Below are 144179 nucleotides of genomic sequence, written 5' to 3'. Positions count from 1 at the left end.
CATTGATCTGCATGCCGTCGAGATACCAGGATAATGTTTCCGCCGGAAGTCCAGTCATAGTAGAGCAGAGTGTTGTGATTGGTTGGTTGGCAGAGACTCTACTTGGCACAGTGAGCGTCATGTTGGATTTCCCTACATTTGAACAAACAAGAGTACGCATTCATAATTATGCGATGAGCTGTCTTAGATTCAATGAAGGAGAATTTCTATGCTTAATTTTCAAAGAAAGATATAGCTATGAAATGACCTATTCGATCATTGTAACAAAAATGACAGAAATAAACTGTTTCTCAATATAGGACGGTATCTATCTGAAAACATTAACAGTGAATTCAAAAGGACTGACGCCTGTTGGATACTTTTTACATTTCATGTTTATGTCTCGTAAGTTTTAATGGTTTGATGAACTGCCAATTATGAAATAATAGACAGCAATTACTTGATTTCAACATTGCCGAAATACAATTTAATCTTACGTTCGACTTTCAATGTCGTCTGTGCGAGTTCACTTCCTACGAGGCACGTGTAGACACCAGACCTGAAGATGGTGACGTCTTTGATCATAAGAACAGAATACCCTTCGGAGGGACTCTCTCTGATGTCCAGTCTCGTCCAGTAGATATGAGTGTCGCTAGCTCGTCGTTTGGTGCCGCCACTATACAACTGAGACGATGGGTACCTTGGGTAGTGATAGTGATACCATTTGAAAGAGGGATTCGAAATTCCGGTCACACTGCATCTCAAGTATGCCGTCTGACCTTCTGCGAAAGTGGTGTTTGTTGGACTTAGATGGACAGCCGCATCTACCGAATACAAACAAAACGAATAAGACTGATAACAGGAATGACACAAATGAAATAAATATAGAATACAATTCGTCTATGCATGTTGGAAGGAACTACGCCTTTCTGCTTCTAATCTTACGTGGGTAAATACTTTCGACACACCTTGTACGCTGATTATATACTTCTCTCATGACAGTGAGTGACGTATACCTGAAAAGCAAAATGTAATACATTCAATACTTTTTGTGTTATGATAAAGAAACAACTACGTTCTATGTAACTTATTTAACAGAAATGATATCTATGAATCGTTCTTACCTGTCAGAATCGTTTTTGAAGCAAGAACCGCAAACACAGCCACGAATATCCTTTCCATAGTTATTCGTGTGGAACATGAATACCCTGAAAATCCGAATAAACAGTGTCGAAAACAGATAGAAACAGAATTACAATAACGGGATAAGCATTACTTACTATTGTTATGTAATACCCACAAAAAAGAAAGAAAATTAAACAAGACTGGAGAGAGACCAAGGATTGTGCATAAAATTTGAGAGATTTCAACTCTCAGCAGTCTTTCTGTGAGCATTCAGCAACGATTCCCAAGACCTTGCAAGATTTCTCAGTAATCTTTCGATGAATGCTGTCGTCAGTATGGTGTCCATCACATTCAGAACTAGCTCAAACCAAAATTACTGTGGTCTCATATGGAAGATGACTTTCAGTGGATGCTCAACGATCTCTCAAAGAGTGATTCACTGCCTCGTCAGTCTTTCCAGATCTCTCACCAGTTGGTCAATCACTACAACATTTTTGAATAGAGATAAATGGAGGAGATTATCAGTGAGAAATCATACAAATGTACCAGTAAATATCAGTCAAATTTATAGAGGGTTCTGAGAGGCAGTTGAGAGACGTTGCAAATTATCTGTCGTCAATAACTGCTCAGTGCTTTCCGTCATGTGAAGGTGACTACTTTTGTCTGTAGACGAAATACGAAAACAGTTTTTGCAATATTGCCATGGTGAGCATGGAAGAACTCACGTAAGATCCAGATGCTTCCCAAATGCTAATGGAGCTGATGCAGAAAGCAGACGGAGAAGAGGAGGTAAATAACATCTTCTAAAACCACTTCATCACAGATAACAATACAAAAAAAGTATCATTCGACATGACAAAACTGAGTATTCATAGTTAGAGTCTCGATATTGAAAAAAAAAGAATCGTTATAGTTCACATACAATAATAATCTAAGAAACATGGGTAACATATCTACCTACAGAAAGGAAACTATGAAGACAACGTTTAAGCAGCCAGGTCTTAACGTACTCGATGACTTCAGGCTTCTTGTAGTATCTCTCGGGAGGAGCGGCCGCTAAATATTGTCAGTGCGTGTGTTGATTTTAAAGCACAGGTTTCCAGTCTCTCGTATTCTCCACAGTGGAATAGAAGAGTGTGTGTATCTTATGACAATCACGTGTTTCTGCGCGCGCTTGTTCACCGAACGGACGACGCATGAACAGAATAGCGTCGATTAAACGGAGGGTTAATAAACAATGAAACAGAAGTGATGTACCGGATTCATTGATCAGAATATGCAAGCTGAAGGGTTCGTATAGTTTTGGTTGAGACCTAATTTCAGGTTTCTAACATTTTTTGGTGACATACTGAGAAACCTCTTATAAAATATGAAAGAGCATGAATTTCATAAGGAATTTAACGTTTATTTGATAAAAATTGGTTCTGAAATGGCTGAGATATCCAAAACAGAGCAATTCTAATAAGTGTTGGACTCACACTTTATTACGATCGCTTTGTTTTACTTTGGTTTTAGATGTTTCAGTCATTCTCAACCCGATTTTCATCAAAAAACTTTGAATTCCTCTTAAAATGGTATGCTCTGTACTATGTCATAAGTGTTTTCTTGGTATCTCGCATAAAGTTAAAAGCCCAATTCTCATCCCCACCAACACTGTACCACCCCTCCTTTTTTCAATATCCTCAAAGAAAGTATCACATCTGATGGAGGGGAAAAAGTGGGTTTCCCTCATGAAAAAAAGACAGTCTTTCTTTTTTTTTTGACAGAAGTCTCCCAATGAGGTTATCAGCCATCTTAACATCCTACATGCACGATTAAAACTATTAGTATAATCTTACCACACTTGTTATCGCAAATGGGCAGTCTTTCATCTTGCGTGGAAGGCGATGCCTCTCCGATACGTTTGATTTCAATTCACTGATGCTACCTACATTCTACAAACTGAAAGATACTCAGTTGAGTTGTATTCAGTTTACGTTCGATTCCACATCCTAAGTGGCATTGTACTCTCATGCCGTAAGTTGCAACTGACATTCTATTCTTCTATTCAAAGTGGTGTCTCTCCTAATACACCGAATGTTAATTGACTGATGCAATACATTTTCAGGATGCTCTACCGATCCTATCGAGCCACTTCCCATTAAGCTTTTACATGATGATACATACTTGTAATCGTTAAGTTAACGCTGACTCTGTTAGGCTTATGCGACGATGTGAAAAGTCCTTTCTAATTAGGAGACGTGTTATTAAGTTATGGTGTCATATCAGGTGGTGAAATGGTGAAATCAGGCTTTGAAACGTTGAGTAGATTCAGAGGGGTAGAATGAAAGAACATCTAACTTTACATAACAGAACAACAACTACAAATGATTTTTATGTGTTCTTCACCTTCCCCCACCCCCCCCCCCCACCCCAGACACACATAACACTTCTCGCATAATGTAAATGTTCATTTCTAGTTTAAATGATCACTTGTTATCCAGAAATGTGAGTTATTCCCATTGCGGGAGAGTCAAACCCTCACAAAAAAAAAAAAAAAAATCATTTTCTGATCAGTTTGAGAAGATTGTACCAATTTTCATGTTGGAGAGTCACATGACCTAGTGGTCTATGGCTGCATGGAAGCAGCTCTCTTTATCACACGATTTGCACGTTTTTCTGCCTATTAATCAAATATGTTCGTTGACTTCATCAATTTTGTTCAAACATCTCATTGATGTTAAAGTTCTCCCATGCACTCATGCCATTCTGAATACTCTCTTTTAGTCCCTCTTTCCTGCCGCTGTGGTATGTTTTTGTAGTGTACACACCAAGAATTCAGGGTGCATTTTGGGGTACAGTTTGGGCCAGTGCATCCTTACGTGAACTAGGGTTGAATATTGAACCTCTGCGGGTGCAGCTATTTACACCAAATAGGGTTCAGCTTAAGGAAAGGTTACAAAATCATTGCTGGACAGAATGTACGGTGGTAAGAGTCAAATGAGCTTATAGGTTGAGCTGGATGTATAATGGTATTGTAACTCCATGGTGGAGAGTTCATGCACGCCCACAATTCACCATGCCCCTCCACCGAATGCCATAATATTATGATGACTTCGTGGAAATTGCCTATGTCATATTTCATTTCACTTTCTTTCTCTCTCACTGCTAAATCACACAAATAAAAAAAAACCTCAAAGAAAAAAATCAGATGCACGAAAACATTTGTTTGCATAATAATCTCGTCGTTCCAGATTGTGCAGAAGTCATGTTCCTAAAGTAGGGAGATGTAGAGTGCATAATACATACACATAATTATAACATATACACACCTAAGTTTCTGCATTTATTCGAAACATGTCCTCATCATATTCTGAAATGTAATGGAGTGTTAACAGTCTTGGGACATACAGTACGAGATGTGCATTTTTTTATACAAGACGTATATACTGTATAATATATATATATATATATATATATATATACACTGCAAAAAGTCCAGTGTTAAATAGTGAACACCGAGCTGGTGTTAAATTTTCGGTGCTCATTTATGGTGTTAAATTAACACCTACGGGTGTCATTTCCAAATTTTAAACTGTTTTTTGAAGAGTTTCTTAGTAACTGCACTTCTTGTTGATTTTTAATTTAAACAAGACGATCAAGAATTTTACATTGAAATACTAGATTTTTGAAAAAATGTGAAAATAAATTTACACCAAAGTAACACCAGCTGGTGTGGTCCCTTATTGAAGCTGGACGGGTGTTAAACCATTGATATTAACACCAGCAAATATCAAATCAACACCATGTGGTGTCATTTTTGAATTAACACCAGTAAAGTGTCAAAATAACACCAGGTACAGTGTCAAATTAACACCACGAAGTGTCAGGTGAACACTTTTCAACACCATCACAGTGCATTTTTAACACCTGTGGGTGTGGTCCTTTATTGAAGTTTGATCGGTGTTAGATTTAACACCCATTTAAGAAAATTATACAAGACTGGAGAGAGACCAAGGATTGTGCATAAAATTTGAGAGATTTCAACTCTCAGCAGTCTTTCTGTGAGCATTCAGCAACGATTCCCAAGACCTTGCAAGATTTCTCAGTAATCTTTCGATGAATGCTGTCGTCGGTATGGTGTCCATCAAATTCAGAACTAGCTCAAACCAAAATTACTGTGGTCTCATATGGAAGAGGACTTTCAGTGGATGCTCAACGATCTCTCAAAGAGTGATTCATAGCCTTGCCAGTCTTTCCAGATCTCTCACCAGTTGGTCAATCAATACAACATTTTTTAATAGAGATAAATGGAGGAGATTATCAGTGAGAAATCATACAAATGTACCAGTAAATATCAGTCAAATTTTTAGAGGGTTCTGAGAGGCAGTTGACAGACGTTACAAATAATCTGTCGTCAATAATTGCCCAGTGCTTTCCGTCATGTGAAGGTGACTACTTTTGTCTGTAGACGAAATATGAAAACAGTTTTTGCAATTTTGCCATGGTGAGCATGGAAGAACTCACGTAAGATCCAGATGCTTCCCTAATGCTAATGGAGCTGATGCAGAAACAGACGGAAAAGAAGAGGTAAATAACATCTTGTAAAACCACTTCATCACAGATAACGATACCAAAAAAAAGTATCAATCGACATGAAAAAACTGAGTATTCATAGTTAGAGTCTCGATATTGAAAAAAAAAATAGAATCGTTAGAGTTCACATACAATAATAATCTAAGAAACATCGGTAACATATCTACCTACAGAAAGGAAACTATGAAGACAAGGTTTAAGCAGCCAGGTCTTGACGTACTTGATGACTTCAGGCTTCTTGTAGTATCTCTCGGGAGGGGCGGCCGCTAAATATTGTCAGTGCACAGATTTCCAATCTCTAGTATTCTCCACAGTAGAACAGAAGAGTGTGTGTATCTTATGACATCACGTGTTTCTGCGCGCGCTTGTTCACCGAACGGACGACGCATGAGCAGAAAAGCGTCGATTAAACGGAAACAATTAAAATAAAAAATTAAACAATGAAACAGAAGTGATGTACCGGATTCATCGGTCAGAATATGCAAGTTAAGAGCTCAATCACTTGAAACTGTTTTTTTTTTTCAATTTCCTTAAAGAAAGTATCACATCTGATGGAGGGTAAAAAGTGCATGGGTTTCGCTCAAAGACAACCTTTCATTTTTTTTTTTCACAGAAGTCTCCCAATGAGGTTACTGGCCATCTTAAAATCCTACATGCACGATTAAAACTATTGGTACGGTATAATCTTACCACAGGTGTTATCGCAAATGGACAGTCTAATCTTGCGTAGAAGGCGATGCCTCTCCGATACGTTTGATTTCATTTCACTCATACTATCTACATTCTACAAACTGACAGATTCTCAGTAGAGTTCTATTCAGTTTACGTTCGATTCCACATCCTAAGTGGCATTGTACTCAAAGGCTGTAAGTTGCAACTGAAATTCTATTCTTCTATTCAAAGTGGTGTCTCTTCTAATACATCGAATGTTACTTGACTGATGCAATATATTTCTATGATGCTCTTCCCATCTTATTGAGCCACTTCCCATTAAACTGTTATATAATGATACATACTTGTAAACGTGAAGTTAACGCTGACTCTGATAGGCTTCATGCGACGACGTAAAAAGCCCCTTCTAAACTGGACAAGTGTTATTAAGTTGTGGTGTCATATCAGCTGGTGTAACAGTCAAATTCGGCATTGAAACTTTGAGTAGATTCGGAGTGGGTAGAATGAAAGAACATCTAAATCTATATAACAGAAAAAAAATGCATTCAATGTCTTCTTCACCTTCCATCCCCCCCCCCCCACATATATATACACTTCTGCTTGATGTAAATGTTCACTTTCAGGCCAAAACATCATGTGTTATCCAGAAATGTGGGTTATTCCCATCGAAGGAGAGTCAAACCCTCTCTCTTTCTCTCTAAAGAAATATATATCATTTCCCAATCGGTTTGAATCGATTGAAACAATTTGCATGTTGGAGAGTTACATTTGACCTGGTAGTCTATGGCCGTATGGAAGCAGCGCTCTTTATCACTGGATTTGCACGTTTTTCAGCCCATTAATCAAATCTGTTCGTTAGTTTCATCGAGATTGTTCAAACATCTCACTGATGTAATGGTTCTCCCATGCACTCATGCCATTCTGAACCCTCTCTTTTAGTCCCTCTTTCCTGCCGCTGTGGTATTTTTTTTTTACAGTGTACACACCAAGAATTCAGGGTGCATTTGGGGGTTCAGTTTGGACCAGGGTACCCTTCCATGGACTGGGATTGAATATTGAACCTCTGGGGTGCTATTTACTGCAAGTGGGGTTTAGCCTGACGAAAAGTTACATAACCATTGCTGAACAGAATGTACGATGACAAGAGTAAAATGAGATTATTGGTGAAGCTGGATGTTTTTTCAACTCCATGATCGGAGTTCATCGTAGCCCACATTTAACCATCCCCCACCACCGAATGCCGTTACTAATGAATTCGTGGCAATTGCCTATACTGCACAGAACACGACAATGGTTTTTGTCATTCCATTGTATGTTTCATGTATCGCAATCGTTAACATACAAAGACACACACACACAAACAAATCATTATTTTTTTCTCTCTCTCTGCTCCATCACACACATAAACCGACCACAAAAAAAAAAAAAAAATCACGGATAGACGAAAACATTTGTATGCACATAATATCCTCGTTCCACATTGTACAGAAATCTTTTTCCGAAAGTAGGTAGATGGGAATGCGTAGTACATGTATATTTATATATCTTAGTAATTCCCAGATATATTCGAAACATGTCCTCATCTTAAATGTAATTGAATGCTTACAGTCTGGGGCATGCAGTACGAATTCTCCAATTTTTAAGAATATGTTTTGGATGTACCATTACCGAAGTGAAGATATACATAGGTATATATATATGAGTATATGAATATAAGAACGACCCAAGTCCATGGAAGACCATTTCGAGTAAACTTAAAAAAACTTCATATCTTTTTTATTTGTCCAATAATATATTCTATCTAACTGTGACGGGAAGTCAACATTGTATATACAAATGAGAACATATAAATGTGACAGTTAACATTTACATTCATTGTGGAGAGGCCATTTTGTGTGATAGACTTGGGTCGTTCTTTGAATCATATGGACTTGGGTCGTTCTTTGATTCATATTCATGCTATTCTGCTATAGAGATGAGAGAAGGATGAGAGAGGGCGCTATAATATGAATGTAAGAATGACCCAAGTCCTTCATTCTAATATTAACATAATATTTAACTCATTCATTTCTGGCACTTCCGGGGGTAATTAGGATTTATCATTTATACACAAGATAAGTCCACGCATAAGCTACAATTTCCCATGTTAAACTGAATTTGGCCAAAAATTGGACTTGGGTCGTTCTTATATTCAGGTCTTCATATATATATATATATATATATATATATATATCAAATATAATATACATTATGTTATAATGTGTGGGTGTGTACAAAAATGTACATTTCACTTTTAACCGAAACGAGTGCGTTAGAAAAAATTCAAACCTTTTGATACAATATTGTAAACAGTATAAAGGTGTACTGATGTGCTTAGTCATCATGTTATGCCTGTAACTTATCAGAGTATTAGTATCCATTTAACAGGCTACGTAATTATATAAATGAGTATCTGAATATAAGAACGACCCAAGTCCATGGAAGACCATTTCGAGTAAACTTAAAAAAAAAAACTTAATATCTTTTTTATTTGTACAATAATATTCTATCTAACTGTGATGGGAAGGCAACATTGTATATACAAATTAAAACATATAATCATTATGGCAATTAACATTTACATTAGTTGTGGAGAGGCCATTTTGTGAGATGGACTTGGGTCGTTCTTTGATTCATATGCATGATATTCTGCCATAGAGATGAGAAAAGGACGAGAGAGGATGCTATAATATGAATGTAAGAATGACCCAAGTCCTTCATTCTTACATTCATATAAAATTTAACTCATTTATTTCAGGCACTTCCGGGGGTAATCATGATTTATCATTTATACATAAAATGAGTCCATGCATAAACTACAATTTCCCATATCAAACTGAATTTTGCCAAAAATTGGACTTGGGTCGTTCTTATATTCAGGTCTTCAAACAATTGATGTATATAAGTACTTACATAATATATAATATATATAATATATATGCATTATAATACTATCATATTCCATGTAGGACCTTCCAAGCTACTATATTCAAGAGAATATAAACGAGTGTCTGATGATGACAAAATAGATTTCTTGCGAGTGCAGTTAGACTGCTGCCTCCCCTTCCAGTATCTGAGCCAAAGGTTGGTACATGTATGACTAAGAAAACTCTGACTTGGCTTTCATCCCGTAAGACAAGGGATTCTTTGAATGAGGCAGAAAATGTACAGATATGTGCTCTTCAAAATCATTTTTACTGACATTTGTAAAAATCGATTCAATTTCATATTTTGCCAAATCCTTCTACCAATGAAAGCCATTCCTGTAGTTTACTTTCCACTCAATTAGAGAAGAGTTTAATATAATTGCGGTTATGCTATAATAGTGCTTGGTAAACTTATTAACGTAACTTTGTGAAGTCACGCCTTCATTGATCTGCATGCCGTCGAGATACCATGATAATGTTTCCGCCGGAAGTCCCGTCATAGTAGAGCAGAGGGTTGTGATTGGTTGGTTGGCAGAGACTCTACTTGGCACAGTGAGCGTCATGTTGGATTTCCCTACATTTGAACAAACAAGAGTACGCTTTCATAATTATGCGATGAGCTGTCTTAGATTCAATGAAGGAGAATTTTTATGCTTAATTTTTAAAGAAAAATATAGCTATGAAATGACCTATTCGACCATTATAACAAAAGCGACAGAAATAAACTGTTTCTCAATATAGGACGTTATCTACTTGAAAACATTAACATTGAATTCAAAAGGACTGACGCCTGTTGGATACTTTTTACATTTTATGTTTATGTCTCGTAAGTTTTAATGGTTTGTTGAACTGCCAATTATGAAACAATAGACAGCAATGACTTTATTTCAACATTGCCGAAACACAATTTAATCTTACGTTCGACTTTCAAGGTCGTCTCTGCGAGTTGACTCCCTACGAGGCACGTGTAGACACCAGACCTGAAGATGGTGACGTCTTTAATCATAAGAACAGAATACCCTTCGGAGGGACTCTCTCTGATGTCCAGTCTCGTCCAGTAGATATGGGTGTCTGTAGCTCCTCTCTTACTGCCGCCACTATACAACTGATACGATGGGTACCTTGGGTATCCATAGTGATACCATTTGAAAGAGGGATTCGAAATTCCGGTCACACTGCATCTCAAGTAAGCCGTCTGACCTTCTGCGTAGGTGACGTTTGTCGGACTTAGATGGACAGCCGCATCTACCGAATGCAATCAACAACGACACCAACAACATGTTGAACACTGTTAACGGGAATGACACAGACAAAAATTAATAAAGAATAAAGTTTGTGTTTTGGAAGAAACTATGGCTTTCTGCTTCTAATCTTACATAAGTTAATGGCATTAATACACCTTGTACACTGATTGCTTACTTCTTTCAGGACAGTGTGTGACGTATACCTGAAAAAGTACTATATTCAATGTTTTTCTTTACAGTACGACAAAAAAAAAAAACTACGTTCATTGTAACGTGGTGTTAAAAGGATTCGTTCTTACCTGTATGAATAATTTTTGAAGCTAGAACAGCAAACACAGCCACGAAAATCCTTTCCATTTCATCCGTGTGGAAGATGAATAAACTGAAAGTCCGAATAAACAGTCGAGGGCAGATAAAAACAGAAATTCAGAGAACGGAGTAAACACACCTGACTTTACATTGTAATACCCACTTTTTAAAACACAGATGGAAGACCGGTTAGAAACCATGGATTGTCCACAGAATTTGACAGACTTTAACTCTTAGCAGTCTTTTCCGCCTTTCATGAGCATTGAACAACGATTTCTAAGACAGCGTAAGACATTCCCAGATTTCCCAGTGATCTTTCGATGAATGAACCTCTCGGCATTGTATCCATCAAATTCAGAATTACTTCAAACCAAAATTTCAGCGGTCTCAGATGGGAGAGGTATTTCAATGATTGTTTACCGGTCTCTCATCATTTGGTCAACCACAACAACATTTTGAATAGAGCTGAATGGGGATTATCAGTGAGAGATCACGAAATATACCTGTAACTACTGTTTAATTTTTTTAGAGGATTCTGAGAGGTGGTTAAGAGATCTTGTCAACTTTCTGTTGCTCAAAAGGTGCCCAATGTTTTTCGTCATGTGGAGCGTGGCCACTAGTGAAGTCGACTGCTTTTGTCAGTAGACGAAATATGAGAACAACAAGCAATATTGCGACGGTGAGCATGGAAAACTCACGTAAGCCTAGATGCTTATCAAATAGTGATGGAGCTGATGCAGAATGAAGAAGGAAAAGAGGAGATACATACCAGCTTCTAAAACCTCTTTATGACAATAACAACACCCAAAAAAAGTACCAATCGACATATCAAGACTGAGGACTGATAGTAACAGTCTTGATAATAAAATAAACGTTGTGGTTCACCTACAAGAAAAATGGAAGAAACATGAATAACATAACTACCTGGTTAAGAAAGGAAACTATGAAGACGAGGTTTGCGCAGTCAGGTCTTAACGTACTCGCTGACTTCAGCCTTCTTGTGGTGCATTAGGAGAGGAGCGGTCGCTAAATATTGTCAGGGCGTGTGTTGATTTTAAAGCAGTGGTTTCCAATTATTCGTACACTCCACAGTAGAACAGAAGAGTGCGTGTATCTTATGACATCACGTGTTTCTGCGCGCGCTTGTTCACCGAATAGACAGCGCATGAGCAGAAAATTATTGATAAAACGGAGGGTTATTCAATACCGAAACAGACGTAATTTACCGAATTGATCCATCACAATTTTCAAACTAACAGCTCGCTTATTTGAAACCAATGCAATTTTTTAAAGAACGTATCACATCTGATGGAGGATAAGAAGTGGGTTTCGCTCAAGAAAAAAAAAGACAATCTTTATTTTTTTTGACACACGTCTCCCATTATCGTTTTTCCCTGTTTTCTACTCATAAGTCATAAGTCATAAGTTCTATAAGTCATTACTATAATGGTGACGACTTTACGATTTAGGCTGAGGTTATTAGCCATTTTAACATCCTACATGCACGATTAAAACTAGTGGTATTATCATATGACAGGTGTTATCGCAAATGGACAGTCTAATCTTGCATGGAAGGTCACCGGTGATGCCTCTCCGATACGTTTGATCTCGATTCACTGTTGCTGCCTATATTCTACAAACTGACAGATTCTCAGTTAAGTTGAATTCAGTTTATACGAGTTCGTTTCCACATCCTAAGTGACATTGTACTTTGAGTTGTACCTGTCATTCTATTCTTCTATTCAAAGTGGTGTCTCTTCTAATACATCAAATGATAATTGACTGACGCAAAAAAAAAAATAAAATGGGGGGGGGGGTATTATAAAAACTACTCAGGTTGAATAGGATGTAACAATCTGCATGTTGAAGAGTCACATGACCTGGCACTCGTTGGCTTCATGGAAGCAGCGCTCTTGATCACTCGATTTGCACGTTTTTCAACCTTTTAATGAAATCTGTTCGCTGACTTCGATTTTGTTCAAACATTTTATTGATATGTTAGTTTTGCCATGCACTCATGCCATTCTGAATACACTCATTTAGTCCCTCTTCCCTGCCGCTGCGGTATGTTTTTACAGTGTACACATAAAATCAGGGTGGATTTTGGGGTTGAGTTTGGGCCAGCGCACCCTTATGTGGACTGGGGTTGAATATTGAACCCCTGCGGGTGATATTTACTCCAAGTAGGGTTCAGCTTAAGTAAAGGTTACATTACCATTGCTTTAAAGAATGTACGGTGGTAAGAGTCAATTGCGATGATGGGTTAAGCTGGATGTTGGTTTTTCAACTTCATGATCGAAAGTTCATCCACGCCTACAATTCTCCATCCCCCAACACCGAATACCGTTACCACGAATTCGTGCTAATTGTCTATTTCACAGAACATGTTAATATTTTTGTCATTCCATTGTGTGTAGGATATGTCGCAATCTTTCACACGCACAAACACACATACCCACATACATTCTTTCTTTATCTCTCTCCCTCTCTCTTCCATTGCACCTTCACAAGCATAAGAAAAGACAATAATCGAAGATAGATGGAAACGTTCGTATCCATATAATCTCCTCCTTCAAAATTGTATAGAATCTTTTTCCTAGTGGGTAGATGACGAGTGCATTATATATATATATATATATATATATATATATATATGTGTGTGTGTGTGTGTGTGTGTGTGTGTGTGTGTGACGGAAGGAAAACTTGCAGTATAGACGTTGCACTGATGTTCAGTCTTGCCTTTATTCCCCGAGCTTTCGGCTATTTCACTAGCCTTTTTCAAGGGCTTTAGGGCGTGGGGATTTGCTTGTGTGTGGTGTGTGTGGTGTGTGTGGTGTCAGGAAGGTGAGGTCACCTTCCTGACACCACACACACCACACACAAGCAACGACAGAGACCAAGCAGATAAAGGGATGTGTATTGTAGCCTGGGTCCTCGCACACTCCGCTCGCTAAACTTGGACTGGCAGACTTAGGACGAGTAACCAGCTATCATATATTCTGATTGTGACGTTTCGTGACGTCAGGTGTCCTCATAAAATGTACTATGTGTTGTTAGAATCACAAACCTATCAATTAGTATTTAGTACCAACACGTAGGCCCAGTCTTTGAAATCAAAGACTCGTGTCGTCATTTGTCAAAAATAATGATAATAAAATAATAACAAATCGTAATTCAATTTAGTTCAATTCATTTCAGTTATAGTTCCTTTGTATTGACACCTGGTATTTTCAGCAGATGTATTTTGTGTGTGTTTGCGTGTGTGTGTGTGTGTGTGTGTGTTATGGTTGTTGTAATTGATGTTGTTTTAATAGGTCTTTGATAATGAAATGATAAGAACAAAATGATATGAATTTGAATAAATTCAAAAATAGAATGAAATTATTATTCCCTTCATCATACTTGGCAACACTATGACTAGCCTGCTGGATCCTTTCTCAGTGAGCTTAAGGCAGAAGTTCGGAAAAATAAGAATTTAAGGTCTTATTTTTTTTATTCCTCTTTGACCTCAGGATTGGCACACATTATTCCATTATCGTGTTCAATGATGGTTGCTCCGAATGAGGCCGTGGTAATACCATCACCTAATACATGCCAGTACAAATCAAATATGGTATTGTACGAGATGTAGCTAGCAGAAACGATCTAAGTATGGTGAAAGATGATATATTTGTTAAATAGTGGTATAATATTGGTGGAGATGAGGATTGGGCATTTAAATTTGTGCGAGATTCCAGGAAATCACTTATAAAAGAGTCCAGAGCATACTATTCTAAGAGGAATTCGAAGTTGTATTCTTATGATGAAATCGGTTTGGAATGGCTGAAATATCCAAAAACAAAGTAACACAAAGCTATCGTGATAAAAGGTGGGTCCCATCTTTCAATAGGGTCGCTGTGATTTGGATATCTCAGCCATTTCAAAGCCAATTCTCGTCATATAAACGTTGAATTCCTCTTGGCATTACATGATCTCTTACATTTCAAAGAGGTTCCTCATAATCTCATCAACAATTTTAGAAACATGAAGTTAAATCTCAAACAAAGTTTCACGATTCCTGTAAAACTCTAGGCATGACGAGATCCACACATTCCGCTGCATTCTACTTTTACGATGGCTATCTTATGCACAGCACAGCCGCCATGTATATAATGCAACGCACCGACCAATGAGATCACTCCCTCGAAGCTAGGGGCGGAGTCCAGCAGCGGCTCTAAATCCAAATCTGTTCTGTTGAAGGTCGGAAAATCATGGCCCAGAATTATTTTTTTCTTGCCTTTCCTTTCATCATTTAGCTTCGAAATTTCGGCAGATGATAGAAGATACTTTAGACTACAAATTTATGTCAAAAACAGAAATCCGAACGTTTTTACGGAATTTGATCATTTGAATTTAAATTCGATTTTCCCGGCTCACCCGTCAGCGACTTTAGGATCCTTTTGTTGTATACCGGGTCAAATATATATAAAAGTATATGTGCGAGTGTGTGTATATACATACAAGTACACCTTACTTTTAGTTTTGATATAAGAGTGCTTTTAAAAGGTCAAGTGCCTTTGGATGCCTATGCCATCAAGAATAAGGTGCACCTATCACTTAATTAGAGATTGGATTAATAACATATCGACCATCGTGTCATACACCTAATTTCGTTTAGTTTTTTACAATCTCGTTTCAGGCAGTAGACGCTCTTATTATCACATATATGGTATCAAATGAACGAACAAAAAAGTATTAATGATATCTGATTTTTTTCAGGTAATGCACATTATCATCACATTTCTTTTTCAGAATCTTTATTACTGTAAATATATCACAGTGGCCTGTTGACGAGTAACATATCTTAAATCGTTTTCGATAATACATTTAGCATATGGGTATTGCACCTACATTATTTACATAAAGATGATAGTGTATATTCAAGAAAAAGAAAGCGAGTGGTTCTTGATAAAACCGCAATAGATTTTATGCAAGTTTGGTTAGACTGTTAGCTCCCCCACCAAAGGTTGGGATGCCGAAGAAAACTCTTGATTGGCTTTCGTCCATGAGACAAGTGATTCTTTGAATGAGGCAGAAAATGTACAGATATGTGCTCTTCAAAACCGTTTTTTCTGACATTTGTAAAAATCGAATTGATTTTATATTTTGCCAACCCCTTCTATCAATGAAATCCACTCCTGTCTTTATCTTTCCACTCACTTTGAGTAGAGTTTGATATTATTGCGGTTATGCTATAATAGTGCTTGGTAAACTTATTAACGTAAGTTTGTGAAGTCACGCCTTCATTGATTTGCATGCCGTCGAGATACCAGGATAATGTTTCCGCCGGAAGTCCCGTCATAGTAGAGCAGAGTGTTGTGATTGGTTGGTTGGCGGAGATTCGACTTGGCACAGTGAGCGTCATGTTGGATTTCCCTTCATTTGAATAAACAAGAGTACACTTTTAATTACATGGTGAGTTGTCACAGATTCAATGAAGGAGAATTTCTGTGCTTAATTGTTAAAGAAATATAACTAGAAAATTACCTATTCGACCATTAAAAAAAATGACAAAAACTGTTTGGCAATACGGATTTCTACTTGAAAACATCAAATATTGTATGTACAGGCACTGACACCTCTTGAATACTCTTTAGGTTGCAGTTTTATGTTTCGCAAGTTTTAATGGTTTAATGAAGCGAATCATGGAATAAAAGAGAGTGATGAGTTCATATTGCCGAAATACAATTTAATCTTACGTTCGACTTTCAATGTCGTCTCTGCGAGTTGACTCCCTACGAGGCACGTGTAGACACCTGACCTGAAGATGGTGACGTCTTTGATCATAAGAACAGAATACCCTTCGGAGGGACTCTCTCTGATGTCCAGTCTCGTCCAGTAGATATGGGTGTCGCTAGCTCGTCGCTTGGTGCCGCCACTATACAACTGATACGATGGGTACCTTGGGTATCCATAGTGATACCATTTGAAAGAGGGATTCGAAATTCCGGTCACACTACATCTCAAGTAAGCCGTCTGACCTTCTGCGAAAGTCGTGTTTGCTGGACTTAGATGGACAGCCGCATCTGTGCAGTTAAAGAGCAACATTCAGAGTGAAACAAAGAAAGATCATACCTAATATGTTTCAGACCAAAATGTAACAGTAATTAGGATATACCTTTTAGAGAATCTTGAGAAATTATTTAAAAGGTAATCAAATCAATGAAAAGAAAAAAAATATTCAGGAAATATTGACATTGTCACACAGTAACTACTTTTGAGACAAATAGTGTTTATGGAATATACACATTGTATTACTGATTAAGAGAATTTCTGATGATTCAGAAATATGTCTTACCTGTAAAAGAAGCTTTGAAATGTAAAATTGCAGCGACAAGCACAAATGTCGTCTCCATGACACGAACAGTATAATTTTCCTGTCCTGTTCAAAATGCACAACCTCTCAGGTTTTATGCTCAGTGTGCTGGCTTCGAAGAATCACTGTAAAAATGAACAGTTTCGAAAGAAACCACAATGAACTGAACCAAAAGAGATACATACAAGACGTTTTTCATAATATCTTTCCACGCCTACTTTTTTTATGAGGTCGTCTTTCAGCTGGATAGATTGCTGGAACACTTTCATCGGTTACGCTTATGAGCAGAAACAAAAGAAAAGCAAATGAAATAGAATCCCGATATTGTTTGCCGGTTGTGGCACCCTGTCAAAACCCTATATGACTTGTTGTGTCTGATTTGACAAAGAGTGACAGGTATAGCACGCGTCGCATTGAAAAGATAAAAGTAGAAAGGTAACCAATATATTCATTGAGCAAATACAGTAGAACCACACGAACCAATCCGACAGAGACCAAGCAGATAAAGGGATGTGTATTGTAGCCTGGGTCCTCGCACACTCCGCTCGCTAAACTTGGACTGGCAGACTTAGGACGAGTAACCAGCTATCATATATTCTGATTGTGACGTTTCGTGACGTCAGGTGTCCTCATAAAATGTACTATGTGTTGTTAGAATCACAAACCTATCAATTAGTATTCAGTACCAACACGTAGGCCCAGTCTTTGAAATCAAAGACTCGTGTCGTCATTTGTCAAAAATAATGATAATAAAATAATAACAAATCGTAATTCAATTTAGTTCAATTCATTTCAGTTATAGTTCCTTTGTATTGACACCTGGTATTTTCAGCAGATGTATTTTGTGTGTGTTTGCGTGTGTGTGTGTGTGTGTGTGTGTGTGTGTTATGGTTGTTGTAATTGATGTTGTTTTAATAGGTCTTTGATAATGAAATGATAAGAACAAAATGATATGAATTTGAATAAATTCAAAAATAGAATGAAATTATTATTCCCTTCATCATACTTGGCAACACTATGACTAGCCTGCTGGATCCTTTCTCAGTGAGCTTAAGGCAGAAGTTCGGAAAAATAAGAATTTAAGGTCTTATTTTTTTTTATTCCTCTTTGACCTCAGGATTGGCACACATTATTCCATTATCGTGTACAATGATGGTCGCTCCGAATGAGGCCGTGGTAATACCATCACCTAATACATGCCAGTACAAATCAAATATGGTATTGTACGAGATGTAGCTAGCAGAAACGATCTAAGTATGGTGAAAGATGATATATTTGTTAAATAGTGGTATAATATTGGTGGAGATGAGGATTGGGCATTTAAATTTGTGCGAGATTCCAGGAAATAACTTATAAAAGAGTCCAGAGCATACTATTCTAAGAGACATGGTAGCCTCACCATAATAATTCATGAGTTGGGGCTCAAGGAAGCAGAACAAATGAAGATGGCATGCGTATATCCTACACAGGTGAACTTGATAAGCGAGTGGTTTGTAGTGAAAATACACGGCTACATTTCTGAAATATGTGATGCTCCTATATATTTCATAAGCACTGTTCAGTGTAATTTGTTTAAGATTTTTCTGAATATTGTTTCTCTGCTCAAAGACACAATAAATTCCAAAAATCTATTCATAGAGCTGTCGATTTATGTACTACATGATGCGAAATTATGAAAATCATCTGTGGAATGCCCCTTTAATGATACGTGTCTTTCACACAGGGAAAATCTGCCATTCACACAAAATTATCTCACTTCATATAAAGATGAAAAAAAGTGACATGTGAAAGTCTGTGAAGCAAGCATTTAAGGAAAAATAATGTCAAAGACAGTGTGGTAGGCGTTCACAGCACTTTTATCAAAAGTAAATGTAATTAAAATTTCCCGAATTGCATTAAACGAAGAGATTGAATTGAGAAGACTATCATGGATGTGTTTGAAGTGATGAGAGAAAAAAAAAACCCGAATATATTCAAGGCTCACATACATTTTAGTTTTGGCACAGATTCTCTCTACAGTCATTCTAAAGGAATTGTTTCACCATCCTAGAAAACTATTTTTTATGCCAATTTATACATGAGTTCTAAAATTCGAGCAAATTTGTTTGAATGCGCATTTTAAGCTTGTATAGCATTCAGAAATGAAAATATGTTTCAAGGCATGTAGTACTGCCACACAGATACTTACAAAATGACAGGGACGTGTGTGTGTGTGTGTGTGTGTGTGTGTGTGTGTGTGTGTGTGTGTGTGTTCGTGTTACGTCTAGCCCATTAATGGTTTGTACGTCTAAAGTCCGAATTCCTGACCGAAATTAGTGACACGCTTCGGCCATCAAATCGATTTCATAATGCTTATCTGACGCAGTGTGAGAAGCAGGAAGGGCATCCTTTGGAGTTATCAGGTGAAACACGCCTGAAAATCTACTTTTTATTTTCCCTTCCTTCTTCACCTTACTGATGTTATCATGTTTATCATTATCATCATTGTTCAATGGATGGAAGCCGATATAACAATTACAATAAACGTTGTCACATGAGCGAGGTGTTGGGATTCTGAAAAACAGATTAATCATTCTGTACATGGAAATTTGATCCGCCTTCTCATCAAACGACGCGTGACTCGTATCCTGAAATTTCACACATTGTGACAACAAGGCGCGTTTAGAAATGCATCCGACACCTCGTCATTAGCTTGTTAATAAAACGATCGTATGTCATTTTCCCCCTGTGTCACCCCCCCCCCGTCTCTCTCTCTCTCTCTCTCTCTATGCTTGTTCGTTTTTCTTGCAAGACGATCCCATTTCCTGTTGAATGTTGGCCAACTTTCAATCGATGCTGCCCCCTTGTTTTAAGTATTGTATGAAATAACTCATTACGAAATAAATCACACGTATTTGCAAACGAGGGGCTGTGTCACTGTGTATAATTTGTAATTATCATACATTTCAAACAAAAATATGAAACACGGTAATTACATTTACAAACTCGACCTACAGCAATAATCATTTAATAATGAAATCAATAATTGATACGTGGCTCTTTTCATATCAAATATATCATATACACTCAACCAAAAAAGTAAGTTCCCCCTAGCGTTTTTGGATAATTCTTAAAAAGTGTTTTACCGATATTCTTAATTCAAAATGGGAATGGATAGGGAATTTTATTACTCATAACATGAGTGGTATATCATTGCCGCCAGATATCATTATAGGTGTGGAAAATGCATTTTATGTCAAAATGCAAGGAAAAAAAGTCGCACTTTAGTGATTTCCAAAGACTTTGACACAAATAGTCAAACACTCACTCATGATTCTGAACATTTAAGCATGGTTTATTCCATATTTCTCTATCTCTTTCTATCCATGAGCATACAGTGAAGTATTTAATAATGATTGATGTGTCCACCACCCCCTTCAATGACCCGCAGCCGGCATCTCTTCCTCATACTGTTAACTAAAGTTTATACTTGGCGCTGCTCAATGTTGCATGCTCTCTGCAAGATGCGCTGAAATTCTTGCAGTGAAGTGTCATCTTTCACCTTCTTGCTCGCTTTCCTCTTAATGATATCCCAAAGATTCTCTACTGGATTACAGTCAGGGGAGCTTGCAGGCCACTCCATACGTTCGATGCCATTTACCTCAACAAACTGATCCCCAACTTGAGCGCATGATGCAAAATATCCAATGGCTCATTAATGTGATCAACTCAAATTGGAATTAAAAATCACATGGCTCTACCAACATTTTCATATTGAAAAGGTCTACTTAAAAAAAAAAGTATGCATAACATCTGTTTAATAGGGAAGCACATTGTACCTGAAGAAATTCCTGAGAATTACACAACAATTTAAAAAGGTCATTTGCTATCAACTTGCATAGGAAATGTTTACAATATGCTTCATTATAGCCTGAAGTGCAACTTTTTTCCCAGGATTTTCACATAAAATGCGTTTTTTTACACCAATAATGATATCTGGTGGCAATGTTATGCCATTCATGTTATGAGTAATGAAATTCCCTATCCATTCCTGTTTGAATTATGAAAATCCGTAAAATACTTTAATTTTGAGATATATCCAAAAATGCTAGGGAAAACTTACTTTTTTGTTGAGTGTATGTATATATATATATATATATATATATATATATATATATATATATATATATATTGATATTAAGGTAGTCCACGTGTTGGCAAGATAAAAAGATAAGTAACAAAGCTGCAACAAAGTTCATGCTGTATTCACCAATGGTTTATTTCTTCACACAAATTTGTGTGAAGAAATAAACCGTTCGTGAATACAGCTTTGTTGCAGCTTTGTTGCAACTTTACTTATATATAAATATATATATATATATATATATATATATATATATATATATATAATAGATGTCTGCGCGACATGAAGAACATTACCCCTAAATCACTCACCTCATCAACTCAATTCAAACTCTAAACACAGGCATACCTCACTCAAGCACAGATACACAGAACCTGTTCACCAGTCACAACAATCACACAACAGCCATGAACTTGATGAAAGTATGCTAGCTACGGATAATGGAGAAAGTGATCACCATGTTATCATCCCTTAAAGAAAACTTATTTCATTTCCTGCCGTACATACTGTCCTCTTTTCAACCGTCTAACTTTATTTCCTTTGATTCCATCATCAACTGTTCTTTTTCTTCGAATATTCAAATATCATCAATTCAAATGGGTGATCTTCTACAAGCTCCATTTCCGACTTTTTCTTTGTTATGATTCAGTCATATTTTGTCCATGCATTTCTTCATCTAAAGTATGTTTATTGTTTCATTGGAAACAAATGACGTGCATTCAAATCTCATTTGGATATGCAAAATTTACATAGTACTTTGCTTTGCTTGTACGCAATTATCAAAATATTGTATACTTTGACCGGAAATGAAATGAAATGAAATGAAATAAAATGGAATGAAATGAAATGGAAAGAAATGAAATGAAATGAAATGGAATAAAATGAAATGAAATGTAATGTAATGTAATGAAATGAAATAAAATGAAATGAAATGAAATGGAAAGAAATGAAATGAAATGAAATGGAATGAAATGAAATGAAATGAAATGTAATGTAATGGAATGGAATGAAATGAAATAAAATGAAATGAAATGAAATGACATGAAATGACATGAAATGAATGAAATCTTCACTCGCTGCTCACCGGGGTACGTTAAAAAACATGGAATAGGTCCAGTCAAGTAGGTGCAGCGAAACGTACGCTATGACCGTCGACACTAGTCCAGATTCTTCGGCTGTTATGAACTTTCGTAGGGATCAGTGATAAGATATCATAATTATACACAATTTGTTGCGAGGATTTTCAAATATATCCCAAGTGGGACAGCGTTTCCACTCCATGGGATCCCTATGGCCTCCACTGGTCTTCAAGAATGGCAAAGAAATCGAATATTATATTACATTCTAGCGCCCCACTATCAAGATAAAAACATGTACACACGCACACCAAACAAACAAACAAACAAACACACTCACACTCACACACACACACACACACGCATACACACACAGACACACACTCATAGCTTACTCAACCACCCCCCCCCCCCAAAAAAAAAAGAAAGAAAAGAAGTGCAGGGTCTTTATAAACCTGGTGTTTTTTATGTGCAAGCCTTGAACGAGAGACAGTTTTCTAGTACTTTTTCCTGCATAGAAGTAGAAAGACCCCCACACACACGCACACACAGACAATAGGTTCAACATGCACTATTGTAAAACGAAAGAGGGCGCCATACCTAATAAGACTCGTAAACCCATTGACAGCTTACAGCCGCACAACTTCAGTAAATCTTTCTGATTTAAAAAAAAAAGTGATAGAAGCCTCACAAGGAAGTGTCTTTCACAAGATCGTGTGGGAGTGGTCTCATGTCTGTAGGCAAACGCGATGTGTCCCTCCAACTTTTTCGCAATCGAATTTTGAAGAATCCACGGAGGATTAAACAATTGATTCCGATACCAGGTTTTGCCTGCTGATACAAAGGGTTGTCAATGAAAATAAGAATAATTTTCAATCCGAAAAAAAAAATTAAGTTCGTTATTTCGAACACACACAAATTTTCTATACCTTGATGTTCTTTTATCTGAAAATTAAAAAGGTTCATTATTCCGACATTATTTGTGGTGTTATTCCAAATTTCTGTTTTTCTGAAAATGAAATAAGATTCGTTCATCCAGAAATTGAATAAGGTTCGTTAATCCAAAAATGAAAACAACTATTCCGAAGATTTGTTAATCCGAAAATGCAAAAAAAAAAAAAAATAAATAAAAAAAAAAAAATGTATGCACTAACGAAAATTCGTAATTTCGAACCTTATATGGACCTACTTTTTCGTATTAACGAATTTTCGGAATATCGAGCTGTCACCGAAGCTACCTTCTTGTCTGTTAATAATTATTCGAGGGTCGCATTTACACTGAATTATTTTGCTCACCATTTCAATAAGGTGACTAAACGGCTTAGATTAAAAGTACTTTACAAAGGTTATGGGGGTGGGGGGAGCCCAGAAATCTTCATACTGCCCGAACAACAAGTAGTTCTGGCAAATTCTTGACAACGCAAGTCCCATAGAATAAGTAAAGTATACGTTCACACAAAGTAATTATGTGTGCATTAAGTGGATGCAGTAATGGTATTAGAACGCCATCAATGAAAGTTTGAGGAAAATCGGAAGATCCGTTCAAAAATTAAGACTTTAAAAATTTCTTTCCAGCCATCAATCGCAGATGAAATGGCTATGCTACAATGCCATGTATGTAGGCCTAACAACGATACAAGGGAAATATAAAGATAAATTCAATAGATTTCATTTTTCATGAAAAGAACACTGTGACAATCCCTCGACTTGTAACTGACACATAAAGACATTATTGTCCCCCTGCTTTCTGAAAGAAGGAGGTCGCGAGTTCTTTTATTTTCTTTTATTCATATTCCCCCATTTCATTTTCAAAACGTCATTTATGGCAGGTATCTTGCCCATACCAATGAATAGTGTCTGGCAATAGCTCTGCACGTGCTATGGACTCCTGCTTCCTCTCAATAGTCCTCCTCTTCTCCCCTCCCTCCTTTCCTTCTTTTCCTTCCCTTCTTCCTTTTCCCTCTATCCCTTTCCCTTCCCTTTGTCTCGTTTTTCGTCCTGTCCTGTCCTGTTCTTGTTTGCTGTGAGCGTCTTGTTCATGTGCATGTGTACGTGTGTGTGTCTCCGTTTTTAAACATTTATTCTGTTTAACGTTTTGAGTGGCCCACATTCCTACACGCAAATGTCTTTTACGTGAGTCCCTCTTTTCCATTAATTTGAACAATTAGATCCATATAAATGCATATTTATTGTTGCCCTAAATCATAAGTTTCGTTTTCTTCGAATCTGTATCGATGTGTTATTGGAAATAAAATTTCTTTTGAGTTGACTTGAACTGACTTTTTTTTTGTTCCAGAGATGTTGTGAAAATATGTCGAATTCTTTTTGAAACTAAGAGGGTTTACCGGGTGAGTGCTTCCATTACATCTCCCACTAATGAGATTCATTGATACATTCCCTCATTAAAGGGAAGTATGAAAATAAATTAAGCTTAAGAAAAAAAGCAACACGACAATAGACAGACATCGATTAATCATGATATATGCAATTATACCCATACATAAATTAGACCCCCAAAACCAGCATACATGCTGAACGAGCCTGATTCACAATTGCGCACTCTTCCCTCATAATTTTTCCCGCCAATTTCGAACCACATGATCATCTTTTTCATAAATTTTGCATAGATTCACCACCTTGTGTTCGTATCGGATATAATGGCACTGTAAATCTCGCGATGAATGGCTAGCAGTAAGCATCTTGATAATTATGAGCAATCAAACAGTTGTGAACAGTTAAGGCATGAGAAAATGTCAACTGCAATTCTCTCACTCAGCTTAGCAGCGCGCGCGCTGCATCTTACATTATATTTTCTTTTTTTTATACTTGGCCACAAAGTCATAGAGAGTCAAGGGATGTCTCCATGCTGACAATGCTCTAAGTTGTTGTCGTTACGTCAGAAGAAGCCTCCACAATCTGTCGGTTAATTATCCCGTTGGGTTGTGACGCTGCCAATTACTTTTGTGAACGCGCTATAATTGTTTTCGTCAGGCGCACAACCACGACGAAATGATCTCTCTGCGGAGTTGCCATGCACCGTAGGGAAACGATGTTATTTTCCAGTCTGGAAATATAACAAAGGGCAGCCAGCAATGAGAATTAGAAACGTAACATTGTTCTGCTGTTTTGATGTAGAGCAAAAGAAATGTCGCTATAGCTTGTAGCATCGCGCGTGTTGCATCAGAGACTTAGAAGAGGGTAGATGTAAATCCTGCGCATGTAATAACCTGTAACAGAGCGCGTGCACGATCATTGCGTACCTGTAAATTGCAAAGTATACGAGTTCTTGGTTGATTCTTCTCCCTAACAGAAGAGGAACCGCTATCATTTTCCGCCCATCAACTCCGGTAGAGAACAAGAGTGTCCTGCGTCTTGACACCTCAGCAGTCATCCCGGGCCCCGACGAGAGTAACTTGGGATAGGTTTCTGTGTTAAAGAGAGGAAAGAAATGAACCAAAATTAATTCTTCTCCCCGGATGTGTTTCCGAGTATTTGTCGCAGCACCCAATTTTCATAACATTAAACCGTTTCCGGATGGACAAAGGGTTAAGGGTTTATCAGAACCATGGAGAAAAAGAAATAATACAAACGATTTTGCTCGTCCGATAAGTTTACTTCTAAATCAAAAATGGTGAGTGTGCTGTTTGCTTGCATCGTTGCGCTGTTGACGACTTTATGCCAATGCCACGTGATAGGGGAAAAGGACGCCATTGTTATCTCAAACACCACGGGTCGGATTGAGTTGTACATAGCGGCCCTGTTACCCCTCTCCAACCACGCCAGCTGGGCCGAAGAGTATGCCCGTCAGAGCAAGGTCGCCATTGAGATGGCCATCGAAGACATCAACAACCGAACCGACATCCTCCCCGACCATGAGCTCGTCATGATCACCCGCGACACGGAGGTGAGTGCGGCTCGACGTCCTTACACTCGAACTTAATCCTTGGTAATATTATAATCATAGTCTCTTTGAATAATAACGCAGCACCCGCTGTATGGTGTAAGGATTAGAACCACCACTTGCTGTCGGGCGTAAGCTCTGTAGTCTAGTTAGGTAAAGTTGACGCCTGTCCGGAGATCAGGAGGTCGTAGGTTCAAATTCTGCTCCGGTACATTCGCTCATGATTTCTTTTATTTCAATTTCAATTTCAATTTAGTTTCATATTGCTCACATACACTCTTAAAACATCTGAGCCAGAACTGACCCGGAACTGGGTCCATTGGGGTCATACACCGTTCCGGGTCAGAAATGACAAGGAATGGGGTCAAATATGACCCATTCAGAGTCATGAATTGGGTCAGGGTGACCCCATTCGGGCTCTTCATGACCAAATTCCAAGTCATGTTTGACCCGGAACGGTGTGTGACCCCAACGGACCCAGTTCCGGGTCAGTTCTGACTCGGAATTTTTTTTAGAGTGTAGAGCACAATAAAGTACATAAATATGAACTCAATTCAAAATATAAACTAGATTGAACTTCATCGGAATGTACAAAATTTTGTCCAGGTATAATCACAAGGTTTATACATGAGATTTGAACTATGGTCATAATGCGAGAACTATGATAGGGCCTGCGTAAAAGCAAGCTTGTGCAGCCGCAGGTCCCGTGATAAATCAGATAAGGGGAACTATGAAAAGCAGATATTTTGAAGACCATACTATAACTGGGGGAACCAAGTAAAACAGAACAAAAAAAATCCCATTAAATAAATGTTACTAAATAAAAAAAAATACAGACAGGCAAAATGCTGCAACAAAATGATAACCTACTGCAAGTAAAGAGAGAGAGAGAACAACGACTGAGATTGTAAAGATTCAAATGGGTATGGAGGTAACTAGAGCTGTGTTCAGTAGAGGGCAGTTTTGGTCGGAGTCACTTCGGAGGAAGGGTCGGAGGAAGCTTGGTCGGAGTTAACTTCGGAGGAGAGGTCGGAGTAGTGCCCGTCTGAACAAGGTCGTGGTAACTTCCTCCGGTCAGAGGAACTTACCACGACCTCTTGCTCCGACCAAGATATACTCCTGAGGTTTCTCAGGAGCATCTCGCTACCACGACTAGCCTGTCAGAGTAAATTGCCCCGTGCGGACTAGCCCTTGGAGTATCTATGAACTTACATACCTTACGACCAAGGTAAAACTTCCGGGATCAAATCGCAATGTTGACATTTTGCGAGTACACGTGAGCGTGTAGCGCAATTCTAACCTAGTCGATCGCGACGAAGAAGCTAGCGCTCAGAAATTTCCATCAACAAGAATGGAGAAGATAAATACCAATGGTAAAAAAAAAAAAAAACAATCGTATAGTCGACGTGCGCGGTGCTACCACTTCCGGAAGTTACACCGACCCTCCATGGTGATCCCCGCGAAGGCGGTGGTAAATTGGTCGGAGTTTCTTCCCACGACCGTCGTGTGGACACAGGGTCGTGGTAAGATAAGTATAAATTTGAATTTTTATTGCTGCGCTATACAATACTCCTACTCCGACTAGAAATAAGTCTGAACATGACTGGTATGGCATAACTAAATGATTTTAAGGTGTGATAATAATAAATTTATTATGAATGTAAACAATACAGACAAGGGCAGTAGAGCTCAGGAGTCACATTACCGCAGGGCTCCTAAAAAACAGGCAGTGTGACCATGGTAACCGACAGCTCCCACGCGCGAAAATTTTGATAATCGAGTGTAACAATAGGTGCTTGAAGAGCGTAACAGGCAGGCTGATCAAAGATATTGTACGTAGTTAGGATCCCTCGGGACTACTAATAAAGGATAGACAACGTAGGGAATACAGAGCAACAAGTACTATACACTATGCATGCCGTAACTGCTCAGAAGTTATTTCTTCAATTTTCGTTTGAAAGAGGATAAAGTGAAGAGTTTGTTTGCAAAAACCGATAAGTCCATATTTGCCAAATGGAGATATTTGCGATTAAAGGTCAAGAAAAATAAAGAGAATAATAAGAAGATTTTTGCTTCTTTTGACCATAACTTCAAAAATATACCTTTATATGTAGTGACTAATATATCATTTAAAAGGTATTATTTTGTGCTTTATGACAGAGACCGTATTTTAAAATCTGCAAAAATGGACTTATCGGTTTTTGCAAACAAAGTCTTCGGGGAGTCCATTCCAATACTTAGGCCCAGTGAACATTATGGTGGGTTTTGTGGGGTTTTTTTCGCGAAAATTGTTCGGGTACGTGGAAAGTGATACATATAACGTTGACCGGTTGGATAACCATGAACTGCATAATTTCTGGTAAACATTGGGGGAAAATACAGCTGGTAATTGGCCAGTTGAGAATCGGAACATAAACAGGCCAACGTTGTAACAAACTAACTCATTATACATGCACCTGAGCAGCTGTTGCCGACATTGGGAAAACATGTTTATGCAAGAATGAGGCAAAGTACACGAGCATCAACGCTTGAAAATTCGGAAGTGCAAATAGCGAGTAAGCAAAAAAAAGTATCGGGGTACTGCAAATACGAATTGAATGTCACACTCGGTGGAATAACGCATGGAACAATTTTCCAGAGGTAGATATGACAACATAGGGATACATAGGTTCAACTAGTTTGAATGACACTTCGGTACATATAATAAATACAAAGATGAAACATTCAAATATGAACGCAGAGCCAAGCGAAAAAAAATAAGCATGTACAACACTGACTTTACCTTTCTAGAGCACATCACTAATGATAACGTGACAAAAATATCAAACTATGCATTTCTTTAGAGTTATGAGAAGTCGACGGCCAATCCACCCTCCCCTCCCTCGTACGATTTACAATTTCTGAATTAGGATTTGGTCCATGGTATAGGATGAGTTACAAGAATTCAATTGGCGCAGTTAATGATAAGTTCGTTAAGTAGTACACAGCGGCAAAGAAAAGAAATATCCCAATCCCCTCAAAAGAGGGACTCATTACATTATACCTTGTAACATGAGTTTATAGTAAAGCATGGAGTGAATACTTGGGTACTCTTGAAAAAAAAATATATAAAAAAGAGAAAAATGCACTCAACTCTGGCATTCTCCCTAATCAACTATTGAAGATCAGAACACATCTGAGAGAGTGAGAGAGAGAGAGAGAGAGAGAGAGAGAAAGAGGCAGCAGAAAAAAACTCAGGATTATAAAAGAAGGAAATGATAGTGTTTCATGCAGAACATTATTAACCTACTGCTTTAATAAAAAAAAAGAAGCCTTTGTATGAAGTATGTTCAATTCAATTCAATTCAATTCAAAGGTTTTATTTTCACTTCTTTCAACAGAATGTACAAAAAATGTAGATTTGACATGCGTTTGAAGGAATGATACATAGATAGCAAAGAATAACATTTATCAATAGTCATTACAAAATTAGGCATTTTTCATTCAGACATATTTAAACATTCAACGAAAAAAAGTGGAGGTACCCACTCAAAAGACTATGCTTGTGCAATGTGGGCACCTCACAGGAGGGAAAAAAAGGTGAAAACTTAACTACAAGTGTGCGGGATGAAAAAAGAAGTGGAAAAGGGGAAAGGGAAGAAGCAGAAATACAAGTAAAGAGACGAGACAACTAAAAACAAAAAGCCTAGATCAATCGATACATTCAAGATCAAACCAACAGAGACTATTAGCCATATTAGAAGTGTATACTAGAGCGTTGAAAGCGACGAGAAAGTGATGTATACAATTGTATGGAATTGCTGATAGCAGAACATATTATCTGTTCTGTGAAGGCACGTGTAATAATGTACAAGTTTGCAATATGAGAAACAGGGGATACGATGTGGAATTCCGCGAAAGACGCGACCTAACATACCTATGAAAAATCAATAGCATTCTGGTGCTTCTGTGCCAGGATATGACTGTGTGTGAATTTAGTACCAAATGTATCATGTTGATGTTTAATGTGGTAATAAAAAAGGACAACTTGACGTTTGTTCCATATACCCAAAAGATACTTTGAACCAACGGCGTAAATCCCAGGCCCGTAGCCAGGGGGGGGGGGGGGGGGGGGGGGGGGGTGCGTCGGGTGCGTACGCACCCCCCCCCCCCCCCAAAAAAAAAATAAAATTCTGAAATGTCCACTTTTTCATAATAACGGTTTTTAGCAATTCTCAAGATAACAATCCAAATAAATATAAAGACACATTATATGCTACGTAAATGTGGAAGAGTACGTTTAACAATGTTAAAAATAATTGCACGAAACCCTTTTGTTGTATGAACCATCGGATCGTCCCCATGCACACAAACACAAATGTTATGTATCAATTTGTGCGAGCTATTATTATATTGGCACTGCATGCCATGGCCCTTGGCGCGTGTGACCGATGTTTTTTTTTCCACTGGCCGCCCGAGTACGTGCGATTCGTGGATGACATTGAGGTTGACACTTGCATTTTTTCACAGGAACAGAGGTAAGTGGATGAAAATCTAATAGCCTCAAGTTTACATATATGATAAAAATTAAAGAAATTTCCTCGAAATTACTATTATTTAATTTACATTCTTTGTTGATATATTTTCATAAATATCTCAGGTAATGAGTCGGGTTGGATTACAATTTTCACTTACAGCTTTGTAGAAGTCTGAGTCAACAGTATCACACAGTACTTCAAGACGTATTATAGTACAAACGATTTCTTGAGCCTGCACCGTTTCAGGCTCTGTTCTGGATACGGCGGTAGAAACTCATTCTTTTTTGTTGTTTATTTTATCATTATTTACTAATCTCTTTTCTAACTTACAGGTAGCGGATTTCTTTGCAGGCCAAATTCGGAAATGTAGTGTTGATTATTACTTATACATTTTCTCATGTTGTGACAGTTCTATTGGTTCTCATTTTAAAGTGAGCCAAAACCTAAGAACATTTTCACTTATAATTTCCAAAGAGTATTATGCAGGCACGCAAACTCATTTTAGATGTATTTCATTTAAATGTAACGGGTAAGAGGGTATGAGAGAGAATGGAAAGTGCTGAGCTATGAAGTAAAATGGTAAAGTAAAAAGTTTGTCAGATAGTATTACAAAAGAAACTCATTCTTTTTTGTTTGTTTATTTTATCATTATTTACTTATCTCTCTTCTAACTTAAAGGTAGTGGATCTCTTTGCAGCCCAAATTCGAAAATGCCTAGAGACAGCTAGTAACCAAATATGCTACTATAATTTAATAATAAGAAATAACCATTCCAGTATGTATCTTAGTGTGCACAGTAAGACAGATCAAATCAAATAGGAAAACATCTGAGCACTAAGCCTGAGGTCTGAATTTGCACTCAACTTCTTCCAATGGCTAACGGATGTTTAATTTTTGAATTTCACTGACCTCCAAATTTCACAAAGAAAACCTTCTTAGCATGATGGTTAATATGACATTTGACTGATATTGGAGATGTTTGCGAATCGGATCTACTACCTTTAATATTATTAAATCTAAAATGATTATTTGAAAGTTCGGAAATGCTGGAAATATCCTACCACAAGGAGGCAAAATATAAATGGTTCACATTTACAATTCATTTTGTTTTAAAAATTTTGACAAACTCGCATACCAACGGCTGATATACTGTATAGTAAAGTGAATGTTTCATCTTCCAAACAGCATCCAATGGGATGGAAAACTCCAACTGAAAGGTGGACACCGTGACCATACTCGCTAAAGAAAACGCGTAATAGGGGTCGTTTTTTTCTCACGGATTAGATGGAAAGTGTGATGTACGAGCGTATATAATCAAAGGGTATCAAAAAGGCCGAAATTTGGGAAAATGGTATATTGTTCAATCATGATGAAGTACTTCTTTAGGGTGCAGGAAACATTTAAGGAATACTTGTTTTTAAGGCCCGAAAAAATCATATGATCATTACTCGTTTAGGGGCCATTTTGAAAGTCCATGTATGAGCATGGTGTCCATCTTTTAATTGTCGCTACCCCTCCCGGGACAGTATCAAAGGACCGTTTTGTTAATTAACGCAATCCCCCTTCCTTTAAAAATCCTGGCTTCAGGCCTGCTAACGCGGGTATACAATAGAAAAAATAAAAGTTAAAACAACACCAGGAAAATCACTATTCTCAATTTTGAGAATCTCGAACACAATTAAACTTTGCAACTTCCTGGCAAAATGAGTTTTTACTATTTCCTAGATGAAATACCGTAACGCGATTGCATGCAACAGACAAAAATGCAAATTTCCTCGAGACTTTAAAACGTCATTAAAACAGTCAAAATTCACAATTTGCGGCGCGCTTCGCGCGCAAATTCTTATACAACTTTTGTAGTTCGGTCGTCCAAAGAATATATATATATATATATATATATATATATATATATATATAATTGTGTGTGTGTGTGTGTGTGTGTGTGTGATCATTGGTATTGGTACCGAAGGTCCGTTTTTTTAGTGACCGCACCCCCCCCCCCCCTTGAAAAATCCTGGCTACGGGCCTGAATCCGTACTGAGGAGTGGGGGGGGGGGGATGATTGGCGATAGTCACCATCACCACGATTACAAGCCCATAACCGGACCGGGGGGGGGGGGGGGGGGGGGGGGAGAGAAGCTTGCCCCCCCCCCCCCCCCCACACACACACACACACTTTACAGGGATCAAATATCCCACTCTTTTCCATGCAAAGTGGGAGGGAAGTGGCAACAAAAATATGAAGACTTTTTGTTCTTGTTTTTTTTTTTTTCTTGTCAGCCGACTTTCGGCGGAAAATCAGACCTTGAAAGTATGAAGACTTTTTTGTTGTTGTTTCTCTTGTCATTTGATGTTCTTTCTTCTTGACTGACAGGCGATTTTGTCACCCCCCCCCCCCCTTTCAAAAACGTAGCGCAGCCCTGAATAATGCCCAAATAAATTCAATAAAATGCTAATAAGGATATCCATTTCTTGAATAACGTAGTAGATATTTTCCTGTAGCTGTTAATTGTATTCTTCAATTTTCTTGATTTAAGTCAGTAAAGCAATCATCCCAGGGGCATCGTTCCGTTTTAATGATGGGGGGTAGGGGAGGGACTTTGAGTTTGAATATCTGTGCGAGGGAGCGGAGCGGCCTAGCGGGGGGAGGGTGTGTGTGTCCCACACGAGGAAAATTTGGCATTTTCAGACCTGAAATTCAGCGATCTAGTGCACACTTTTGGTGAAATTTGGGATTTTTTTTTCTATGAAAAAACAAGTAAGAAAACGAAATATTCGTAGATAATTGAATGACTACATCGTGGTATTTCAGCTCTTGCTCAGCCTGTGCGACATCACTGTGAAGGCCTACTAAATAGTGGGGCCTATCACCGGCGTAGCCAGGATTTGATCTTAGGGGGAGCGGTTAGATGCGAGGGAGCGATGCGAGCGAGTAGAGAAGGTGTGGGAGGGGGTTTCCCCCTCCCACCGTGAGAACTTTTTGCATATTGATGTTGTAAATGGTGCAATTTGATGCATTTTTTTTTTGCGTGTTCTATCGACTTGAAACGGTCCAACATGTTTAAGGTAGCAGTACATTTTATGTAGATTATTATTGAACAATTTTGCCTATAAAATGGTATCATTTAGAGAAACTTCTTGTCTTAATTCTTACACTGAAGATCATGAACGCGATCATGAATTTTGACATTGTACAGTCCAAAAACGGCCGTTTGTAGCTATATTTTTTTCGCTTAGGAAATTAAGGGGGGGGGGGGCGCACCGGGCGCATTTGCTGGCAATTACTGGCAGCAGCATCAGGAGAATGACATAACGATTAAATGCGAGCGAGCGAAGCGAGCGAGCTTGAAAATTTTGACATTTTACAGTCCCAAAACTGCCGTTTGTAGCTATTTTTTTTTCGCTTTGAAAATTAAGGGGGGAGGGCACCGGGCGCAACTGCTGGGAATTACCCGGCAGCAACATCAGGAGAATGGCATAGCGATTAAATGCGAACGAGCGAGCGAAGCAAGCGAGCTCGAAAATTCTTACATTGTACAGTCCAAAAACGGCCGTTTGTAGCTATTATTTTTTCGCTTAGGAAATTACGGGGGGAGGGGGCGCACCGGGCGCAACTGCTGGCAATTACTGGCAGCAACATCAGGAGAATGACATAACGATTACATGCGAGCGAGCGGAGCGAGTGAGCTTGAAAATTTTGATATTTCACAGTCCCAAAACTGCCGTTTGTAGCTATATTTTTTTCGCTTTGAAAAATAAGGTGGGGGGGAGGGGGAGGGCGCACCGGGCGCAACTGCTGGTAATTACCCGGCAGCAACATCGAGGAGAATGGCATGACGATTAAATGCGAGCGAGCTCGGAAATTTTGACATTTTTTTTTTCGCTTTGGAAATTAAGGGATGGGGGTGCACCGGGCGCAACTGCTGGCAACTATAACTGGCAGCGACAAATATCTCGTTAACACATTTATGATGTAATCTGGGGAAATTTCAATCCCAGAAGTGTATACTATTTTTTTAGGGGTCGGGAACCCTCCGTTAATTGAAAGTATCTAGATATCTCCTCCCACCCAAGGAACATTTGCATTTCTTTAAACTGAAGTAACAGACCTGGTGCACACCTTAGATGAAACATTTTGAAATCTGTCAATCGAAAGTGTATTAAGTAGAAATGATTGAACGGGGAGGGTATGGGAGAGGTTAGGCCTATATATCCCCCTCTTACGCGAGGGAGATTTTGTATTTTCAGAATTGAAATTCAGCCATCTTTGGGTGAAATATTTAGACAGTCTTCTATCAAAAAAAGTAAGAACATTTCCACATCTCGGGAGTTACGAGGAGGAGCAAAATGATCTGTTTGTCCCCAAAACTGTTATGGGGGAGCCATCCCCCTCCCCCTCCATCGACGCCTCTGCATAAATGAGGGAGCTTTTGTCAGTGAAAGATCTGCTGCACACTCTTTAATAAATATTATACAAATGATGCACAGGATAGAGTGCGTTAGTGTAGGCGTAGTGCACTCGAGGGTATTTACAATTGTGAAACATGCACGAGGCGAAGCCGAGTGCATGTTGCACTACATTGTAAATACCCTCGAGTGCACTACGCCTACACTAACGCCACGAAATAATCCTGTGCATCATTTGTTTTATAAAATGGGTCGAAAATTCGAAAACTAACATCATTTTTCAGCGTTTTTCACGTACCTTTGTGGGTCAAGACGTCCGAAGATGTTCGTCCCAAACTTTTACGCACGTCGCACTCGCGGAAGTCCCGCACATACAGTATAAGTATAATGGGGGGTTGGGTTTCCGGACACCCGCATGAAAACTTACTTATTTTACATAGAATATGCACCCTTTACCTTAAAGACTTGATATAGACTCCTCATATAGGCCTACTAGACAACATACTCTGAAAACGGCGTGAGAATTAACCTGCTAAATCGTTGGATTTGCTCTTCAAAGTGACTCCATGTACGCGTCCGGTCCCATAACGCTTGGTCTACTGTACTGTACAAAGTGTACGTATAGTATACAGTATACGTACGTACGCCACATATGTTATGCACAAGGGAAGACAGGCCGGCCGGCCGGCAGCCCGAACTAGAAGTTGTTTACAGGATTGACAGCGCGTACGCGTATGCATGCAATTCATCAAAGGAGCCGCCGCGCGCACAGACGATCGGCAATCTACCATAGGATTACAGTTGTTCGCTTCATAGCATGTTTAGATGTAAGCCTATGCTATATTTGACGTTGTCAACGTCTGGACCATACCTTATGTCGATATTACTTTCTTCGCGAGCGAGCGAAGCGAGCGAGCGCTTGAGAAAATTATGTATACATTATCCTACAAGATAGAATACTGTTCAGGTCTGTTAACTGTCTGAAGGCGGGCGTACGAACGTCATGCAATATGCCAAAATTGATACAATCACATTTCTGCTTCCTCCATTTTTCTCAAATTTCAGGGGGGATGATTGTACAGGCCATTCCCCCCTCCTCCATTTCAGGGGGGTATCCCCCCCCCCATCCCCCCCGGGATTTACGCCCATGCTTTGAACATGATATGATAATGACAGTCTTTCCTTTTTGAGAAAGGCTGCTGCTGAGTCGCAGCTCAGCCGTAAAACCCGCAACCCCCGCAAGCAACAAGCCTGCTTCTAAAGGCCGTGTCACACCAGCCTTGCGTGCGACTTGCAAAGAACAATTTTGACTACCCGGAGGTCCCCGTAGATGATCCGCACATGACAGTACCTAGCACGTATCTCAAAAGTAGTCGCCCGGAGGTGCGCACGCATATTTTTTTACCCGCAACCGTGTTTAGGCCCTGTCACACCTTTCCGGGCAAGCTACTCGGGCTTGTTACGTGTAGGGATTTTCTAGCATACCGGACATTCCTGAGGGCGGAAAAGGATTTGTGCGAGTCAGCGCATGTAATACTTGCTGGACGCGTTATACTTGCGAGTATACTGTGTGACCTTTGTACCGGTCGCGTGGGGGCTGACAACTCAGTGAAGGAATTCCTCTAAAAGAATGGCTGAAACCTCACAGAATTTCATTATCTTGGCTGCATACGGGACTGCGAAGTACCTGCGTGGGAATTGCCTGGGAAGTACTGCCGCTAAGGGTCTCCTACTGGCGTTCTGCGTGGACCTCTACGGCCATTCCCGCGACTCACCCGGAAAAAGTTTTGGTCATGCTCAAAACTTGGCTGCGGTTAAATCGGACTTGCGTGAGCACCTCCGAGCAACTATGCGCTAGACACTGTCAGGTGCGGACCAACTGCGGAGAGCTCCGGGGAGTAAATTTGTTTCCCCGCAAGTCAAGCCGCAGAAGTTCCCCCGTACGGTATGACAAGGCATGAATGAAAATTGCAAACATTCTTGTTCGCCCGCTGAAAATCTTCTACGTGCTAGAAACTACCTCCTCGCCACAAGCCCGCTAGCTTGCCCGGAATAGTGTGACACGGCCTTAAACATGGCAGTCGGTCTACTGCTCCGACCCGTGACTGATACACGTTTCAGTAGAACACCAAGAAATAGCAAATATCTCTACAAAATTATGATTCAGTTCTTTTTCACTATTATAATAAATAATTATGGGGGTATCATCACCGTTGAATACTATTAGCCAAAGAGTATAAAACGATTACAATTGGCTAATACTGGCTAAATGGTTACTACTTGGCTATATGGCTACTACACTGATCAATTCAGTGCTTATTTACGTCGATGAATATAGGGCAGTTTTCAATCAGTTGCAATGAAAACATATGGACGGAAGAATTTAATTTACTAGTAATTCAGTTTTATGAATTCGAATGTCATGGTCCCTATATGAACTGACACACCCGCAATTAAATGATTAGACTGTACTTTTGCTTATTTTTATTTTTATCGACGCTAAAAGGCTTGAAATAAACAAACGCATTTGGAATAGAGGACACGCAATCGACTGAATGATGGATAAGGGACAAAATGACAGACAGACAGCCAGACAGACAGACAGATCAGAGGACGAGGTGAATAAGGGAGAAAGTATAAGTGTAGCCTGTAAAAGAGCTTGTCTCTCTATAACAACAAATTATTTTATCACTTGAAGAAAGATCGCCTCATGTTCAACTACCAAAACAAAAGCAACAAAAAATTAATGATCAGACGTTCCTAAAATAAATGATTATTCGTTATGATTAGTGTGTGCACTGTGGCTAGCCTGCGGGTAAGGCTCTCGACTCCTTTAGTGAAAAAGAAGATCAGAGTTAAAGGAATCGTACAGTTTTGGTTCAGAACTAATTTCAGGTTTCTAACATTTTTCGGTGAGGTAATGAGAAATCACCTATGAAATATGAAAGAGCATGGAATTCCATGATGAATTCAACTTTTATTTGCTGAGAATTGGTTTAAAAATGGCTGAAATATCCAAAACAGAGTGATTCCAATAAAGTGTGAGACCCACATTTATTACGATCGCTTTGTTTTACTTTTCTTTTTGGATGTTTCAGTCTTTCCAAACCCGATTTACATTAAATAAACTTTGAATTCCTCTTAAAATGGTACGCTCTGTACTATTTTATAAGCGTTTTAGTGTCTCGCAAAAAGTTAAAAGTCAAATTCTCATCTCCACCAATACTGTACCATCCCTTTAAAATCGAGCCAAGTGCTTACGTCTTTGCATGGATAAAAAGGTTTTAACCCACTATCTTCCTCTCGGCCCAGGTGTATCATAAGTGGGTACCTGGCAAATAACAGTGGAAAGGCCGTCTGGTAGAGCAGTGGCAACTCTAAAGAGGCTACCCCGGACACTTGCTGGATAAAAAACACCATGTCATTATAATTGTTATCATAATCATCAGTCAGTACTGTAATTATTTTGATTGTCACAATATCATCTGATCTGTAAGTCCTCATGAGAGTATTGTTTGAAATTTCTTTTCCAGGGATTGGAGAAAGCCCGGGGAGGGGAGAGGGCGGAAGAAAGGGCGGAGACGACATATTTGAAAGAATATAGGTTATTATTTTTTTTCTTGTACAATGAAGTGGATAACATATCAGATAATAGGGAGTTGCATCATACCTCCCGGTAAACAAGAAGGCCTAACTTGGTTGTTTGCAAATTTGGAAAAAAAAAACAACAACTATGAAAGTACTTGTGCATCACTCACATGCACTTCAGCTGTTATCATATTTGTGTTTTCAAGGGTTGTTTTATCTTTCGTCTATATCGCTAGGGCTCGTCTGGAAGGGCCCTGGATCAGCTTTACGATTTGCTCCTCGGCAGACGCCAAATCATCGCCTTTGCGGGAACCATTGAGGCCGAAACCACCAAGATCCTGGCAGAAGTCACCGGCCAATGGGGCGTCATCCAGGTACCAGTCCTCGCTGACTTTCCCCCTGTCCTCCAGCTGATGCCGTAGGCCCTATCACCGGGGGGGGGGGGGGGGGGGGGGGGGCTTCCGTTGTAACTCCGTTTTGGAGTGCATTGCGATGACTGATTAACGCAAACTTTGCGTCCATCCTCAAATCATTATCACTCATGAATAAAGTTGGGTCCATCCTCAAATCATTATCACACATGAATAAAGTTGAACTCAAACTAAAGAAAATTGAAAAAACCTTGAGGGTGAATCCCGTTTCATAATAATGTTGTGTTAGACTGTGAATTTACGTGTCAGTATAGCAGACATCCACTTATAGCTAACTCTTATTTCTTGATCATATGCTTACAGGACATTCGCGTTAACCATAGAAGCTGCATACCGTAATTAAGATAATGGTGAAAGTGATTTTGTCACATTTCATGATCATGAGCACTGATTATACTTGAATTGCTTTACCCTTGTGGTAATATGATGTATGTTGCGATCAAGACACGCTTTTGGATAAGCGCGCAAACATAGTAAATAAGAGTATTCATCATGGCTAGATTGTACACTTTAATTTGACGGTTCTACAGTAGAGCTCCAAAAGTTTATCTTTTCAATATATTTCATACTTTCAATTTATTTCATACTTCTCATAATATATCAGTATAACATCAAGAATAAAAGCACAAATTCTTGTACCTTGTTGATAATAAACAACCAAAATAATACATACATAACATAATAAATGATAAGTGGTCGAAATCGAAATCGGATTGCACAACGAGAAGTATGACGGAACCTTTAATAAAAGCAATTTTTGGCATAGGCCTATTATAAAAAGTCAGATTTAAGCCAATCAAAATTGGCATTTATAGACTTATGTTCCGTTTTCTGACTTATGCTTGATGCGACTTATGCGACATGGCCCTGGTTTGATTAGCATTGAATATGTATAATAAGACAAATACGGGAGCGACTGGTTTGAATCCCCCTGAAAGACTGTCGTAATAGGCAATAAAGATAAAAATTGTCCTATATTTTACCTTGCGACGCAACGTTCTTATCATTTTTATTGGAAACAGTCCATTTTATCTTGCATCTATCACTTTCAATATTAACCTTTTTTTATAACTCTTTGTGCCATTTAGGAAAGAGATCATGAAGTTAGTTGAATGTCATTCAACGCTTGAAGATAGAGATCATGAAGTTAGTCGAATGTCATTCAACGCTTGAGGAAAGAGATCATGAAGTTAGTTGAATGTCATTCAACGCTTGAGGAAAGAGATCATGAAATTAGTTGAATGTCATTCAACGCCTGGTGAAGAAAGAGATCACGAGGTTAGCGGAAACCTTTTCATGAGTCTATAGAAGTACATACATTCTCTCTTCTTGTTTGTGAAATTAATATCAACACCTTCTTAGAAATGATATTTACCTCCGCCAAGGGAGGAGGTTATGCTTTCGTTACCGTTGGTTTGTGTGTTCGTTCGTTGGTTAATTAGTTTGTCCGTGTGCAAAATATTTCAAAAAGTATTTAACGGATTGAAATGAAACTTGCAGGAAAGGTTGAGAATTACACAAGTAACAAACGATTAACTTTTGGTGGTGATCCGAGAATTTTGGGGGAATGTATGAAGGATTTTTGATATTTTGGCAGGTACCGGGTCAACGATCTTGGGAGTTCAGGCTGCGAGTATTTGAGGTTTGCATGCGCGCACTAAAGTGCGTGCTCTAGTTTCTGCTAGGGCGAGGCGCTCCGTGCAGCTGAGGGTTTATGACGTAACAAAGGCTTCTATATTGGGAAATCGGGCGACTTTCAGCACACAATGCACTGGTATCTCTATGGAAGAACAAGATCAGTGGTGAAAATGATTTGCATGCTTGGCGGAGGTCTGCGCTCTCAGAGTGCTTTTCTAGTTGTTTAATGCGGTTACTTGTTCGGTCGATGTCGTGTATTGGGTGTAAATTGTAGGCCCCCTATTATTCTATGTTTGCAATTTCACTGTGGATTACAGTGCACTCCCGTTATAATGAACACGCTTATAACAAAATTCCGGTTACAACGAAATAAAAATTCAGGCCGCAACATTATTCTCTCTTTGTTTTTTTATTGGTAAACGTTATAACGAAATTTCGATATAACGAAAGAAAGCTGCCGGTCACGAGGACTTCGTTATAACGGCCGGGAGTCCACTGTTGACTGTACAATGTATGTGATAATGATACTCGACGTAAGATACGGCCTTGCTGAAAAACAGCCATCCAGCTGAAAGCAGGCTTTCAACCCGCGTATATTCTGTCGAACTCCATTCAACTCAACAATGTTGTGGGACTTGAACTAGGATGTCGCGATTGAAAACTGATCCATTGAACTATCCAACAACTCCCAAAGAGTTTCAAAAAGGAGATAGTTTTTACGTGTAAAACGCAAACGATTATTTTGTGGATGTACTATACGTGATCTGTGAAACATCTTTCATAGCACGAGATCCTCTAGAATGATTTATTTCACTAAATCAATGAAAAGAATAATGATTATGAAGTAGATGACGTCATTTTCTGCATGATAGATATGAAATTCAAAATTGCTTTTCCAATAGCAGCAAGTACTTTGTCCCGGGAACAGAACCGACCTAAGGCTTGAATATTAATTTATCTTACGTTTTTCATTTCTTCGTTGACGATGTGAATGTATCACCTGAGGAATCTGTCAGTAATGTCATGCAAGTTATTGAAAGTTACATGTGATACGCTCTGAATTTTTTTCCTCCATTTTTTTCCATGCTGGCCGTAATACTATTTCCTGCACCCCCTATTTTGTGTTGAAAACACGAACTATATTCAATAATGTAACACTTGTATGATATCCATAATATAATGTATTGCATTCATTACATTGAACGTATCACATTGAACTCTGTAATAGTTAGATGTGTATGTACATAATTACATGTATGGTAATAGGCCCTTTATTTCTCACGATTGTGTTTATGTATCTAATAGGACCTATTGGTAAATACTTTATACACCAGCGTATCCCCACAAAAAGAGTAATCCAACTTTGGAAGACTACGATTTTATAACCATCACCAATGGAGAGCGCAGTCTTGGTTGTGAGGAAAGAGAACCTCTTCTTCTTTCCTTTGATACCTAATTATGATGACAAATGTCATGCATGACTGAGCACATGAACATTAAAGACAACAATGACAAATTGCTCTTTTTCCAAGTTTGCGTGTCACATGAAGGAACGATGAGTATCTTGGTCTTACTGAATCAATGGGATCTGTCAATGTACGTTGCCAAATAAACAGGCCAGCCCGCACGAAAGCAGGTCTGTGTTTAGTGTTTCTTCTTACAGTTTATGGTTCAAAACTTTCAAAATGGCCACCTGCCCGATAACGTGGTCACTCTAACTATAGGCCAACCCACACAGTCCATTTTCTCTGCTCGTATTTAACACATAGCTCGCAGCTACAAACAATGTCTCGAATATGAAGAGAGAAAATTGGATAATGAGTTAGACTTTGTGGGAGTGACCAAGTTATCGACAACGGTGACCATGTTGAAAGTTATGGACTAATAAATGTTACAAGAAGCCCTAAACACAAACCTGCATTGTGCAATTGGGCCTATTAACTTGACCGCTTTCATTGACAGATCCCATCCCTTCAGTGAGACACCCATTGTTCCTTCATGCAACACTCAAACTTGGAAAAAGTGCAATTTGTAATAGTTCTCTTTAAAGTTCATGTGCTCAGTCATGTGTGACATTGGTCATCATTTTTTGTTATCATAGGAAAGAGAAAGAAGAAGAGTTCTTCTTTCCTCACAACTAAAACTGCACTCTCCATAGCTGACAATTATGAAATGGTAGCCCTCCAAAGTTGGATTACTTTTCTTTATACGCTCTGTATATATACATGCTAGACACGTGACACGGTGGCCCGGCCGGGCAACCAGAAGTATAGATGTCGGGCCACGAAACCGAAAGAAAAAAAGTCATTGTCGAGTCTGTGTATAAATATCTATATAGAATAATCTTTTGAAATCCTATCAATAAGAACACTTTCATTTACCTTTCTGCCATATCTTTCCAGGTCGGCTTTGCTAATTCAGCCATTGGCCTCTCTGACCATGCGCGGTATCCCTACTTCGTCCGAACCATGGGCAGCTCGGCGGACCTGAACAAGGTCAAAGTTCAGATTTGCCAGCGTTTCGGGTGGACCCGAGTATCCACGATCACAGAGTCCGTTGAGCCGCACATTGGGGTGAGTATACTGTAAAAGCAGCAATTTTATGTGTGCATAAATCCAGGGACGGCGGTACGGGGGGGGGGGGGGGCGCCCCCCCCCCCCTCCTTTTTTTCTTTCACTCTTATATAGGAATACATAAGGTGTGATCACATACTATATATATTTTTGTTTTTGCTTGTCATCAGAAGTGGCACCAGATGTTGCGCTGAAGGTCTTTTTCTTTTCTTTCTTTTTTTTTGGGTGTTTTCTAGCTCCTGAAACCCGGTGCCCCCCCCCCCCCCACTTTTGAAAACGTGACGCTGACCATGAAATCTTTCTCGAATTTCGGTATAATAGGAGCCAAGATTCGCGAAAGTAAATTACTTAATGTGCGCGAGCATGATTGGCTATATAATGCACTGAATGCCTGCATGTGGCAATATGCGAAAGTTTCATACCGTTAGTAATGTCCGGAGGTTCATGCGCGCCTGTATATAAAGCCCTCTTTATTTTGGAGGTCAACCTATTCGAAACAGCCGAGACAATTTCACTGAGTTTGACTATGCCTGCATAAACACCGATGACGGAAAAATTCTTCTCAATTTAGAGCTCTCTTGTATAACATCAATTTTTCTTTCTGAAGTTTAGCGGGTTACTCTTATACATATATTTTTTTTTTCACTGTATTTCTTTAATACTTTTAATATCTCTGCTCTTAGGTATCTTCCAATTATACATTACTATATACACAATGATAAAGTTTATCATTTTAGGTCATTACAAGACCAAGGCAATGTCATACGAATCATTGATGTTATGCTAGTTGTTATGATAATGGAAACTTTTTCATTTACAGAAGCATTAATCGAAAACTTGTGAGGAAACGACAATTATACATTACTATATACACAATGATAAAGTTTATCATTTTAGGTTATTACAAGACCAAGGCAATGTCATACGAATCATTGATGTTATGCTAGTTGTTATGATAATGGAAACTTTTTCATTTACAGAAGCATTAATCGAAAACTTGTGAGGAAACGACATATATTATGTTGTTTACCCTTTTAAACCAATATCTTGCGAAAACGGGAGAAACCAATGATATCATAACATTCTTGTAGTAGTTCAGTCTGTATTAAAAATCCAACAATCTCTGATCGTATTCTTCTCATTAAAGGGATCTTATGGTTTTGGTTGAGAGCTAATTTCAGGTTTCTAAACCTCCCATGCAATATGAAAGAGCTCGTGATTCCAAAGATTATTCAACGTTTATTTGGGGACAATTTGTTTTGACATTGCTGAGATATCCAAAACCAGGGAGGTCCCTGCCAAAACAGAGCGATCCTCATAGAAGATGGAACACACTTTGTGTTTGGATGTCTCAGCCATTTAAAAAACCGATTTCCATCAAATAAACTTTGAATTCCTCTTAGAATGGTATGCTCTGAACTATTCCAGAAGTGGTTTCTTGGTATCTCCCCCAAAATTAAGACCCCTATCCTCATCTTCAACAATACTTTATTATTTCTTCAATAGTACCATACCGCAGGGCATGCCCGTTGGTGCTACTCAATTTCCTTCCGAATCTTTATCAGTCTACAGGAGAGTCAGATCAGTATTCTTCATTAAGGCATGGATGATGTCCAATATATCATTGTTTTATACTATTTTGTTTCTAAAAAAAAAACCCTGTCAGACAAAACTTGTTTTGTTACGTCTTCGTATGCTGTTACATTATTATGTTAACACCATCCGAACCAGAACCAAATGTTATCGTAACAGGTATAAAATCTGACAGGCGAATTGATCCAGAGAATTGAATGGAAGAGGCCAATGAATCGAATGGCATTTTCCTTTGTGTCAACTCAATGGGTCACGCAGCCGGAGGCACGTTTTTTTAAAAAAAAACAGAGGGGAGTATATATTTCTGGTTACACCTCCGGTTTTCATCCACTAACAAGCCGAAAAAAAGGCCCTCAGGGCAACTTTCTCCTGCCACTTCCGGGTTTGTTCAGCTAACGAAAAAAAAAAAAAAAAAAAAAAAAAAAAAACCACGCACTTCTAGGCCCCGTGGTACAACTCATAAAAAACTTACTTCCAGGGTGAAAAAATAAAATAAAATAATAAAAAAATGGGGGGGGGGGGGAGTGATTATATCCTATGTATTATCAAAAAAAGGGGGGAAGGCCGGTTTCGCCTTGTTTAATGAAGATCCACAGAGAACAAAAAAAAAAAAAAACTCAACAAACAAACAAACAAGAAAAGTTATCATGATAACAGTAATGATCATGGTATGACAAATGAGGAAATACACACAGACGCCTCCAGCACAGTGAGCTAATGATGATAACGGCAGTGCATAGTGGCAAACCTGTATGATATTCTTACACTATAAAAGCCACAGGACAAAATGACCGATAATCATTCTCTTGACAGGTGAGAGGGAATCCAATCAACAGTCCAGCAGCGTGCAATGATCCAGGGCCGGCTGGACTGTTGATTGGATTCCCTCTCACCTGTCAAGAGAGTGATTATCGGTCATTTTGTCCTGTGGCTTTAATAGCGTAAGAATATCACACAGGTTTGCCACTATGCACTGCCGTTATCATCATTAGCTCACTGTGCTGGAGGCGTCTGTGTGTATTTCCTCATTTGTCATACCATGATCATTACTGCTATCATGATAACTTTTCTTGTTTGTTTGTTTGTTGAGTTTTTTTTTTTTTGTTCTCTGTGAATCTTCATTAAACAAGGCGAGGACTCTTGCAGACGTGAGTTTTTAAAGTTTTATGATGGCGATAAGAGCTTGGTCACGTGAACATGACGTCAATGACAAGACTTTATTTTCACTCACTATGGACAAAAAAAAAACAGCAACAAAACATTGAAAACTTGCAAAGTCTTTGACATCCCCTCCTCCATCCCCCCCCCCCAAATCTGTGAAATGCTAACAAATCAAATAATATTCTTTCGAGGAAAGGCCAAGATATTGTTCTCATTTTCCCCCTTTTTTTAACTTTTTTTGTCTCAGTCCGAGGCACTCTGCCTCCCTGGGGGTAAAAGGAAGGACAGTGTTTAATGAAAATAGGAAGATGATGAGCAACACACAGTTACTATGGTAACGTAGAGATTCTCCGATGGCTGCTGATTACATCAACCTGAGCGCATTCATTAAACTTCAAGCAGGCGTGATTTAATTTCTTTATATTTTTTTAAACTACGAAATGATGCATTTTGTTTAATTCATCATTTCAGAGATTTTTTCACCTTGCTCGTGAGACTGTAAGCTCTGATATATCCTGTATTAGAGATCAAGTAGATGAAACAAGGTAAATTAATTATACTATCCTCATATTATGCAGAAAAATGAACATTCGCTCACTCGAGACGTAAAAAAAAAAATACAACCACATTCTCCTGGTACAAGTATAGATATTATACCATGTCAGTAATAAGATTCGAAATTTCTCAATAATTCTGTAACCAAAAATGATGATAATGGTGTACTCCAGACCAAGATAAATCAGGAGAAATGTGATCTACATTACGTTTGAAATTTCGAGTAACAAACACAGCACGAAACCATGCAAATGTTTATGGGACTTCATGTACAGTATGAGTAGATTTGGCGTACATGATTCTATTTCTATTTCTCCAGCCAGTCACTGAGTTAATTTTGCAACTTTTTGTACTTTTATACGTAAATGAATGATTGAATGAAGAAATGAATGAGTGAATGAATGAATGAATGAATGAATAAATAAGTAGATAACCAAATAAATTAATTTATAGATTAATAAATAATTGATTATTCAATTAATTAATAGATGAATTAATGCATGCACAGCTTGCTTCCAAAAGGCGCTAAATCCATTGAAAATGATAATCAATGATAATTTATGTATATATGCGTGTGTGTGTGTGTGTGTGTCATGAATGTGTGTTTGTTTGTGTGCGCGGGCGCGTGTGTGTGGGGGGGGGGGGGGCGTGTGCTCTCTTGTGCTTGGCAAAAGCAATGCTGACTGGACGAAATACTCAGCTTAACGCAGATTTCATTCCGTTGTGAGATGCAGACCCATTAGATAGTCATATATTCATTGGTTTTAATGCCCCTGTCACACAGTGCTTTACGATGGGTTACGTCGGCCGCGGATAGATACGGATGAGTGAACGCAGGGGGACGCAGCGTGGACGCAGGCATCCGCAGAGACGTATGTAGACGTAACTGCCGCAACTCATCCGTAAATAAACGCAAAATGATGGCGCCAAGCCTGCGAAATTTTGAAATGCTCAAAATTTCGCAGAGGGACTCTACGGATGAAGACTTACGCAAGTAACCGTACTCAAACGTAATTATCTGTAACTGAACGTAACTATCCGTAGCCTGGACGCTGACTATCCGCAAAATATTTTACCTCCCGTCCGTTTGCGTTCGTTTACGTCCACCGTAAGTATCCGAAAGTAACCGCAAGTTAACGTATCTCAACACTTTCGTCCACTTACGGATATTTGCGGACAGTTACGGATGCTGCGGACGATTACGTCCTTCGAAGTTTTCCATTTTCCACTCGCATGGGAACACAGAGACTCATGGGAAGCCACACAACTCGTGTTGCCAAGCTGCAGTGCATTTACCTGAAGGAATGCAACAACACAGTCGGAGCAGTGGAGAGGCAGAACCGCGTGGTCAAATTATGAAATTTCTCCCACAAATGGTCATTTTAGGTAGCACCAATATACTCATGACATTGGTTGACCCTTGGTACTGAAAATTTTTTCTTGCACTCAATGAATGTATATTTTTCGAAAAGGCAATATTTTGGGTAGGGGATGGGGTGACAGCATTTAAAGGGGATGGCGAGTAACCGATCAGTGGAAATCAGTGGGAATGCTGAGGGATGATTGTTCCAATCCTTGTGGGATTCATTTAAGAGTACATTATATATCTACTGTTGTGTGAAAATTATTTGCTTCAGAACGGTCTCATATTCAAGTAATGTGCAGATTAATGCCCCGTCACTGACCAGGGACGCTTACCTGGAAACATTAAACTGCACATTACTTGAATATGAGACCATTCTGAAGCAAATAATTTTCACACAAGAATAGATATATAATGTACTCTTAAATGAATCCCACAAGGATTGGAACAATCATCCTCCAGCATTCCCACTGATTCCCACTGATCAGTTACTAGCCATCCCCTTTAAACTTACATTCATTTTTCTGGCCGGGAAAAGTGTGGATCAACGATAACTATTATAAAATGACAACGAATCTAGTATTTCTCCATTGTCTTACCCACTTTACGCTCCATGAAATGTTTATTACATTATATATATATATATATATATATATATATATATATATATATATGTACTTGGGTGTGGGAGGGGTGCTTCATTTCATTTCATTTATTTCATTCTTTCTTTCTTTTCGGCAAACATAACACGAAATGAATCAGAAGGTATAACATAGGCATGTATTCGACTTTACATGGTAGATGATAGTTAACAAATAAAAAATTATACATGCATACCGGCAAGATACAAAGTTATGTCTGGAGAAGAAAAAATAAAGAATTGAGAGGTTCAGTGAAAAGCATGCTTGTAAATTGTGGACCACTCAAAGGATTCTTCATGTGAACATATTTGTGTATAAAGACAGGATAGAACAAAACCGAACAGAACAAGACAGGAGACACGACATTACATGACTTGACAGAAGGGTATACCATTGAAAGTAATAAAGGAAAGAAAGGAAAGAAAGAAAAGGAAACATGAAAGGAACAGCCAACATGCTGAACATCGGGATCGAAAGAGGGAAATGAGGTGCTTCAGAGCTCGAGCAGCTCAGCAAAGTTTGTACAAATAAGAAAATGTAAAAAAAAATACACAATGATGAATGAAATGATTGACGAATTAAATGATTGACGATGAAACCTTAGGTTGTAGAGACCAGCTAAGTAATGAATAGTATATTATCTTAGTTTGAATTCAACAAGAAAAGTTTCAACTTACGCTTAAACGAATTCAAAGATAAAGAGTTTTTTATATCACAGCTTAAAGAATTCCAGAATCTAGGGCCAGTGTAAATAAGTGTATTTTGTGCCAATAAGGTTCTCAAAAGGGGTAAATGAAACTCATTAGATCGCCAGGTGGGATAATTATATATAAAAAAAGAAAAATGATTTCCTGGAAACATTCAATTGAAAATACTGGAAAGTGCATTCGTGTTATAATTAAACATAAACTGACCCAGCTGAAAGAAAAACAAATCTTTAATCTTTAAAATCGTATTTTTCACGAATAATGGATCTGCATGGGAACGTGGTGAAACACCAAAAATATTACGAAGTGTCTTTTTTTGTAATAACAATAGTTTATCTAATAAAGTTTGATGGGCACTAATCCATGCTAAAATTCCATAATTAAGATAAGGTAACATTAATAAAAAATACAACGTCAACGAAGAGGACAACGGGATATGAGATTTAAGTATATTAATAATACCAATATTACGCGAAATTATTTTACTGATATTAATAGTATGAGGCTTCCACGAAAGTTTATCGTCCACCGTAATACCGAGAAATTTATGTGAGATACACGTTCTAAATGAACGTCATCAAAAATAATATCTGAGCTTAAAACTTCTATACACTTACTAAATAACTTATACTTTGTTTTCTGAAGATTTAGTGATAAGTTATTGGCTCTTATCCATTGAGTAATTTTTTTTTTTTTAATTCAGAATTGACAGTATGGACAAAGGTAAATGGATTTTGGTGGGAGAAAAAAAAATATTTGACTCATCGGCAAGAAGTATAATAGAAAGCAATATATCATGTCGGATGATCTGCAAAGATCATTAATGTAAATGATGAAAAGTAAAGGTCCTAATATAAGTTTTTGAAGTGTTTGAAAGTCTTGATGTCTTTTTTTTTCTCGAAATGTAATAAACATTGCTTTAAACATAACCCAATAAGTCATGAATATCGCTGCACAACGACAGCGTAACCACATGTCTATTCCATGAATGGAATTAATAATTTTCTTACTCAAATGTTTAACTTATCGATCTATATTGTATTATACTTGTGGTATAATTGGGTTATGTATTCTTTACATTTATAAAGTTTATTCATATTTGAGTTGCACAAATGAAATTTAAACCTCAAGTTCAAAATTTCATATAACTTGTATTACTGTAAAGGAAATTAAAGGATTACGAACTTGTGTGTAATTCAATTTCAGTTTTCCCCAGTGTACAATGTAAGAGAGTCCAATATGTGATAACCTTGTTGTCATAATACACTAATTTAGCAGGGATCGTCAAAGAAAACCAAACTGTCCATAATTATTTATAACAATCTGTAACTATCTGTAACTATCCGAAAATATCCGCAACTCTCCGCAAGTGTTCAGAACTATTATGTGCTAATTCGCAAGAATATCCGCAAGTGGACGCAAGTACTCGCATCTGGTCATATTTGTCCGTATCGCCCGCATTTTTCCCCGTATGTTTTGAACAATTGTTCTGGGGACGGCAAAGGATCAGAAATTTGTACAAAACATGCGGGCAAAAAATGCGGGCGATACGGACAGATACGACCAGATGCGAATACTTGCGTCCACTTGCGGATATTCTTACGAATTGGCACATAATAGTTCTGAACACTTGCGGAGAGTTGCGGATATTCTCGGATAGTTACGGATAGTTACAGATTGTTATTAATAATCATGGACAATTTGGTGTTCTCTTATGATTCCTGCTAAGTCAGTGTATTATGACAGCAAGGTTAACACATTTCATTTTATTTATTTATTTATTTTATTTATTCATTCTCCACTCATGGGATGGATTGCCCTGGTCAGCTAAAAGCTGGTTTTCACAGGGGTCCAACCAAAATACAAAACATGCCATCAGTACAAACAACAAATCAATCAATCATATACAACTAAAATTACATAAAGAGCCAGAATGGCATGAGCTATACAATTTAACTAAGGGGGGAAAAAAAACCCTACATACTAAGAATTAGAAACAATATGATATAATCAACATCAAAAATCGGGGAATGGGGTGGGGGTGGGGGAGAAAAATCGTTCTCGTACAATCTCAAATAATCTACTAATTGCGTTGACTCATTATCCTGCGAAAATGGGTATGTCGGGGCTGTGATTTACGTAACGTTTGAATGCTTCAATTGATACAATTGTTGAAGAGGGATAATTAAGCTCATTCCAAAGTTTGGCCCCTCGATAAGATAGGGACCGTTTACCATAGTTGGTCTTCAGTTGAATGAGTTTCAATTTGGATGGGCCGGACCTTGTGCTATAAGCAGTCTGTCGAAAACAAAACATTTGATTCAAATAGGGAGGGTATAATTCATGTAATGAACGGTACATTGTACATGCTAGTTGTTTAGCCCATCTTACATGTATAAAGCCGATCTAATTTCAATGTATCATATAAATTATCAGAAGGATGCATATAATCAACATTCATAACAATACGAAGTGATCTATTTTGTAGTATTTGTAATTGCGAAAGGTAAGATTTGGAGGCATTTGCCCAAACCGGACTACAATAATCATTTTGGACTGCCTTACATTGTATACTGGGAAAAACTGAAATTGTTTAACGTACAAGTTGTGAAAAAAATCGTAATCCTTTAATTTGCTTTACAATAATAAAAGATATATGAAATTTTGAACTTGAAGTTTGAATTTGTTTGTACAACTCAAATATGAATAAACGTCATAAATGTAAAGAATATATTGTGACCGTGCATCACAAAACGAACAAAAAGTCGCACACACTGATTTTGTTTGAGGATTGAAAATAGGTGAAATGGATCAACCGAGCCGATCTTGACTTGGCTACCCTGGGTAAATAAGGCTTTATCATTATCATTATTATTATTATTATTACTATTACTATTACTATTATCATTATCATTATTATTATCATTAGTATTATTATTATTATCATTATTATTATTATTATTATTATTATTATTATTATTATTATTATTATCATTAATTTCAGTTTAATCTGATAATCCCCTCATTGTTGTTACTCCGGTGGTTTCCTTCCTGTTTTTTTGTCCCATTCATCGCACAACCAGCACGGCTTGGTAAAGATTAAGCGCTTGAATAGACACTGTACTTCAGAGCCTCTTTTCTCAGTCTACCACTTTTTCTGAGTGTGTGCATTCTTTCCACTATTTAGATAGGTTAGGAGAGTCCATTTGATTTGAGTAATGCATCATTTTAAAGCTTAAAGTCTGCTCTTTCAGAATATGCTCTCAACTTAAATTTCATGTGTGGCGACTTTTTTTGTGTTTTGTGGTGCAGGGTCACATATAACACCACTATACCACAAATAGAATACAATATAGATCGAAAAGTTAAACATTAGAGTAAGAAAAATATTACTTGCAGTCATGGAATAGACAAACTGTGGTTACGCTGTCTTTGTTCAGCGATATCCATGACTTACTGGATTATGTTAAGGAGATATTCATGATAAAGCAATGCTTATTAAATTTGCAGAAAAAAAAGACATCAAAACTTTCAAACACCCCTCCCACACCCAAATACAATATCAAGTCATCTCTTGAAGTAATGTATTTTCTGTTTGAATTTCTTGTATGCATGTCATTTTGTAATGCGCAGTAAAGTATATTATTATAGTAGCTGCGCAATATAAATGTCCTTTATTATTATTATTATTATTATTATTATTATTATTATCATTATTATTATTATTATTATCACAAAAAAAATGTAATACACATTCGATGGAGCGTAAAGTGCATGGGTAAGACTATAGAGAAATACTAAATTCGTTCTCATTTTATATAGTTGCCCCTGTCCCACACCTTCCCCGGCCAGAAAAGTGAATAAAATGCTATCACCTCATCCCCTACCCAAAATATTGCTTTTTTCGAAAAATATACATTCGAAGAGTACAAGAAAAAAAGTTCAGCACCAAGAGTCAACCGATGTCATGAGTATACATGGTATATGGGTGCCACTTAAAATGACCAGTATGTGGGAGAAATTTCATGATTTGACCATGCAGTTCTTCCTCTCCACCGCTCCGACTGTGTTGTAGTATTCCTTCAGGTAAAGGCGCTGCAGCTTGGCAACAGGAGTAGTGTGCCTTCCCACGAGTCTCTGTGTTCCCATGCGAGTGGAAAACGGAAAACGTCGAAGGACGTAATTGTCCGCAACATCTGTAGCTGTCCGTAAATATCCGTAAGCGGAGGAAACTGTTGTGATACGTTAACTTGCGGTTAATTTCGGATACTTACGGGGGACGTAAGCGAACGCAAACGGACGGTAGGTAAATATTTTTGCGGATGGTCTGCGTCCAAGCCACGGGTAGTTACGTTCAGTTACGGATAGTTACGTTTGGTTACGGTTACTTGCGTAAGTTTGCGTCCGTGGCGTCCCTCTGCGAAATTTTGAACATTTCAAAATTTCGCAGGTTCGGCGACGTCATTTTGCGTTTCTTTACGGATGAGTTACGGACAGTTACGTCTACATACGTCCCTGCGGATGCCTGCGTCCACGCTGCGTCCCCCTGCGTCCACTCATTCGTATCTATCCGCGGCGGACGTAATCCATCGTAAAGCACTGTGTGACTGGGGCATAAACAAGACATAATGGACCGTATGCAGAAAAGCAGCATCCGACCGCACTCAAGCACCGCTCCGAATTCATAAACAAATCCGCCAAACAAACTCATCAAAGCCAAAGCTGCTGATAAAATCAATATCAACGTTTATGCCAGCAACAGCTTACTAGGTATCCCTACCCACGCGCAGCTAAAAAACACTGATACGCAAAAAGCTGACATAATAAACATATTCTTCCATCATACACACACACACACACACACACACACACACACACACACACACACACACACACAGACGCACACACAAACGGACACTAAATTATCATGTGCACGCGCACATACACATTTCCTTGAAACCTCACCATGACTTTTTACATGGCATGTTTGCATGGATGTAGCCATGTAAGTTATGTTTTAGTATTTCAATGACTATGTCCAGAACGATATTACCCAGCAAAATGTGCTTCGAGGGCGGGCGACAATCCGTGCCGCCAGCCCTCGTCACGGATTGTCGCCAGACGACAATCCGTGACGGGGGCGACAATCCGTGTCGCCAACGCCCGTCACGGATTGTCGCCCCGAGCAGGGGGCGACAATCCGTGTCGCAACAGACGTGGTTGTTTGGTGTCTATGACAGGTCATGTCGGACTTTCACGAGTTACTGGAAACGGAGAACATAACGCTTCACTCCCGGCAGTCTTTCTACTACGACCCGTCCGGGGCAGTGTCCCGGCTGAAGGTTAGTGGTGTCCGCTGCACCGATGGTGCTGAGACAAAGATCATTCTCGCTTGATTTGTACATATTCAATTCAATTCATTCATTTTTTTTTCATTCTTCTCTTTTTTTCAAACAGAACACAACACAGAATAAATCAGGAATTATATCAAAAACGTATACATTCAACTTCGCAAAGGATATCAAATGATACAAATAAAGATAATTATGTGTGCATATTTGCAAAAAATACAAGGTTTTGTTTCATTTGAGAAAAAAAAAGACATTGAGAGGTTCACGAAAAAGCAAGCCTGTAAATTGTGAACCACTCAAAGGAAAATCTAAAGTAATACTTCTTTACATATTTCGTCGCTGGGGTGACAAGACCTTGTATCTGCAATTTTGGTGAAAATTACTTTTTGGGATTAATAGTCAAATAATGTGTTAAGTGATGTCCTGTCCAAATCCCAACTGTCCTACTCCAAAAATGAAGCCACCACGGCATGTCAAATGAAAGGCTCTCCCATCCGCTATATGCTTTGGCCGCCATGTTTTTTGGCTCTCCTGAACATTTGGCATTTTGTAGACACGAGGTCTTGTCGCCCCAGTGACGATTTATACTTAGCGCAAATATAATTCAAGATAAGACGGAACAAAACAGGAGACACACTACAAGAACATGACGCAACTTGACAGAATGGATAGAAAAGAAATGGAAGGAAGGAAGGAAAAGAGAGAATGCCTACACACTGAACACTAAGATTTTCTCTCATCGGTCACTTATCGGAAGCAAAATTTATCGCTTCCGGCCACCAACCAAAGTGTATCTCGGACAGCATAGTTTCATGAATCCGACTTGTGTTGGTTGACCATCGGGTCACTGTTAGACATGACAAACTGAGTCGGATTCATCACACTGCGATCAGATATATGTTTCGGGTGGTGGCCGAAAACATCAAACTTAGCTTCCGAGGAGTGACCGATGAGGCAAAATATCTGTGGAATGGGGTATTAAGTAGAGAGTTGGATTACATACATATTTTTTGTCCTTTTTTTTCTTTTTTTCGCATTGCATAAAGAATCATAAATGCCGATTAGCTGTTATCTACGTATTTTTCCCGCTTTGAATTGATCTTTATAGATTGTTTTCATTGCTCCTTTTTTTATTCTGTTTTCAAGGAAACGAGTTTCAAACATTTTGAAACTTTTCATACATTTAGCCTTGTATACTGTGTACCTTGATGTATATATATATATATATATATATATATATATATATACATATATATATATATATGTATATAATGTTGATTGTTTTGTTAAGTATTATAAGTCCGTATAATAAAGGTAAATTCATTTTCGAAATTAAACGGTATTTTTACAATTATGATAGTGAAGGTTTTTTTTTTTTTTGATTGTCCGATTTGTCCTGATCTACAGAGAAATTGACAAAAAAGAGATTATAAAATTTTTACTGAATGTCACGCTGTACTCGTTTAGAGTCGAGACGCTCGTATCATCATCGCTAGTTTCACGGAGGAGACCGCAAGGCGTGTCATGTGTCAGGTAAGAAACATATTTTTCCCTTTGAAGTGACCTAATTCATACTTTTATGATATTGCCCATAAGAAATAGATTTATATGAAAAGAATGTTTATATCTGATATTGTTATATCTATAATAACATTGAATACATATACGGCATAATGTATAATATACATGATTATTATAATGTATTACAGTCCAGTCAGACCTTCTCTAGCGTCCACCTGTACATAGTTGCCACATTTTTCGTCCCCTTGTTTGGCCACTAACGTGACTAAAGACAGTTTTGACTGTACCTATAGAATTATGTTTATGCGCAACACTGTATTAGAAAGCTATGGGAAAAAATGAAAAAAGGAGGGAGTGGTCGTCCTCAAAAGGACTTCTGTGGATTCCATTGGTGAGGTGCATGGTTGCCTCTTGAGAGGTAGAAGAGGTTTGAATATGCATTTTTTGGAGGTGTGTTTTGTTGTTGTTGTTGTTGTTGTTGTGCTTATCAGCTAAAGAAACCCGGAAGTGGCACTCCAAAGAACTATAGAAGTTGTGCTAAAGACCTTTTTTTTTTTTTTTTTTTGCTTGTTAGCTGATGAAACCCGGAAGTGGCACCAGAAGTCTGAAATTTAAAGTGCCCCCCCCCACCCCCCACTTTTGAAAACATAGCGCCGGCAATGACTGAATGGTTTCCTGATGAGAAGAAGCCACATGTTTTATTGCGAAGTCCTGATTCTTTTGTAATAGCATTGTGTGTATGCATTTCTACATGTATGTCTTCTCCAATACGTCATGTGCTCTATATTTTGACAATTGTGGTAAATTCGCTTTGCTTATGCAAATTAACAAGCTGTCCTGATTGTTTAAAGACGGGTTTCACGATGATTAACCTTTCCATTTCTGTGTCATATTATCATAACAGTCCCTTTTCCACAAAAAAAAAAAAATCATTTTCACGTTTACTCGTTTGAATCACTGCTTTATATCCCGTGCACAGTTCTTCTTTTTTATGTCTTTCTGTCTTATTTTTACTCTTATTGTAATTTGCAAATTCACGTTCCGTTTCCGCCTTCGCTATCATTGATCGATTGCGATCTCTCGTTTGATATCCTTAAAAAAAAAATCATTTGAAAATAATTATCTATATCTCCATTACTTCTCGGTCTCTTACCCAATCCACTTTGGTTCGTAGTGGCCCACCGACTTCCGAACCCTCAACTTCATCCTCACTCTATTCTTCCTTATACAGTAATTGTTCCAGTGTCCTCTCCTCCCCTACCCCTTAGTGCACCCTTAAAGGGTAAATCCAGTCCATATATGAGGTAGTCTGATAAGAAAGAGTAAAATATTTCGAGTTCAACGGTATAATTCTAATCGAAATCGAATGAAAAGATAAGAAAGTTATGACATTTTGAAGTTTCGTTTTTTTTTCAGGAAACAGTTCTTGAACAGTCAATATGAATATGCAAATTCCAAAGTCAGCATGTCATTCCCTCACAACTTACCATTATTGTTTGTACATGACATTTTGAAATTTCCCGTTTTTCATTCAAACGCAATTATGCCCGAGGCTCAAATCCTCGTATATCTAACTGATCGCAATTTGAAATTAATATTCAACAGGGAATAACATCATGTTTCAGACTTTTTTTGTACGCGATTAATGAAAAGTTGTGAGGTTATGACATGGTTAGGTCCTCATTTTGCTTATTCATATCCACTGTAGAAGAACGTCTTCCTCATCTTTTGACACCAAATTGGAGACCCCCGGTTACGCATAACTATGTAGGCCCTACATGCATGTCAGAACAAAAACTGCCAGAAACAAAACAAAACAAAACAAAACAATTTCAAAGCAAATTACACTTTCAGTTAAATTTCATAAAAGCATGATTATTTTTCTGTCATTGATTAAAATCAATATAGAGACGTATTCCATTGGAAATCCAACAAAGACCAAAAAGTCGAAAAATAAGATGTACTTAAGAAATAAAAAAAAACAGTGCAATACTACATATTTTTTTTATTATCACAATTAAATGTTCATTTGCATTTTGCTATAAAGGACACTAGAAAAAATATTTCCACCCAAAGTATTTTTTTTTTGCGTCGTACACTTAATGATTTGTAGCAGATAACCTGATTTCACGCATACATTGTGCATAAATTAGCATGAGCAAGCATAATGATATCTTTTGAAATATCAACTTGAAAGTTTTGTAGATTACGTCGCAGGCAATGTGTATGCTAATATTAGTCGCGATCGCGCTGTTGACTGAAGATCTGGAGGGTTAAATAGCCCAGCCTTCAGGGTTAACTTCCAGTTCATGTACCGCTAACCTCAGACTGTCACTATTGGCCTTCTTTAAACACTCCATATGTGGCCCCTTTTTCCTCTACTCTTCCTCGGGTCTTCTTTCTCCAAACAAAATAATGTCCCTTCAAGGACTACACATTGTAATATCGAAAGCCTGCCTTCCTAATGTACAAATCACTATTCAAACATTCAAACAACACATAATACAAATGCATATAAACGTGTGCATGGAAGCAAACCAAAGGAAAACAATATATAATCTAAAGAAATGCCTAAAATATTTTTGTTTGTTTGTTTGTTTGTTTGTGTGCTTCTATGCTGTTCTCATTCCTTGAGTTCCTATACTCATTGTTTCGATAAACCTTTTTAATGCTTCGGATGCTGATTGGCTCAAAAACTCACTGGCGAAAGTCATTCCCGGCAAAGAAAGGCTTGAAGTTGAAGAAGAAGATTATCATCTTATAGAAGCATATATTTAAAGTCGTAACGTGCAAAATTTCCAACCTCATTTTCTTTTCGCTTTATCCTCATTTTTTTTTTCGTTCAAGGCATCTGCGTATTTCAATCACTTTCAAAGCTAGAGGGGAAAAAAAGTTTGCAAAGATTCCCTAGCGTACGTATCATGATTGTTGTGATACGTTGGGGACATTTTTTATCAGTGAATCATTTTCTTCTTCTACTCTTCTTTTTGTTCTTTTGTTGTCGCCAAATATAGGTATTTCAGAAAGAACTTTACGGACCGAAGCGAGTATTCATATTTCGCGGCTTTTCCGACAACGAGTGGTGGCGTACTTCCGATAAGGACGAAAATCTACCTTGCAACGACGACAACATGGAAGCCGCTCTCCAGAGCGTCATGACCGTCTTCTTCAGCATGAACGCGCGGCGTAAACGCGTTACGTTTTCACAAAGAGTGAGTATAAAAGCAGCAGCCATATTATGATTTTGTATGATGGCAAATTTTTTGACTCGAGAAGAATTGACAAAGAGGGCGGCAAACATGCATTTAATTAAATCTACGACATATCAAAATCTATTGGTTTTTTTTTTTTAATTTCTGGATTTTATTGATCAGAATAAAAACATTGTCCTTTTTCATAACTCATATGACATATACATTTTTGACATCACAAAACAAACATCTTGATAGCATTCAATTATAGTAAAATTACCAGGCGTCTGATCCTTTTTTGGACTATACTCTCTAACACACGTTAACGCCAATAACTCTAGAATCGTATACACAGAAAACGAGGGGAAAAAAGAAAAAATAGCCTTTAATGGAAACAATAAATATTACCAAAGACAAGACAAAACAAACCAAATGCACAAGAACACACACTACAATCTTATAAAAAAAAAAAAATCAAAGGCATTATTCACTTGGCTCATTTATGCACTCTCCGTAACTCTCCGAATAAGGTATTCTTATGAGTGAGTGTGTGTGTGTGTGTGTGTGCGTATATGTGTTACGGGGAAAGAGGGTGACAACGGAAATTTTAAACACGTCCGATTATTCGCAAAATTATACATCGAGAAACCTGGTATGTCCGACCTGACCTTAGATGTTGATTTATTTTTGTTTTGTTTTGTGGTGTTTCTTTTTTTTTCTTCTTTTTTCTTTTTTTTTTTTTGGGGGGGGGGGGGGAGTAGGATGTATTTCAGTATTGAAAAAATTGTAATAATAGGGTATTGCAGCGATCAGTGGTAATTTAGCTATGCAAACCAGGTTCGATTCCCGAGTCTTACTTAGCAATGTTGTGTGTACTTACGTCCCCTCTTGTAAGAGGCAAAAACTTTCTATCCCTCAGATAGGACATATACAATTATTTGTATATCAAATGAAGGTCCCATATGTGAGATAGTCACAGCTCATGGAAGTAAAAGATCCCCCTTCATTCATTCATAGCAAAGAGCAGAGTGCTAACCCGGTGAAGTATCCATCCCTTAATACCACCTACTTACACAAAAACAGTGTGTTTATTGTCAAACATGACGTCTGTACTTAAAGGAGAAGAGGAAGAAAAGAAGAATAAGAAAGAATTGGAGAAGAAGAAGAAGAAGAATTTCGCTTCGAAAATCATATACATGGATCTTACAATGATGAGAGTGGGTATGAATTCATATACGTTCATAAATATTAGGAAGAGATCAAGATTGTTGATATATATGCAGACAGACAATAGGTAGGTAGATGGAAAGACAGGTAGTATCAGGACAAACAGAAAATGAGTAGATGGATAAAAAGACATGATAGATGCATTGCTTTTCCAAGACATCGCCACGCACAGCCAATCGTTGTCGTTACGTGTCACGTTTGGATGTCCAAAATTCGAATTTGTGATATCAAAATTCATTTTGTGATACTACGAATTACCATCAGTTTTTCACGTGAAGCCTATTTTTTATATCAAGAATTCGAAATTCTGATATCACAGATTCATTCAGCGATATCACAAATTGAATTTTAGATATCACGAATTCGAATTTGTGATATCATGAATTGAATTTGTGAAGTCAAGAATGGATTTCGTGATATCACAAATTAAGTTCATGTGCTACACTTACGGGAATTTGTGGTATCACAAATTTCATTCTTGATATCACAAATTGAATTAGTGATATCAGAAATTTGATTTTTTTTTTGATATCACAAAATGGAATTCGAGATAACAGAAATTAAGTTTAAATGGTAAAAAGGCTTGCCATACGGTCGCCTTCGGCAGACCGCATCCTCGTTCCGGCTTCAGATGGCCGAGATCCTGGGCTCCCACATCCTGCTCAACAACCAGGACGTGGCGGCCAACGCGCACGACGCCATTTGGGCTCTCTCGCTTGGACTCAACTCGTCAGTTGGTCACCTGGGGAATCGATCGCTTGAATACTTCACGTACGAGAGCCCCGTCATGGTGAACACTCTGTACAGGAACATCCTTGATGCAGAGTTCTACGGTGTGTCGGTAAGGGTTAGATGTCTTCTTCTTCTTCTTCTTCTTCTTCTTTTTTCTGTAGGATGCTTCAATTTATCGTTCCATTGATGTTTTCTTCCAGAGGGGCCCACATTCTAAAAGCCCTTTTTAGTGATTCGGTCGATTTTTCCCTGTTTACGCAAGGTTATACATGTGCTTTATTACGATTTCTTCTGTTTCTTGTTTTTTTTTTACTACTATACAGTGCACTCTCGTTATAACGAAATTTAGGCCGCAACATTATCGGCTGCATGTAGTGCTATTGTCTATCATTTTATTCGGTTATAGCAAAATTTCGATACAACGAAAGAAGACTGCCGGTCCCAAGAACTTCGTTATAACGGGAATCCATCGTATGTATTATTAGTATAAGGTTGCTCAATTATCGTATAGTCTTTTCACTGTACTGTGTTTATCTCACCTTACTTTCAGTTATCAAAGGAAGTGAAATATAATACGTTTTGTCCAAAAAATGGAATAAACTTTAAAATCTTGAAACCCTGAAGCACCTCCATGTCCTTTGTTTTTTGGTATAAGCTCCTTGAGGGTGTCTTATACTACCAACCACATCGCAATGGAAGGAGGGATTTCATTTTTTTTTTTTTTGCTCTCTGTTTGTTTTGCTCGAGTCACCATAGGCAAATCGTCAGGATTGGAAACACGATTGGAATTAAGTTTTCAATCACCGTCAGCGATGTCCGTTTCCATTCACACGGCAAGTTGTGCTTCATTGGAAACATGATTCTAGTTTGCTTAATTACAATCGTGTTTGAAATTAAGCAATCTAGGTGCGTGTGAATGTCGGACTTAATCAAAGTTTTGCTCATGTCATTTGTTAGGGTCCGGTGAGTTTCAAACCAGATGGAGATCGGATCGGTGCCTTTATCATTCAGCAAATTAGAGGTAAGAACACTTCGATACTTATATGCACAGTTGCAGACAGGGATTTGGGTTGGTCGGTAGTGCGTCTGCTAGTAAATCCACAGAAACTGAATTCGATTCCCAAGTCTAATTGAGAGATGTGTGTATTCATACTATTCCCCTTCAGTAAAGAGACAACACATTTTCCCTTGGATATAGGACATCTGTTTTACATTTGTTGTAAGATGATGATGATGATGATGATCCACAGCATTTGTATGGCGCCATATATCTGTTATAGAAACATTCAAAGGCGCATGGACATGGACATGTAAGATGGACATCTGTTGTAAGTTCGATCTATTAAAGGCATAATTTACCATTTGCAGATGAAGAAAAAACTCAGCATTCGTGCTTCAAAATAGTTCTAAAATGTGAGTTAGGGATAGAAACAACAAATGCAAAAATTTCAACCGGTATAATTACTGATAAGTATTGTTAAATATACAAAATGTGAACAATGGTTATAATAAAAATGGTTCCAGAATAAACAGTCTGCAGTTACGGTTTAATGAGAAACATAGAGATATCTCCTTAAAGGGTTTATTACGAAAATTTTATGTAGAAGGATGTTTTGCGATACATTAACCTACGCATGTGTATCAAAAGTGATATCTTGAACATTTTTTTTAAATCGCTGCTCTCAAAGGTAAACAGGACCTACAAGCAGCCCAAATTCCTACAAACTTGTCTTTCACCACTGTTTACATTGGTCTTTCTTGTGTGTGTGTGTGTGTGTGTGTGTGTGTGTGAGAGAGAGAGAGAGAGAGAGAGAGAGATGAGAAAGGAAGGAGAAAACGATGCGTAGCTTTGACATCGTTATTACTCTTACTGTTCCTCCTTTACGGAAAAGCGCATAGGTGAAAATTTGGTCTTCGCCGGGACTCGAACCAGAGTCTTTGCAACGCCTTAACCCTATTCCAACTGGGGGGGGGGGGGGGGGGGGGGGGGGGGGCTCGACATTTTGCCGCGTCGTTACATTAGTTTTTTTCATTGACATCTCCCGCATATTTTGAGACCAAATTTTTGACGTCCGGCCACACCGTTCTGAAGTTACGTAATGTCTTGCATATGCATGTCAACTGAAAATTAGCTCAATTTCTTGATATCGTGTGCAAATCCAATGCAAATTGTGTTTTTCTGTTAAATTGATATGAAATAGATTATTTCAACTCTTAACCATTGAAATAAATCAGTTCTAATGTAGATAAGCTTGAAAAAGTGCCTGCAACAAATTTTGGCAAATAACAATAAGAAACAAAAGGTCGACAAAACAATAAAATACATAAGAAATTAACAAAACAATAAAAAACAAAAGAAATTGATTTTGATTGTGCTATTTTTTTACAAGAAATTTGTTTGATGTGTCTTGAGGAACTCTGACACAAAAATTTAGCAATCCTTCAGTCTTTTTAGTGGAGTTAGGTGAAAATATGACTTCAGGCGTAAATTTGCATAATTAGTTTACTAAAAATAGAAAACCAATATTTTTTTCTATTGTATGACAATGTAATCTTGTAGTTGACATCTAGCTCTATCTTCAGGCAAAATTTTGCGGTGATCACGCGAACGGCGGCCGAGATCTGAAGGGGGGGGGGGGGTCAAATAGACCCCCCTCAGTAAAAACTTGGTCTTAAATAGCCCAGATAGAATAGGGTTAAAGATAAAATGGAGTTCCTGTTAAGGTGCATTTCACCGAGTGAAACCATGATTCAAAGTATCAGGATATAACTGCTAGTCAGTATGATGCTTAGGGAGCATTATAACTCATGTTTGATTACTAGAACGTCAATTTAGATGAGAACTGCAGTAGTGACTCTCGCAAAATAACGGCTCGTTTAAACGGAAGGATTTGGTCTCGAGCGCATGATTCACAACGCCCCCTTGCGGTCCCGAGAAGAAAGTCGGTTTTCGGATACTACTGATACTATACTACTTACAGAAGTCTTGAGAGAGCTCTGTGATATACTACTGAAGTGTACTGTACACAAGCGCGACCGCATCCCAGAGGCTACGATCCGCGATCCGTTTATAGCAGAGCAAGCTGTCGACAACTGCGTACATTGTGTGTATAGCCACTGTGTGCGTTTTATGTCCGACGTCCAGTAGTGTACGATCGAACGATACCCCTGTGCGGTGTATGTTGTGTGTACGTATCATGGGGGCATGGATGGGCCAACCGTATACTGTGCATGTGGGTGGCCATGAGCATGCTATCTAGTACCCATATTGTACACATGCCCCACGCGCTTTCCCCACTCTTTGCCTTCCACCAGGGAGGTGAGACCTCCCTGCTTCCACCAAAAAGTCGATACTCTTTGCTAGTCATGCTTCCACCAAAGAGTGGATTCAGTCCACTGAACAATGTAGTCCGTGGCGATATCGTACTGGCTCCCGTTCGCTATGACAATGCCAATCACTGTACGTGTACTATAGTGGATGGTACATGCGTGGCCATGGCAAGCGAGCTGGCTTCGTTCGTTCGCCCCGTTGCAAGCTACTACCGTATTACACGTATTATAAAATGGGTTCAAGAATGTAGCCAATTGGAAGCGCTGAAATGAGTCACGTGTGCGTGCATTATTTTCTTCAGGTAAGCACTAAGAAGAGTCTCTCTTCCACCTCCCTGGCCTGACGTACGTCACAATGTTTTACACTAGCAGTGCGCACTCAATCAGTTGTTACAAGTGCGTCACGCGCTACTATACGCGCTGTCAATCCTGTAAACAACTTCTAGTTCGGGCCGCGGGCTGCCACAACAGCCGGCGGCCTTTCTTGTGCATAACAGTACGTGGCATACGTATACTCTTATACGTACGTACAGTACTTATCAGTGTGCGGGATTTCCGAGTGCGACGTGCGTAAATGTTTGGGACGAACATCTTCGGACATCTTGACTTTTGAGCGAGTGCTACATGTAGCTGACTGGTATTGACCCACAAGGTACGTGAATAATGCTGTTAGTTTTCGACCCATTTTATAAAACTAATGATGCACAGGATTATTTCGTGGCGTTAGTGAAGGTGCGGCTCACTCTCGAGTATTGACAACGGTTGCAAACATGCACTCGGCTGCGCCTCGTGCATGTCGCACCATTGTCAATACTCTCGAGCGCGCCGCACCTTCACTAACACACTCTATCCTGTGCATCATTAGTATATTATGTACTTGGGTACTGTTAGTATTCATACGACCAGCTGCGAGCTGCGTGTTAGTGGACTGTTCTGCAGATCTATATAGAGGCGGTCCGAAATGCATGTTCATTTGCCATGTTTTCATGCTATAATAAACAATAAGATTCTCTCGCCATATTATGTGTTGACAAGAACAGATAAAATAACTGAAACAAACAATCAAAGGTAGCCCTCCCATTTTTCTTGTTTTTGTTATTCTGTCGATAAATGAGCTTCCAAGTAAAAAAAAAAAAAAGAGAGTAAACAATAGTGGGCCTGTACGTTTTGTGAAGGACATGTTTGTTGTTCGTCGGGTGATTTGTTGACAGGCCATGGACCTAATATAGGCCTACTAGTACAAGGACATTCATCGTACACATTTTTGCACACGCATAATACCTTCCCTACAGGATATACCTGTCCTCTACGATTACCGATCCTTTTTTTTTCCTTTTTTTTTTTTTGTGCTCTGGAATATGCTACGGAAAAGTGAAATATTGAGATCACAAGTGACAATCATTCTTCCATCATTTCTTTTAAAAACTGCCTGCTTTTCCCTAGCGAAAGTGTTTGCTTTGAGGTATGATTTCCTAACATACACCTCAAGACTGCACATTCACTTCATTTGATTTTTCTGCGTTATTTTCTTCTGCGCATATAGTTTTAGATTTATCGAATCTCCATCTTGTTCTTCTCCCGGCTTGCTTGCGGTGACAATCATGGGATCAAAGCAGTACCCTAAAGCATGCTAAAACTGTCTTTGAGACGCTTTTGAGATGTATAATAGGCCTACAGGTGGCCGTGCATGATTGACACAAAATTTCTCATGATCTCAGGTATTGCTGCTCCTCATCATCTGTATCTATTCAAAGACATTTCTGTCTGAAAAAGGCACATCTGCAAAACAAGACTGAAATGAGGGAAACGATCCTTTTGTTAGTGACGATACATGATCACACAATCAAGTAAAGAAAAAATGCCAAGTAAACCTAAGAAAGAACAACAGCTCTCATGTATTTATTACTGATGATCATCTACACAGCCAAAGTTGCCATGCAGTCGGTAGATGTTGACGCTTCCGCACGTACCACATGCTGTTCATTTCTAATCTTAATTTTTTTATTTATTTTTTTAGTTGCATAGGCCTGATTGTCAGAGAAAGACATAATCCGAAATCGAAAGGATTTTTGTTTTGCTTTTTTTCTGTTTTTTTTTTTTTTTACTGATTGTTTGTAATTTTCAAATTAGTGGGGCCTATTGAGATACGTTTTGCGATTGTAGGACATGTTTGTTGTTGGTCAGGTGATTTGTCGAGAGAACTGACAACCAAATTTGCTAATCCTGTTTGTGTTGTTGTCGTTTTAGGGTTTTGTTTTTTTTTTTGTTTTTTGATTTGTTTGTCCAGCATGGAAGGGCCTACCTGTGTTCTGTGCGTAGTTACTGCGGCCGGCGTGTAATGGCGACAGGGTCTTGTTCAATTTGCCATGGTTTTTACACTATATCATTTATGATGAAAGAAAAGCAATTCTCTCGCCGTAAGTGCTGACAAGCCAAATCAAAAAATCAATAACAATCTTTGCATCGTTTTTGCCAACTCTGTCCATAGCCTAAATGAGCTGTCCAATAAAAAAAAAATGCACTAAATATCGTCAACTAAACCTACAGAAGTAAAAACAGCTTGATGATCTACACACGGTCAACGTTGCCATAGTTGACGCTTCAGCCTGTATATGCTGAGCATTTCTTTCTTAATTTCATTCCTTTTCTTCTTCTTTTTTTCTCAGCGTACTTTTACTGATTGTTTTTCAAATTAGTTGGGCCTATATGCGTTTTATGGAAGACGTGTTTAATTGTGTTTTTGTTTTGTTTTGTTTTGTTTTGTCAGGCGATCTGTTGACAGAATAATATTGATGACCACTAATCCTGTTTTGATTACTATTAATATTATTTTGGGTTTTGTTGTTTGAAATCAAAAATTGTCTGCACTTTTTTTCCTTTTTTGGCCGATTATGTCGATAAATCAGCTGTCAAGTAAAAAAAGAAAACAATCGCCGACTAAACCTAACTAAAACATTAACAACAAACCAACAACAACAAAAACAAACCCAGCTCGGTTGTTACTGATGATCGTCTATACACTATACGTTGCCAGAGTTGGTGCAGTACACGACGCTTGGCACGAAGCATTAATTTTATTCAAATTCATGAAATTCTTCCGTCGAGATGTTTTCATTGCAGCTGATTGACAAATTGCCCTACATCGACGTATATCAGTTGCAACGTAGCATTTATGCTTGACATTTTTCCATTTGTCCATTTTTTCTTAGCGTAAATAGCATAGGTCTGAGTGTCAAAGAATTATATGGATTCCGAAAGGTTCGGGTTATTTATTTTGTTGTTGTTGTTTTACAGATTTAGTAGGGCCTATATGCGTTTTGTGCAGAACGCGACAATGTTTTTTGTTTGAGCAGATGATTTGTCGACAGATTGTACAGAAATGCTAATCCTGTTTAGATTATTATTGTTTTAGGGTTTTTGTTTTCGTTTTTGTTTGTTTTTGCTTCATTGCTCCATTCACGTGGTACCTGTGTACTGTGTGCAGTCAAAGAGTGTGTAATGGAACTGTGCTGCATGCAAGATGGTATACATGTAGCGTTCTTCTAGAATAATGTTCAATTGCCATGTTTATATGCTTATCGAAGAAAAACACTTCTCTCGACATATGTGCTGTCAGGTCAAGATTTAAACAAAAAAATGAAAGAAATTATTTTTAAAAAAAGTCTTCACAGCCTTTTTTTTTCTTTTGCTCATTCTGACAATGAATGGGCTGTCTAGTCAAAAAGAAAAAAAAAATCGCTAACTAACATAATATAGAAAATCCGATTGTTAATGACGATTATCTACATGGTCAACGTTGCCATCAGAGTAGGCATAGGCCTATCATGGATATTGACGCTTGGCATGTAGCATTTTATGCCGGACATTTTTTTCTTATTTTTTTTTTTTCGTAGCGTAGTATGCGCAGGCCTGATTGACCAAGAAAGACGTATTCCGAAATGTTATGTTTTCTAGTTGTTTTACTGACTGTTTGTTTTTACAATTAGTAGGGCCTAATATGCGTTTTATGTATAACATGTTTGCTTGTTGTTTGGGCAGGTGATTTGATGGAATTGATTACCACAGTCATGTGCTGGTTCTGTTTGTATTATTATCATTTTTTGTTGTTGTTGTTTTTGCTTAGCGGCCAATTTTGTGGAGAGAATTGGCAGAAAAAAATTAATGTGAAGAGGACTGGTTTGTTTGCTTATCAGGTGATTCTGTGAGACAATTTTGTCAACAACAACAACAACAAAGCAAATCAAAGACCTCTTCCATCTGTGATTGTGCGACCGTCTTTTCCCTTTTTTCATGATGACAAATGTCATGACAAGAGCATAATCTTATGCAATCTCTTTCACATAACACAATCCCAATGGAGATCGAGGGGGCTTCGTGTTATAGTAAGCTATAATCAGTAGTGATCGAGGTGGCTTCGTGTTCGACCGGTATAACAAGCAACGGTGGACAGCTCTACATGTATGCCATCAGGTATGTATATATATATATATATATATATATATATATATATATATATATATATAGATATATATATTGCATCCTTTCTTTTTTATTTCTTTCTGGTGCCCCACTCGGGATTAATCGGCTGAATAGGAAAAAAAGGCTCCCCCATGCATTTTTTCCCTTTCAGTTTCTCGTGCCACCAATGCCCCCTCGTTACGGGGTTGTTTCCTTCCTAAAAACAAATATCAAAAAATAATATACCCGTGGTCACTGCAGAACCTTGATGATATACATTTTAAAAGAAAAGAGAACTAACTATACCCTATAGGGGGCATGGGGGCAGTTTTCTTTCGTTATAACGAAGTTTCGTTATAACCGAACAAATACAATATTAAACGAAAACAAGGAAACCACGCATATAAATTATGATGTTCTGTTTGCTGAATACACTGGAAAGCTATGTAAAATGGAATGGGACCTTTTAAATTTCGTTTGAATATTACAATTAAAAGAGAGCATAAAGTTGTTTGTAATGTCCGAAGGTTCGTCGATCGGAAATTAAAATGATCAGGTTCGTCATTCCAAAGGTTTGTAATTTACTAACTGAGAAAGGATCACTATTCCGAAGGTTCGTTGTTGCGAAGGTTTTTTAATCCGAAAATGTAATAAAGTTTGTCATTCCGTAGAAGGTTTGTTAATTAAAAAAAAAATGACACAGGTTACGTATTTCGAAGGTTCAGTTTTCTTATAAGACGGTTATAAGGTTTGCAATTCCTAAGATTTGTTAGTGGACTTACCTTTTATTTTCTGGATTAACGAAACGTTTTTTGTTTGTTTGTTTGTTTTTGGGTTTTTTTTTTGTTTTGTTGTTGTTTTAGGTTGTTTTTTTTTAATGTTCCAATTAATGAATGTTTGGAATTCCTATCATTTTCGGACAAACGCACCGTCGTAATAAGAACCATTTTTTTTTTTCGGAATAACAAATCTTTGGAATAACGCCAAAATGTTCGTGAACAAACACTGTTTCATTTCCGAACTAACGGACATTTAGGTGTATCAGAATCTTTGTGTTTTGTAATAAGGAACCGTACTCAATTTCAGATTATTGTCAGATTGTTTAACAATAATGCAAGTTCTCCTCGAAAACTTGTGCGTGACACACGGATCGAAAACGCAGTATTGTGAAGCATTCGCCCACGCAGAGACGCTATAAATGCTTGTTCAGCTACGTATTTTCGGAAGCGATCCGCATTTCGTTATAACAGAGCACATTTCTTTTGTTTTTCTTTGTCAGTGGCGCTCGGAAAAGATTTCGTTATAACGAAAATTTCGCTATAAACGTGTTCGTTATAAGCGAATTTTTTTAACACAGACTTTAATGACGAACATTTTGGGAACAGAAGTTTTGCTTCGTTATTACCGTGTTCGTTGTAACGGGAGTGCAATGTATTGCAAATAAGCCATAAACATCACATCTCATTATTATTGTCATAAATTATGAGAGGATTGTAATTTCCTGTGCACATATCGTTATGTATGTTTTTTATATTGTTTTTAACAGATTGAACAACGCTCCGTAAAAACATGACATGCTGTCCCTATATAGCACCAGTAAATGAACGTCACTGGAAACACGTCCTGATGAACTTCAAGATGATGTCAAGTCAAGTCGCATCAATGATCATTGATGTACCGCAAAAAATATGAATAACACATTATCCCTTCCCACACATTGTCATAATAGGAAATTAATCATGGTGACGTTATTTTGTTTTTCTTTAATCCGGAACAACAGAGAAAACGTAAACTTTTCACCTTTGTCACGCTGAGTGAAATAGGTCAGCTTCTAATTATCTTCAGCATCCAGAAATGTACGGTATGACATTAATTTTGGTGAATGTATGTTACTAAAATTTGTAGATTCTTTGCAAAATGGTAACATCAAGGCGATGGAAATGTCCGACCACTATACCCTTTATACCATTGGCTAATGTTTCTTTTGTGTCCATGAGTATATGTATGTATCAAAGAGAGGTCAATCTTTATGCTCCACTGACATTAATTCGCTCCGCGAGAATGTGCTCCACAACATCACCCCAACGACATCTGCTCCGTCGACAATGATTGCTCCGCCGACGACTGAACCACCAACACTTGCTCCGGTGATGTTTCCTTCGAAGACACCACACTGAATTGTCCCGCGCCCCGGCGACATTTTACTCCAAGGATACGGCAATAACATTGATCTACCATTAGTTCCAGTGGAAATGGCTGCATTTCATTTACCCAAATTCTGCTGGCATGTCCTCATGAACGAGATCCGAAGATATTTTATGACATCTGCTGAACTCAGCTCAATATTGAAATTGTTCTTATAACTCACAATCTCATGTTCGCATTATATCTTGCCACATTCAAAAAATATGCAGGAATTGTTTTGCACAAGACATATAGTTGTTTCTTGAAATACTTGAGGGGTGCTGCCGATTATTTATAGGCAATTATTAATTCGTTCAAATGTTTTATTGGTTATTTAGAAGGCCTAGCTAGTATACATATGCTACGATTGTTTTGGTTTATAGGTAATGTTTAGGCACTAATCTTCAACATATATCCGAAGAGTGTTCTTCGTAAAATAGCATTGCGTAAGCTTGTGATTCTAATTCATCGGAGTATCAAGCCTTTGTACTTCATTGTCGGATATCACCTTCGGAATAAACATTCTACATCCGGCACTGGTGGATGTTTCAGAAAATAATTGTCAGACGGGAGGGGAAATCTTAAAAGCAAAAATGAATGTCATTCTTCGTTTGATATGTTTCCCCTTGGGCAGTGGGAGATATTTGATTGTCTGTTAATAAATGATTCACCTTAAAGTCCCAAGGTAACAATGATACATTTCAACTGTAATAACATGGTATTATAACCAAAGGTAAACGTATGGATTGCCCTGCTCGCAACTCGGCATTCATGGTCGTGATGGTCTTCCGAGGAATCCAATTTGACATGAATAATTAAATTGATTGAAACTCCACTCAAAATGAAACTCTTATTATACGCACATAATCTACACATAACGAAATCATAATTTATACAAAACAGTATTCGAATACCACCCACTCACAGCCCTCTTCATGTAACATAATCATTTACATTACGTCGGGATACCAGATCACATACATTTTCATAACATCCAGTGCAAAACATAATTATTAATTGCTTTCTTATATAGGAATTACACGATGGTGAGGGTGAGGATATCATCCAAGGTAACAGTATTGCATAGATGCCCCACGATAGGCGAACATGCGTTTTTTCTGTTCTTGTTTATTTTGACGTTGTTCATTTCTTTTTCTTTTTCTTTATCGAGCAACGAGACACAGACCTATACTTCCGAAGTAGGAGCCTTAGTATTGACGGAAGGGGGAATTGGCGGGAAACTAATCTCCCTTTTTGACATCGTTGATTTCTTTGCACGGTATCCATTACTTTGGGGGATAAGTACACGTCATGTATAAGGTTCGTCAATCCGGGTCCCCAAATTCCTGTTCCAGATCCATTTGTTGCTCCGAATATGAAGGCGTTAGTTATAATCCGAACATTTTTATTCTGAAAACGAATTAGGTCCTATACGTAGTACGAAATGTATTTCCTTTCAGGATGAACGAACACCCGTGTTCGAATCAAGGAACCATAAAAATAACGAAAGTGTTTCTCTCTCAGAACAACGAACTTGCAGAGTGACGAACAGTAACATGATGTTCCCTTTTTACAATCAAGCACCTCTGAGTCACCGTCAGAAAAGAAAGAATAATGATAGAGAATCTTCCCCCTTTGGAGGGCAGTGGGATATATTTCAGGAAAGATATAAAGAAAATAGAAAAAATGACATTATTTTACGTCAATTGATTGAAAGAAATGTAGAATCAGGTAACGATTGCAATCCTGCCAGTGGTCTTCCCCGGAGTCTTCGACTTGAGCTCGCTTCGAAACATCCTTTTCATTCCCGCAGGCCCCAGACTGTTTATGACCTCAACAGGAATGCGCCACCGCGCGGATTTGTGGTTTACCCCCCGCCCTCCCCCCTCCCCCTCCCCCTCCCCCTCCCCCCTCTTTGCCAAGTCTGTGGCACCTTGCTATCGTGGGATTTTGCTCTTTTCTCTTTTCTCCGCCAACGAAGTGGCCGGAGGCATTGTTTTCGGGGCGTCCGTCCGTCCGTACGTCCGTCCGTACGTCCGTCCCGTTTTGTTTTTGTCAATATCTCAAGAACCGTGAGGTGGTTTTGCATCAAACTTGGTATGAGGGTATATCCTGGGGGATGATACTTTGTTTGGATTTTAGGGTCACGGGGTCAAAGGTCAAAGGTCACAGGTTATTTTGTGAAAAAAGGTTGAAATTTCATGTTTTTCTCCATATCTCGCAAATGGTTCAAGGTATCTTCATGGAACTTAGTATATATATGAACCGATGGGCAGTGATTATCTAGGGAAGTTGGGGGTCATGGGTCAAAGGTCAGGGGTCAAAGTTCAAGGTCAACTCCTCAAAATATCACTACTTTTCTTATATTTATGCAATGCCTGAAGGATTTTTTTAACTTGATGTATGCATGTATAACCCAATATATATTCTGCGGGAAGCTTCGTGCCAAAAGGTCAAAGGTCAAAAGGTCAAAGGTCAAGTGAAAGTGCTAAATTGCACTTCTTCCTCCATATCTCAAAAGTAACTCAAGGTATTATCATGAAACTTACATATTTATGCATGCTCTACCTAACAGTGATTCTCTTTGGAACTGTGAGGTCAAAGGTCAAAGGCCAGGTTTAGATAATACTATTTTACCATTTGATACAGAATTTACATTTTTTCTCAATACCTTGAAAATTACTCAATGCATAAACTTATAAAAGGGTCAAAAGTCCAGTAAAAATCATCAGTTCCCCCAAATACCTGCACTCTGACGTTTTAATCATTCATCCAATTGATAGTTCTAGGAAAGTGAACATTCAGCACATTTGTGGCAAACCTGTCATTTTAATATCTTGCCAATTGTGTGAAACTGTCATCACACATTGTCAAGACATTGTACTATAGACCTGCATTATTGCGGAGGCATACACCTGTCGCCGTAGCGACATTTCTAGTTTTTTTTTGTTTGTTTTTTTTTAAAGAAGATGTTCGCACGCAGTGTCTTTTCCCCGTACCACTGCGCGTTCTGTTTCAATTCGTTTGGGTTGTAGGTTTTTTTTTTTTCCCTTGAATTTTCACTATGCCCTATAAACACGTGGAACACGCACCAGCCATACACCACAGGTAGCTCACCGCAATTTTTGCAGCCAAATACTCGACTTTGTCAACACGAAATCCCCTAAAACAATAAAGAGATGATGGAGTACCTTGTATCGGTGCATAAACGAAATACCATTGATGGAGAATAAAATATTCTTTAAAAAAAATAATAAAATAGAGTTAAGCCAACATATGAGTTTGTCGTCCCACAAGTTTTACACGTGTTTTTCACAAATTTGATAACACTTATATAGTTAGAACATGCATGTCGCCAATTCTCGAGGATGTCGCACACAATGTTGCAGGCTTCTGTTGTGTCGCACAATATTATTACAGCGACATGCTCATACCCGTGGCTACACTGGCGTCGTAAATAGGTAGTTCATAACTACAATCAAACTGAAGCTTACTAAAGTACTAGTATACCACCCACAAGATCTTGCGATATTCCTCTGAAACTCACAGAACTTGGATTTACTTATGTTACCTCAACCTCGGTATGCGCAGCTTGATTTTCCTCCCTTTGGAGTTGAATGTGGAGGTTTTGTGTTTCTCTGAAGGAAGAAGAGCGTGTTCGAAAGAAAAAAATAATCCGGTAAGTCCATTTTCCTTGAAAATCAATCGATTAATGATTTACACTGTCAATCTGAATATAATCTGTATGTAAAAATAAAAAAAAACAAACAAACACGTAACTCGGATTATTTTCAGTCTAAAATCATGTTTTGGGGCCAATAGGCCACTTATCATAGGCCTACTATAATGCACCATCTGCATAATGAAAACACCAACGTAACTTTGAAATACAAAAAAAAAAAATAAATAAATGAATAAATTAGTGCAGGCCGAACTAAAGGCCAAAGAGTGACCTACATATCCTAAGCCCGCCGCACACTATTGGAATACGACTCACGACTATGACTGACCGACTTTGGATTTGAAAAAACAAAACAAAACAAAAAACAACTCGTTTATGCTGAAGCTGCTGTGACTTGTTCAGGATCCAAACTCTGTCAGTCCTATAGTCGTGAGTATGGGATGGGCTTTATTCCATCAAGGAGCTTCAAGCTCTGATTCCATCCTCGATCGACTGTATCATGGAGCTACTGGCACTGTTCTCCACGATTGCGTCATAACGAGGCAGGTTTGTGAAAGTCTTTCCCTCTTCCTCTCTCTCTCTCTCTCTCTCTGCAATCTGATCACTCCATCTCTGGCGTGGTTTCTTCTTCCTCTTTTTTTGTGAGTCTGACCCGACTCAAGGTCAATAAACGTTCGATCTATTTCTGTACCCGTGTCAAGACAGGTGGACTGGAACACTCCCTGGTGTCAGTGTGCTTGTGAGTATGTGTGTGTGTGTGTGTGTGTGTACTGTGTGTGTATGTGAGTGTGTGTATGTGAGTGTGTGCGTGTGTGTGTGTTGCTGTTCCAAACGTAAACCAGCGCGAGCGGGTATTGCATTCATGCATGCATCTGGTCGGGCTGGGAGCTGGTTGAGGTGATGTCTTCCTTCATGTACAGTACTGAATGAATAGAGAGTTCCCGTCTCCCCGGTAAACGACCTCCCTGGTAAAACGATCGACTGCTGAACAGGGCATGCTAAGGCTGCTTACAAGATAGATGTCATCTATCTCAAAGCAAGTCCGCGTGATAGTCTAGCACTGTGGTGGAGCCTCTAAAATCACGAGAGTTTACCAACATATGAATTCAGACAATATTAAAAATATCTAACTACATTAAAATATCATGTAGGAACTACTGTCTTATTTGGCAGCACAGCAAGTCACTTCTCACCACCGCAGTGTTGTCAAGTTGTGTGCGCGTACAATCTGTATGTATAATCCGTGCTTCGCTGCATAGCGAGCCTCGATCTAACCAGGGTGGCCGGTGGTGAGTAAAACGCAGCGCCTAGTAGTATACAAAGTATCCTGATGCATATCTGATCGCCTCAAAGTTGCCGCAGCTATACTCGTCTTTTTTTCCCCTCCGGCAGGATTGACCACTGTTTATGGTCTTCGTATTTGTTTTTGTTTCCCTCCTGCAATGGCTGCTCTATGTCAAACCCGTCTTCGTGTACCATACTACTAGTCCTAGTACACACAAGTCGTACATCCTCGCCTCATGTACCATAATCTGTGATCACGCATTGTCGGCACTGTACATACCGCTCGCATGCATGCACGCATTACCGCATCGCACAAACAGCTTCAGAGGAGTGTTAGCGCTGCGGCACTGCCCGGATAACTGGCGGTCACAGAACTCTACACAAGTTCTGTGCTGGCGATCCGGTTCTCACGAGTTACACGCAGAATGATCGTTGAGGGAGCTATATAAAGATTCGAACGATTCGAACGAGCCGTTAGTATTTATTGACGTTGTACAGCGTCGATAATATCCGAAACCATTATTGCATGATTACTAAGACATGAGAGCACTTTGGGGCGAGTAAGTCTCACTGTGTTGGTTATATGAAAGGTACTTTAACCTGAAACACAAACTAAGACAAGGCAATCTCAGGGAAACTTTGTAAAGGTACCAAAACTTCATATTATCTTTAAACCGCTCGGCCACGGAGGCGTCATAGTGGTTCAGGGAGACTCAAGCTCGATTACCCAACGGACCACCGGCGTAAATTTGCATAATTAGTTTACTAAAAATAGAAAACCAATATTTTTTCTATTGTATGACAATGTAATCTTGTAGTTGACATCTGGCTCTATCTTCAGGCAAAATTTTGCGGCGATCACGCGAACGGCGGCCGAGATCTGAAGGGGGGGGGGGGGGGGGGGGGGGTCAAATAGATCCCCCTCAGTAAAAACTTGGTCTTAACCCATTCAATACTGAATTCTGTAATCCCTATAGACTTAGTACACAGGTCACCAGGTTCCCGTATGGAACGGGTTAAATAGCCCAGATAGAATAGGGTTAAACCGCTCGGCCACGGAGGCGTCATAGTGGTTCAGGGAGACTCAAGCTCGATTACCCAACGGACCACCTTTCAAGTCTTTATGCGCATATTCCCTTTCGAGACAGAGAGTTGCGAATATATATTATATACTCCATATATCGGAGATATTTTTGTTTATTTTTCAGACGAATCCAGAATACTTATCGGAACGTTGCAGCAGGGAGAGTCCATTAGCTGGGTTTTACCCACAGATGTCATATGGGAAAGGAACAGTAAGTAGCGCGTATGCGACATCTAATGCAGCTATTGATCACGTTGATGTCAATGCACATGAACATTTACACTTGTACAAATATCTATTTGTGTGTACATTATGCAAACAGTATGCATATTATTTACGTATATATATATACAATGTATATGATATATATATATATATATATATATATATATACTTCAAATTCATCAAGGTCATTTTTATCGTTTACTCATGAACAATTTAGCAAATACTTTGATCAACTATCTTGTGATAAAATTTCAGAATATTATTCGTCTTCCTTACATATTATGAGCAAATATCCAAATGCAATGCAATCATTTTATAGCACGTATTAATTTCATTAAAATGATAGATGGTACAGTTATGGTTGAGATGAGGCGTCAGGTTCTTGATATTTTTGGGAAGATGATGAGAAACCATTTGTGAAATATGAAAGAACAAACAATGCCTTTTTTCTGAGCAGAATGCATTATTTCGGAAGTTTGATGAAAATCGATTTTGAAACGGCTGAGATATCCAAATACAAAATGGTACTGATAAAACAATGTGGGTCAAACCTTATAAATTGTGGGCTTGTTCATATTTCATAAGTAGTTTCTCATTACCTTAGAAAAAATAACAAAAGATAAAAAATGAAGCCCCATCTCAATCTAAACTATACCTCTCCTTTAATGTGAGTATTCTAATTAGAATTTCATTTTGTCCTGCATGTTCAATACACGTTTTATATTGACCAGTGACTACTGCTGTAATAATTGTTATTTGTATAGTGCTGTTAAGTCTTCCAATGTTTTTATTTGTTGTTTGATATGTTTCAATAGAGATATGATGTACTACAATAGCTGTTAGGTACTAGACAGATACATAATAATATGTATGTTTAGTACATTTCATTTTGTCTTGGCTATATATGAATATATGCTTTTTTGTCATTTTTAATTCCATTTTCGCTCGTACCGTTGGGGTGAGAAGCACTTCACTACTGAAGACGACTAAGCATTGTATACTTCATACTTGTTATGACAGTGATAATTGTAAATGAGCTGTGATTGATCTTACGCTCGATGTATCGAGCTTTAGATTAACATGATGATGGTCCCCTGCATTTCATTTTTATCATTTCCTATTGCTTTCTTTCATATATGATATTCGTTCTTGAAAAAAAAAAAATGTATGTAAGATCCAAACGTTACGAATATTAGCTGTGTAAATGACTATGTAAGTATTTGTATTGTAAGATTTGTATTGATTTTGAAATGCAGAAATAAAAACTGTACTGAACTGAACTGAACTGAACATTGATTTTTACACCGTTTCGGAAAGATACCTTGCATAAGCTTGATTTCAAGGGGATCTCCCCACGACCTCTACACCCGGTACTTATACAGCCATGGACAGTCATCCATGAGTCATACAGCTAACTACATGTAGACACACATCCAAAAGTCACACAGTCTACAAACTCGATACCAGGCAAATAGATAGATTAATAATTTAATGAATAAAGAATGAAAAGACCACCTCTAGAAAAAGAAGGCCCTTGAGCTAGATACTAGGAAAATAAGGCCCACGAGACTGAGACTAGGCAAATAAAACCCAAAAACTCTACACCAGAAAAAAAAAAACAAAACAAAGCCCATAGACCGACATAGCAAACATTTTGTGCATTACAGGCATAATCTACCATTTGCAGATGAAACAAAAACCCAACATTAGCGCTTTAAAACAGCTACTGTAAAAAGTTGAATCCGTGTAATCAATGTTAAAGTATTGTAAAGTACACAAAATGGGAACAATAGTTATAATGAAAATGTTGCCAGACTAAACCGCTTACGCTTACGGTTTAATGAGAAAAATACGGATATCTCCGCATATGTAAAGGACGTGTCACACCAGACTTGTGTGCGACTTGCAAAGAACAATTTTGACTACCCGGAGGTCCCCGAAGATATACGCACATGACAGTACCTAGCATGTATCTCAAAAGTAGTCGCCCGGAGGTGCGCACGCACATTTTTTTTTTTTTTTTTTTACCCTGTCACACCTTTCCGGGCAAGCTACTCGGGCTTTCCTTCACTAAGTTGTCAGCCCCCACGCGACTGGTACAAAGGTCGCACAGTATACTCGCAAGTATAACGCGTCCAGCAAGTAAGACACATGCGCTGACTCGCACAAATCCTTTTCCGCCCTCAGGAATGTCCGGTATGCTAGGAAATCCCTACACGTAACAAGCCCGAGTAGCTTGCCCGGAAAGGTGTGACAGGGCCTAAACACGAATGCGGGTAAAAACATATGCGTGCGCACCTCCGGGCGACTACTTTTGAGATACATGCTAGGTACTGTCATGTGCGGATATCTACGGGGACCTCCGGGTAGTCAAAATTGTTCTTTGCAAGTCGCACGCAAGGCTGGTGTGACACGGCCTTTAGGCTTTATTGCGATAATGAATTATGGTAGGATGTTTTGAGATACATCAGACCTACACATATGCATCAAATGTGATATCTTTGATATCTGTGATATCTAACATTTTGAAAATCACTCTTTTCAAAGGTAAAACAGGACCATTAAGCCCCGTGATGAAATGTCGTTCTCGTGGGCCGTTTTGCCTAATGTCGAGTTCGTGGGCCTTGGTTAGCTAGCTGATCAACCGTATATCCAGTCACGTGTGGGCCTATTTCATGATGTGGAGATTATGGGTTATCTCGTAGGCCGTATGATTGTGGGCTGCATGACTCGGTATTATATGATTCGCGGGTTTTTTTAATTGCATTAAACCTAATATAAATCTTAAAAGCAAACTCTATGAAACCGGCCCTTGGATTGGCAAACTGTATTCCTTCTCTCTATCAGTTTCAACATTTTCATTACTTCCAAACAAAATTTCAGATGGGCGTGCCCCGTTCGATGATGATCGAACGGAGGAGATTTTTGTGCGCCAGTCCATCTCGAAAGTCGTGGTCACCATCATGGGTATCATCTCCGCTCTCGGCGTCGCTCTTGCTCTGGTCTTCCTCGGTTTCAACGTTAAGAACAGGAAGAAACGGTAATCCGAGTTAAAAATCAAAAGTTCAAAGGTCAATAATCAATCATAATGCAATAGTCCCTCCGAATGGCGTTACGGTACTTAGCCATATCAGAATCTTGAATTCGAATAATGTTACAGCATATTGCCCTGTAACGTTTAGTCCTACTGATACACAGTTGAATTTTAAGTGTGTTATATTGCAAATATTATTTGCATACATGCACAAATCTTCCTTTTTAATGAAATAGCGACGTTTCTACTGAGGCATAATTTACCATTTGCAGAAGAAACAAAAACCCAGCGTTTGTGCTTTGAAATAGTTCTTAAATGTGAGTTAGGGATAGAAACAACCAATGTAAAAATTTGAGTGCGTGTCATCGATGTTAAGTATTGTTAAATAGACAAAATGTGAACAATATTTACAATAAGAATGTTTCCAGACTAATCTACAATTATGGTTTAATGAGAAAAATAATGATAACTCTTTACATTTTAGGCTTTATCAAAAAAAAAAATCTATATGGTAGAATATTTGTGACACAACAAAACTACACATATGCATCAAATGTGATATCTTCAACATTTTTTTTTTTAAATCGCTGCTCCCAAAGGTAAACGGGACCTTTAAGATACATAGGGACAATATAAACATATCAGCAGTGTGATTTCAAACGTCATTATTGCATGTGTGCCGATGATTTTGTAAAAATAATTTTTGCACAAATCGATAAATAATCTGTGTACATTTCCGTGCATAAACACGAGAAAGGGCAATTTGTATATCAGTTGTAATCTAAATAAGAAATATGTATATATATATATATATATATATATATATACGATATGTATACAAATCACTAAATCCAGCATCTTTTTTAAGAAGACACAACAATCTTGTCTAGTCATTTATTACTCAATTCATATAACTTTTTATTCTTCAAACATAAACAGATATAAAATACTATGACGCTGAAATACACTAGAACTTAACTAAATACTGCCTATGGGTTAAGTGCTATTTTCCCCTCCTTTGTGTCAACTGACTTTCTTTTCAATTAATTCGAAAGACACATCAAGATGTCAAGTCCGAACCTCAACAACCTCATCATATGTGGAATCTGCCTCGCTTATATCTGCGTGGTCCTGCTTGGGATAGATCTTCCCTACATCTCCGAGAATAATCAGGCTCGCATCTGCGTGGTGAGTGTAGTACTTTAGGTCTCCCTGGCTTTGCTTTTGTCATCTTGTGACTGTGCATCACAAAACGAACACAAAGCCGCACCCCTTGATTTTATGTGAGGACTCAAAAAAAGGTGAAATGGGTCAACCGAGTCATTCTCGAGTTTGTCATATTGTCTGAAAGAGCTATCCTTCGTCTACATTATTCTTTAGTTTGGGATCATGACATGAATGGGAAAGTGTGTTTTCGGTAGTTTTTCTACAACCCTTTTTTGGAGGAGAATAGAATGATCAGGTGTGTCTTACTGTATCCCTTTTCATTTGTTGAAATCCTTTACACGCTTTTCACTTTGAAGTCTATAACTTTTTAAAGGATTAATCTACTGCTTTGAAAGTTGGCAGTAATCATGAACAGAATGTGGTTATTAAACATGCTTAATTTCAGCCTAATCTGATAATCCCTTCATTGTTGTTGTTCCGGTGGTTTCCATCTTGTGTTCTGTCCCTTTCATTGCACAGCTAGCACGGCTTGGTAAAGATTTAGCGCTTGAATAGACCCTGTACTTCAGAGCCTCTTTTCTCAGTTCACTCTTTTCCAGAGTGTGTGTGTTCTTTCTAGTATTTAAATGTGTTAGGGGAGTCCATTTGATATGAGTTATACATCATTTCAACGCTTAGAGTCTGCTCCTTAAGAATCTGCCCTCAAATAAAAATCCATGTCTGGCGACTTTTTGTTTGTTTTGTGGTGCAGGGTCACATTTGGTATTTATCTACATAATATTTCTATGGAGAAATAGAGAGTAATCTATCAGGGTAGCCCAATCATTGAAAAAAGTGATCTCCCTTAAGAACATATTGCTATAAAACAAAGTACTGATGTGAAAATACACTTTTATAACTGATGTTTTCTGATTGTTTCAATTTGAAAAAGAAAAGCATATAATGTAGATGTAGGTCTACGTAAGATTATATTTTCCGTTTACCAGACAGGCTTTCACTCTTTGAATTCTCTTACATTTTATGGTTTTATCATGTTATATATGGTTTTAAGATGCGTCGTACATTGCAAGTATTCTAAAATATTTTCACAATACAATCACGTTAAGATTCATTTTCTCCTGCAAACATATTGCACGCGAATACACTTTTAATAAATGGGTACATGTAGGCGAGTGTATTGTTACACTTTAGAAAAGTCCGATGATAAAGAATTTTCAAAAGAAAAAGCTTGAGAGAGGTTGTGAACAATAATTCAGAGGCTCAAGCTAGTTCAGTTACCACTATGTGGAAATCTACTCCATGTTCGAGGTTGACTCTCATGAACAGTGTGAAACCAGCCAAAGAATGATAGTTGCAATCTTAATACATTAGGTAATTGTGATATAGAATCTCATAAGATTTCCCAAAACGTGAATAAAAGTGATAATGACAAACTCCATCTACATGAAGTGGTAATTTCATCCCTTCTTCGATCACCACACGTTCTTTGTCTAAACATCCTTACCCTTAACAGAGGAAAACAATGAAGTTAAAATATTTTTGAAAAAAAGTATTTTTCTTTCCATGATTCTATAGTAACACATATGAAGAATAATGAAGTCTTTTAGAAGTTGTGTTCGTGTGTGTTTCTCACTCAGTCCCGCATATGGCTGATTTCGTTGTCATTCACCGTGGCGTTTGGTGGAATGTTTACTAAGATGTGGAGAGTTTACAATATCGTCATCAACAAACGCACCATGCGAAAGGTAAAAAATGTATGTAATCAAATGCAGGTTCTTCTTCACTTTCTATTTTGCTATCTAGAATTCACTCTTTGAGAGTGTGTAATGACGTCATCATAAATGTTCAAGCATACAACCGAAGTTTTGCTTGTATATAACCTTGATGATTTCGTATGTATTTGATTATAATCATGTTGCTGCCGTATTTTGCATTTAATTTTCATAAAGGGTAGGTCTATATTACCAATGCTTTGACAATGGATAAGTACTAGGTGTTTCAATTTTGTTGAAGGTGATTCGGATGTGAAAGCATGAATCAGTTTCATTAAATCTAAGATTGATTTTGAAGTGAGGTTTCAGATTTTGGTCAAATTTTAACCCTCTGTACAAATACGAACTTTGCACAGGAACCAATGATTTGTATGTGAGTGTGTGCTGACAATGGCCCTGAACAATGGACATGCCTGAACCACCTGTTGACGAGGCGTCAGTCTCGCGCTCCCAGGCACATGAATGCTTAATCAATAATTCATGTGGATTGCCCCGGGCTCTGCTTGTCTAAAATCATGCACGGTAAAGGGTAAAATGCATGCACATGGAAAAAGTAAGCATATGCTCGCAAAAACCACATTTCATGCCAGCTGGCAATTATTTTCAAATTTTGCTTTCCATGTCACTAAATCTGGGATATGAATAAGCATTAATGATCTAAAGTTCTTCATTTTGATATTTTATTAATAGTCTGACAAATTTGTTGCTTTTCGATAAAGAGAGATCTTTTTTGGTAAAGAGTTCAGCAGCATTGTTCATTGGGGCCATTTGTTTCATAGTTGTGAATAGATCTATTTAAGGCTCCGTATACATAAATGTATACTCTAATTGATTTTCTTTGCTTCCTGTCACCTTGTTTACGACAGAACAGAAGGTATTCATTGGAATTTCGTTTTTCAGAAGTAGGGAGAGCACTGTCGCCACTCAACGACAGTGTCGGCAGGCATTTGACTTTACACAGATACTGCTAGCGGCTGAATAAAAACTACTTGTGAGAGTTGAATTTCTCATGAATAAATAATGAAGCATTCAAACCCTGGCCATTGTTCAGGACCATAGTGTTAACCGCACACTCCTATACACACCCATTGACCCCTGTGCAAAGTGAAAGTTTTCTACTGAGGGTTGAAAATAGAGCAAAATCTAGAACCTAGCTGTGAAAGTAATCATTGATTTCATGAAACTCATTTATGCTTTCATATTTAAACTACCTTCAACAAAATTGTACACTATTCAGCTATCACTGATATCAATGACAGTGTTATCTGATGAATAGTTCATAAATTATTGAGAATCAAAAGTGGGAAATGTTTTTGAAACACCTAGTACGAACAACACTTCTCCTAAAATGTACTTTTCCAGAGACCTGCTTTCTTTCCCTATTTTTCAGGAATGTTTTTTCAGGACTGATGTTCGATTTCCTCATGAAACTGTTATAAAGAGGAGCCAGGCATCCTTGACGCGGGCAGTAATCAAGTTATTTTTAACGAGGAGCACGATTCACAAATTCAATCACAGAGTAAAGGAAGACATATCCAATATCAGAGGTATCATTACGCGAGAATCGAGCGTATCCCGTATTCATTTTGTTGGTATTGTTTTCTAGTACGGTTACATTTCTTTTATCCGTGTAACGTTTGAATCTCAGCGATGTCCGAGACATCGGAATCCGAACAATCTTTTGTTTTGTAAGCGAAAAGGATAAGGTAGGGGATGGTCAAAATAAAGTGACGCATCTTTGGGAAAAGCCGAACTTGAACAACAACACACACAAAAAAAAAATAGAGGACAAAGTACGTAATGTCAAGAGTTTTATTGCAAGTCAACAATTTGGCAGTCATTTTTTTAATCTCATCGATGTCTGAGACTTTTGAAGCCGAACAATTTTTTGTTTTGTAAGCGAAAAGGATAAGGTAGGGGAAGGTCAAAATAAAGTGACGCATCTTTGGGAGAAGCCGAACCTGAACCAAAAAAAAAAAAAAAATAGAGGGCAAAGTACGTAATATCAAGAGTCTTTGATATTAAAAGTCAACAATTTGGCAGTCATTTTTGCATCTCATCGATGTTCGAGACTTCGGAAGCCTAACAATCTTTTGTTTTGTAAGCGAAAAGGATAAGGTAGGGGAAAGTCAAAATAAAGTGACGCATCTTTGGGAGAAGCCGAACTTGAACAAAAAAAAAAATAGAGGGCAAAGTACGTAATGTCAAGAGTCTTATTAAAAGTCAACAATTTGGCAGTCATTATTGCATCTCATCGATGTCCGAGACTTCGGAAGCCGAACAATCTTTTGTTTTGTAAGCGAAAAGGATAAGGTAGGGGAAAGTAAAAATAAAGTGACGCATCTTTGGGAGCAGCCGAACTTGAACAAAAAAAAAAAAAAAAATAGAGGGCAAAGTACGTAATGTCAAGAGTTTTATTGAAAGTCAACAATTTGGCAGTCATTTTTTAATCTCATCGATGTCCGAGACTTCGGATGCCGAACAATCATTTGTTTTGTAAGCGAAAAGGATAAGGTAGGGAAAGGTCAAAATAAAGTGACGCATCTTTGGAAGAAGCCGAACTTGAACAAAAAAAAAAAAATCAAAGGGCAAAGCACATAATGTTATAGAAAGTTAAAGGTGCATTCCAGACGATTTTCATAATTTCACATCATGTAGTACATAAATCAACAGCTCCATGTATGGATTTGTGAAATTTATTGTGGTTCTTGAGCAGAGAAAAATACTTTGAAAAAAACCTTAAACAAATTACACTGAACAAGGATGATGACATAGGAGGTTCACATATTTCAGAAATGTAGCAGAGTAATTCCATTACAATTCCGCTTGCTTGGGAGTTCACCTGTGTATAATCTATGCATGCCTTCTTCTTTTGTTCTGCTTCCTTGAGCCCCAACTCATGCATTATTATGGTGACTCTGCCATGTTATCATCCTTGTTCATTGCAATTCTTTCTTAATTTTGAAAATATTCGTATTCTTTATCCCAATTATCACAAATTCTGAAACTCTGTCCTCGGTATAACTTATTTATAGTTATTCTAATGTAAAAATCTGAAAATCATCCGGAGGTCTACTTTATAAATTTGGCAACAATTTTTTTTTTTCAGTATTTTGATAACTGCACCGCGACGTGAAATCAACCTGGGTAAGCCATCGCTGCCCGCTAACACGCACACACGCTATTAAAACAAACTCAAATGATGTGAAAACATAGGGTCTTAATGAATATACAGTGCTTGCGTCCTTGGACGAGATTTGTTTACCTGCGGCGTCTATGACACGCCAATCCGAAATACTATGTTTATCGCCGATAAACACTGCTTATCGGCGATAAACAAAGTCTTTCGCCGAATGAACATAGTTTTCCAGAAAACAGAACTCTGTTTATCACTCGATAAACATAGTTTTTCAGAAAAAACAATGTTTATCGGCCGATAAACTTATCTTTTCGAGCGAAAAACATAGTTTATCCGAAAAAAACTGTGTTTATCACTCGATTAACATAGTTTTTCGCTATAAACTATGTTTATCGAGTGATAAACAGAGTTTTGTGGAAAAATCTATGTTTATTGGGCAAAAAAAAACATTGTTTATCGCCGATAAACAGTGTTTATCGGCGGTAAACATAGTTTTTCGGAATTATTGGACAAATGGCGTGCCATACAGTGTAGGCGTCCCTCGATCGATTTATCCAGGTTAGAACAGGAAATGGCTACCTAGCAATGCTGGTTTTATGGCAGGGGTTGTACTCGGGACGAATATTAGAGAGGAAATCGGGTCCAATTATAAGTTCTGATAAAAAAAAGTAAAATCTGTATGTTCAACTCTAAAAAGATGGCTGAAATCGGATGAAAAATGGGAACGTTATGAAATTTTGAAGTTTTGATAATTTCTTCAAAACAGTTCTTGTGAAATGGGTATGGATATGCAAATGAGTGAGATAACAATGTCATACCCTCACAATTTTCCATTGATTGTGTATTGAAAAAACAAACAAATGACGAACATTCAATGTTTCTCTCAGTGAAGTCTGAAACATTACGTTATTCCATGTTGAATAACATCAGAATAGTGTTCAGTTAGATATACGAGGAACTGAGCCTCGGGCATAATTGCGTTTGTCTGAAAAACTGGAAATTTAAACATTTTATGTACAAACTACTATTATGGTAGGTTGTGAGGGAATGACATGCTCACCTCCATTTTCATATCATTATTCACATTGACTGTTCAAGAACTGTCCCCCCGCCCCCGCCCCAAATGTCATAACTGTCTAATATTTCACTCTTTCTTATCAGACTAACTTATGTTTCGACTGGATTTCCCCGTTAAAGCCCGCCGCCGATCCAAAGTCTGTCAGTTGTATAGTCGTGAGTCGTATAGTGTAAGGAGAGCTTAAGATACTATTTTCGTGCCATGACTGTTGTGATTCTCTTAAGATATCCCAGCTCTCTTCTTCCTAATCAACTTGTGTCCTATGCTCTAGGTCATCAAAGACCGCCATCTGGTGGCGATCATTGTCATTCTCCTCATCATCGATGTCGTCATCCTAATCACGAAGCATATCATCGACCCTTACCGCGTGATCGACGAGATGATAGAGCAACCACGAGTAAGATCAGAAAAGAAACTAAAAATATCGCTATGGCGACAGGTATACCTCCGTCATCGTGCATGGTTCTCCCCCAAGGGGTTCTCCAAATAGGTCTATAGTACATGTTGACAATGTTTGACGACTATATTTAACAAAACTGGCAAAATATTTAAAGGGACTGTACAGTACTTGTTGAGGTGGGTATTCATGTTTTTTACATTCCTAAGTGAGATTATGAGAAATCTTTTATGAAATATGAAAGAGCATGTAATTTTAAGAAGGATTCAACGTTTATTTGATGAAAATTGATTTTCAAATGGCTGAGATATCCGATGATAATAATTAAAGGTTACAGGCCACAACTTTATTACGATCTCTTTGTTTCACCTCGTTTTTGGATATCTCGGCCACTTCAAAACCGATTTTCATCAAATAAACATTTGATACCCCTTAGAATTGCATGCTCTTTGACATCTCATAGAGTGGGTCCTGAATATCTCGCAAAACGTTAAATGCTATAATCCTCACCGCGATCAGAACTGTACACACCCTTTAAAATGAAGCGCTTGTCACAAATGTGTTGAGTCGTCAAATTCCTTGAACTAGGTTTAATTGAATCAATGGCTATGATTATTGTATAAGACAGCAAGTATTTGGGGATTTGAAGACTTTTACTCAATCTTAGACCCTTGTAAAAGTTTATACATTGAGTAACTTCAAAAAGGAAAAAGAAAAAGTGCAATTTCAGCATTTTAACCTGGCCTTCAACCTTTGACCCTATGACCCTAAAATTTCCAAGAGAATCATTGTCAGGTAGTATATGCATAAAAATGTACAAAGTTTCGTGATCATGAATTGAGCCACTTACAGAGGAAGAAGTGAAATTTAGAATTTTCTCTTGACCTTTGACCTTTTGACCTATGACCATTTTACCCAAAACTTTCCCCTAGAATATCTGTTGGGTAATACATACATACGCTATTCTACCTTAAGGCTTCGCATAGATATGAGGGAAACTTTGAAATTTTGAGGAGTTGACGCTGACCTTTGAAACTTGTCCTTTGACCCATGACATCAAATTTTCCAAGATAATCACTATCAAGTAGTACATGCATTATGTACTAAGTTCCACGAATTAAGATACCTTAAACCATTTCCGAGACATGGAGAATGAGGTAAATTTTTAATAGTTTCACTCGACTTTTGACCTTTGACCTCATGGCCCGAAACTTTTTCCAGAGCAATACACTAATTTTCAAGAAAATACATACAGGGACAATTTGTGGCGGAGGCATAAAAAATAGAATCTCTACAAAGTCGTCATGCAGTGTACATGAAAAGCGGGTCTAGGGCATTAACCACTGGGCAATTGCCCGAGACCCTTCCCCAGGCTGTAATCCTAATCCTAATCCTAACCCTAACCCAAACCTTATACCACTTGTTAGCAGGGGGTAATTGCCTGGATACAATGAACAACAATCACTTTTAAAATATGATCCAGCCAATGTTGGCTTCGTCAAATTCAGTAAAATCAAGCAACCATTGCAATTATCATTTATAGGTTCTAACGACTGCACCAACCGAGAAATCTAGTGTTAATTATCGTTTAGCACACTATGATATTGGGTGCCAGTATAGGGCTAGATCATTTCATGTTATTCAACAATATTAGACATTCTACTCGTACGTACTTTTTTCTTTTTAATTGCCACATTTGTCACCTCATTAGGCCAGGGTATTTTTTGAATAAATTATTCTTCTGGTGCGGGGGGAAGGGGGCGTCCTTGAGTTCCCATCCCCTCCCACTTTAGATAATTAAGGAGCTTTAGATTTGAGAACATTGCGTTGGGCGTTCTTTCTCCCTGCGTTGTGTGAAGAGTAGCTTAGATTACGCGGAAAGGCAACATAATTGTTATAAAAACCAAAATGGCGCCCTCATATGATCGGTGCATCAAATACTTTCTGCGCTGTGAGTTGAGCGGACGTAAAAATGCCCAGAACGCGTAATGAAATAACTTAGACGACGCGAGGTACAAATATAGATTGATACGCGATTCTGCGCATGCTCAGAACTTGTTTTTTTCACTCTGAACGTCCCCGTCGTGAAAATCTAAAGCTCCCTAAAATCATAGACTCCAACTCTCCCGCTTCCGACGTGAGATCTTCCGCCGAAAGTCCATTAATTTTGCAAAATCTCCCGTTCTCCCGCTAGAGACTTAATTTCTTCCGCCCTGGCCGTGTGTCTTAGTCTTGAATTGATTTCTCATTTAGTGTCATCGTATGTTGAAAAAAAAAGCCTGAGATTGCACGAGAGAGCTGCATCTAGAACCCTTAAGCTTCCAGAGCCCCAAAGCGGGCCCAGCGCTTCGCGCTCGTGATGGGCGCGAACCGCAAATCAGTTTGGAGTCTCCCGTTTGCTAGGGGTTTCAGGCAGGAGAATCCCGTCAGACGGCAGCACCTGATAATTCGCTCGTATTTATTCAACTCGTATGCAAGCCCGCTCGAGGCTTGCATACGTAATGAGCTGCGTAAGGGGATTTTGTCCTTGGGCTTTCGGCAACAAAAATGCAACTTATATTCACAAATGTGGTATCAAATTCAAGGGAAATGTGTACGCTATCGTCACATGTTACTCAAATTATCTTAAATGAAAAATATCATAGCGTAATTTGAGCTTGAAAAATGATAAAAAAGTAATTCGTACAGTAGACGTTCAAGACGTCAAAAGACCAAATTCACCTTGCGTCTCAATGAAAATGCATTATGTGGTAGTCCATCTCTTAATCTTTGTATCTATGTAAATATCTTGACAATTTGTTACTTAATCCGGTCAGGAACCAGTAAAATATACATCGATGTCAGTGCTGGTCAGCTTGAAACCGTGCAATCTCAAGAGCAAGCTCTCTCATTGGACAGCGCTTGCATTCAGTGCTTGCATTACGTCATTACGCTACTACGGTTTCATGCCACGTGCGTGCATAGCGCATGCTTGCATACAGGCACGCCTGTAGTTCAAGCCTAGTTCAAGCACTGAATGCAAGCACTGTCCAATGAGAGAGCTCTTTCGCGCCACTGTACACTTTGTGTGGAGCATACTTCCGGCTTAAGAGTGAATTTCACAGACATTTCAAAACGGAAAAACTAGTATAAATCATGCTTGCGTCTCCTTGACTTAAATATATGATGAGCATCTAAGTTTCCTCTCTAAGAAAAAGCCAAAATTCGAAACAACAGTTTCTTAATCCGGTCAGGAACCAAAAACGAACCTTAGACGACAAAATCTTCCGTGAAAAGCAGGTAAAATTTACACAAATTCAACTGATTATATCGTCATGATAAGAACCGATATTATACGCAAATTTGGTATCAAAATGAAGATCAAAGTCTGGAGAACAATTTATCGTGGCTTGTAGCCATGATGAATGTTTGTACAAGTCACTACACTGTGAAAACCATAGCCCTGTTAAACTCTCGCAAAATCTCGCACGTATACGAGACACCTTTCGAACGCAAAGATCGTCAACGAGAGTGCTGAATAAATCTTGCCGGATCGGCTCATTAGCATACGTCCTGCGGTCTGACTGAATCTCCAGGGGCCCGTTGCATAAAACTTACCGTTGAATTTCAATGGTAACTACCGTCAAAATTAGGCGTCACAGCCAATCAGCATCAAGGATTATAAAATTTACCGCTAATTTGAAGACTTACCGCTAGAAAGGAGCGGTAAGTCCAGCGGTAAGGGTTTTATGCAACAGGGCCCTGATCTGAAGGTGCTTGGGGTTGGAATCTCTGTAAAATATCAGGGAGGTGGGAAGAGATATTACAAGGTTTCCTATGCTGCCTGTCCTCAGTCACTATTAGGGAGCTTTGCTTTTCTGTGCGGACATTTGAGACGACGCTTGAGCTGGACATTCTCCTCTTCCCTGCGTCGTGCTGAAAAGTAGCTTTAGATTGCACGGAGACGTAACCTATAAAAAAAAATAAAATGGCGTTCCCATAATACATGATCGGTGCATTAAAGTAGCTCTCTGCGTCGTAAATTGAACTGACGTGGCCAGCATTCGTAGTGAAAACTCAGACGACGCAATCTTTTTAATAGATAACTTGATGCGCGTTTTGCACATGCGCAGAACATTTTTCCCCTCTGAACGTCCCCGTCGCGAAAATCTAATGCTCCCTAACATTTGCCAGTGCATAAACTAATGTGCATACTGGTATTGTCTCGTGTGCCTCACAGACCGTAGAGGATCGCGCACAGTTTGTGGTCTACATCCACGTGTATCGCCGCTGCTCCACGACCCACAACACAGTATGGACCGTTATTCTTGTGGTCTACAAGGCCTTCATAATGCTCTTTGGTGCTTTCCTGTCTTGGCAAACACGGTGAGTACACATGAATTGGTGTTAGAAGAGCAATTATCAACTACTGACATGAATATTAGCATTTATCGAAAGCGTGCATCGCAACGTCTTGTTATCATTTTTTTTCAGTTATGATTATTCGTTTTGTTTCGTGATGTAAAGTATGAAAACGAAATCTTTGATTTCTTTCAGGTATGTTGTTTGTTTCGGTTGCACAACGATGAAAGGCCTCTTCGTTGCTAGAGTAACAAATGATTAGAGTTCCTGTTTCACTCAGAAAGTTGCATAATTTCGAAACCGTCTTTCACATTTTTTTTTCTTTTTGCAAATTTAGTAAATGTAACCATTTCCATCAAATATTTCTTATATATTGGATAGCAGTAAATTTTACAACTGCCACTTCAATGGGTTGATCTAAAGGAATGGGTATAGTTTTGGTTGAGATGGGACTTCCAACATTCTTGTCAGATAATGAGAAACCTCTTATGGAATATGAAAGAACATGCAATTCTAAAAGGAATTCAAAGTTCATTTGATGAAAACTGGTTTTGAAATTGCTGAGATACCCAGCAGCAAAGAGGCCCTTATAAAAATTAGGATCCACCTTTTATTAGGACTATACTTTGTTTTACTTTGCTTTTAGATATCTCAGCCGTTTCAAAAACTGATTTTTGTCTTTTCATTATGAAATAGACTTTGAATACCTCTAAGAGTTTGCTCTATTATAGTTCTTAAGTGGTTTCTAATTACGACGAAGTTAGAATCTGAATCCCCCATCTAAACCAAAACTATAACATCCCTTTAAATCACGATCTAACTGGTTCGATTGATTCCTGTACCCGTTGCAGCACCATTAGTCTGCCGGGCCTTAACGACAGCTACTATGTGGGGCTCTCCATCTACAACGCCTGCCTGTGCTGCGCCGTCGCCGTCCCGCTCTGCATATTCAACGCGAACTCGCTGAACGTGACGTATACCGTGACGGCTGGCTTCATTCTCTTCTGTTCCACCTCCATCCTGTGCACGTTATTCTTTCCAAAGGTCAGCGAACTTTTCTTACCACTCCTTCTCCCCCCTTTTACCATTTTCTATGATCATGTAATCAAAATACAGTTTCGTCGCTTTGATAATATAATCATCTCTATTCGCTTTTTCATCTAGGGAATGACGAACAAAATGAATGCATAAATACACATGCACATTCAATCAAAAGATTATCATCACTGCAAGAAAGAAAAAAAAATATCCAAGGGTGTCATAATTTACAATATCACACTGTATTATCTGTGTGGTTGCTTGCAAAATGATGTTTGTGTCTGTATTTCACACGGCAGATTTCCGCCCTCTATCGTCAGAACCATGAAGTTGCCCAACTTCCTCGAATTGCCGTCAACACCGTATCGACCTCTCTGGCCGGGCCCTCCAGAGGCGCGTCCCGCAAGATGGAGGTGCGAGAACCTACGCAGCTCGACGAACATAACCCCATCAACAAGAAGATCTGAATCACAGTTCTGGAGGCAGAAACACCGTTTTACAACCTCGCGCGGTCGCCACCAAATGTTTAGGGTTGCGTATCGACTGTGCACTGTCCTATTACACGGACTCGTACCGGGTCTGCGTAGAGTTGCGTAGTGTGGCGCTCAGAATACACCGAAATAGGCCGCAACTCATGAATATATACGGAAGCATAGGGCCTTTTCACATGTACCGAGTTGCTTAATTACGAAATTGATTACAAACTTGTTCGCATCTATAAGTTTCAAATCACTCTCCGTGATTCCAGTTTCCATTCACAAATCTACTTAATTAGAAAATTGATTTGCGTTTGCATGGTGACAAAATTGTTTAAAATTAAGCAAACTCGGTAGGTGTGAATGCCCGGATATTGAAGACAGTAAGCTCTACGCCAGAGCTTAAGCAATGGTACGCGAGTCCTCTGAAAGATCATTTGAGGCTGAATGTAAGGATTGCCCAAACATTTCTTCTTCTTCTTCTTCTTCTTCCTCTTCTTCTTCTTCTTCTTCTCATTCTTGCGATCGCTTGCTTTCGTTAAGTTTTTGTTTCCACGAGTAAGCAGCCTAATTCGACATAGTGGGTACGGTACGTTAACACTCTCTACGCAGGACTGTCCGTTGTGAAAGCTCCTTAAGGCCCGGTCACACTGCCCAAAAGTCGCGTAAACGCATGAATCACGCAAGAAATTTGGTTGTGCGTGCTTGTCCGTCTAGAATTTTTGCTGATTTACGCGATGAAACTCACCAATGAACTACGGAAAGATCTAGCAAAAATCACTAACAAACCACGCACTTTCAGCGCATGGGCACGAAAAGGCCCCAAATAGGGCGAATTCGTGGTTGTGCGCGATCACTGAGGCCCACGGAAAACCACGCATAATCTGCCCACTATCACTAATGAACTGCGTATGACTCGCTCATGATTCGCGCATGAACGCGATAGCGGCAACATTTTCGCGAACGATCACTGAAATTCCACGCATATTCGCGCATTGTTCGCGTAAGAACCCCGCAAACTACGCGAAAAATTACGTTAAACAGCGCAATACTGCGTAAGCTTTTACGCGAACGAAGCCGAGTTTTGAGCTGCTCAAAACCTGGAATCGCGTGAAGCGCTGATCCGGCGCACATCGGCGGGCAACTACGAAGGTTCCACGTCAGACAAACTCATGAAATGCGCAAATCGTGCATTTATCGCGTAAGGCTCGAATTTCTTACGTGATTCATGCGTTTATGCGACTTTTGGGCAGTGTGACCGGGCCTTTACGGTAGTCCGACGAAATATCCTTTGAAACTGGATGCAATCAGATGTAATCATTCACCCAAACATCTTTTCCTTTCGATTGATGGCTTGCTTTCTTCATTTGATGTACTTTATTTCATTTTATTTTTGTGCAAGTGCATGGCCTATTACAGTGTACTCCCGTTATAACGAACACGGTTATAACGAAGTAAAAATTCGGGCTGCAACGTTATTTACCGGCCTGTGCTTTTTATTGTTTAATTTTCGGTTATAACGAAATTTCGATATAACTGAAGAAAACTGCTGGTCCCGAGGACTTCGTTATAACGGGAGTCCACTGTACGGCCCTAATATTACGGCATACGCGTTACACTACACAACTCTGCGTTGGCTGGTTCGGAAGCCCCTTTGACATACAAGAAAGAAAAACCTTACAATCAGGAGAGCTAAAATTTCAATAGAACGGGGAGGTGGAAATTACTTAGAACGCGAAATCTTTAACGTTGCGCTGATTTCCGGCCAACAATGGAGTGGACGGTATCACACATACACACCGGATGAGATTGACGTGTGATTTTCTATTATTTATAATTAATATGCATGAAATCATAAATTTTGCTCTTATTCACAAAATAAAGCTAATAGCATCCTTATTTCTGATGATATCATTCTTTGTAGCATCCCAACAATCTACTTCAAAAAAATCTGGTATCAAAATTTCATTTCATTTCATTTCATTTTTATTTCATTTCCGGCCAAAGCATAATTATGATATGACAATTTCATATAAACAAATTAAGTACCATGCAACTTTTACATTTCCAAATGAAACTTAGATACGCGTCATTTGTTTACATGAATCAATAAACATACTAGTTGAAGAAATACATGGACAAAATGTGACTGAATCATAACAAAGAAAAGGTTGGAAATGGAGGGGACTGCTAAAAAGACAAGCTTGTAGAATGCAGTCCCCTCGTGAGTCGTGAAAATTATAGTAATAATGCAACGAGACAATTTGACATTATCCTCGGGAAACAGAACATAAAACGAGTACGCACACAAAATTAATTTCATATGTTTGCTATTGTTCTTTAATTTCTTATATATTTCTCTGTTTTTCGACCTTTTTTTCCTTTACTCACAAAAAAATTATTACAGAACCTATTTTAAGCATAATTATGCTAAAATTATTTGATTTCGGCCATTGAAAGTGAAAATAATCATATCCTCTTGAATAAGGCGAGGAAACTATTTTTTAAAGACTTCGTACACAAAATCACGTTTTTGAGCCATTTCGGTCTGACAACCATGAGTGTATAAAAGGTAGTACAGCGTCGTAACGGTATGCCCGATTTTCGCCAAAGTGGTGTCACAAGATGCGTGAGACTTGAAAGTAAAAAGTCAGCGAGCAGCGCGGATTAAAAAAAAAAAAAAGAGAGATCGCGCGGCTGTGGTCGTGGTAAAATTTCGGGGGGGGGAGGGGTGATTCAACCTCCCCCCCCCCCCCCTCGGCCGTTTTAAGGTTAAGGGACCAGATGCTGGTGCTATGTCAATTAGTACAAATAGAAATGGTTCATAATAGGTCACTATACGAGGATTTTACTATGACATTGTAACCTAAAAGAATTTGCGAATGAGATTGTGATAGGTCAAAATTATACGTCAGTGTTTCCTGAAAATGTTCAAAATATTCTATTTAATAATATCTTTGTCCTTGTTTAGATTGTTTGAAACTGTGATCTGTTCCCTTAACCGTGTGTCCATCTCACTGGGACGATGGAAAATAAATTGAATTGAATGACGAAAGTGAAACGAATTCACTTGAGTAGTGAAAATTCACTGCACTCTCCTGAATAAAGAAAATGCTTGGCATTGAAATGAATCGAGTCAGGAGTGGTTTTTATCCTTCAATCACTGTCTTATACCTGATATTCCTCTGCAGTTACTATGAATTTTCTATGGTGACTGTACAGCGATGAATGCACTACACTCCCGTTTATAACGAACTCCTCGAGACCGGAGGTTTTCGTCGGCTATATCGAAATTTCGTTACGACCGAAAATTTGTCTTGTATATTCAAGTATAAAGATATGCAGATAATAGGTTTGCAACTTGGATTTTACTTTGTTGTAACTAGAATTTCGTCATAACCGTGTGCGTTATAACGGGAGCGCACTGCTGATGCATTCCGTTTCCGCTGTGGATGCAATACTGTACAGCAAGCCATCTAATTTCCATGTGGCAGAACGGTTATGATTGTGATGGGAAGTGCAATGTATATCTAATGAGAAAAAGTGAAAATCTTTGTATATGTTAAAAATATCGTTTGATTTTCTATACTGCATAATGATCAGCTTTGAGATCGATTCAGACCCATGTAGCGTTGCTCTATTGATGTATTAAGATAGTAGAGCGTAATCGATAATTTCAGAAAGGACGGTGCCGAAAAAAGTATGTATATTATGATATTATATACAATGTAAAATGAAGAGTTTGTTCGCAAAAACCGATAAGTCAATTTTTGAAGATTTTGAAGCACGGTTTCTGTCATAAAGTACAAGATAATACCTTTTAATGATATATTGGTCACTACATTGAATTATAAAGGTACATTTTTGAAGTTATGGTCAACAGAAGCAGAAAGTTGTCTTATTCTCTTTATTTTTCTTGACCTTTAATCGCAATTATCTCCATTTGACAAATATGGACTTATCAGTTTTTGCGAACAAACTCTTCATATATATACTCACACACACACCCACACACACTCGCATATATACAGTTTGTATATATATATATATATATATATATATATATATATACACAAGGCAAGGCTCTTTTCGATCGATCAATGACAGCCAGTTTGATGTATGTTCCACCCACTCTTACGAAGGGAAATACCGAAATGGAACGCGCGACGATCGCTGTTCTCAATGTGATATAATACTTACTGTATATTATGTAGTGTTCTAAATACCCGGAAGTGTGTGGAGGGAAGAGCGGCGGGATGGAATTAAATATTCATTCATTGCTCACCAGGGTACATTCGAAAACCACAGTCTACCAGAATAGAATTACCCGTCAGCGAATGATATGTGCCTCGAAGTCTACGTAATTGGTTACGGCTCTTAGACTCTAGTCAAGATTTTCGGATGTACATAGAAATCTCTGATAAAGCTGCAGCACACGATATGTTGCGAGGATTCGCGAATTATGGGATCCGAGTCAGGGTCAGCCTTCTCATTGCACGAATCTCCATTCTACCACGTTTTTAAATCTCATTCACTCATTTACAGTAGACGACAAAATCTAAGCTAAGGGATTCTCGACAGCAAGAATCACGTTTGTGTGATTTATTTGAAGGGAGTATAGTAAAATGTACATATTTACAGAACTTTACACGAGGTTGCATAGACATCAACAAGCCATTAAAAAATGATACACTATAAACATTCACCTTGAAAACCAGTACATAAATAGGCTGTTTAAAGGCACAAGATATACAAAGCAAATCAGCAACTGTTACTTCCGTCACGAACAGAATGCGATAAAAACACACCACACACACACACACACACACACACACACACATATATATATATATATATATATATATATATATATATATATATATATATTGAAACAAGGAAGGAAAAACTGACCAGAAACAATTGTAATAATTAATAGCGAAGACTTTGAGCAAAGAAAATCCCGATGAAAACCCATTTTCTTTGCTCAAAGTTTTCGCTATATATATATATATATATATATATATATATATATATATATTCAACCCGTCGTTGTATGAATGTGACGTCAAGGACTTGTTGTCAGTCATTATGATCGTTAAAAATGATGTTAAACAACTACTACTTTGACCGTGCGTTTAAAGAGAGAATACGAAAATATGTTTCTTAGAGCAAAATACAGTTGCATAAGAATGAGAATGACCTAACATCGCCTGAATCTTTAATCTAAATCTATATTTTTATCTCTCTCTGCCAATCTATCTCTGTGTCTATCTATCTATCTATCTATCTATCCTTCACTATCCTTCTCTTTGGTCTTCTGTGGTTGTCTGATTCCTGTGTGAAATAAATAAGGTGGATATGACAGAAAACATCACAGCTTTTGAGAATAATAGTTTATTCTAGCCTGTTTTGTTCTAAGCGAGCTCAGTAAAATCACAACATTTCAAGATGGGTGTGGTTGCTATCTTAATTGTCTTACGAATACATCGTCTCCCTGAATAAAAGTGCATGATTCGGTTATACGGTGTGGAAGTCATCTGAGTCAGACAAAGGCGATCTTTACAGGTGGTACGGTGAAAATTAAATAAAAGGCACTCCTTTGTGTCGTCATATTTTCTGTGCACTTTTTTGTGCACTGTGCGTATTTTCTGTGCACTCGCGTCATCAATTAGTAGTGATTTTCCTTTATAACAATCGGTTTCAACACTCAATCAAAATCAAATTTATGTGCTGGGAGAAAGGAAGGCGGTATCGTCATATGTCAGGAATTAAATTTTCTCGTTGTTAAGGCAGCAGGTTAGAATCGAAAATTGTATGTTTCTTTGTTTCTTTGTTTGTTCTGGTATAATTCAACGAACTTCGACAGAAGGAAAGAAAAAAAAATGTTATTGGAATTTGATAATACACTCGGTATGCTAAATCGGATGTTCATGCCTCTGCTGTTATTATGTTTGGTTTTGTTTTGTATTTTGTTAAACGCATTCTCACTCTTGTGATCACTTCAAGAGGAGGTTGGGCATTGTTTCTTGTCGTTTGTGTGTTTTTACGCTGTGAGCCCAATGTAAAACATGCATTTTTTATTCCAAGCGCAAGAAATGACGACTACGTCCTCTCTAGCCTTAATGAGTGACTGCCTCTTGCTGTAAAATGTGCAACACGCTATTTTATTATGTTTATTTATTTATATAATATATATGAAGAGCTTGCTTCCAGAGGGCGCTAAATACATTGAAAAATGACGGACTTAGCGCCTTTTGGAAGCAAGCTCTTCATATATTTATGTATGTGTGTATATAAATAATTATTATTACTATTACTCTTATAAGTATTATTATTATTATTATTATTATTATTATTATTATTATTATTATTATCATTATTATTATTATTATTATTATTATCATTATTGTTAACATTATCGTCTATAATGTTTTTTTTTATCTAAGGCCTGTGAACTTTACTATTCCTGTTGTTACAATGGTATGCGCTTCACCTTGCCTACACAGTGCCTGATATCTACATGTAATCACCATCATTTAACCCTTCTACCCCAGTGATTCAAATGTAAACAAATTTCACACACATTACGTACATTCACAAGAAATCAATATGGCACACAGAAGGTTAAAGTAGACCGTCCTTTGATAAACAAGCCAATATCCCGGATGCATAAACGCTAGCAATTGCTTGTGCTATAGCCTTTTACTCGAATTCGCATGCACATAAACAAGCAATTGCTTGCGAGCAGAAGCTTTTGCTAGCAAAAGCATTCTGCTCCGCAAGCAATTCATGATCTGACAGGTCCGGGCTACTGTAATGCAGTGATGGGAATCACCCAGTAATACGTGTGTGTGTGTGTGTGTGTGTGTGTATAGATGCGTGTGTGTGCATTTATGAGTGTCATTTCTCTTCTGCTATGTCAGGAAATGTTTCCGCACACACATGTCCTTTCAAATACATGCTGTCACACTCGCCTTTGTTCTTGTGTTCGCACAGGTGTGACGTCCCTTTAATTGAAAACGCAAGCAATTGCTTGTGCGGGACAAGCAAAACGTATAAGCACAAGCAAAACGTTATGCATATGGAATAAGCAATTGCTTGAGCTAGAGCTTTTGCTATACGAGCTTGTGCTTTTGCTTGAAGCAATTGCTTACAGGCAATTCCTTGTTTTATGCATTCGGCCCATTATCACATTGACTTGACTGACTCTGTTACTCTCGAACCTAGATATAGGGAATAAAATATGAGAAAAACACACGTCAGAGTCTTCACCATCTGGACTTACAACGACATCGACAAAAAACCCGACCTGACGTTTCGAGTACGGGAATATTTAACCACCTTTCTTCTATCACCAGAAAGTTTTCAACCGCAATCAAAGAGATTTGGACACGATGCAACGGCGTATTGTTTCTCTGTGCACATATTGCTCGGAAGCGCGTCAGAAAAGTACCAAGGCACATCGTGTCACTCTTCCTTACTTTGTCCATAAAGTCGTCTTTATTTACACAAACATCCCAGATTTACTGGTTACGCTTGTGCTTCCACACAGCGGCGAGTTCTCCGATTGCTGGAGGCCGTTCGTCTGGTGCGATCCGGACGACTCTCGGCTGTCCCTATGGCAACACGGGCTCCCGACCACGCCCTCTTCAGCCACCTCCCCTTCTGCGACCGCCCGCGAGCAGGCGGGGCGGGACGAAGGGGTGCGGATGGGCGGGGACAGCACCTCCCTGCAGGTGATCCAGAGAGCGTCGGGGAGGTCGCACTGCGAGACGGTGACGTGAAGCTGGAGGTTAAAGAACTCCTTGGTGTAGGTGAGGTAGAAGACCATTAAGGAGATGCTCATTACCCATTCTGAGAAGGCACTAATGAGATGCGGGACGTAACCCTGGCAACGGGAGGATGGGAGGATGGATGAGGGGCAGCAAAACAAGGCAGAGCGAGAGAGATAGAGAGGGAGAGAGATAAAAGCATTACTGATCAGGTGACGAAGAGCTAATGACACATCTCGTTGCGTACAAGTTAGATGTCGTTTTGTTTTGTTATTATGAAGCTAGGTCTTGTGAAGTCCGCCCATCAGACTATGACATAGATCAAGAGAATATTACACAGTATAATACACAAACCACGTTATTTTTAAACAATTTTGAGTTATTAAACAACATGGACACAGATAGCATTGGCACATTCTAAAAACCAAAAATAATGATACAGACAAAACAGATAACGCTTTTCCTTCTGGCTTTGCTTCACCAACAAAGCAAGGTTCTGAGTCTATCATACTGCAGTTTGCATAAAGAGAATTAGAACAGATAGGGTATTATACAAAAAAAAAAGCCATTATGAGTGAGAACATACAGAGTAGATTGAAAGTAAAGACCCTCTCTGATCTATTTTACATAAAAATTATGATAAGAGTGTTAGTTCTCCAAAAGCTTGAGTTATTCTCTTTTATTCCCAGCTTTTCACACTCAGTATTAATTTCATGTAAAACAAATAAATAAACTTGAAGTGATTACATATGACTGGACGCATAGCTCATCGATGCGACTCCCACATTGTGCATGCACGCCCCCTACTGTCTGGCTTCTTACAGGGCTGAATTGTTATTCGTATTGCAAGAAATTTATCTTTATAATATGTTTATACATATCGCAATATACAAGCATCGCAATATATACTAGCATGCTTTTTAACCTCTCAATTCGTTATTTCTCTAACCATAACTTGTCTAATTTTGCCCGTATGCATTTATATCTTTCTTTGTTAAATATCATTTACCCTTTACACAGTCGAAAATATGACTTTGATATAATTTTGGATTTATTCCGTGTTATTTTTGTTGGAAAAAAATAATAATGAAAATATCTGAATTGAAATGAATTCATCCTTACTCCATCTTCCGGCGACCAGTGCACCTGTGATCTCGAGTGATCCCCGTGTGTCTGGTACCAAAGCATCTCTGCAACTACACCTGTTGCAATGCCTTATTGTTTGGAGAACAGTTAAGGAAGTTATACTACGAAAGTGATATCCATTAGGACAAGTCCACCTTCAAATATTACATAAGGATTGAGAGACTGTAGCAATATCAGTAAAACATATAAGTGAAAACTTGAGGAAAATTTAACAATCATTTCAAAAATTATGAAGTTTCAGTGCCGCCATCGCTGGATGAGAAGACTACTACAGTTTCTAATGTCACTTGCGTAAAACGATATAAGGGAAGTATAAAGAACATTCAACACATTTTCACTTCATTCTCGCATAATAATAGAGAACTTGATTTGCCTCATTCAGAAGGCAGAGGGAATAAAATTACCCTTAAAACATGTGTCAGTAGCGAGTCGATGGAATGTGTACTCTTTTTTTCTTAACAAATGAAATTTTGTGGAATTCTGTTTATATTTTGATTATGTCGTTCCAAGCATGTGACATCATACACTGTGGTAGTCTTCTTATCCAGCAGTTACTGTGCAGAAACTTTGTGCGATGTTAGGTGTACATTTGATATAACTGCTATTTCTGAAGAGGGGAAAAAAGTGTTCGGTAGTTTAATTCGTGCACATGCACAAAGATACAGCTTTGTATTCATTACAGATAATCTTGTTTATATAGCGATATTCTATGCCAAGCATAAAGATCAAAATAATGATAATACTATTAATAATAAATCATAGAGCAACGTTTGTCATGTTATAAGTACATTATGTAACAAGAATTTAGAAACTATGTGTTGATCCGACGGCAAGACTTTGCTAGTTTTGTGCCGAGGAAAGTGAACAATGGCGGAAAAAAAAATTAATCATGGAACGAGCAAGATCAGTCCTAGCGTTTGGCCTGGTAGTGCTCCATCTACGACGAGACAATTTTAGTTTCCGAACGGTTTCGTGCAGAGGACTTTTGTAATGGTTCTTCCGTCTTGACATAGTAACAAGCTATTCTATTAATCTGTATCTCAAGAAACACCTTTAAATGCTTGGAATCCAGTTTGCATATTTATCCGTTGCTATGTTTCCCAGTGACCCCGGCAAGCTTTCAGGTTGTCAAGAAAATGAGAAGAAGAACACTTTGTCAGAAAGACATGTATAAAATTTGAACGTCTTGGAAACCCCGATCTATTTCATCGCTGTACTAAAGACTCGGTCACTGGCACATTATTCAACACTTAATTCACTCACTTTCATCGTTGTATACCTTTCACTGTTCTGGACAATGAAGAAGCTTATAGCTCGAGGCCCGCGCTCTTCCGCAACAATGAATAGTTTTGCACACAGGTTGGAGTCAATGAGTGAAACTTTATAGGAGGAACATGCGATTCAATAGCTCGGTACTCGATCGTCAGAAAAAAAAAACACGAAAATTGGAATACATCAATAAACCTCCCTACTTTAGATGCTTTGACAGTGCCATGAACGGGAGCATTTTACGGGGAAGTTCGTAAGGTTGAAAGCTGGCTGGTATATACACGCGCGGTTGGCAGGTTTTTTTAATAACTTCTGATGAGCAAATGCACTGCTAGTCAGTGACAAGAATGTGACCAATAGCTTCTCAGTACTGTTTATCATCGCGTTTTTAAATGCATAGATAGTTATTTCCTCTGTCATATTTGTGGATCAAGAAGCAAGCTGTTCTATTCACCTACACTTTCTTAATGCATTGCAGTACTTGCAATGCGCCTTGCATAAATAAATCGTTGTCGAGTTTGCCTCGTTCAAGCATGCCTGTTATCAGGACATAATACCTTATCTTCGTGAATCAGATCAGAACATGAGCTGGTCTTTTATGACATTTTGAGGTGTGCTATGATAAACGGATTAATCAGATCATTTAATTTAATTTCAAAATAAAAATATGACAGTTTGAAACAATTTGAAGTGTGCTATGATAAAGACAATTTGAAGTATGCTGTGATCTGTGATAAACAGATAAATCAGATCTACATGAAAGTTAAGGAATTTTTGCGGTTTGCCATGTTTTCATGCAACAATGACATGTTGCAACCAATACTGCAAACTAGGGGAGGTGACAATGTCATGACGTCAGACTCTCCCTCGTTGACCTGCGCATATCAAGATCTGCATTCAATTTCCTGTTTTGATCAGAAATTAAACACAAGGAAGAACAACAAAAAAAGTATCCTTCGCAAGCAACTTTCCAATATTATAACCATCTATAGGCAGCTTAATATCACACAAATTGATATGTCATCGTCGTAACTAGGACATACTCGGGTTACCACTGGAGCAAAGGCTTCGGAGGATCCATTTTTTTCCAAACACCCCCCCCCCCCTCCCCATTTACCATTACAACCACGTTAATGTATGTCAGGAGGTATAACGATATAATGCATGCGCAAATCCACGAACGAACATACAGAACACACAAGAACAGCAATCAAAACAACCCATGTCCTTATTTGTCTTGTGAAACATCAATAGGCAAAGTTGACTGACAGGATTAAGGAAGTTCGTAGCTGTACTTTGCGCATGAGCAGAATAAAGGGTAATTTGCCAGAACATGTAGGCATAACGATTTTATTCATTGAGATAAGCGTCTGTGAAGAAATGACATTTTATGTAATCCTTGTCATGATGTTAGCTAGCACATCTATATCTGCCAACGATAAGTTTAAAGTATAGAATTATTTACCAATAGTATTAAACAAAAAGTTTATGAATGCATTCAATGAAAATCGGTGAAATGGTGCTTCTACCAGTAACTTGACGGGTCATTCCCGTCAGCTGGTCCATACAGGTTCATTCTTTATCGGAACATGAATGCCATAAATTGTTATGCAGGGTTATGGATTGTGTCATTTTGACAAAAAGTGAGTGCATAAATAAGTGAGAGGGGAGATGGACATATCCAAATGTGCACATGAACCAAATTACTTATTAGGAACTGGCAATAGGCCAATTGTTTGTTAACCGAAGTTGCACTTAACAATCACAAAGCATGTCGAAGGCTTGCCCGACTCAGCAACAGCTAAGCGAATTTCTCCCTATTGAACATAATGAGAGGGAACAGGTGAATAACGTATACTTCGCAAAAAGACTGTTGAAAAAGAAACATCCATAAAAGTGTAATAAATTACAGAAACGGTTTATCCATTATGGGGCAACTGACAGAATATCGCATGGCTGGCGGAACCGGGGGGGGGGGGGGGCACTTTTTTGCACCATACAAAGGAATACATAAAGTGTCACCACTTTGGTCCCCCCCCCCCCCACTTGTTTTACCCCGGAAGTGCGTAAGTGGCACTAGAAAAGAAATAGATAAATACCTTAAAGTGTGAGCGTGGTAATTTTTTTGCGCTGAATCCCTTTTTCTTTCCTTTTTTTTTCTTTTGCTTGTCAGCTGAAGAAACCCGGAAGTGGAATGAGAAAGATGAGCTGAAGACCTTTTTGCTTGTCAGCTGAAGAAACCCGGAAGTGGCACCAGAAGTTGCACTGAAGGCCTTTTTTTTTTTTTTGCTTTTTTGCTTGTTAGCTCATTAAACTCGGAAGTGTCCCCCCCCCCCCCCCCCATACACACACATACTTTTGAAAACGCTCCGCCGGTCCTGTATCGTCTTTCACAAGTACCTCATCATGTGGCTGCTGCAAAGGATACTGATAAACATCGATACAGCCGTTACCATGGTGATGACCAATCGAAGTCTACACAGCCTCATCGTGTTGTATTGTGGGTAGAGCTTGTACGAGATGAGCGTGTGGATAAGGCAGTAGCCCGTGCCCATGACGAAGAGTAGGAAAGCGCCGATCAGGTGAACGATAAGGACGTTGGAGTCCTACTTGAGTTCGACAACAACAAGGAAAATAGGGAAACGAAAAGGGGAAAAAAGTGTCAAGGAAAGCATCATCAGTCCTGTTGGATCATTACAAAAGATCGGTTCTATAGTTTTTTTTCAGAAGTCCAGACGATTTGCATAATTTCTCATCATGTAGTATAGACCTACATAGATCAACAGTTCCATGTATAGATTTCTGGAATTTCTTGTAGTCCTTGAGCAGAGAAACCACTGCACTGAAGAAAATTAAACAAATTACACCCAACAAGGATGATGGCATGGAGGCTCACATATTTCAGAAATGTGGCATGCAGTGTAATTTCATTACAATACCGCGTGCTTATAAAGTTCACCTGTATAGAATTTATGCATGCTTTAGTCTTTTGTTCTACTTTCTTGAGCCCGAACTCATGCATTCTTTGAAGCTGCCATGTCATCACCCTTGTTCGTTGTGATTTGTTATAAATTTTGAAAACATTCTTATTTCTCATCCAATCACCATAGATTGCGAAACTCTGTACCCAGTATGATCTAGTTGTTCAAATCTACTTCAATGCAAGACTGAAAATCATCCGGAGGTCTCCTTTAACAACAACAAAGCTTGCCAGAAGCTTGCCGTACGTAGCAACAACTAATGGAAGTGAATTCCTGTCTATGGATTGTGATGAATGCAATGCTTCGTTACTAAGCTGTAGGAAAACAAACATCCATAAATTGTAATACATTACAGAAACGGTCTATTATACCAAGAAAGTAACGCTATACTAATACACATGCGCGCGCACATAGGGCCTACACACACACACACACACACACACACACACACACACACACACGAAAACACGACGCACACGAAAACACGACGGACGCACGCACACATGCATACTTACACACAATAAACACAAAAGACGTGCTTTCACAACAATCATGGAGGAGGAGTGCATGATATTCGTAACATCATATCTTTCTTAAAAGAAAAGCATTATCTCCAACTCAAAGAGTAAAACGACAACAATTTATCGCCGCTTTCGTAGGTCAAAATGCCAAAATAAAAAACGAGCAAATAAACTAAAAGCAAACAGAAAAAAAAATTGCGTCAACATAAATAAAAGAAGGGAAGAGTAGATACCTAATGAAATCAAACTCGCATCTCTGGGTTCATTTTTCAGGAGATATTAAGTGGAATCACGTAGCACCAAATTCGCCATATCTCCCATAGGATGTTAATATTTTTGAGACATTTCCGTGAAAGGATTGCTATGGATTTTCAGTGAGCGTATGTCAGCCCTATAATATAGGAAATCCTCTGGCATACCACATTAGCGTAATTGTTCCAAACCGCATCTCCTTTATTACGTCATAAACAGCTGCGGGACAAGCGACAAGCAACTGACCCGCAACATTATGCGCCTGAAAAGCTAATTGATACGTCCGGTGAAGGCTAATGAAGTAATGTCCCATAATAAACAGACATTGCATTTCCTCACACGGGTCGGCTCGCTAGCATCCTCCACACTTCAGAAGCACAAATCATTTGTGTGCTTCATCTAATTCAGTTTGACGTGCCTGACTAATAATCAAACAGCTTCCCTTGATGAGACGAAGTCAAACACATAATCCAATCATTCCTACCAGCTGCTGTGTTGAGCGAAAAAAAATAAGCAACAACATTAAATTCAAACCTAAATTTAGTGTCTTTAAACTTGAACGCCGTTTATACTTTAACTCCTTGAAGCCATACACCTCAACCATCTTCAAGAGCTTCAGTCTCCTTAACTTTCTCTTGTCTAGTTGCCTTAATCATCATCGTAATTGACAGCAAATTTCGTGTGGGTATGTTATTTTGACACTACAATTGTGCAAAGATATCTCGTGCAAAAAAAAAACAAAAAAAAAACACGCTAAATTTAGGATAAACGGCATACTTCGCCATAAAATCATCAATCAAAATGCATCTTTTATAAACCGTACCTTTGTAAGGATATCCTGATAATCATTTCCAGATCTGGCCGTCAAACAATGATCAAAGAAATTGTTCTAAATCTAACCTTACTGAGAATAAATGTATCTCAAAGACAAAGATAGCCGTGGCTCTCTTCATTATTGGAGGGTGTACGTGGATGGTAAATATAATTATCTGTCGTTGGTTCATCTGGTAGTTGTGCTCTCATAGTTCTCTAATATTTCTGTTTTCTCGAAAGTTCTCTGACTTATTTTGTCTTGAAAACATAGAGAGAGAACGAGAGAAAACGAGAAGAACAAACAAAAACAAAAACATAAGTTCCACCTACTAATCCATGAAGTGCCATATTTTATGCAGAAACCATATTCAGCTTGGCGATGTTTACTTTTATCACAATTTCAATCAATTCTGTTTGTTAGTATAAGGTATAAGGGGTGGGAAAGAAAATGATGTCTGTAGTAAAATGATGTTCCCCAGCAGGTTATGTTGGGTTTAACTGTGGCCCCCTCCTACAAGAGATGACATTTTCCTCGCGCTTCGAAAGCCTCTGTGATTCTTCAAGCAGAGTCGCGCGGGAAGAGCTTGGGGAGCGAGGGTCATGCCACTTCCCTTGGTCTGAAAACAGGATGTTATCTCGCGTCTGGATAAATCAAGATGGTACTAGACAAGCATCCTTGGTTAAAGGACACCTCCAGATTACTTTTTTTAAGCCTTTACATCTGAATATCTATTATTGATTACACTGGGTACAGAGGTTCAGTATTCATAGTGACTGGGATGAGGAATAAGATTGTTTTCAAAATTTACAGCAAATCACAATGAACGAGGACAATGACATATAGCAGCTTTACATAAGAATGCATGATTTGGTGCTCAGGGAAGCAGAACAAATTAAAGAAGAAAGTGTGCATAAATTATACACAGGTGATTTTGTTAAGCAAGTGTAATCTATAATGGAATGAAATTGCTACATATAGAGTATGTGAGTCGGCCTCTTATAGGTGTCATCGTCCTTGTTCAGTGTTTTATGTTTTGGATTTTTGTCAGGGGATTAGTATATCTGCTCAAGGACCGCAATAAATTCTACAAATCGATCCATGACACTATCGATTTATGTAGTACGTGATGTGAAATCATAGAAAAAGTCTTGATGCCCCTTTAAATACGCCTCATCAGTCGAGACGTCTGATGCAGCTCTCACAAACAGCCACCCAGATTCAAATTAGATAACAAAATATGAAGTAGCCGGTTACATCCTCATTAGCGACCCGTCAAAAAGAAAATAATAATACTCCCTCCCCCACTTCATGACTAACTCAAAACACGTTAATCACTTGATGACATATCATAGCTACTGCGTGTTACATCATGGTTAGGCCTACATCAAGCCTAATAAAAAAAAGAGGGGGGTGTCTGTCATCGGGAAGGAATTGATTGTAGGGAAACATGATGTTGTCAGTTTTAGCAACTTTCTCGTCTGCTGCGTACAAATTCCACAGAAACCTTGATGACACATTGATCTTACTGCCGTGAATATTCGGAAATAATCCATAAAAGCCTTTCCGTATGTTCTTCTTGCGTTTTTCTCCTGGCTTTGCTACCTTTTTCCACGAACCCAACACTCCTACGATATTCTGCAATCTATACACAAAAGGTATGATAATATCTTATGACTGAACTTTGATAAGATGACAGAGTAGGATGTTCTCAAACAGTCCTGATGATGATCAAAGAACAAAACTGAAGAACATGTTTAGCAAGTATTTCCTGGGAGGGTGTATAGGGAGGTAGAGAGTCATAGTTACCTTTCGCTCACATTCCTATATGGATTATGAATCTTTCCTTATCTCCTTTGTTTAAGCAGTAAGGATTAATTGTTCTTCGTTTCGTTGTGTATCCAACATCACTGCACGATGATGTCTTATTGATCCAGACTTTTCCGGACCACACTTAGGTGAGAGATCCTTCTGGGAAGACTACAATCTCATCACTTAAAAACAAAATAAAAAAAAAATGCTCCTGTGGATCTACTCAGAAACGGGAAAACAACAACAACAACAACAAAATCTTTTTTCTTTCTTTTTTTTTTGTCCCCTAAAATGAAGCGCACGTAATGTAAAAGAATATTGACCTCTATAGCCATTTATGGCTCCAATGGCAATACTCATCACGGGATATTGTTGTCATAATTATATATTTTCCCCGGATTATAGCAGAGTAGTATAAAGGGCTAACTGTATGAGTACAAGCGTATGGGAACTGTTAGACGATTTACCTGGAAGTTGGCGACAAGCGTCATCCAAAGGCCGAAATCCAGCCAAAGACAAGCCCCCATATATTCATCCCCTTGATTTTGACGTAGTATGGCGGTACAAGACTGGTCAGTTGTCGGAAGCGTACGAAAACACCGGCAAATACTGCGGGGAAAGACAGGGAAAGCCGCAAATAGATCGAAGAAGAACCGATATGCCTTGCTCATCATCATAAGCCATCATCACCCCCTTAAATTTTAACTTTGGTAACAATCGCAAAAAGAAAGGACAAAATGAATGTGTATTAAATTATTGGTTAGTAGTTGCTTCCTAGTTTGATACTTATCAACAAAAACATTTGGAACATTTAAAAAACATCTGAAGTCATGTTATGTTGGCATCTTGCTTTGGTTGAATATTTGTTGAATTGCTTTAATACCGGGTAAATATATATCTGTGTCTTCCTTGTTCTTCAAAATCATATGTAATACTACACAATGCTACTTATGACTATGTCGTTCTCTTTGTCCCTCTGCACCTCAGAAGATGTCACTATAGATCGATGGTACATTACAATTGATGCTGTTACTATTATTGTTATTATCATTATTATTATTGTTATTACTATTATTATTATCATTATCATCATCATCATCATCATCATCATCATCATCATCATTATTGTTATTAATATTATTACCATTATTATTAGTGCTATTATTATCAAAGTGTTCTAAGCTGTATTCGTTTTGTTAGAAAGAAATGCACCCATCCCCACCTTCCAATCTTTTAACGCGTTCAAACTGATAATTATAGTCCGGCCTCAAACCCGTATTCAAATCAGATTTAATGCGGAACAGCTTCCATGGCAAGTGCGAATTTCTGAAACTTACCAATTAGCGCGGTCATATTGAGAAGCTGGCCGAAGATACAGCTCTGAGGAGCCGTGCTGGCTGCGTCACTGCAGGAGAAATAGAAGAGAAAGGGGGAAGGGGGAGACAAAATCGATGTCAGAAGGGAAATCATGGACATCTTTTCTTCTCGTTTTGGTGAAAGAGCTTGAATCAAGATATAACATACCATACCAAAATAATATACCATACTATTATCAACGTTCCTATAGACAGGAGCAAATAAGTGAAGAAAAGTATGAATCAATATTCCTAATGATAACTCATCTGTCACCCTTGTTTTACTAATTGGTTGATTATACAAACAAAATGTGGGCACGTGTATCCACATGTGCGCGCGGACTCATCCAATTAAATCTAATTAAGTTTCCTTAAGGCCTTTCAAAAAGTAATATATACCCTCCACTGTTATGTTGATTGACGGACTATTAGCACTATACCCTGCCGGCGATAGAAGGAGCCAAGTCTTCGGAAGTGACCCCAAGAACACGGATTATAACGGTGGCAGCAAACTGTCAGGATGCCAAACGATCGGGAAAGAGAGTGACATTTCTGGAAAAGCGAAGAGATCAGCAAAGCTGACGGAATGGGGGAGGGCAAAGGGTGAGGTGTCGGGTGTTTAGGGTGAAAGACCGTTCCTGAGACAGTTCTTGCAGGAAAAGTGAAGGGTAAAAAAAATTTCTTCTTCCCCTCCTGTCCTTTCTTTCTTTCTTTCTTTCTTTCTTTTTAGGGGGGGGGGGGGGATGAGGTGGGGAGGGAGGGAATTGCTGTCGAGGTGCATTCGTTTATTTCCCGTTGCGAATCTATGCAAGCGTGTCCATCATGTAGATATTCTGGTGTTAATTATGTATTTGCCCCCCCCCCCCCCCTTGTATTTTGGTCGGACCGGTCACTTCTTTGTTTCTGCTTTAGGTTGTTTGCATCTTATTTTATCTATTTATTAAGTCTTCTTTAAAAGCAGGGTAATCCCAGTCAGTGCCACAAAGGCCTGCTTTAGAAGGGAGCCCTGCGTTGATATACATTACATTACATGTGCACACAATAAAAAACAAGAATAAAACGAAAATAGATATGCTACAGCTAAAGGACAATCGCTTCGTAAGAACATAAACCACAAAAGAAAGAACATAAAACGAGCGGAGAAAATAAATATCTGCATAATTCATAGCTAGTGCATCTTTAGCGAGTGAAGACGTTTAGGCTAGGATAAGTTTGTGAATCTGGATTCAATCCCAGGTTTCTGACCATCATGTGAATGGGGCTTCCTATTTGAGCTACATCCAGGGCAGCTCAGATAAAGGAAACCACTCTCCTGGCTTCTCTCCCCGCCACGCCCATTTCTCTTCCTGTTTTGTGTCTGATATCATTTAAATGTCTGGAGGGCCAAAACCATTAAAAATGTACAATTCAGGTTTTGAAATTTTGAAAAAATAAAGTTTTCTAAAAAACATTCCGACAACGAAAAATTGCTAGAGGATACACTGAATTTCAACCTAAACAAAAATGAGCAACAAATATTGCAAACTTTTTATGTTCTGAAATTTGAAGCTGAACATGAAAATTTCACCACTGTAACTTACGTTACTGCGCTTATTTTTCTTTGACCATATTCATTCTGTTTAGGGATGGACAATGCAACTATCCTTCTGTTGGTGGATAGTTTCGAAGATATGACCATTCTTATTTCAATGTGCCTGCTATATTTTTCATTCATTTGATGAGTATACTGTAACCGTGAATTAAGATATTGATAGATATGATGGAGGTTGTTAACTATGTAAAGTTAGATTGTTTCCTATATTTTTTTTATTCGTACACATAGAACTTGTAGAAAACTGCCAAATGATTTTAGATGGATTTGTCCTACACATATTCTCAAACAATCTCAGTCACCATAGGACAAATGAAAATGTGACTGTTTAAACCTTGGTAACGTTTGTTACGCATATGAGTCACGTATGTTACATAAATATATTAAACACTAAAAAAGAAGATAAATTTTAAGAGTTCTAATAAATATCAAGAGTACCAGTGTTGCAAGACCTTCAGTACTTCTGGAAGCAGATTTATTTAATTGCCGTCTGATGTTATCGTCCTTATATAGTATAATGTACCATACATTTGGCCTAATATGAAAAATTGGAATAAGATATTTAAATTTCAAGAGTTTATTTTGTCTGAATATTATGAGTTTCACTGCAAAATTACCTGTTGAAGTGCCTGTTTAAAACCAAATGAATGCATTTATATAAGAGTCACTAAAGACATTGTCAAGAACCCCTAAAATGTATCAGTGTGTACTTTAAACAATTGTAACGTATGTTTCAAATGTTTTCAGATTGAAATATTTATCACTCGAAAATGGAGATGCATTGGAAAAAGCATTAAAAAGGAATGATACATCGCTAAACAACATTGCACAGTGTGAGTGCACAAGCTGGTCAGCACTTAACTGTTTAGCATATCAAAGTTTACGTCAATAAGGTATATCAGACATAAGAGTGAAAAATGTGAAATAAATCACAGCGAGCCTATGAAGTTTAACATGCAAACACCAGCACTGCTTTATGATTAATAATGCATGATTACCACTAGTTTCATTAATGAATAAACCATGCATTAGTGTTGCTTAAAACGTACAGATTTCTTGGCACATTATTGAATGATGTGCCATGGTAAGTTTTAAGCAACAATAATGCATGGTTTGGGTAATAGTCACAAAAATACAGAATTATGAACAATTTAAGAGTGGTCACGTAGATAGACAGCTTTCTCACGGTTTTAGATTGAGAGTATAACTGACCTATGACACACTAGTCTATAAAGACAACAATGATAAACACAAAAAGGCGCACCTTTCATAATTTGGATGCCCCCTTGTTTTGTTCTTCTTTTTTTTTTGGGGGGGGGGAGAGGCAATGGAAAAGGCATAGAAATGTCAGAAGAACAAATTGCAATTCTTCTATTTCCATTACATAGAATAAAAGTTCGGTGACATACAAAATGTCTTCAATGTATATTACATCATTGTAAAAGACAACTGTAAACTCACAATCTGGTATTTTTCTGCAAAAGGCAACTTTCAATAAAAGGTATAGTGGGTTGGCCAGTGTAGGAGAGAATAATGCAAAAGTGGCGAGTTGTTTTAGAGTGAAATTATATAAAATTTGGTATAAGAGCGTTAGTATGACGCTTCCCTCTATTTTCTTGGTTAAACATATTTTCATTAATATCTCGGAAGAGTTTAGATTGGGTAGAAATTTTTATGAATGATTTTCGGTGCATAAACAAGGAAATTTACATACATTTCATCCTTTCAATTTGATATCTATAAGCCAACACTTTTATCCAGTACCTTTCATTGTAAAGCATACATAAGTATACATCATTAGCAAATAAATAAATTTGTGAATCAATTTCCTTGTCAATCCTTGTCAATCAAGTCGACATTATCACCTTCCCTTTGCTGAGATCGGTTTAAGTCTTCTTTTATTTTCTTGCCGAAGGCTTTGTACTTTTTAACTCTTTCATTTTTTTATCTACGCTCTTGTTTTTCCCAACTCTTAAGATTTTCCACAGGAACGTTATACTTTTTTACAGATGTTTCTCGGCTTTACTCTCTAAAAAAAAATCAAGTGAAAGTATTCACTCTTAACTGGGTGAATAAAAAAAAAGAGTGAATTTAGAGTGAAAATGTTCATTTTCACTCTTTTTAGAGTGACCTCAGGGACCACTCCTAAATCTTCGAGTGATCCCTGAGCTCACCCCAAAATGCCGGAGCGAAAATGAACTTTTTTCACTCAAAATTTATTCCAATTTTACTCTAAATTCACTCTTTTTAGTATTCACTCCATGAAGAGTGAATATTTACACTCAATTTTTTAAGAGAGTACTTCTTCTCCAATCTTTTCCTTTTTCCTTCCTCAGTAATCGGCCTGAATCTTGGCTCTTGATTTTCCCATTTTGACCTCTTGGAACCCAAGGAGTAATGATAAGATTCCCTTCACAGAGAAATAAGAAAATCCATACTGCAAATCAATAATAAGATATTCTTACATAATTACGTAACCTACGTTACCTCTAATTTCAAGGAATGAAGTGTCACATAATGAATTTGGTAGACTACAATCACTATAACTTTGAAGTAAATGATATGATAATTCAAATGAAAACAATTATTTTCATCATTCATATATCATTAACATACATATTGGATTGATTTTGATAGAGTGATTGAAACCTACGTTATCAGGGTATTCAGGGCCTCATTGACAATGATTATCGCCAAAAAGAATGGTTAGTTCAAGCCTAAAAGTTAAATATGTTTTTCATCTGTCTATTTATGGATATTAGTCTTTTTTAGGATAAAGCTTTGGTGAAAAGTACGACAGTGTACCTGCAGATGTAAAATTGAAACCTACGTTACCTTAAGTGAAACCTACGTTACAACATTGACCCTATGTTTAGGTACCTTAATGTTGTATAAATATCTGAGCGAGATGTAAACTTGTTATTCTCCTCGACAAAGCAAACACCAAAGTACTTGCTTATAGTAAAAGTGTACCAATATTTGAATGTAATTACGCTAAACATGACTTTGAAAATATATATACCGTTCGCTCAGATACTGAGAAAGATCTCGTGCAGTCCATTCCCTGTGAGTCGTCAACGTGATGCGCCATTTTGTCGCAAGGACTGTTTCTAAGCAACTATGGAGTAAGATGGTTCTAGATAGCACTTGTTATCGATGAATGGTTGCAATGTTAGTGAATCTAATTAAGATTATTTTTTCGGGGGTAACGTATGTTTCAGTAACGTAAGTTAAATCTAACCTTCGATGTGACTTTTTCAAGCGATTAGTAATGGCTCATTTAATTGAAAACTCAGTGTAGAGATTGGGGTACCGTATGCCTATGTTTGGTATCTTCCTTGTAACATTTTCATTTTTAATTTTCCATAGCGGTGGTAACGTATGTTTCATTTCTTAACCATACGGTCTGAAACATGTTAGTGCTTGAAGCTTTTTCTCTGCAGCAGATAACCAGGTGGCACAACTATTGTTTACAGCATTGGACGAGACATTTTCTAAGTTTTTAGGACGGAAAATTCACAATTTCAACCCCAGGGAATGTTTTAAAGGAAAACTTGAAATCATAGTAACGTATGTTTCACAGGCCTTTGCGACAATTTTGACTTGTAAAATAATTCAACTGAATAGTTTTCAATTATATTTCTTTTTATTCTAACGTGTAGGCAAATGGCTTAATTTGCCTTAGAACAAGTTTTAATGAAAAAAGATCATGCTTTCATTTGCATAATAGTAACATATCAGCAAAACTATTAATTTGCGACATGCTGTTTTTGGTGGGTTTACCATCTTTATGAATGCATAACTTCCGAAAGAATCATAACTGGATGTTCAAATTCTCGGCAGTTCTAGTTAACAATGTACTAACGGTAACTATTACCCGAAACCTATGACAATCGGTCGTTGCTTTATTTTTTCTTTGGTAAAACTATTGCGACAAGTATTTCACTAAATTGTACATATTTAGTGGTTTTGAACCTGAAACGCATTTCCTCCCAAAGAAATGCCTATTAGCCGAACTAGTGATTGATCTCTAACTCTAATTTCAAAGTAATTTCGAAATCCGATCGACAACCGGGACACAACACAAAAAAGTGGAGATAAAAAAGCGTCTCCTTCTTACCACTTTTACATAATATTTTTACACTATGATATTCATCCATATTCCAGTTACTGTAAAGTACACATTTAGATCATCTTCAAGAGAAATAGCTTCTGTTTATGTGACTTTCAATCGATAGTATTTCTCTTCAGCGTCGATTTTGTAAGATTATTCTCTTTTTTTTTCTCGACTTTTGGAGTTTTCTAGAGTTTTTTTTTTATTAGAACTGATACAGCTGAATGACGATTTCAATTTAATTTAAAAAAAACAAAAATATAGCAAAAAACCCCACCCCCTTCAAAGGGTCATAAGTGCATTTTACATGTACAACCATAGACTCGATAAGAATGACTTTATTGAGTAAAGTTTGGTGTTGTTGCTGTCAAGGATACAATGAATGTACAGAAGGGCGGTTGGGGCATTGCCGAACGAAAGACAACTGTACACTACACCTATACGACTTTCGCTCACACGACTGACCGTCTTTGGATCTGAAGTAAAGACGAGCCTTTATTCCGAGGCTATTGTGATTTACTTCGGATCCAACGACAGTCAGTCGAGCAATCGATTCAGTCGTAGAGTGTGCGGCGGGATTATCGTATCTTACTCACAACCAATAATACCTGTCAATCCTATGACTAAGACTGACAGGTTTACATGGTCTAATCGCTTTAATAGATCTACAATCACCCGGAAGGCGGGAGGGGTGAGTGATTATGATCATAATATTTAAACAACACTACCTCCAGCTGTATACATTGATATAACAGACGACAAAACAGATGATATAGTGTCACTGTCCGGTGAGATTTCATCTCGATCTGGTTCAAGTCCATATCCAGAGCGTCGAGGGATAGTTGTTTGGACTTAGTCCTGTAATGTGGGTGATGGTTTGGATCCCCGCGGGACGCCACCCCCTCACCCCCCTCTCCAGATTCATTTGTCAGATCAATTCAGTGTGAAATCCCCCCCCCCCCCACTCTCTCTCTCGTTCTGTCCTCCTGTATTCATTTTCCTTACTAACTCTATATCTGTACGTGTAAATACTATTGCAAGTGATTGACATATTGCCCAATATGGACGTAAATAAGCACTGAATTGACGTGATTGATAAGTGTTTTAGTAGTAGCCATGATAAACCATGATTTTTTTAATCGTGGCTACTACTAAAACACTGATCAATTCAGTGCTTTTTTACGTCGATGTAGGGTCAAGCAGTTGCAATGAAAAAACATCTCGACGGAAGAATTTCATGAATTTGAATAAGTGTAAATACTAATCCTAAATTCTTTGTGAAGTGTAAATTGTAAGAATACTGGTCATTCAATGGATAAATGAATATACATAGACACATACTGTACACACAAACAAGCATGCATACACCTACATACATACGAACATAATTATACTAAAGCATACTTGAAGAGTTTGTCCGATAAGTTCATATTTGCCAAATGGAGATATTTGTGATTAAAGGTCAAGAAAAATAAAGAGAATAATAAGAAAATTTTGCTTCTTTTGACGATAACTTCAAAAATGTACCTTTATGTAGTGATCAATGTATCATTTAAAAGGTATTATTTTGTACTTTATGACAGAGACCATACTTCAAAATCTTCAAAAATGGAACAAACTCTTCATTTATACGCACATGCAAAATATGCATGCATACCCTTACATACATGTACACTTAGGCAACAAACTCCTCTACGTCTTCTACTTTCTATACTCCAAAGTCTGATTCTATTGTTTACTTATATATATATATATATATATATATATATTTCTCTATCTTACCTGTTGCTCCCACCAGATGTATCCATCTGTTTTATGCTTGTTTGGTTTCTCTTTATCTATTTATGTATCTATCTATCAAACTATATCTGTATCCTTCTCTTTCCTATTCCCTCTTCTGACACTTCCAGTACCCGTCAAGAAAAGTTCAAGAAACCAGTCTCTGATCCTTCTCTCTTTCCGAGCTACAGGAGAGTATTGTCGATCATGACTCGTTGCCAAAGCGAAATACCCGAACCCCCCCCCCCCCCCAAAAAAAAAAAAAGAGTAAAGGAGAATTAATGATTACCTTATGCTGTTCAGGTGGCGCTAAGTTCAACATACTTTTGTTCTTGTTGTTGTTGATACTGTTCCTATTTTCAGCTTTAAATGGCGACTGTTGCCTGCCTTACGGATGCCAATTTGAGTGGCCTTGGGGACTCTATTTTTAAAACGTGGACTTGCCCGTCCAGAAGATGCCATGTGGAAACGAAATGCTGACGCTGGACATGATTTTCACTTACGTGTCTGCACCATGTCAAATATAACGAGACAAGTCTATGAGATAGCAACACGAAACGAAAATTTGTGGCGATTACACTCTGGATGAGGCGGCCAGGGAAAAAAACATCATCAAGTTATTGCGCAACTTTTTTTGTTCACTTTACCTTTCTAATCACGATACAATAATGAATTTGCACTCATCGTGCGTGCACATGTCTATAGGTCAACACGTGATCAAGACGCCATATTATTACACAAATAGAAGTCCATATGAGAAATTTGACGAACACACGATTATAAAGGTACAATCACCATTTAATCCATGTTGATAAAATGGGACGGGATTACTAAATCTAACATCGTAACATCCGATTCGTGATGAAAAAGGACCCCATCTCCCTCCCCTGCATCTATGATTTCAAACAAAGTTCATGCGCGTTTTGTCGAATGCAAGTAGTTAAAACAATAATCATGAAAGGGAAAAGATTGTCTAAATATTCAAATGAAAGTCTCAGGTCACGTTGACTATGATAGGTACAGCCATATTAATCAGACAGAAAAATTAAAGATTCATCAGAATTGGACAAAACACGGAGAGGTATGAAAGTTTCAAGTTTCGCGTCATTTTCCCTGAGCATGCAGTCACAATTTGCTTACTATAGACAAATTTGCACTAAATTTCCTTTTTAACACATATTTTATATATTTCATGCGAACTTACAGAAATTTGCATCAACTTTGCAAACATGATTTTCGCTTGTAAGTTGTAGGGAGCGGTGATACTGTTACTGATTTATTTGACATAACGTAATACTATAATCTTCTTATAGTCTTAAAGGACAAATTGATGTTCACTGATGTGTTCTACTAATATTGCTGCATTCACTCAATTCACATGTCTATGAAGGTGGACTTATCCTTTAAGTACAGATCGACGGGAGAACTTTCAGGCAATAAAATCATTCCCTCATCCAATAAAAGCATATATTATATTATGTGATTTATCCAATATCGTCGTTTTACAAAAACATGTTAAAATTTGACAATTCCTGACTTTCACATATTTTTCTTTTGATTTCAATGAAACTCGAACCGCATTTTTTTCTTTATGAGTTTCTTTTTCATCAACATAAAAGTCAAACAAAAAGGGGATTTTTTTTCGAAAATGAAATCAAATCATCGAAAGGAACGTTTACATTATCTCTGTACTTTCACGATTTGACTTAGGAAATTTAGCTCTGTCATTTGTCATCGCTCAAAACTCAAATGCTAAGGAAATTTGGGAAGGCTGACCAGGCAAGGTCCGTTCCTTTCTTTAATGAGATTTTCCGCCCACAGTTATCTTCCCGGCAGCATCCTCAAATTTATGGGTTTGCATTTATTTAGTTTGGTTTGATTGTCTGTGTGTGTATGTGTCTGTCTGTCTGTCTGTCTGTCTGTCTGTTAGTTAGTTAGTTTGAAATGCCTTTGCTTGTTTGTCTCTTTTTTTTCTAACGAATATCAGAATAGCTTGTCGGTACACTTGTCGCAGTATACACAGACCAACTCGAGGTTTAATTTGTGCTTGTCCTTTTTATTTCACGAGATGTTGTTTCGTAAAACGCGACGTGTTTAGAGGTTCTTGACAATTACATTACGGTGATGATTTCATGTTTAAATGTCTAATGGTATATACAAACAAAGTGTACACACAGCTTAATTTTGCCCTCATTCCATTCTATCCGGGATTTTACATCTCAATGTGATGTATATACAGACTTTATGGATATCATTTTTGTTACTATCGCTTGATAATTGTGTTATAATCATCAGGAAACCACTCTTATGTGCATAGCACGCAACCTCAAAAATGTCTAGGACTGATTCGTTTGATTCGCTGTCTCCTTAACGACGTTTTCCCTTTCCATTGAAGGCAAAAAGATATATTCATAATGTTCAGAAAATAGCCCAGAATGAACAGCTAAATTTCAGTGCTGAATATTTTTGTTATTGTAAACGCTCAAATCTATACTTAAATTCATGGTATAGCTTACAGGCATGTAAATTAAAATCATTTAAATGGAACTCAGCTAAAACCGTCCTAGCTTTTATAATCAAGAGAATCTTATAAGAAGGATAAGGGGTGACACGGAGAACAGAAAAGATGAGAAAAAAAAAACTAAGGAGAAATATATTATAGTTTGTGCACAGTCTTCTGGGTGCGTTTGTTTAAGTGAAGGATGGGGAATTCGCGGGGAAAGGTAAGTACATAAATATGATTCCATAATCTTATTTCCTCCTTGGTAACTACATCTGTTGCCACGTGACCCAAAGCTTTGACAAGGTGATGATATCGTCTCCATGGCAACGCGCAGGTCTAATAATGATAAGCGATGCTATACTCTAAGCTACAGGACTGTAGGACTCTCTGGATAAACTCTGGATACTTTTATCAGTTATCTCCAGTGACGACAGGCGTACCAAGATATCTGAGGTTAGTTACATATTTCAGCATGTTCGTCTAAGTCATGACAAATTCTAATGTGTCATGTGCAAAATAGAACTGTTGCGGGTTTTGTTTTTGTATGCTTTAGTTTCTTTTTTATTTCAGGGAAATGACAGAATGAAGAGATGGCTGATTTTCTTTTTTTGAGGGATGCCGAATAGTTTTGCTGTAATGAGAGGTCAAAGAGCACTTACAAGACTAGTGAATAAAGCTAGAAGAACGTAGTATGCTGCTTTGGACTGTGGGTATGGTCTTGAACAAGTTGTAGGTTTTTAGGAGAGGTTGTTGTTGTTGCTTTTATGCTGACAGAAAGCCCAGACCAGAATTAAGCCAATGCGAAGGGGGGAAAAAGACACAATGACAGAAGTTTTGCAGTCTGGTAGCACTCAAGTACAATGTAAAACTAACATTTTGAGAGAGTCACATAAGATCGAAGGGCAATTTGCCGAGACAAGAAGTACGTTCCTCCATATATATTATGCATGACCTTTTAATTGAAAGCTCCTACTACAAGAGTAATGGACCTGCTAATCATCCCCTCCCTCCCCCCCCCCCCCCTCACATACGGCCACTCCCACACGCACACACACACACACACCCTCCAGCCAAGGTCTAAACACCATATTTTGCTCCAACACAATATACCCCGTCTCGGCCCTCGTACGCTGCTGGCGGTTTGATGAGTAAGAAACACGCTGCGAGTGAAAATCTTGAGCTATGTTTGTTGTGCCTTCGCTGTGGTAACCAGAACATGAAAATAAATAAATAAATAAAAACCGCCCGGAGAACGTGGGTAATCCGACTCGATAATCTTCCAAAGGCAACGAACTCGCCGTTGAATACTGGATAAGAATAGTTCTAGTCACTGTTGTTCACTACTGTTCCCTTGATGTACGATCATGTGTAGGCCTACTATTCACAATGATTTCTCGTTTATCTCAGTGTAGTTGCCATCGCCATTATCAATTTTGTCAATACGTGTGTCTTAAGAAATCATAGTTCTGATAATTAAAATTGTCACAATCGTTGGTTACCATTGCTGCTAGTTTCATCACTTGCTATTGTTGTCATCATCATCAACTCATCCTTATAAGGTAGTTATTGTTATCCTTATTTCTACAACTGTTATAATTAATGTTGTCATTGTCATTGTTTGGGGGTATTTTTCAGGACGGAGTAATCTATCTAATCCTATTCTACAATTTCCTTACTTAAGGGGAAAATAATTGAGGAGGAGGAAAAGAAGAACTGCAATAACAGGCAGAAAAGGGGATAACACGAAAAAGGAGAAAGAGATATCGTGATGAAAGAATTTTCCTTTTGTGGCCTGTAAGGATAGGGAAATGCATTGTTAAATACGTTGAAATAGAGCATACAAAACACACACACATGCAAACAAACAAACGACTAATTCGATATTATGATCATTGTGGGTACATGGATTATTAAAAAAAAAAAAAAACATTGCAAGGTTCACTTTAAGAGTCCAATCATTCAGCGGCAATTCTTTGTGCACCGTCTGGTTACCCATGGCAGCGACAAGATTAGACCAATCAGGGTAAGATCGGGTTGTTCAGCGCGCTGCTGCCCCACTAATATCATACAGATCTGTGTGCTGCAGTCCTCCTCAAGCATCTATCGCTTGCTCAACGTGCTCTTTAGTATACAGCGGTCGCACGGGGAATACCCTATCCATCGACCCGAGAAACCGGAGGCACGTGACGCTAAGTGAAGGTGGAGTTTCGCTTGGTGCCTGACCTCTTGACCTCGCCAGAGGTCAGTCAACTGAAACCTCGTCCACCGACAATCAAAGTCCGTCACTCCACCGCACCATGTAGAAAGGCAATACAAAACAAAACAACAACAACAATAACAAAACGACCGTGAGATTTCTCGACGAAACTAATCGACAGATATCACATCGGGGGAAAATTAAATTATGAAATATATCTCTGTAAAATTTCTCATAAGGTTAATCGTCCCTGACGGGAGCATTCTATAAGATCGCACAGAACAGGTGTAAGGCACTTTATAGTCCTGCAGTACTGTAAAATATGAAATATATATTTTTCCCTATCTAAGAAAGAAAAGAAACTCTCAAATTTGGCAATAGAGAGTCTGATCGCACAATTATCACATTGTCCCATGCAGACAAACAAGATATCAATTTAAGTCAATTTCAAATTCAATTCAGATTAATTCATATTATCATAAACGTTTCAAAGGCAGCCGAAAGACCAACTGTCGGTGTTTGGAGAAGAGTAACCAGCATTCATAGAATATTTAATGATCTATTCATCTTTGTTTTACACCAACCCCTGTCAACGGAGAAAATATACATTTAGTTTATGAATAGATAATTACAATTTTCACAATATTCTTTATACATTACACGACAAAAATGATGATTATGCACCACAAATTAAATAAAAAGAACAACACTCAGATTAAAGGGGCATTCCAGACACATTTCATAATTCCACATTTGAAGAACCATAAATCCTCCATATGTATACCTTCATAAACGTAATGATGTCTATAATACAAGTAGTAAACACCTTACCATTAAAAGCATTATTATACCGTATTTTCTTTATATTATTTTCTAAATGTTTGTTTATGAATACGCTTCTTCAGTGTGTTCAGACCCATCAAATTTTTAAATTCTTATAAAATATATTGCGTAATGTTGACTACAATAACTTAAGCAAACACGTGGATGGATCTCGCCTTCCGGAACAAGCCACCAAACAAAGTTGTCAGCAAATCTCCGCCAAATTTGTCGGCCTCTTTAAAGGACAATTAAAGTTCACCTTCATATAGACATGTGAATTAAGTGAATGTGCACAGCAATATTGGTAGAACCATTGAGAGTGCGAGAAGAATCTGACAATCCTTTAAAACGTTTTGCATTGTCTCAGTTGCTATAGTCACTGCTGAATACAAATACTACTACAGCTTGTGATGTCACATGTGTAGAACGATATGAAGAACAATATAAACAGAAAATTCAACATTTTTGCATTTTTCCCGCATAATAAAGAAACTCTTGACTTGCCTCTTTCAGAAGGAAGGGGAATAATAGTTATCCTTAACATACGTCACAGTGACCAGTCGAAGAAATGTGCATTTTTTTTTCTTAAAAAAAAAAAGTGAAATCCTCTTTATACTTTCCTTATATCGTTCTACGTATATGTGACACCATACACCGCAGTAGTCTCCTCATCCAGCAGTGACTGCTCAGATATTTTTAAAATCAATAACTTTTAATCGGATTGTCCAATTTGTCCCAGACATTTAGTGATGTATTTCTTCAGATATTGCTGCATTCACTGAGTCCACATGCATATTAACTTGTTAAAGCCGCCAAATGGCCGCTGTTTTTGGAAACAAGTGGCTGCAATCAAAAGTACTTTTTAGTGTGACACATTTCCTCTTGATTACTTTTTGTGCACCTATATCCATCTGTCTACTCGATTACAATTGATGTTGGCCCCAACCGGACAGAAGTACACGCTCCGAATGCAAGTTTACGTAATTCAATTCAATCTAATTCAATTATCATTTATTTCCATCCAACAAAAGGATGAAATAAGATACAAAGTCAAACAGTATGATACACAGTTCGTTATTGTTTTATCAATTTGTATGAAATACATCATGCAATGTCCATCATAAAGTAAATCATAACAAGAAGAGTTATGTATACTTTGCAAGGTTGGCAGAAAGTATGTCTAATGATGGAAGAGTGTAGGTCACTGAAAGGCATGGCTCATAAAGCGTGGGTCACTCAATGCATTAAGCGTGAAATAATCAGGCTAATCTTTGTTATCATCATAATAAAGACTTCGTTGGGCCTAAAGTAAGTGGTTGCTAATTCTCTCACAAAAAAAAAAGTTAAAACCTGAATTGCCAGCTCAACCAAAACGACACCATCCCTTTAAATAATTGCATGTCCATGCTCCCTTTAATACGGGAAGTTACAACAGTTGCCGGTCGATCTAAATCAGATAAGTTAGTTGGGAAGACAGTTGATAGTAAACGCAAAAATCACACCAAGCAAAATTTGGCTGATATCCATGTCGACGAATTCATTATTGCAAATTGCTTCCTTTACGTACAAAGGTCAAGGGAATTTGTGGTGTCGAAAGCAACTTCGAACAAAAAGTGAAACTATGATTATGGAGCTGGAATAACGAAACTCTCTGAGGATTTGATATACTTGACTGCCTTATATAGTGTCTTGTACGTAAGGTATGTGCGTATCATGTCATGTAATAGAAACATTGAAAATACGATCCTATTTAAACTCGTGGCCTGTGTGTATACCCTGACGTGCGACGCAACAAGAGCATGATCCTATCTAAACACAGGCCATGTCTACGGCACACAGCGTTCCAAGTCTTTACAAATTAACCCTGTCAGTGCCGGTGAAACCTATGCCGTGTGAGTCGTCAATGGTGTTTGACAGCTAATGACTTTGATTTAGGATTGAATGTCTTGTTCGGGTGCTCGAACGGTATCACTCATCCAAATTGAACTTGGCATCTACCCTCGTGTTGCTCCTGAGCGGTTAACAGCTGGGATGGGTCGGGTCGGGTCGGGTAATCAACGCGGGACATTGATAGCCAACAGCATGGTCAAGAGCGTCGCGCACTAGTGACGAGTTGTCAAGGCGAGCACCTTTTGTTGAAGCGTTGAGCGAGAAGAGCTGACAGCGGTACACTAGCAAAACACAGCATAAACGTTGTATGATCATACATAATTGCCTAGGGTAACGATGTTTTTAGGACAAGGCACCACGACAGTAAGCATGAAGGAAAAGAGCTCAATCTCCTTTTTGATATGCCCATACAAAGAAATGGTAAGAAAGCTTCGACAGACAGTTTTGTCGAATTCAACCAAATTGCCTTCTTTATCTTCGTATATTGTGGCAACTAATCGATGTTCATTTCTAACCGATGACTACAATAGGCCTACATCAAGCAGATACATTAAGTTGGGTAACGTCATACATTGATTGGCGCATGCGCACACACTAAACACGTTTCCTCACACGTTGTCACATTATATACGACTCAGATAAACACAGAAGCAGAAATCGCCACTGGATGGGCACCAACATGAAGAAACGATAAGACATACAATAAATGTCAAATGACCTACTCTCTGCAAGAATATAGAGTTGAGGGTGTTGTTTGATTGTTTGTGACGTGATGGTATTCCGAGATACTTAAGGCTAAAATTGTAAATCTTTACGCTTATTGCGCTGGCCTTCGCTGAAAGGAAATTCAAAGGAAGCAAAATGCATTAAAGAGTAATAAGTAAAAGTATCAATATAAACCAAATCATGCATGCATTTCCCAAGCGGGTAGGAAGTAAAAGTACGGTTGTCCTCTGCATTACTTTCACGATATACCACAAGATAACCGTGGTTGACATCGAACACTGTCTTCCTGAATTGCAAAAAGGTCATAAGACTTTTGACCATGTGTAGCATTTAGCGACCTTTTACCTCTACACTAACTTCAATGACCGTTTGTTGCATGAGTACCCTAAAGGCTACAGAAAAACAAAACTGACGTCACAACTCGTAACACATTCATTTAGACCATGGAGTAGCTCCGTGTTTTGACTAATTTGTCACTGCTGTAAACACTAATTGGGCAGGGTGATTGTTAACCCTCGTCATTATAGGGTAGAATGGATTAATTTCCTGTCGGCATGTTCAAGGCACACACACTCACACATATACACACACACACACACACACACACACACACACATATGTTATACAGGCAAGAAGTCCTAATCGTCTCTGTTCTTACATTGTATTACTTGTTGACCACAGGAGGATACCATACAAGGTTGCCAATCAAGTCGTTAGATGCCGCTAATGGAATCTGCTGGACAAACGCCAGGCTACCGGAACGAGGCCAGGCGGGAGGAGAGGGGGGAAACTGCCCCACATCTTGTCGCGTGGACAAGCAGTTGCACGCGTGCCTTCGTTACACAAGCGGTCAGTATAATAATTATTCATCACGGCTGACTCAATTATGAGTTCTAGTCATAAAGTGTATGTATTCTGCGCTGTACCAGTCCTGCACTGGAAGTGCAGGTATTCCTCGAGCGTTTCCTTTTACGTCCGCATGCCTGGACATGATAACGACAGCATTCATGTTTGTCTCGAGATGATAATGCTGTAATAGTATCAAAATTTGATATCATTTAATGATAACAATAATGGTCTCATTCACCATTAGTAGCCTCTTCACAGTTATCACTGCTCTTGCAGAGGGTCCTGCCATTATTGGGTGGTGTGCCTCATTCCGAAGACGTTGGAATTCCAAAACGCACACATTCCCTCTGCCTAATCTGAAAGTGAAGTAGGGTTCCTCAATTCGAACATTAATTTCTTGTCGTTATTCCAAAGTTTTGTTATTCCGAAGGTTCGTTAATCCGAAAATGAAAAGAAGGTGCGTACCGAGTACTAACGAACCGGCGCGCCGCTGCGTCGAAACGAATCTTGGGAATAACGAACCTTCGGAATGACGAACCTTATTTCATTTTTGGATTAAGGAACATTCAGAAGAACGAACCTTACGAAAAATGAATTGCGACCGCCATTTTCATCACCCCAGCATTACCAGGTATCCATATTTTTTTTTTTTTTTTTTACACCCAGTTCGAGAGATATCATGGGATACATCTCGTCCAATGACGTAGGCATTTGGCAACTTGGAACCCATGTGTGACAGTAACAGTTTTATCTACTTTAAAGGACAAGTCCACCCTCATGTAAATGTGGATTGAGTGAATGCAGCAATATTAGTAGAACATATAAGTGAAAGTTTGGGGAAAATCAGACATTAAGAATTTTTAAAGTATCTGCGCAGTGAACTGGATGAGGAGACTACTACAGTGCGTGATGTCACATGCGCAGAACGATATAAGAAAAATAACAAGAGAATTTCACCTTTTTTTTGTGAAAAAAGTGTACATTTCCTCGACTTGCCACTGACGTATGTCAAGTGCAATATTATTTCCTCTGCCTTAGGAAATAGGCAAGTCAATGCAGAACAGTGAAAATGTGTTGAATTTTCTTGATGTTCTAATTTAATCGTTCTACACATGTGACATCGCAAGCTATAGTAGTCTCCTCATCCACCAGTGACTGTGCAGATACTTTAAAAATTCATAACTTCTGAACGTATTGTATGGTTTTCCCAAAACTTTCACTGATGTGTTCTACTAATATTGCTGCATTCACTCAATCCACATGTCGATGAAGGTTAACTTGTCCTTTAATACCCCTGAATGCAGTCCCCCACAGATAACTGAGTCAGTGGATAACACTTTGAATGACTACCACGATTTCGAGGGACCGATAGGAATATTGACGTAATGCGATCACTTATCGCACTGTAATCAAGAAGCGAAGTGAGAGGTACTTTTCGTCGTCTTGGAAGCATTAAAGAGAAGATGAAATAATTTTCCCTTATTCTGTCACACCTGCATCCCTTATATAGCTGGATGAGATCTCTCTATAATTTCCCTTCCCTCAGAGGAAAAAAAATGCATATAATTATATTGATAAGAAGTAGGTAGGGAAAATAACAGGCAAATTTTGCAGGTATTTTCCTTGGTCACCATAACGTGACATAACAAATGGAAAGCTATGTTCATGGGACTGAGTTTTGAAGTTCTAGATGCCAGGAATTGATTTGTTCACATTTGCCATAGTTTCTAATAACCTTTTTATTCTACTCTAGACCATGTATGATAGGGAGGGGCTTTTCCCCCCTTTAAATCATCCCAGGTGCCGTCACCATGGCGACCAATCACCAGGTGACCCAGAAGACACACTGACGACCGGTGGGGCGGTCGTCGATGAACTCCCCAGCAGCCAGGTCCGCCTATTATTAAACAGCGAGATTTGACCGTTTCGCGGCAGGATGAGACTTCTGGTGGGACACGCCTGTTTTTCCTGCTTCTGAATCATCGACAGCAAAAACTCTTACAGAAAACGGGCCCCACCTTAAAGAATAAACACACAACAGTTTCTAATCCATACTTCTAGTCAGTTTTCACCTCACTTGATCGTTTCATCCAATGACCTTGATGCATATAACTCTACACAGCTCGAACTGTACGTCACGGTTCAAAGTACAATTATCAATCTTACCTGACTACAGCAACTGACAGTCGTTGTGTTGCATATAGAGAAAGAGCCTGTGTTACCATGGATACAAGTTGCTTGACTTTGAGTTGGGATGATTCCAATATCATTCTTTAAAGGGGGAATTCACCCCAAGTACTTTTTATGCGTTCAGTGAATAGAGAGGAATCATTAGTTTTGTAAAATGATAGCAAACATCATTACATTTGAGGACAATCGGATATTCGATTCAGATTGAAAGTTCTAGTTGAAAGCATGTACATCATTGCCGGATAAGGAACGCTACATAAATGTGTGATGTCACAGTATAGAGGAAGGAAATAAGGAAAGCACCGAGAGAATGTCCAGTATTTTCCTGCTCCTATCATAATAAAAGAGCTAACGAATTAAGTCCTTCAGACATGTCCGAAAGAAGGAAGAGTAATATCTACCTTAACATTTGTCAGTAACTCGTTGCGGGGAATGTGTGCTTTGACTGCCGATTTGCACAGAAGACGGCGTATAGCTTTGCGACACACTGTCAAATGTTCCTGGCATACAAAGAGATACAAATACATTTTTAAAAATTGTTTTAATGTCTCTTTGAAACCCGATCACGCACTCGCCGAAAATCTCAGTTTGTCATTCACTCGAGACAAGTACTGAGTGGGTTACCTTCATCATGTTCATGGCCTTGGTGACATGCGGAGGTATTCAGACAGGGACCACAACAAGACATAGTATTGAGGTAGTTGATCGATCGAGAAGTATCGTGGTATCGAAGGACACATCTGATAGACAGGTAAGACCTGGTAGTTCGGCAGCAGACAAACTGACAGGCTGACGGATATATATTTCAGAGAGGAAACCGGCTGAATTTGTTTTATGTGTCTGAATACGGAGGGACCTGTGTACTTTTTTTTTGTTAATTAGAACCTATCAACGACCTCATATTTTAAATTGTTCTGACATGACGATCCGCATAGTATTCAGCCGTCTGCAAGCCAGTGAAGCTAGTTAGAAGCCAAATAGTTTGCTTGTTTTTTGTTTGTTCGTTCGTTTTTATTTTGGGGTTCGTTGTAATATTGTTGCAAACTATATAATGCAAAGGATTTAGATAATCTCCAGGTAGACTTGATGTTATGTTCTAAAAGTTGTCCGGAGGTGCGACATATTGCAATTATTTAGCTTTTCCGGAGCACAGGAGCCTGTTCGTCTACAAAGGACTCATGCGCCATAGCGTCTTCGCATTTTTACGAAATGTCCTTCTCAACAGTCCTATTTGCAATGTGCAGGAGTGTTGATGTTTCATGCACACGTGAATCTGTTTATGACTTCTGTCGCTAATTGGCCATCAGGGATACGTCAAAGCCTGTGAGTAGATGCATATGTTCGCTGCAGATTATACAGGCGCGCGTGCAGCAGATCAAATAATGTCATACGTGACCGTGGTATCATTCTTCTTTCTTTCCCTCCACAGCTTCTCTCTTCGCTAGGTTTCCGCTCATCGTGAAAGTGAGTAAAGGCAGGAGACGATTTAAGAAGAAGAAGATGATGATGATGAAGAAGAAGAAGAAGAAGAAGAAGAAGAAGAGGCGGAGGAGGAAGAAGGAGGAGGAGGAGGAGGAGAGATGAAGCAAAAGACGAAAGATGAAAACGAACAGGAAAATGAGTTGAAGGGAAGAAGGAAAATATGATTTAAAAGAACATGACTATGCAGAATGAGCCCGCCCCAAGTTATGAACGAGAAAACAATGATAATTTACCGATATCAACAAGAGTAGGCCGTAGAGTATGAGATGCTAAAATGCCAGTAAATTCCAGCAAATAATTATAATCACCAACTTCCTTTCTCTCTCCCTTCTCCTCTCCCTCTCTTTCTTTCTTCCTTTCTTTCTTTTTTTTTTCTCCCCTTATCTTTCTTTTTTTTTTCTCTCTCTCCCTCTCCCTCTCTTCCTCACACTCGCTTCCTATATCATTCACAGATTCCATATCCTGGCCTACATTGCGTGGTGTGGATATATGCGCGTATGTTAGCCTACATAATTATTGCATTAATTATTCTTATCTTATTCTCTTTCGTTTCACAACATAGAGTATATTATTCATATGTCTCGTTTTGGCTGATATGAACCAGTTTATTGACCATGTGGCCATGGTGCTTATATCAATAATTAAGTAGAGAACCAGGCTTTTCGGCAACTTTTGTGTTATCACTCGAAACAGGTCGAGGTCGGGGGTGAAAAGCGGATCAATGCGTCCTCGCGCGTAATTTAAAAAACGCGCTTCTCCTTGGTGTAAAGTGCAGCAGTGGCATGAACCATGGGACGTCAAGACCAAGGAGGTATTGCCAAGACTATACCTACTATAGGAATCTAAATAGTAACTGTTGCACAATATCATTGACATTTCTCTAATTGTATTGGATATGTAGTAGCTTGGACTCCTGATATTGATAATAATGGAGTCTTGTAATGCGCCGTGTCTGTCACACAGTGGCACTCCTGGCGCAGGAAGATAAGACCTCCTCTCACATTGCTTCATTAAGGAAAAGATCCCAATTGAAAAAAAGTACACAGTTACTGAAACAAAAAGGTTTTGAGTTCCCTCTTGAACAGAAAGAATGAGGTCTCCATTCTCAGTTTCAAAGGAAATGAGTTCCAGAGAGAATGTTGTTTTTATTTCATAGATTTATATTTCATCATGCATATTCCTGTTCAGTTCTTGTCTTCACCTGTATTTGATGATTGGTAAAGATTTTCTGCTGTTCTTTTTTAAGTCTGTTTCATAAAACAATTTCCTCATGAATCACTCGACTGCATGTGAATTCCTTGCATGTCTAAGAGGGGGATGTTTGGGAAATAAAATCATTGTCGCTTCAACTGCCATTGTCATATCTAATCATTATTACAATTTGTAGTTTAAAAAAAGACATCAATTGATAGACTGCTGATAATATCATTATCATTGTGATACAAGAACGTTGGCAAAAAAAAAAAGATGAGGAAAGATTCTTTATGTCATTTTGATATGACAGTCTTCATGGTCTTTTATTCACAGCAGACTATCAGTTTCCTTGCAAACCTACTGTATATAAACACAGTGGCATTGGGTAGCGGTGAAAAAAAAAAGACGCTCATTATTCAAACAAACTTTAACGAATGAGGACGTGAAAATAGTCTCTGACTTGCTGTTGCTCTTATTGTTGCTCTTGTTGTTGTTGTTATTATTATTGTTGTTATTGTTGCTGTTATTGTTGTTGTTCACTTTCGTCCAATGATTGCTGCAAGTATATCTTTCGATTGTCCAATTCTCACCCCAAAAGATAAGTTGATTCAAATTTAGTGCTTATAAAATAACAGTAAGAGTAGCAAAAGAAAAAACGTGTTACAAAATAATTCGACTAATTATTATATTATGAATTAATCTTAACCGCGACATCTTGACAATAGCGTAATTTAGTTTTATCATTTTTTCGAACTCTCAACAAATGCTTGTAGTCAGCGGCTGTATATTTGTGAAGTACAGTTTCTATATATATGTACCTTTAAGTATCATTGCCTATAGGAGCAAGGCATAATTATGCATAGTAATTGAAGATTTGGCATCGTAACTGAAAAACAGCTTGAAGCTGGAAGCAACTTTGTGGCCGCATCTTATCTAGTTGGGCGCCTGTTTGTTTGTTTGTTTGTTTGTTTGTTTGTTTGTTCGTTTGTTCGTTTGTTCTTCCCTGAAATACGTTGGTTAGAATCTAAACTATGCATGTGCATTATTTGTTTTCCTGTCTTAAGCCGGACATTGTGTCTGGGCTATTTCCATTCCAGGGGACAAACAAACAGCAAGACGTACCTGGGAAAAACGCAAAGTCCTTGTCCAGATCTTCCTGTATCCTCTGAGGTCAATGTTCTACCTCTCATCATTTTAATGCGACTGGTAACTGACTACAGGCCTAAGTCTTCTACGATGAACGTAAAGTTCAACAACCGTGTACCGAAGGCTATTAAAAGGCCGATTTTCTTTTTGAATTTCTTCACTGATATAGGCCTACTTGACCAACGCCTTATTACGGGGCAACAAGACTGATACCCAGGGGCGGATCCAGGGAGGACCGCAACCGGCGCACGCCCCCCCCCCCTTTATTTTTTGTTGAAACAAAAGAAATAAAAAGAAAAAAATGGGGGAGGGGTGCGTGCGCCCCCCCCCCCTTTAATTTTGTAAACGCGCCCCCTCTTTACGAAATTCCTGGATCCGCCCCTGGATACCTACAACGTAGTTGATACCTACAACATATCGGGGGGGGGGGGGCATTTCATGAAACGTTTTGTCAGATATTTCGTCGGACAAACTGTTAAAAGCTACTGAAATCCTTGCATCTTTGGCTAAGAGCAAATTTGTCCGACAAATTTGTCGGACAAAATGCTTCATGATTAAATACAAGCGAATAAGCTGGTGAAGGTCTCTCGACAAAATGTGTGTATGTTTGCACTGTATTTATAACATACGTTTTTGCTAGTCATTACTATTTACGTTGCTTGGTTGCACTGAACACGTGATCAAACTGATTACACAGGTGAAAGTCACACCTACACAAATAACTGAACTGCAGGTATAGGAAGTGCAAAAATATGACGTTACCAGAAAAAAAAAACAGCAGTGTACCAGCTCTGGTATTTGCACTTACAAACGATTATCCCATTTTTATGTAGAATTGTGACGCTTATTCACATTTATATAATATTGATAATGGAAGTACTAACAATAATGAGCGGTAATTGTTATTGTCATCATTTTATTGTTATCATTCTATTGTGATAATTATCATAATTAGCATTATCATTAGCATTATAATTTTATTGTCGCAATTTATTATTATAATTTTTCCCTTGAACTTGTATCAACAAAAATGTGCTTTTCAAAATAAAATCTCATTTGAAATTGAAAATTGAAATTATGACCATTGTTATCACTTTTATTACTATCATTATTATTATTATTGTTATTAAATTATTATCATCATTATCATTGCGATAACAACTAGTAGACATTAATCGCGTCGTTTCCGGTTTCTTGCTTGCCTTTTTGGAGCACCTTCCTCGCGCAAGACTTCAGTTAGGCCTACATAATCGCAGCACGGCATTGGTCTACCAGAGCGGTGTCTGCTGATAAAACACCCGAGACCTGACCGGGCACTTCACCCGAGGAAGTCGTTGCATATCTTGTGATGACGACATCTCACAATGGACTTATTCGTACACCGGTCGCGGGTAATAAGAACACATTACTGTAAAGGTCAGATAGGAAAAGTGTGGTGACGCAACGCAGCAAACGTCTACATAGAACAACTATTCGTGGGTCTACAGAAAGTGAACATGAAGGGGAAAAGTTGGTCAAACGGACACATGACACGCATGCTGTTGCTTTGCGAAGGCTGCTCACAATCTTTTCGCGACATCTGACAAGATTCTCGCAGGAAAGAGAGTGTGCCCTTGTCTTTTAAAAGGGCAGTGTAGAGCTAACTTTGACAATTCAAACAATGGGCACACTCTAGCATAGCACATATGCAATTCTTCAATCTTAAGATTCTACATCGCAACAATGCAGGCATAACCAGCATAATATGTACACACTAAGTGGCCTGGTTAAAGGGATGGTACAGTATTGGCGGAGATGAGAATTGGGCTTTTTACTTTTTGTGAGATACCAAGAAATCACTTATGATATAGTGCAGAGCATACCATTTTAAGAGGAATTTAAAGTTTATTTGATGGAAATCGGGTTTGGAATGACTGAAACATCAAAAAACAAAGTAAAACAAAGCGATCATAATAAAGTGTGGGTCCCACACTTTATTAGAATCGCTCTTTTGTGGATATCTCAGCCATTTCAAAAACCAATTTTGATGAAATAAACGTTGAATTCATCATAGAATTACATGCTCTTTCATATTTCGTAGGAGGTTTCTCATTATCTCACCAAAAAATGTTAGAAACCTGAAATTAGGTCTCAGCCAAAACTATACGATCCCTTTAACGTTATATATGATTTTCTTTGTTCATGTATGTACATAGAACAAGGATATACAGCTAAATGGATTGACAGATAGTACTGACAGGTAGATAGATACACAGAGAAATAGATACGTGTAGATAAACAGATATAGATGTAATGATAATAATAACAATAGTAATAATAATGACAATAATGCGCCAAACATTCCACGTGACTATTACACTCAAGGCGCAGAGGGAAAGAACGAATTATACAATACAAAAATTATTACAAGCATGTGTATACATGGGAGCAAGTAAAAGAATGGAACAAAAATAATGAAAAATAACAAATTATATACTACATGTATTGATCTGCTGGCAACTTATTCCACAGGACTGGTAAGGTCCAGCATGCGCATTAATGACCGACAACCCATCATCTTGTTTTCTTGGTTTTAGATGAGATAGATAGATAGATAGATAGATAGAGAGAAAGATAGATAGATAGATAGATAGATGGATAGATAGAGAGATAGATAGATGAATAAATACATAGATAGATAAGATGCTGTTTTCATATCTATAGAAAGGTGTATCATACCTATAAACAAATATGTGTTGAGAAAGAGAGGAAAGTAGTGTTTATAGTAGTAAACTCTGGACTTACGTACAGAAATCAAACAAAAAAAAAATGTTCCAATAAAACACTGTATATATAGTAATAGGATCTGTTTGCAAAGTTTTGTCGTGGAAAAATTGTCTGACCTGATGTACGGGAAGAGGAAAGCGACGTCGCCCCGGGTGACGGCCACGATGTAGGCACTGACCAACATGGTGATCGAGAGGGCAAGCATGGCAATGGGCAAGATGCCCAGGTAGTTGTAGCGGTGGATGCCACACGGCATGGCGACGACGCTGATGTTGCAGCAAGAACACGGCCGCCCAGCAGTGCGAGGATGTCACCCCAAGATATAACTGCCAGCTGTACGATGCTGAAATCGACGAATGCCGCGAGTCTATATCACCAACGCGCCCTTCTGACCAGCGCGGGAAAGCGGGCGGAAGTGGAGAGTGGAGAGCGCGAGAAGCTAGATGATTTTGTTTTGTCCCGCCAACGTAAGTCCGACCTTCTGAAACACCGCCTTAGTACTGACCTGAAGTTAACAGGAAGGAAAATGGTCGAGCATAAACAGAATGAGGGCAAAACGAATCAACTGGTTTCGATATCAGTATACTAATACAGTTATAATAATACGATAATGTATATCAATTTCATATTACACACTGTGCAAATCATAGGTTTATGTGTCACGTGTTGAAACATTCCCTATATCAAAGATTACCTGAATCGAATTACTGATGAAGTCAGACAAATTACGATAATTACCTGAGGAACCGCTTGCGGAAGCGAATAGTTGAATAAAGTAAAAGTTGTCACAAATTCTAACATTGCCTTACTGTCAAGAAGTAGGAGCCATCTAATGCAGAAATCTTGTGTCTATGTGTCTACAACTGTACGTATATTCTGTGTCTGTCGTGTGCCAGTTTATCATCGAGATCACCGAGATCTGTGACGAGAGAGTGAGAAAAAACAATCACATGCCCTACATTGCTCCGTTGTCATCACATATCTAATATGCCATCAACTTTTCCAAGGCTGTTAAACGTGTATCAATATCTATGAGTGTTGCCATGTGACTAACCTTGGTGATTCATCATTGACATAAAGTAAAAAGAAAAAAGGGTCGATTTCTTGAGAAGATATACCCTCAGTATTGCTTTAAATACTCGCAAGCAAAAATCATCTCTCGCCACCATGTGACACGAAAGTATTTCTTCCTTTCAAACATAAAAAGTCTACTGACAAAGATGTTTCTCTAAATGCACTCGAAACAAATTCTCAATAGGATACAAAGGCCTGGACAATCTTCAAATAAGAAGATAGAAATGACCTTTTAATTAAGAAATGTTAAAGAAAAGAGAAATCGTTATATTTCAAGAGGGACTGATCTGTTTTTGTCACTTCTCATTCTCTCACAGGACACTTTGCATACTCAATCCAGACTGGGCGATTGTTTTCCTTATTGCCGAAAACTGACCTCCTTTCGGTCCGACGAGAATTAAATGCTAGTCAGATTATTATTCCACACAGTTTCTGCCTTTTCCGTGCAGAGAACTGTAATGGGAGGCTAAGACACAATTTCATGTTTAGGATATGGTATTATTCTTTTGTTATTAATGCTTGTCCAATAAAATGGTATAAAGGGAAATGATATTTCAAAAATGTTATTATAGCAATACTGTTATCATTATGATTATCACTATCATTGTCATCATTACAACTTTTTTTTTGTCAGTACATGTATTATGCTAATCTACATATCACTGATGTGAATCATAAAAACAGAACCATTGACGCTAGCAGGACTACCACTTTAAAGGTCGTTGACATCTGGTGCATTAATTGCTTTAGGACAGAGTTAAGTTATCAATACATCTTTACAACGTTAACTGCATAATAATAGGTCCTCAATCTTATATTGCTATGGAAGATTGTTTGAAAATGTTAATTAAGTTCTGTTTGGTTTGGATTTCTGTTCAATCCGGATTGTATTCTTAGATCTATATCACTTAAAAACCAAGGAGATTCAGAGAAGCTCCTTTGTAAAACAAAAAACAGCTTGGAATCGCAACATAATCCTCTGAGACGGGGACGGCACTCCGCAAGATAAGTCCTTGGGACAATTCGTTCGTGTCCCTGGTAATCATGAGTGAACTTGTCAAATTGCTTTCCACCACCCACCCCATCCCGACCCCACTCCTAACATGCTATGAATTGCTGTGTCTCGAATGGATTGGACCACGGACTATCAATCGTAACAATCCTGGGCATGCTTGTTCGAATCCCTCGTGAGGCACTTTATAAGGAACCTCATTCTTCTTGCCTACAGTCCTACGGATTGTCCCTAACGACGACGACGACGACGACGATGATGATGATGATGATGATGATGGGGATGATGGTGATGATGATGATGATGATGACGATGATCCAAAGCATTTGTAAAGCGAAATATATATGTTATAGAAACATTCAAAGGCGCAGACTCCTCCAAAAAAGTGAGCAATTGAATGTCTGGTGAAAAATGTGAGTTTTGAGTGAGACTTTGAAGTGCTCCAGTTTGTCAATTTCACCGAGAAAATAATATGCAGTTGGTCCAGCGTCAGGCGCCGTCATATGAGTCCCTTAAGTGCCTCCTTAGTTGCCAATTGCACGTAGGTCTTTATGACAATGAGACATACAGCAAAAGTTTGAAAAAGAGTTGGTCTTTTTCACGAAGAAGACAAGGATAATACGGAAAAGACACAAAGTAATTGATTGACAAAACATTGTATATAGAGTATGCGAGACACAGTGCAGACTTAATCATATCATGGAGCTACTACTACATTGTATTATGATAGTATAAACAGTTATCATTTTCCATGTGGACACGCATCTTTTTCCATTCTAATTTTTGTTGACTTGTTATAAAGTGACATGACTCAAATCCAACGTCGCAACCAATGCCAGTTCTCCTGCATTTAGTATTTTTTGACCTCCAAGGCTTCCTACGTGACTTGAACACTTCTGCAATTGGTTCTAAACTTGGGAAGACTGGAACCAACGTTTGGAACCAGGTCGTCTTACTCATCAAGTCGTTATACTGCTTTACTTCATTTACTACTGCATAAAATTCATCACGTAAGATGACTGACCCGGGAATGATGTCATGTGTAACCTTTTACGCGCAAGGCTGGCAAAGAACTTTAGGTGGGTTGACCGCTAAAACGCATGATTTGGTCATATCATTATCGTGACGGTTATAGGTACCACCGAACGCAATATTATCGCATTGCGTGGTTGGAATTGAACGTGATCCAAGACCTCAATCTATAAGTGCTATTCCTGTGTTGTGATCGTGCTACTTTGGAACAGCGAGAGTGCGATGAGTAAATCCCTCTGCATGAGCACAGTTTCATTTAAGATTATTATGTGTATTGTGCATAAGTTGGTCTCTATACATCACAAATAAACATGTGAAACTAGAAGAAAAAAAAAAGAGCGTGCGGGATTGTGAAAAATCATACAACTCACTTTTGCAGCCATACATACCATGTTATAGGGAAAATAAAAATAACATGTAAGTCTCATAATCAAAACAATAGATGTTACATCAGGGGTGGATCCAGGAATTCCGTAAAGGGGAGGCGCCTTATTTCTTCTTTTATTTCTATATTGTATTAACCACAAATAAAAGGGGCGCGCCAGGTGCGCCCCGCCTCGATCCGCCACTGTACATTGTAAGAAGTTGATTAAAGATAAAGAAGGATGTTTTAATAAACGTAAAGATATAAAATTTGGGAGGTCGTGGAATCCAGATAAAGAATGACAAGCATTCCAGTACAGGGACGCAGGTACAGCTGCGAACTTTACTTAGTCACCGGGTGGAGTGTCTCACCTCACTGAGTGGACATAGCCTGAGTTTAAATGCATCTGTCGTAACCTGTCGATACTGTCTCCATGGTAAATCGCAAAGATCACCTTAATGATTAAATCATGATGGTAACATGAAGACAAAAACGAAGACATTTGTTGGCACGTACATATTATTAAATTTGAATACAGTGATTAAAGCGGCTGATAAACACAAGTCCAGACACATCTCGGCAAATGATTATGTTAAAACAAATCATTGACATATCTTATTTTTGTTTCTAATTTGAGTAAATTGTATGTATTGGCGCTGACCACTTCTCTTTATGAGAATACATAATCAATGACAAACTTAGAACGAATCTACACAAGTCTGATATTGTATGATTATGGCGCATAAGATGATCGTATACGGCTTCAAGGCAATAAAACCGTTGTGCACTGCACAATGGATGAAATATTGACGAGAGTCGGCGTAATGTCTTGCAACACGAGAAGATTATGCAATTTGCTGGTAGCATTGTAACTGTAATTGTTTGGTTAACTCTGACGCAGGAGGCGCGACGAAAACACGCCGCAATTGAGGAAACGCGGAAATGGGAAATAACCTGCTGTGGTTTTGGACGTTGGTGAACTAAAAAGATAAATGAAGTGTTTATGTCAAGATACAAATGCGAGGGCTCAGTGGAGCTAGCTTTGTGGAAATCAAGTATTTATTTTCATGACCATACATCTCCGGACATCTACATTATCAAAGATGAAGAACGACGTTACCACCGTCAAGAAAATTGTGTCACAGAAATGTTTTTCGTTCGTGCCGATGACATAAAGCACTGTATACAAGAACTGTTTATAATCTTTTGAACAAAACAGCTTTACGTCGTATAGAGAGGTTTGATAGTTACTACGAGACGAAGATCGAAAGAAAAAGAAAAAAACCACTGTTGTTTGTTTGATTGTGTTCCCATCAATAATCTAATACCTGAGGTTTACAATCAAGCTCACACTTTCTTTTTTGATAGTCTGAGGTAAGTTATCCTTTAAGATTAGGTAGCGAGGATACTACAGCGTCATGAGGTGTGTGAGGTCAATACCACAGACAAATATATGTAGAAAAAGAAATTGCAATACGTCATGATCGTGTGCTGACGCAATTTTAACCTTAGCGGGTTATCACGTGTGAAAGCTTTCACCATCCAACACATCCTGTATGACCAGGGATTCTGAACGTTTTGTAAAGATAAAACAATGGAAATAGAGTCCGAAGGATTCTTTCCATTATATTGACCGGAGTGACGCTGTTTATTGATCAGTGATGAGACGACTGAAAGACGATCAAGAACAAGGAATCCTGTGACCAGTTGACAAGGTGTCTGTCGCATTATTGATAGCTTACAAGGGGAGTCGCTAAAACAGTTTTGGCAAGAATTGATTAAGGCAAACTGTTGCCTCACGTTTTTCCCAGGGGCAGCTCATCGGATGGCTGACGGCTAGATGTGAAGAGATGGAATGAAAAGATACGCTCTGTCTTTAAAGGGGGAAGATCGTTGATGGATTTGCTCTTCAAAATCCTAGTATCCTAAATGAATTGGGCGTGAAGACTGGACGGGAGAAAACGCGAAGCATAAATAGAAATTTCTGTCGAATCTTATAGGTTTCTAACAGATTGAATTCAAGAATGTGAACATCAAACATTTAGATTGGACATTTTTCCCATCTGTTTGGCCAAATGTCAACAAACAATGCATGAAAAGAACCTCCGTTGATGTCCAGGATGATGATATGATGTCGGAGAAGACACTGTAAATAGTACAAGAGTGACGTAGTTGTCCTATGAACAAGACAGCTATTTCGAGAGCCAGACGTGTCACCATGAGATGAGACACTTTGTGAGTTGCCGATTTAAGTCAATATCTCATCAAAAATAACCCTCGCGCTCTTATTCAATTCCAATAAAGGCAAAATTGCATATAAAGAACTTACATGGATTCATAAAGTGCAAATTAAAATTTCATCCAGACTCTTCAATTTTGAACAGTCTTACCATATTATTATCTCCAACGACAAAAGCCAAAAACAAAAAGAAAAAGAGTCAAAGCTCATGTTGTAAGATGCTGATACCTTAAAAAATATGACTTTTTTACGTCTAATTGTCGGAATAGCATGAACAATGTCTGTTGAGTAACGTTTGTCGGATATTGCCTCAACGCTTTAACTTTCAAAAGCATTTTTGTTATTTTTTTCTTCTTCTACAAGCACAGCGTTACCCTTAAAGATAACATTATCTTAGCATTATTCTAAAGGAATACGATAGTTACATATATCTTTATTTACATTTGTCTATTTATATCTTTATCTCAGTCTTCTTTGACGTTCAGACTGGCGTTCAGCTATGATCTTCTGTTTTATGTTTTTTACCTGGCTTTTTTTCCCTTCAATTGAGAGTGAAGATTTATTGTTCGTGCTTTTGTGCATAAATCATGAAACAAAACCAAATTCATAAAATTCTTACTTGAATAGTCGTAAAATTTAGTGGCAGCTCCCTTCATAGTCTGCTTTTCTACGTATAATAGCAATAATCCCTTGAGAAAAACTTTGCTGGTATTACATTTTGTTACACCTCTGGAAAGAGTGTGCAGGCATATATCAAGCTGACTCACACTTTAACGGTCGGCTGTTGTTGGTTTTTATGAGTTCAAGTTTTACACAACATGAGACTTGAAGAATTGTGAAAGATGCTCAGTCCAGGCAGAACACAGGATTATCGCTATGCCAATAAAAAATCCTGATGATAATTCTAATCCTAATCCTAATTCAAATTCCTATCCTGATGACGATTTGTCTCAGCTATGGTAAAAGGTTACAGAACTTCAATGAAGCCGGGTATTTTACTGTCACTTTGTTTTTACCAATATTACTTTTATCATTATATTATTTCTAATGATATACCCAAAATCATCATCATCAACACCA

The 144179-nt window shown here is 38.3% G+C and overlaps 1 protein-coding gene and 1 pseudogene across 1 annotated transcript; one reads left to right on the top strand and one right to left on the bottom strand.

Moving 5' to 3' along the window:
* Positions 1 to 26052: 26052 nt before the first annotated feature.
* Positions 26053 to 94201, top strand: LOC139725513 (gamma-aminobutyric acid type B receptor subunit 2-like). The gene is made up of 16 exons (XM_071636597.1): positions 26053 to 26328; positions 39074 to 39211; positions 43309 to 43479; positions 54740 to 54841; positions 56318 to 56383; positions 59386 to 59583; positions 61397 to 61630; positions 62479 to 62542; positions 77668 to 77754; positions 80652 to 80808; positions 81858 to 81990; positions 83607 to 83723; positions 88230 to 88355; positions 92575 to 92720; positions 93548 to 93740; positions 94034 to 94201. Exons 1-16 carry the CDS (start codon positions 26053 to 26055, stop codon positions 94199 to 94201), a joined length of 2376 nt encoding a protein of 791 aa, XP_071492698.1.
* A 7513-nt stretch (positions 94202 to 101714) lies between these two features.
* Positions 101715 to 137634, bottom strand: LOC139725512 (DNA damage-regulated autophagy modulator protein 2-like; annotated as a pseudogene).
* Positions 137635 to 144179: the final 6545 nt, after the last annotated feature.

The sequence above is a fragment of the Diadema antillarum genome, unplaced genomic scaffold (assembly GCF_040938485.1).
Source record: "Diadema antillarum isolate AM-2024a unplaced genomic scaffold, OU_Dant_1.0 seq00000048_RagTag, whole genome shotgun sequence".
Classification (NCBI taxonomy): Eukaryota; Metazoa; Echinodermata; class Echinoidea; order Diadematoida; family Diadematidae; genus Diadema; species Diadema antillarum.
This window is presented reverse-complemented; position numbering and strand designations above follow the sequence as displayed.

Excerpts from the sequence above, each read along its gene's own strand:
- LOC139725513 (XM_071636597.1), top strand. The coding sequence starts at position 26,053 with ATGGTGAGTGTGCTGTTTGCTTGCATCGTTGCGCTGTTGACGACTTTA. Across the intron at positions 92,721-93,547 it reads TTCCTGTCTTGGCAAACACG|CACCATTAGTCTGCCGGGCC; the intron begins GTGAGTACACAT and ends TACCCGTTGCAG. Across the intron at positions 93,741-94,033 it reads GCACGTTATTCTTTCCAAAG|ATTTCCGCCCTCTATCGTCA; the intron begins GTCAGCGAACTT and ends TTCACACGGCAG.